The 130,063-nt window shown below is 36.9% G+C and overlaps 14 protein-coding genes and 1 long non-coding RNA gene across 22 annotated transcripts in view; 10 read left to right on the top strand and 5 right to left on the bottom strand.

Moving 5' to 3' along the window:
• The window catches only part of LOC137735715 (2-oxoglutarate (2OG) and Fe(II)-dependent oxygenase superfamily protein), a 2,973-nt gene extending 2,972 nt beyond the window's left edge, over position 1 (bottom strand). The window contains exon 1 of the mRNA XM_068475159.2: position 1. This exon is cut by the window's left edge and continues 651 nt beyond it. The gene's annotated coding sequence lies outside the window, so the exon portion shown is untranslated.
• A 17,999-nt stretch (positions 2-18,000) lies between these two features.
• LOC137729993 (uncharacterized) lies at positions 18,001-27,386 on the top strand. Of its 6 annotated transcripts, XR_015964136.1 has the most exons (10): positions 18,001-18,139; positions 18,245-18,300; positions 18,398-18,488; positions 18,595-18,713; positions 18,802-18,851; positions 19,202-19,505; positions 19,664-19,731; positions 20,054-20,131; positions 20,793-20,903; positions 21,862-22,108. XR_015964136.1 is itself a non-coding variant. In XM_088696711.1 (3 exons), the coding sequence occupies exons 2-3, from the start codon at positions 23,871-23,873 to the stop codon at positions 27,147-27,149; spliced, it is 3,132 nt and encodes a 1,043-aa protein (XP_088552837.1). In that variant the 5' UTR covers positions 22,828-22,981; positions 23,553-23,870; the 3' UTR covers positions 27,150-27,386. The 6 variants fall into 6 exon arrangements, 3 of the variants coding, with proteins under 3 accessions (XP_088552837.1, XP_088552836.1, XP_088552835.1); XR_015964137.1 differs by lacking the exon at positions 20,793-20,903; XR_015964138.1 differs by lacking the exons at positions 18,001-18,139; positions 18,245-18,300; positions 18,398-18,488; positions 18,595-18,713; positions 18,802-18,851 and adding an exon at positions 23,553-23,692 and having other exon boundaries at positions 19,365-19,505; positions 21,862-21,970.
• Positions 27,387-31,115: 3,729 nt separating this feature from the next.
• On the top strand, positions 31,116-34,331 carry LOC137734969 (zinc finger CCCH domain-containing protein 29-like). Its single transcript, XM_068474310.2, has 2 exons — positions 31,116-31,413; positions 31,948-34,331. Exon 2 carries the CDS (start codon positions 31,958-31,960, stop codon positions 33,947-33,949), a length of 1,992 nt encoding a protein of 663 aa, XP_068330411.2. The 5' UTR covers positions 31,116-31,413; positions 31,948-31,957; the 3' UTR covers positions 33,950-34,331.
• A 3,968-nt stretch (positions 34,332-38,299) lies between these two features.
• On the top strand, positions 38,300-40,377 carry LOC137735388 (N-(5'-phosphoribosyl)anthranilate isomerase 1, chloroplastic). Its single transcript, XM_068474811.2, has 5 exons — positions 38,300-38,544; positions 38,777-38,842; positions 38,936-39,300; positions 39,389-39,552; positions 39,894-40,377. The coding sequence occupies exons 1-5, from the start codon at positions 38,535-38,537 to the stop codon at positions 40,117-40,119; spliced, it is 831 nt and encodes a 276-aa protein (XP_068330912.2). The 5' UTR covers positions 38,300-38,534; the 3' UTR covers positions 40,120-40,377.
• A 3,854-nt stretch (positions 40,378-44,231) lies between these two features.
• On the bottom strand, positions 44,232-47,209 carry LOC137734820 (omega-3 fatty acid desaturase, chloroplastic). Its single transcript, XM_068474112.2, has 8 exons — positions 46,406-47,209; positions 45,865-45,954; positions 45,683-45,749; positions 45,443-45,535; positions 45,149-45,334; positions 44,945-45,025; positions 44,707-44,844; positions 44,232-44,612 (listed from the first exon to the last, which is right to left on the bottom strand). The coding sequence occupies exons 1-8, from the start codon at positions 46,882-46,884 to the stop codon at positions 44,427-44,429; spliced, it is 1,320 nt and encodes a 439-aa protein (XP_068330213.2). The 5' UTR covers positions 46,885-47,209; the 3' UTR covers positions 44,232-44,426.
• An 8,562-nt stretch (positions 47,210-55,771) lies between these two features.
• On the top strand, positions 55,772-60,166 carry LOC137735635 (xylan O-acetyltransferase 1). Its single transcript, XM_068475081.2, has 5 exons — positions 55,772-56,906; positions 56,995-57,166; positions 57,920-58,119; positions 58,219-58,377; positions 59,496-60,166. Exons 1-5 carry the CDS (start codon positions 56,197-56,199, stop codon positions 59,842-59,844), a joined length of 1,590 nt encoding a protein of 529 aa, XP_068331182.2. The 5' UTR covers positions 55,772-56,196; the 3' UTR covers positions 59,845-60,166.
• Positions 60,167-60,886: 720 nt separating this feature from the next.
• On the bottom strand, positions 60,887-74,597 carry EMB2771 (E3 ubiquitin ligase). Of its 2 annotated transcripts, none has more exons than XM_068473257.2 (37): positions 74,275-74,597; positions 74,076-74,139; positions 73,907-73,991; positions 73,518-73,804; positions 73,317-73,422; positions 73,066-73,226; positions 72,766-72,953; positions 72,602-72,671; positions 72,187-72,354; positions 71,516-72,003; positions 70,550-71,009; positions 70,008-70,346; positions 69,056-69,139; positions 68,631-68,723; positions 68,479-68,538; positions 68,124-68,222; positions 67,707-67,847; positions 67,345-67,425; positions 66,790-66,858; positions 66,474-66,545; positions 66,194-66,287; positions 66,043-66,125; positions 65,800-65,856; positions 65,597-65,674; positions 65,378-65,499; positions 65,145-65,305; positions 64,720-64,796; positions 64,533-64,643; positions 64,329-64,430; positions 64,055-64,195; positions 63,630-63,803; positions 63,193-63,256; positions 62,917-63,056; positions 62,678-62,835; positions 62,466-62,544; positions 62,022-62,120; positions 60,887-61,632 (listed from the first exon to the last, which is right to left on the bottom strand). In XM_068473257.2, exons 1-37 carry the CDS (start codon positions 74,502-74,504, stop codon positions 61,234-61,236), a joined length of 5,484 nt encoding a protein of 1,827 aa, XP_068329358.2. In that variant the 5' UTR covers positions 74,505-74,597; the 3' UTR covers positions 60,887-61,233. The 2 variants fall into 2 exon arrangements, with proteins under 2 accessions (XP_068329358.2, XP_088552838.1); XM_088696712.1 differs by having other exon boundaries at positions 65,794-65,856.
• Positions 74,598-82,805: 8,208 nt separating this feature from the next.
• LOC137735251 (putative protein phosphatase 2C 25) lies at positions 82,806-84,835 on the top strand. Its single transcript, XM_068474662.2, has 4 exons — positions 82,806-83,353; positions 83,629-83,967; positions 84,083-84,262; positions 84,365-84,835. Exons 1-4 carry the CDS (start codon positions 82,919-82,921, stop codon positions 84,527-84,529), a joined length of 1,119 nt encoding a protein of 372 aa, XP_068330763.2. The 5' UTR covers positions 82,806-82,918; the 3' UTR covers positions 84,530-84,835.
• Positions 84,836-89,325: 4,490 nt separating this feature from the next.
• LOC137734850 (clathrin heavy chain 1) lies at positions 89,326-100,160 on the top strand. Its single transcript, XM_068474154.2, has 29 exons — positions 89,326-89,794; positions 90,129-90,333; positions 90,674-90,762; positions 90,896-90,974; positions 91,129-91,256; positions 91,697-91,795; positions 91,925-92,033; positions 92,537-92,616; positions 92,695-92,922; positions 93,019-93,084; positions 93,357-93,473; positions 93,985-94,182; positions 94,272-94,388; positions 94,492-94,551; positions 94,817-94,903; positions 95,025-95,108; positions 95,185-95,319; positions 95,409-95,576; positions 95,661-95,773; positions 95,868-96,120; positions 96,209-96,345; positions 96,439-96,717; positions 96,809-97,811; positions 97,939-98,424; positions 98,562-98,732; positions 98,812-98,997; positions 99,149-99,271; positions 99,383-99,493; positions 99,634-100,160. The coding sequence occupies exons 1-29, from the start codon at positions 89,750-89,752 to the stop codon at positions 99,793-99,795; spliced, it is 5,118 nt and encodes a 1,705-aa protein (XP_068330255.2). The 5' UTR covers positions 89,326-89,749; the 3' UTR covers positions 99,796-100,160.
• A 1,039-nt stretch (positions 100,161-101,199) lies between these two features.
• LOC137734928 (GDP-Man:Man(3)GlcNAc(2)-PP-Dol alpha-1,2-mannosyltransferase) lies at positions 101,200-103,774 on the top strand. The gene is made up of 7 exons (XM_068474258.2): positions 101,200-101,662; positions 101,731-102,017; positions 102,166-102,352; positions 102,477-102,545; positions 102,661-102,854; positions 103,161-103,270; positions 103,376-103,774. Exons 1-7 carry the CDS (start codon positions 101,363-101,365, stop codon positions 103,606-103,608), a joined length of 1,380 nt encoding a protein of 459 aa, XP_068330359.2. The 5' UTR covers positions 101,200-101,362; the 3' UTR covers positions 103,609-103,774.
• Positions 103,775-104,514: 740 nt separating this feature from the next.
• On the top strand, positions 104,515-106,463 carry LOC137735167 (uncharacterized). 2 transcript variants are annotated; one of them, XM_068474562.2, is made up of 2 exons: positions 104,515-104,677; positions 105,570-106,463. In XM_068474562.2, exons 1-2 carry the CDS (start codon positions 104,636-104,638, stop codon positions 106,221-106,223), a joined length of 696 nt encoding a protein of 231 aa, XP_068330663.2. In that variant the 5' UTR covers positions 104,515-104,635; the 3' UTR covers positions 106,224-106,463. The 2 variants fall into 2 exon arrangements, with proteins under 2 accessions (XP_068330663.2, XP_068330664.2); XM_068474563.2 differs by having other exon boundaries at positions 104,519-104,677; positions 105,576-106,463.
• A 3,443-nt stretch (positions 106,464-109,906) lies between these two features.
• On the top strand, positions 109,907-111,961 carry LOC137735669 (transcription factor bHLH51-like). Its single transcript, XM_068475117.2, has 2 exons — positions 109,907-110,344; positions 111,250-111,961. Exons 1-2 carry the CDS (start codon positions 110,009-110,011, stop codon positions 111,730-111,732), a joined length of 819 nt encoding a protein of 272 aa, XP_068331218.2. The 5' UTR covers positions 109,907-110,008; the 3' UTR covers positions 111,733-111,961.
• Positions 111,962-115,563: 3,602 nt separating this feature from the next.
• LOC137733405 (transcription factor MYB73-like) lies at positions 115,564-116,707 on the top strand. The gene has a single exon (XM_068472557.2). It carries the CDS (start codon positions 115,613-115,615, stop codon positions 116,495-116,497), a length of 885 nt encoding a protein of 294 aa, XP_068328658.2. The 5' UTR covers positions 115,564-115,612; the 3' UTR covers positions 116,498-116,707.
• A 2,573-nt stretch (positions 116,708-119,280) lies between these two features.
• Positions 119,281-119,765, bottom strand: LOC137735729 (uncharacterized). Its single transcript, XR_011068681.2, has 2 exons — positions 119,627-119,765; positions 119,281-119,522 (listed from the first exon to the last, which is right to left on the bottom strand). It is a non-coding gene; the product is annotated as an uncharacterized LOC137735729 (long non-coding RNA).
• Positions 119,766-122,616: 2,851 nt separating this feature from the next.
• LOC137733595 (uncharacterized) lies at positions 122,617-123,709 on the bottom strand. The gene has a single exon (XM_068472727.2). The coding sequence runs from the start codon at positions 123,707-123,709 to the stop codon at positions 122,627-122,629; it is 1,083 nt and encodes a 360-aa protein (XP_068328828.2). The 3' UTR covers positions 122,617-122,626.
• Between the last annotated feature and the right edge of the window lie 6,354 nt (positions 123,710-130,063).

Here is a 130,063-nt window from a genome sequence, read left to right on the forward strand (position 1 = left end):
GAGAGAGAGAGAGAGAGAGAGAGCATTATGGGGCGTGGATGAGAATGCGGAGGAATGGTAGTTAAAGATGGGGGATGTAATGTGGTGGGGAATGAAATGGACATGAAAAAGAAACGTGAAATATATAAACATTTTATAACAAGTTTTCATATGATACAAGGATATTTTAGTGCACACTTGAGTTTAATCAAGTTGGTTAACGTAGTTTTTTATTTGCTCTCAATTATTTCTAGTGTGTCTAATGCTTTGACTAACGAAGGAAAAAAATTCAGATATATATATTTTTCACCAAATTGCAAGGTTGGAACCAATGAAGGCTCAGAGTAGTCAGCTGATTCTTCTCAAGTTAACAAATTGCTTATTTGTATTTTTATATGTCCATTTTTTTTTTTTTTATTATTATTTTTTTTTGTAAATATTCTCTAAACGTGTGATCCTTCTCACTGACTGAACCTTCAATGAAATAAAAACTGACATGAATTTCACAAATAGGCAAATTTTGAGTTATTGACAGTATGTATCTAGGGCTCATAAGATATAAAAATAGTAATATGGATGCTAAATATGGTAATAGTTGTGGTTATTTCTTGAAATAAATTTTATTTTAGTGCCTCGTATGAAGAGACATTATTATGCCACCTCCATCCGTGAACGGGAAAATTAACTTGGCAAACTTAAGAGCATTTTTAAAAGAGATGTCAAACTTAAACATAAAATTTCGATTTGAAGGCCTGTGTGGTACTTACGATCTTTTTTTAAAATTTTATTCTCCACCTAATAAATCAAACAAAATTATTATTTGTTATATTATTTACTTTTCATAATTGTAACTAGCATATGGGCACACACAAAGTGTGTGAGAAAATTTTATATTTTTGTTTTTGAAATAGAAGGAGAGAGGAAGAGAGTGATAGAGAATGCGGGAGTGGTAATTTTTTTTTTAATTAGAAATATGTTAGGATTACATGTAGGTGAGATTTTAAAAAAAAAAAAGTAAAATTTGTTTGTGTGAAATTACATTTCTTATTCATGTTCTGTTTTAATTAGAGGGTTAAAATGGTAATTTCATAGGATTTTGGTTGACAATGAGTGTTTTATTAATTAGTAGAGATTGGTAGAGATAAAGATTTTCAGAACAAGAGACAATAATGAATATGATAAAAAGCATTTAGTAATCAATTAACATTGACATTTCAATTAAAAATAATAATGTTATCCTTTTTTTTTACTGTTATTGCTGATATGAACTTTAGACATTTTATTTAGAGATGCTTTAAGAATTTTGTGCTACTAAATAATTTTATTTTGTTGTCCTTACTTTTTGTTTAAAAAAAGGTTGACCTTTTTCAATAAATTTTCTAACTATGCCACTAGCACATAATAAACTATGTACATACTAGAAACAGAACGACAGTTATCGCGGCCAGATGAAATGAGACTAAGACATAGTGCTGGTAGTTATTGCAGACGAAGAGAAAGTAGTGAAAATTTTGAGATTTTCTTTAATTTTATTAAGATAATTTTTAATTACTAGTTTACTCTTGTTAATTATTTTTCTTTCCTTTTTATTAGATAAATTTGTAAAACACGAAAATCTAGAACGGTTTTTTTTTCCTCTTTTGTTGGAAAATCTAGAAGAGGTTGACATAGGCTAGGGTTTCTTCTAATAATAATATAAACATATAGTAAAACATATTATGCCACTTAGTATTACGATATAGTGGTCATTTTCACTTGTAAGTTAGAGATTTTAGGTTTGATTTTGGCCAAAAGTGAATTTGAAAAGAGAAATCAAGCCCCTTCTCTCTCTTAGTATAAATAATATCATTTGTTAAAAAAAAATGTTACTATGACAAAATTATGAAAAGGGAATTGGAAACATTGAGGAACATTGATCATATTAAATGTGTGCTTGAATGTGACTTTTATAAAAAAAAATCTACAACAAATTTATTTCAACCACACAAGGAAGTCGAACTTTAAGTACAAAGAAATGGAAAAGGATGGTCAAAAACCATCCATCGTACATCGTTCGGTCAGAAATTATTTTAAAATTTAAAATTTAAAATTAAATATAAATAATATCTAACGAAACTGACCGCACAATATACGATGAATGGTCTAGATCACGGGATCCCTAATATCCTCAAGAAAATGATCCGGCTAGAATCATTTTCTCAAAGAAATGAACAAAGTGATTTTTTAATTAACTTAACTAAATTTAACCCTGCGATCAGATGATGTGATTTATTTTGATTGCCGACATGGAAGAAAAAGATCGACGTAAAAGCTTGGAAGTAGTATTAATGATTTAGGGCATTCATAACTCGTGGGATATAAATATTACAAGGCACTGGTCCCGGCCATTTTGGCGCCGTGAGCGACTTGATTTACACCGCTACGTCTTTTCTTGCTTTCTTTTACAGCACAGCTATGTCTTGTAATGTCGCAATAGGGACAATGATGAGGATGATGCTGACATGATATTGGAACTATACCCAAGTACTCACCATCCATCGTGCTCAGTAGCAAAGCTAGGAATTCTCGGAGAAAGGGGCAAAATTTAAAAAATTTAGGGTCCTGAAAAAGTGTAAACATTCATTCGAGGTCCAAGTCCAGGATTTGTAAGTAGATTATTTGAACTACCCATAATATTCATAGGAGAATTTGCACTAACCGAAATATTTAAAAGATGATTTGGATTACTCAAAATGGTCGAAGGAGGGTTTGAACAACAATATTATTTGAAGGATGATTTAGCACCGTTTCTTGTTGTATCGTCCTATTACTTAACTGTATAATTAGCAAAGTTTTAAAGGATGCTAAGCTCTAGTCGGGCGATGGACATGACTTACACTTAGGCAAGGACCTAGGCAAATTTGAATAAATTTATTATATATTGTATAAATAATTGTCTAAATAATTGTCTATTTATTATATAGCTTATAATATCCAAAAAAACATTGATTATTAAATATATAAAAATATTGACAAATTTTCTTTATTACTCTGTTGGATTTGATGGTAAGAGAAAAAAAAAACTAATAATTACGAGTTCGTAATATTTTACAAATTATTTTTTGAAGCTCGTATAAATTTGTAGTGAATTTTAAAATAAATAACAGTATCAAACAACTGGCTTAAAAAGTTTTAGAAGAGTGGTCAAATTAATTAGACAATAATTAAAAAAATAAAACAAATTCCAATATAAATAAGCAATAGCATGTTAGGTGGCGCAAATTGATTGGCCAATATTAAAAAAAAAATTGTAATTATGACAGGTCACGTGGGGTGGGATGGGAGAGAGACTTCTTCCTTTCTCTTCTTCTTTGTTAGAACCAAACTAGAGGTCCAGAACTTAATTTCTAGTCTCCAGAAGCTGCAAAATGCAGATCTTTGTTCCTCCTTTCTTTGGCCTAGGTTTTATTTTTTGGAAAAAAAGAGAGTCGTGGTTAGCCTCTGTTGTGATAGAGTAGGGAAACCGAAAAGGCCAGAAAACCAGATGGAATTTCATCACTTCTGACGAGACCGAAGGGGCGGAACCACCGCTTCTGGGCTTGATTTCCGACGAGAGGAGGGGCGGCCGCCACTCCTCGCCCTCACGTAGCTTCGCCACTGATCGTGCTTACTTTTTTCCATTTTTTTAGTACATTGTGAGCAAAGTTAGAGTTCAACATAAAGTACTTGAAAATATGAGAAGTAATTTAATTATATGTAAGCACATGTAATGTTTTTTCTTTATTCGATATAGATTCATATTCACAATACGCCTCCTTATGTGTGCCAAATTTTCAAGTCAACATGGAACACAAATTGGGTGATATGAAGCATGTGTGACCGTTGATCTTCAACACAACTTGCTCTAATACCATAAACAAAATTAAGTTTCTACTATAAAACCAATTGATAATATAAGAAGTATACTAACTACTTACAAGCACATACAAAATCTTAATTTTTTTCTTGATGTGAATTCCTACTCTCAGCGTATTACGAATTAGATTGCCGACGACATTGAGTTATGGTTGAGGTCTCGTTTGCTTGCTCTGTTTGTAGGGTATAGATTAATCAAATTGGCTTTATATTTTGAACATGAGTATTGTTGGTTTGAGAAACTTCTTGACCTTATTCATGGTATATTTTATGCATGTTACTTCTTAACTGTGCAATAAAATTGCTACAATTTTTTCTAATAAAAATATAGTGTGTTATAAATTAGCTCCTCATTTAATAATATTCAATGTATGAATAATTCCTCGTGTTACTAGGTTCTTTGAATTAGATATTTATTTGAATAATATTTGTGGTTTTTTGGTGAGTCAAGAATATTAAAATTTCTTATTGGTTAAAGTATTAGGGTTTACTTTAGTTTCTTCATATATAGGGGTCCTATATTCATTTATCTTCTAAAAGTTGGCAATATGTAGTTATTTCGAGTTATTTAGCTATCTCGGTAATATTTTCGTTTAATAAAATGTTCTTCTTAGTTTTATATTTCGTTTGTCTATCTCCCTAATTTTCAACTAAGCACATAGATATGGGATGGTGAAAACCTACACATGGGACGGCTAGCATCTACACGTTAAGCCTAATTAATTAGGATGATTTTATTCATTAATCTAGCTAACAATAAGGCAATAAGATTCTTCAAATTAAAAACTGATTATCTTAGTCTCAACAGAAAAAATAAGGCAATAAGATTCTTCAGTTGACTATACAAGTTGGATTGATAGAGATACGTCAACTGCCAATTTATCTAAACTTATTTGGTTAATCTTAGTTTACTATTTTAAAATTTCGTGGTTTTCAACATTTGATACATGAAATTTTTTTCATTCCAAAGTTATATCTTAAGTTTTAATTTTGAAACGGTTTCATACATCCGTTAAATTGGATGTTAAGTCAACCGTTAACTGATGATCTGGCACCCCCATAAACAATGACTAAACGCTACGTATCAATATGGGCCCATATAAATATTAAAAAAAATTAAAGATTTAAAAACTAAACAAATAAAAAAATGGCCTATGGATACGGGCTTTCCCTTTCCTCTACCCGCACCAACCCTTTTTCTTCTTCTTTTTGACAGAGCAGATTCTTTGCCCTCTCATTTCCCATACATTTTCATCTCCTTCTGTTTGTGCAGTCATGCTTAAACCACGTCAATATTTTATATTACTATTATTTTTTGTCTTATTATCTCTATAAAAAAATTAATATAAAATATTAACATGACTTAACCGTCATCGCACAAACATGAAAGAATGAGAGTGTATGAGAAGTGGAGGCAGAGCCTCCCTCTTCGACAGCCACCAAAGCTGATCTGAAAATCAGCACCCCCTCGAAATTTAAGCCCTAATTCAACCTAAATTTCAGATCGAAGGGCTGGATTAGTCCATTAATCTAAGCGTACGATCCAAAATTCAGTTCCCAATTGTGTTCCTTTCCTCAATAAACAGCCAGAGGGCTCAACGAAATGAAGAAATTACAAAGAGATAGAAAACGCACCGTTTTGGAGGTAGGGGCCGTACTCGGTGGCAAAGAGGTGCATCTTGATGTCGTCGAGCGTCTCGGACTGGCAAAAATTGTTGTAATCAGCGGGGAGCGGTGACCCCGCACAATGGCCTCCAAGTACCCGCCGTGAATGTTGAAGGTCATCGCGTCGAATCCGTACATTTTCGCTGAAATTTCGAAAATTTGCGCGATCTGCCACTGCGTGATCGAAAAATTGAACGTCTCGCGGGAGAGAGAGAGAGAGAGGAAGGGGACGATCGGGGAACCAGAAATCCCTTCTGCAGCGAAATCAATGGAAACCCTAGCGATTTGCAGACGGAAGCTGAAATCTGGAAATTATCCACGTGGGCGCTGAGATTAACCCAAACTTATTTAACGCAAAATTAAGACGGAAGCTGAGATTAACCCAAACTTAGTTACACCATATACCATTTCTTTTTAAAAATTTCCCTTTCGCGTGATCGATAATTTTGTATGTTACACATCGTATCTTCCAACTTCCACCATATTTTATGTTGTTGGTAATTTTCGTCATGCATGCATGTTCATCACACATGTACAAATAGAATTTTACGAAATAAAAAAACATACATTAGAATATTAACCAAATTTATATTTTCCATCAGTTATTATTATACAGTATGGACAAATTAATCAGATCATGTTGGTTGGGTTTTGGTCTTCGCTTATTACTTTAATATACTACTTATAAATACTGTGATTTATTTAAGATAGGGTTATTATACAAAATGGTCCTTAAAATTTGCATGATCAATAGAAATGATCTCTGAGATTGAAAATCAATAGAAATGGTCCCTGAGATTTGCATGATCAATAGAAATGGTCTATGAGATTGAAAATCAATAGAAATGGTCTATGAGATTGTCCACCATCCATGATTTTGGTCATTTTGTTAAAAACTCTTTGGGCAATTTTCAAAACTTCGTAAATCAATCGATTCTTAACCAAATTCGACTCATAATATATCAAAATGAGGATAAGAAAGTGTAGAACAAGATTATACTTATTTGGAAGCCCAATGATTGCCGAAGATTGCCGTAAAATAGCCTGAAAGGTGACTGGTCCGAGGAAAAACTGGAAAACTCCCCAGAAACTGGGTAAACTTTAAACGTTCATAACTTCTTCAATACTCAACCAAATCAAGTGATTCAAAAACAAAAATCATACTTCATGATGAGATGAAGAGAATGATATCTTTCTTTACTACTAACTCACTGTGGTTTGGTCGGAAAACTGCTCGAAAGTGGCTAACTTGAAAATGGTTAGCCATTTTCGAGCCATTGTCCGACAAAACCATGGTGAGTTAGCCTTCAAAAAAGGTATCATGCTCTTAGTCTCGTCAAGAAGTATTATTTTCATTTTTGAATCACTCGATTTGGTTAAGTATTGAAGAAGTTATGAACGTTTAAAATTTACCTAGTTTCCGGCGAGTTTTTTCAGTTTTCCCGCAGAACAGTCACCTTTCAAGCTATTTTCCGGCCACCTCCGGCAACCATTGGGCTTTCAAATAGGTATAATTTCTACATTTTCCTATCTTCATTTTGATATATTATGGGTCGAATTTGGTTAAGAAACGATTAAGTTATAAAGCTTTGAAAATTGCCCAAAATCGTTTTTAACGGAATGACCAAAATCATGGATGGTGGACAATCTCAGGGACCATTTCTACTGATCATGCAAATATCAGGGACCATTTTGTATAATAACCCTTTAAGATCTTTAGTTTCTGAAGAGTAAGTAGTCAAATATGATATGAAGCCCTACATTTCCCAACCTCTTCCGATCGATGATCATCTTGTTTCTGATACCATCATAACACTATGATCTGAGAGAAACAATATCTATCGAGATGAACAGAGAAACAGAGATATATATGGATAATACTGTCTTTCTTCATTAAGCACAAATGATTAACTATATATAAACTAATCATTCACAAATGACACCTGTACAGCTATTGAGAGAGACAAAAATCAAAACACTTCTAAATAAAATTACATAAATATAAGTAGAAAACTATTATTGTAAATGTTTTAGTTCACAAATTATTGGTAAATTACCATCTTGCATGCCCTAGCCTTCTGTTTTAAAGTGAATTGTCAAGTTGCAAACAAGTTCTTCAAAATAAAGAAACAAGCAAATCATGACTTGAGTCACTGGATTAGTTTAAAGAAGCTTGTGACTTTAACTACCATAGATCTGATCAATCCTCATGTTAAAAGAAATGGCCTCAATTAAGGACTGTTTTGCAAATCAGTTGATGAGATTTTTTCAGCTTCCAACTTACAAGTGTGTCTCATCTTTTTTATGTGTGGTTTTATTTTCATAATCGTTTGTTTTTTTATGTTTAGCAAGCTTAGCTATTAGCCAATTAGACTTTGTTTAAGAAGGGTTAGCTATTAGCGAATTAGATATATGTGTGTATAAAAGTTTTGTAATTGTAAGGATCTAATTCATTAAGTTTGAAATACAATTAATACAATTTACTCTTTCTCCCTCCCTCAATTGTTTCTCTCTCTAGTTCTTCATTTTCCTCCATTCCTTATTTCTATTTGATTCTTTCTCAAAGTAGTTAATAGAACCAAAATTAATCAATTTTTTTTTTTTTTATGAAACATAATTACAAAGAAAATATTTAATAACAAATAAATATCTATAAGAGTAACGATTTTTTATTTTTATTTTTTATTATCAGACAAATGAGTGAGGTATAAGATTTTCTATAATTAACTATACGGAGAACTACGTCAAGCCATACATATTTTGTCACATTAATTGGCAAACTAACGTGCATGAAGATCATGTATCACATGTATACATGGTACTCTTATGCTCACACAGTTTTCTAAGGAGCCTGCTGGAAATTATTGGGTGAACCCTTTTTTCCCTAAAAAACCTAGCGGAGAAGAAATAGCGGAGATTAGCTATTCGATAATCTTTTGGTGCAAGGCACCTACCTTTTCTCTTCCGTAGGAAAGAGGACCATATACTCAGAAAATCGTCCGCCCGTCTCCCTGGACCATGTTATTTTTGTTTGTTTATTGAAAGTTTAGGGGGAGGGGAGTCCATCTGATCTCAAGTTCAGGGCGTTACAGTAAGTTTCTTTGGGTGCGTTTGTTGTACCAGACTATCTTGGACTGTACTAACTTTAAGGACTAAGCTAGATTGGCTTGGCTTGGACTAAGCTGGATAAGAATTATAAAGCATTTGATCTAGCGTTGGACTAAGTCAGAAACAAACAATTTTTCTTTTATTTAATTTTTTTTAACAAAAGACTAACAAATTTTTAAACCAACAATTTTTTTTTTCCTTTGAAAAAAAAAAAAAAAACGTTATCCCAAGCCATCATCATCATCATCTTTGCTCATTGTTATCCTTGCCTAGTGCCCACCTCTTATCTCTCACACGGAGTTTCAAACTAACTTTTTTTTTTTGTACTACCTTTCGCAAAGGGAACAAAGGATTCAAAGACCCAATCAAGGCTATTGAATTCTTTTGACAAGTTTGCATCAAATGGGTTGCTTGATTGTGAACTCCCTAAGAAAGAGCTTCCGAAAAAAAAAAATCAATATTTGACTGCTAAGTCTGCTTCCTCATACTCTCCAATTTCGATTCCGACTTTGATCCAATCGCAATCATTGTAGATTTTCTTTTGATTTCTTAAATAGCATCCACCTTGATCTCTCTCTTCTCTCTCACAGTTCACCACCACCATTGAGAAAAGGGGAGGGGAGGGGAGAGTGCAAAGGCAAGATACTGGGAGTGCCCAGGGTTCCCATGAAGTTTGGGGAGAAGGAATTAGGAGGGGATTGAGAGTTGGAGGGAGAGGTTGTGGTGACGGTGGGCAAGCTAGGTCACCACGGATGGGGAACCACAGGATTGCTAAGGATTGGTAATCCAGAACCTTTAGACGGTATTAGCAATGAAGCTTTTAGTGAAAGCGAATCCCACCTAGTCTCATTAAAGCTAATCCTTCGATAGCGTCAAACAAGGGACTAAGAAAAAAGTTAAGCCAATCTCAGCTACTCATGTCTAGCGAGCCCAAACAAATGGAGCCTTTGAGAAATCACAAAGAGAGTCTTAGCCTTTTTTTTTTTTTTTTTTTTTTTTTAATTTTTTTTTTTAACTTACTTTAGATCGCCCAGAAGTTGGTCTTGCCCCCCTGCACCCTATTTTTATTAATAGAATAAAAAAAAGTTAAAAAAAAAAAAAAGATAACATACGTATGCGGTATGTATAGTTTTTTTAATCAAAATGTGTTACATACTATATATCAGTCCGTCATGTGTTACATCACATTAAAAGGTTATTTCTTTTCTTACTTCTGCTTTTAAAGTTTTTGAATCCCTTCATTTTTGTCATTTTATTACGTAGACAATGCCCTAAGATTTCAAGTGGTGGATGCTGATTTGAGTTTATATACTTTAATAAAACGGGACGATTTAGTGATTAGTCGCGGCAGTCTATCTTTTCGGGGGCTAGGAAGACTCACAGAGACATTTCAGCCCCCTGGTCACCACCGTGCAATTCACTAAAGGCAAGAATCGAACCCAAAACGTGTCGTGTGGAATACGGACTTGGAATTCATCCCCAACCACTGGGGCACCCCGTGGTGATTGATGTTGATTTGAGTTTTAATTGTGAATATTCCTAGAGTCCTATTTTAGGTAGGACTAGGATTTGTAATTTTTAGGATTTAGTTTCTTTATCTTTTGTAATTACTTTCCTTGTAAATTAAGGCATGTGCCTATATATTGTAAATCCTAGAGAATGAATAAAGTAACAAAGTACTTACAGTATTTCTTCTTTGTTTTAGAGCTATTGGGTTCAGTAGGATTCGACCAAACTGGGTGGTATGGTTTGGTAGGGCACTGCAGATCTGGGTGGTACTCTTGGATTGGTCTTTACCAAGCATCTCTGATTTCTTCGGTTGTAGCTTGCAGAAATAGGCTACCTAGTTTGGTGGGAGCTTGCTGAATTAAGCTGTTGGGTTCGTATGCTCCAGTTGAACAACTGGGCAGATTTCCACAACTTCAATTTCTCCCCTTGAAGTATATTCCAACCAACTTAGATCACTAATATCACTAATCTTCTCCCGGTAATCTGAATTGGATACAGATAAAGAATAAAAATATTCAGACTTCGAGAGGGTAACATCCATAATTAATAAACATGCGTTGACTAGTAGGATGATAACACTTGAATTCCTTTTGATGCGGGAAAAATCCAAGAAAGACACATCGGAGTGCACATGGATCAAGCTTACTACGATGAGCTTTCTGAATGTGAACATAGACTGCACAACCAAAGATCCAAGGTGACAAAGTATTTGTAGAAACCACTGGAACATATCAAGTAAAACAAAAAACAAAAAAGCACTCACCCAATGAAGATCGCTGGCTACGGTAATGGAAATTTTGGCATATCTGAAGCCTACACTCGGTAAGGGAATACTTTATGAAAACATCGGCTTCTAAAGGTTGAGGGGTTTACAGATGCAAATTAGGCTAGCAATCTTACTGACAGACGATCTACGTTTGGGTATTTTACATTTGTTGGAGGTAATTTGGTTACATGGAGTAGTAAGAAACATAAAGTGGTGTTAAGTCGTCTGCAGAAGTTGAGTATAGAGGTATGGCACACAGAATATGTGAACTTTTTTGTTTATGTAAACTATTGAGATGTCTTGGTTTTGAACCAAAGGATGCTATAGAGTTATATTGTGACAATAAATATTCAAGGGAGATACCTGATAATCGATTACAACATGATCGAACAAAGCATGTGGAGGTTGATCGATACTTTGTCAAGGAAAATATCGTAAGGAAAATTGTGTCTATACCGCTTGTGAATTCCGAATAGTTGGTTGATGTTTTTATTCATGTAGTATCTAGTAATTTTTGCAAGACTCAATTATCAAGTTGTGCATGTATGATATATATGCACCAATGTGGGGATAGGGTGTTGATTTGAGTCTTAATTGTAAATATTCTTGGAGTCCTATTTTAGGTAGATTATGATTTGTAATCTATAGGATTTAGTTTCCTTATCTTTTGTAATTATTTTTCTTGTAAATAAGGCATGTGCCTATATATTGTAAACCCTAGAAGATAAATAAAGTAACAAAGTATTTACCATATTTCTTCTGTAGATTGTTCTCGTTGATATATAAGGCGTTTCTCTCTACCACACCACATCTTGAATTTAGACTCTCACACCTCTTAGTCTAAATTAAAGTACTAACATTATTTGTGATAAATAAATAAAAAAAGAATATAATTAGAAAGTAAAACTTAATTATCTAAAACATTTAGTAGTTCTCTAAAGCTTTACTGCTTACTGTTCGGAGAATTGCTTCATCTGTACGAACGCAGTACATCTGAACTAGTTAGGTGTAGGCAGAAGCAGAAGTTGAAGAACTTCTACTTATAACTTACAAGTAGGCCATGCAAAAACAAATGGCGCCATGTAGCATCAAAACGTACGTTTACATGAAGTTGTTAACTTTGTACAAATTGGCGCCATGCATGCATAGATCCTGCACGACGAGGTCCCTTGAAACCCTTTGCCGGCTGTATCTTGCTGGCACGGCTGCTGCGGCTGGAAGCCGGGTTAAGCAGGCACGAATTCCCGCATGAGGAGCGGCTATGAAACGGTGATTCCCGAGATAAATTTGTGTATTATTTAAGTAGCATCGTCATTTCTTTTCTTCTTGTATTTAAAAAAGTAATACTAAGTAGATTAAATTTATAAATCAAATGATGTGTCACCAATAAAAAAATAAGTATGTTAATTAACACTTAGGTAATATTCAAATCATCAACAGCCATATAATGTGGTTTACAAAATTTGATTTTCCTAACATTACTTTATTTAAAAACAGAGGGTGATCTTCAACGCCAATGTTTACCTCTAATTATATGCCATCTGCCCAAATTTGAACCGAATCAATCATTCATTAATTCATGTGCCCTAACATATAAAGATCTAATTATTAATATTAGTCAGCAGTACGGTCAATTATTTGATGAAATATTAAAGGAATTATTTGGAAAATCCGTCACTGCTTAGGTCAGAAAATATATTCTAGGCTATTTTGTATCAATTTTTTTCTCCTTTTTTCTGATACAATTTTTTTTCTTTGTTTAATTCTTGTTTGGTCGCTATCATAGTGTGAAATGGAGTACAGTTGATATATAATTTGGTGTCTTTGTGTCGCCCAAAAACTCCATGATAGAGACCAAGCAATTTGTTATGCGCCTGACTGTAACAAATTGAGATGGCCAAGTTGCTGTTCTGTCAATTATTTGAGGAATCTGAATACCGTCATCATTGATTTCTTCCTCACTCGCAACAAAAACGTGGAAAACATGATTTAGTATTGGCTTTGCTAGTTTCTTATTTATCAACACAATATTTTAAACTAACTTTACGTATGGCACATATGCACAAAGTGATAGACGCGTTTTTTTAATCAACTAGCTTAATTCGTAATTGTAGTTGCTTAGCTTGTTGGCAAGAGATTAAATTTGGCCTATTTTCGCCCTCGGTCCTCTAGGCCTTTTAATTAAGGAATTGAGGTCCATAAATTTGAAAGCCCAATAAAATCTATTTGACTAAAATGGGGCCAAGAACACCTACGAGATCGCAGAGTCGCATTACCACATTTTTTATATTATATTTGTACCACTTTTTTTAAAGAAGTAAGATCCACCAATACATAGGATCTCATCTTTATTAAAACCTATACCATCTAATTTGGGTTTTGTGACATCTATCTATTATTATTGAAATCATTCTGACAAATTGTCACTTTGTCCTTATTTACATTACAAGGGCACAATAGTAATTAAATTTTGACAATTTAAAATAAAATAAAATTATCCCTTATTTTTCTCTCCCTTTATTTTTTTTCTTTTTAGTAAAATGATAAATATATATTCTTCTTAATCTTATACATTCTTTTATTTAATTAGCATATTTGTTTTCATTTTATTTATTCATCCCAACAACCATAAATTAAAAAAAAAAAAAGTGTATGAGAAACAAAAAAGGTGTGTGAAAATATCATCTCCCTCTTTATTTCTTTTAATTTCTCTATCTGAAATGTCTCTACATGTCATATTGCTAACATCTGTTATAGGGACAAGGATTGTCTGCCCTCCCACTTTCGGTGTCCTCCCGTGCCCTCCTGTTTGTGTGGTCACGGTTAAGCCACGTCAACATTTTATATTACTATTCATTTTTGTCTTATTATCTCTATAAAAAAAAATAACATAAAATTTTGACGTGATTTAACTGTGACCACACAAAACAGAAGAGCACTAGAAGTGGGAGGGCAAACATTCTTTGTCCCTATCATTGGAGCCCATATTGCCTTTCTTTTTGGGCTTATTTTTCGCAATTGAAAGAAAGCCCAATTGGTGTTTGCACTCCTTTTATGGTCAAATATGTATATGAGCCCAAACTGTGGCATCCTATCTCTGGTATGGAAGCCCAAAAACGTGATGTCTCCATCAATGCTGCAAATACCAATTAAAATTGTAGTGATATTCATATACTTATTTTTATTTCTCACATACTCTTGTTAAATTTTGTTCGTTGATCTTCTTCAAGTTATTCGATCTGATTGCCAAAAATTAAGAGGAGTGTGTAAAATGTAAAAATAAGTGTATAAATAGCACTACCCTTTAATTAAATTGGCATTTGAAAGCGCAGTGGTTCCTACACTCTCAATTTCCTCACCAATTGTCTACTTAATTCTTTTCAATAGTTTTCCTTTGATTTATTCAACCTTAAAGTTAAAGTAAAGAGAGAGTCTAGAGGAGGAAATGAAACCTCTTGACAACAACCTGGTTTCATTTTTGATCCAATGTGATCCGATTGTTTTGGAATGAAAATTAGAAACCTTGTTTTCGATTTTGATCCATACCCTGAGCTTAGCCAATTTTTATAAATATATCTAGAATTTATATCGCGATTGTGGTAGCAAAAATTCGTCGACTTTAGTCTTAATGAATTTGTACTTACAAAACAATAAACACTTTTGATCAAGGTCAAAGCCTCATGCACTCACAAGGTGTGGGGGAGGGGGGCTTAACCAATGGATCTCGGATACCAAAGTTAGTAACTCTAAAAATACTAAGTGTTTAGGTTTAAAGTGCGTAGCAAATGCTTACCATAATTTGGTGGAGATGAGGTATTTACAAAGAGGTGGTCGGCCTAAGTGTAGGGTTTTTCCCTACATGTGGTGGCTTCTCATTGACCAAGGTGAGTCATCCTAGGATTGATGAAGAAAGAATAATCCCAAGATACTAATTAGAAAATAATATATTGGGATGATGATGGTAGCATCTTGATTGATTGTTATCAAAATTCTTTACTTGTTTGAATTGATCTTTTATTATGAATGTATTAAAGATAGGATTTGGTGATTAATTCTATCTTTAATACATTTGACATTTCCCTGCCACAAGCAAGGGAGCTTGATGTTGTTGTAGTTGCTTGAACCTCCAGGGATATTGAACTACACGTGGGAATATTTGAGGGCTCTGCCCATTTAAGGAGCGCATTCTTGTCTCTTCGAAAAAAAGCTCACGTATTATCTTCACAATTTTTAAAGTTATTTTAATCTCCACAACTGTAAAATATATGTATCTGTTTTTCCAAAGTTGAAATTATTAAGAGAGCAGCCAACAATATATATAGCTGGAAACTTATTCGTATATAGAACAACCGTACAATGTTTTTGCTGCTTGTATTATTAGCTTCTACCTTAACAAAACTGATTTATTATTTATCATCTGAAAAATGGAAAGGCCCGCAATAAACAAGTAACAAATGAGTAAGGACCACTTGTCAAACTTAGGAAGCTCTTAACGTTTTGTTGCAGGTTTCAAATCTTCTACACTCATTTTGTATGCGGCTGTTCTTTAATTTCTATCATTGGTAACATGTTAAGTTTATAACAATATAACTAAAGATATTAAATTTATGAGCACGTATTAATCAAAAATAGATGCCTCATTAAAGCTACACACAAGATGATGTAAATGATTTGAATCTTGCTTGCACGAAGGGATTGAAAAATCAAGTCAGAAGTCCAACAGAGTTTGAAGCATTACAATAACATTCAGTCAAACTCATCACACAGGGTATTATTAATTTAGTACTAATAAATAAATATTAATTATACCCAAAAAAATAATAATAATATGCAGAACATAAGGGTTTTTGACAAACATCAATAGTGGTAAAGATTTTTTAATATGATTAATACATGGGATAGTACATCATTTATCATTGTACAAATGGTGGGATATGTGTGCTAAAAAGTTAATAACTTAAAAAATGAAATTTCTCATCACTTATATTAAAACACGTGATGTATTACTTATATTCCCGTTACAATTAAAAATTTCTCCAATAGTGAAAGGTTGAATCAGATATTCCAATAATGTCGTTCCAGTTCCCCACCCACCTAAATTCTAAATATAAGAGAAGAGGAACGCGCTTAAGCTTAAGCGTGACAGCTAGGATTTAATTTCCCTATGTCTATAATATTATATACAACATCTTATATGTTGCTATTCGGTCAAAACAATTGATCCAACCTCTTCATGCATTTCAATTTCATTCCCAATCCCCTCACCTCTTATCTTCAATCTGCTCGCGCTTCCACCTTCTAGTCTTTCTGAAAATGGTGTTGTGAGCAGTAGCAGATTTAGGATTTGAGCATTGTAGGGCTCAGTGTTAAAGGTCTAAATTTTTAAATAGAAACAAAGTGTGAAGTGCGCAAATAAAATTTAGTTTATTCACTGAGATATTTCATCGAACACTTGGTGAATTTATGGTCGTCAGCTGAATCATGTTACGTACATGTCATCAAATATCGACGTATGCGAAAGTAATTTGATGAGTGTGGAGAAACTTAGTCGAGCGCTGAGAGAACTTGTCAAGTGCTCTTAAAGCAACCCACCGAGTGCTGCCGAGATATGCATAGTAATCATTACATCAAACAATTGGTGGACACAAAAAGGACTTGTACCAAACATTTGAAGAATCCTCAAAAGACCTTCAAATGTATATTTTTCGAACTTTGGTCAGTTCTGAGACCACGTTGGTCACAATGTATATCCGCCATTGATTGCGAGTGTTGGCATGAGTTGATCTTTTTGTATTTATTGGCTCGAGTCATATTTTTCAAAATGTCACATGATTTACAAAGATAACAAATAGAAAGGAACATTTTGGTGTTGAATAACCGTCTAGATTTAAGATATTCCCAAAAAAAAAAAAAAAAAGAGTTTAACTTCAAAATCTTATCCAAATTAAAGATAGAAGATGAATTTTAACTAAAACAGACTTACGCAATCCATTCACAACATGAGCAATTGCCTCAATCGTTCTTCCTTGTTCTCTAAGAAACATGTTTGTCTTGAGTTTTCGTTTGGATATATATAAATTCGAGTATTCATGTCAAAATATGTGGCAGCAAAGCATGAATAAAATGAGTTTCATTTCGGCCAATCATATATAAAAACGTATTATCATCCATTTTATATACGAGCCGCACAGACTTCCCTTCAACAAGGACACAAGTTCTCACTCTCAGAGGTTTATCCAAATCTTTGAAGAACATCAGAGGTCGTTCGGGGATCCCGGAGACATCACATCATCCTTAAAAGATGGCACAAGTTCCTGATTAGTTCTTATCCGCTTGTTTATATTAGCAGGGGACTTGAGATCCACAGTTGCGCCGCCTTCTGTACGTCGAAGCGTAGGAAAAAAGAAAGGACAAGGATCCGCCCGGCCTCCAGAGTGGAGATTGCTGAACGGCGCAAGAACAAGAAACGGTGGCAGGGTTTTAGTGACAAAGTGTGTATTGCTACTCAGATGCTTTTAGCTTTTTAGAAGATGCCATCATCAGTTCGAATGACAGGAATGCCTGTCTGGGGTTAACATCACACGATTGGGGGTAAAAGTTGGGTGGGCATTGTTGTCAGTTAGGGTTGCATTCGGTGGGATCAATGGCTCGGTGTGGGATTTGGTGGGAAGGCATGCTGCTTGCAGAGAGGAGGAGAGAGAGGGAAGGAGGGAGGGGGATAGAGAAAGCGGGGTTTGGTGTGGGGAATGCATGCGACTTGCAGAGAGGAGGGAGGGAGAGAGGAGGAGAGAGAGGGAAGGAGGGATGGGGATGGAGAGATAGGGGTTTGGTGAGGGGAAGGCATGCGACTTGCAGAGAGGAGGGAGGGAGAGAGGAGGAGAGAGAGGGAAGGATGGAGGGGGAGGGAGAGAGAGAGAAGGGTTTGGTGAGGGTAAGGTATGCGACTTGCAGAGGGAGGGAGGAAGGGAGGGAGCGAAGCTTAAAAGCAACTGCAGAAAGTTCAATGGACAAGATCGCAGCAATGGAGACACCTTGCTCTGAACCATTTCCCCTTTCCTCAGGCGAATGCTGAACAAAGTTTTGAAGGAACAAAAAGAAGAAGAGCTACACATAATAGAATTTGATTTGCAAGGAAAAGAAGAAAGCCAGCTTTTCAACGAAAAAGCTAAAATCAATCCCTTCAACCTCCACATCGGCGGCGGCACCCACGACCACCAGGTTCACTTTTAATTTAATTTTAATTTTTTGCTTTTTCAGTGGATTAAAGAATATGAAACGAATTATAATTTAAAATGGTGAAATTTTGTTGATTTTTGCGTTCAGTGTTCTGAGTGATCATCGAGCTGTGATGGGTTGGTGTTGGATTTGATTCAATTGAGGTAAAAGCTCTGCATGATTGTGATACGGAGAAAATGCTAGAATCTTACCTTCGATCCAAATATCTGATTTTTGTTACAATTGCTATTTTCATTGCAGGAAAATGTGGTGGAGACAATAATTCCCAAATCCTCGAGTTTTATGAATGCATTCCAATCGATAGCCGTGTCAAATGATCTCGATTTGTCAGGTATGTTCGAGGAACATGCAAGTTTACAAGAAATAGATTTACTAAAATAACTAATCCTACTTTTTTAGCTTATAACGAATAATGTTGAACTGTTAACTTAATTTAGGATGAGAAATAGAAGACAATAAGAATTGGACCCAGGCATACCATTACTAAAACCATGAAGAAAATAGAAGCGGCTGCAACGGATGCGAGTATTCTGTAGCAAGAACAAACAACTTCAGGGTACACGAAACTTATATTCAATCTTGCTTCCTTATCTGCTTATCAAAGTTCCTTCCTGCCAACTAATGATGTATTATTTTTTCATCAGATGTAAATGCATGCAAAAATTCCAATGAAAACGTAAATCACCATATCCAGGTAAATCCGAATTGTAGATCAGACTTATATTACAATTTGCTTTCTTTGTGAAATTTTATTGTAATTTACACTAAAGTCTCTGGCTTTTGAAATTCTATATGAAATTGTGAATGTTATTCGGAATCAAGTCCAGTCGAGTTCTTTACTAAATAGTGCGAAAATATGCATGATGAAACTAAATTACTTTTGTATCATCTATATTTACCTGTTATCATAACATGATTTAAAATATAGAAACATACTGCTTATAGGATATTAAGGTTGAAGTCATTTAGTTCCAAAGATGCCATAACTAATGTATAATTGAGTGAAATGCCAGTTTACATAGATATTGTGCTTATTTGTTTTAGGTGGATTACCAAAAGGAGCTCATCAAGTATTCTGCGAGCACGATCGACCTTGATCATTTGGATATTTAAAGGAGCCATTGATCAAGGGAAGACGACGAGTTGTGAACCTGTGTATCAATTTTTCCAATTTTGTAGACAAGCAGAAACTTTGGCACTCGCCTCTGTCCTATCCTCCTCTCGCCGCCGTCTCCCTTCTCTCACCTCCGTCGTCTTACTCCTCTTTTCTCTGTCTCTGGAATCCTATCGTCATCTTCCTCGCATGCAAGGCCCTGGCCCTTTCAATTGTAACCAAAACGTGTTTCAGGTGCGTAACACAACCTCTCACTACTCACTCACATCAGTTGGTTTTTGTAATTTGAACTTTTCTTTCTAATAAATTTGTATGCTTTCTGGATTTTTTATGGCAGTTTTGGACCTTATCTTTTCTGAATTTGTGTGCTTCTCTGGGTTTTTTAATGGCAGTTCTGAGGAAGAGCAAGAAAAAGGAAAAACCAGTATTAGAAGATCTTCCCAAAGAGTACTATGATGATGTGAGTGCTTTTATCCTTTAACTTGGCCAAATGGGTGCTCAAATTTCATGTTTTTCTGTGATTATATGAGTAAATTTATGTATTTTGTTTTTGGGTTTTGCCAAATTCAATGGTGGTATTTATGGGTTTGGTATTGATTTCACTTAACAATGACTTTGGGGAAGTTGATTGAGTCTGCATTCAATGTAACTTTTCATGCAGTTACATAGTGATGAAATAGAATTCAATTTTTTCATTCCCTTTTTTTTTTTTTAAATGCAGTTACATTTATATGATGATTTACAACATATATTTATCTTTTAGATTCTAATTCTTCATGCAGTCTAAGCCATGAAGGATTCAATAAACCCACAATTGATAACAATGTGCGGCGGCACCAACGGTTTTGGACAAGGAACAAGTAAGTACCATTTGTTTCATTGTTCCAAAGTATTATGTAGAGATTGCTTTAATATCTTGGCTTCTTTGCTGTTTGTGGGGTGTCTGAGATAGGATTTAGAAGATCTGGTTTAGGTTTTGCAGAGAGAGAGATAGGGGGTGTCAGAGAGAAATGTGGGAGGATTTAGGCGAGGGATTTCAGGGATTTGTTTAGGGTTTCTTTTCTGCGATTTGCAGACAGAGAGATGGGACAAGGGTGAGAGAGAGATGGGAGGGTTTTCTGTGAGGGTAAAGGGAACGGGTAAGGAAGGTTTGGGTATGGGTAAGGGATGGAAAAACATTTCGTTTTCCATTTGCTTCCTCAAACCCGAGGGATTTTTGCGATTGCAGAGAGAGAGATGGGGGTGTCCGTTAGGTGCCCTTTAATTGTCACTTTTATGATTTGTCCACCCTTGATTGTTGTGTGATTCATTCTCACGAACGTTCTATGCACAAGGTTTCATGTTATTCCTTCCTTTTAATTTTGATATTATTGTGCTTAATTTCTGTTTTATTTTATTGGGTGATTAGATTAACAGACCTTGGATATTTTGGTATAATAATTTCACATCACGTGTTGCCCTTTTGCATCACCTTAATTGTTCATCAGATGCTAACTTTTAGTTATGTTTTCTTTGGGTCAGTCTCTATTTGGTACATTTGTCCATCCTTTTGGAGTGGAGCACTATCTTTCTGACAGCATAAATGTTCTGAGAAACTGCTATGGAGACAAACAGTTGTTTACTCCGTTCTAGGTATGTTTTTCTTTAGTATTTTAGAGGGATACTTAACTATTCCCCATTGTAATCCTTACCTTTGTATCTATCTCTCTCGAAAGACGATGAGAGTAGCAACTGTTGCAAAGCAAATTCTCAGATGTATCTAAGCATATACATACATTGGACAAAAACCGAATCTTAAATTGGGGCAGTGAGTTCTGCAACATCTTGGTGCTGCATATGTTCTCACACTTTTAGAAGTTGTATTTCTCAAATATATTGGGAATTTTAATTAGTTTTATGTCATTTTCGTAAGGCAATTTAGTAGAGATTTAGACATAAAAGAAGATGCGTGAATCAATACAATTAACCTAATAGTGATTTGGTTCAGCGTAAAGACCACTGCTAGGGCACTCAAGCCATTTTCTTAATTTATGCACATATATATTATACGTAACCCGCACATGTTTCCAAAGGATGTTAGTTAGTGTTCATGCTCTGCTGATATTTTATTTTGTTCATTTTGATTTTGTTTTTCAGTTGTGGTTATAGGATTGTTTTGTCTCTCTTTTTTTTTCTTTTTTGTTTTCCCTCTGTACAGCTTTTCTAAAATTGAACTGTTGTTCTCAATTTGGTTATTTGAACCAAGGCCAGTTACGATGTGCCTTTGGAATGTCTCACTGCTTTTAAAGTTGAATGGTGCTAACTGAATATAATGCACTGAATATAATGCGTTCATTCTTCGGTGCGTGTGAGTGCATGTGTATGCAGTCTATGTGAGTGCATGCAGTGTGGTTAGGTTCATTCCCGCATGGGTTTTCGCCTTTTTTTCTTTAAATGGTTAGGTTCATTCCCGTATGGGAGAGGTGTTTTTGCCATCAAATTGGTAGAGACTGATCTTAATCAAATATCATGCCATAGTGTTATTTTGTTTGCATCTATGGAACTATATATTTACTTCATTGTTGTTGATGGCTTTGCTTGTTCTTTCCAGATAATGCTGCCTTTTTGGATTTCGTATGAGTGTCCCGGGTCGGTTCTGGACCATCAAAAGAGGGATGATCGCTGTCATTCGGACTGCGGGCGTCCACTTCAAAATCCTGGTAAACACATCCTTTTCTTGATTTCAGGCCATGCAAAATTCATGGTGAAAAATCTAAGCTCATGTCGTTGGTTTGTGCCTCTATCCTATTTCTTATTTATTTATTTATTTATTTTATCAATCCTTTTCCTTCTTGGTTCTATATGTTGCTACTGGTTCCAATATTTCATTGTCCTATCCGTGCATGATATAAATGCTACCACTTTTCATATTCTTATCAATGCTTACATCTTCACTCTTTTCCTTCTGTTTCTTTTTATTTTTATTTTTTATGAGAAGACTTTTGTTTCTTTTGCTTAACATGGTTTCGGCTTTTTGAGATTGTGTGTTTGATTAACATTTGATCGTATGGTGTTAGAATTTAAATTTGATGTGAATAAATTCTGCCGGCGGGGATTTTGGTCTCTGGATTTTTCATGGTGTAATTTTTATGGCATGATCCATTGGTGTCGTGTGTATTTTTATCAACAATAATAAGCTTTTTCTCAGTATTGCAAACAAGTTTTCTTATAATTGAGAGACGAGTGCATGGTGCATGTGTCTTAATTTATTCAGGTTAAATATGTCTTATTTATGTAGTAAAGGCGGATGCATTCAAGTCCCGCAGCAACGCATGGGCATATTTTCTCGTTTAACCTTAATTTCATCCCATTTCAATTTCGAATTTCATTCAAACCCGAAAACCCTTCCTCAATTCTAATAGGATAGTCATAATAAAGAAGGCATAAGAAATGTCACGCTTTCTACACACTCACGAAACAAATTCCACACGCACACTTTGAAGCTTTGAAGCTTTGACTTTGACCAAATTCCACACACTCACGATGCAAAGCAGAAGAAATGTCGCTTTCCTCCCTCAGCCAACAGCAATATAAATTCCCAAAGCCTTCCGTTTCCTCGTAGCTCCAAGCTCCTCTCACTTGAGGTTCCTCAGCCGTTTTTCTCTCTCTTAAAAACAAGCACACAGATTATACTCATCCTACCATCTCTCACTCTCTGTCTCTGAAGATTTGTTGAGTGCTTTAAACTTTAAAGTTACGGAAAAGCTTTCTGGGTTTGATTGTTTGAGCTTTTTAGGTCTTAAAGTTTGAATCTTTCTGTATTTGGATTGAGTTTTTTTGGAACAATTTTTTGTGATTTCAATTGGGTTTTGTGAAATATTTTTGGGTTTTGAGTTGTTTGGGTTGAAGTTTTATATTTTGGATCTGGGTTTGTTTATCTACACTGATTTCTGGGTTCTTTTAACTTACAATTCAATATTTAAGGAGAAAATTATTGAGATTTGTGAAGTTTTATGAATATTTCTGGAACTCAATAGGAAAAACCAACCATATAGTTTTTAAGATTTAGCTTTTGGGTTTGTTTCTGAGGAGGTGGGTTGAATTTTTCTGTTTCTCATGTTGCGGAAAATCTTAGATTCAACAACTCTCCAGCTGTGGAAGTGCTTTTTTTTTTAATTTATTTTTAATTTATAATTTTATTGGATGATATGAACAAGTATACATATAATCAGCTTATTTAAAGCCGCTATCAGTTAATGATTTTGAGTGGTATATTGAACTTTTTCTGTTACAATGATGCAGGACTTGGGAGATGTGCAAGGGTTCCAAAGATAAACTCAGCCCCTCAAATTTTATCATGGAAAGCGAATTCCAGAAGCAGAAATCGGTTTTGGTCGAATTGTCCGCCTCGCACAATCTCGATGCTTTCAGGACTGAAGTAGAAGGGTAACATTTTTGAAGAATTATTGCAAGTGCCAAAGTTGTTTGTTGCGTTCCCCAAACTTTCAACCACGGCATGCATGCGGGGACCAGCTGTGCAACCACTAAAATCAACTCCTTTCTTTGCGTCAACTTACGGTTACATAAATATCCAGAGCTTTCTCTTGCAGCCTAGCTAAGATGGAGTTCTCAAGTATTCATATTAGCATTTGGTTTATTTTCATGCAACCACTCATTCTTCTCTTTCTTTTTAGCTCTGCCTCCTCCTCGCATTTAGCGGGAAACGAGGTGGATAGGCTTTCCTTGCTTGCCTTTAAAGCTGAAATCGTGAACGATACCTTGGGCATCCTTAGCCCTTGGAATGCTTCGCTCCACTTCTGTCATTGGCCAGGCATCACTTGTGGCCGCAGACATCAGAGAGTTACAGTGCTCGACCTCCAATCAAGCGGGATGGCAGGCCACCTATCTCCCCACATTGGAAACTTGAGCTTTCTGCGGGCTTTATACCTCCATAACAATAGCTTCAGCCACACCATCCCTCCAGAAATTGGTCGTTTGTTCCGCTTGCAAAAACTACGCCTTGAAAACAACTCATTCAGTGGTCATATTCCATTCAACATATCAAGTTGCTCTAACCTCCAATACCTTGGCTTATTTGGCAACACTCTTGGTGGCGAACTTCCAACTGAAATTCCCTCATTGTCCAAGCTTCAGTTTCTTGATTTAGGAGCGAACAATTTTTATGGGAAAATCCCACCTTCTTTTGGGAATCTTTCTTCTCTTCAGATGCTATCTGTGCCTCAAAATAATCTCCATGGAGGTATTCCAAATAGCCTTGGCCAGTTGAAAAGCTTAGTGATTTTTTCCTTGGCTTACAATTATTTGAATGGTACCATCCCTCCCTCCATATACAACCTCTCGTCAATTAAAGTCATTTATTTGCTTCGAAACAACCTTCATGGAACTCTTCCTCCTGGATTGGGCCACACTATATTTCCAAACCTCGAAAAATTTGATTTCTATTTCAACCAATTCACTGGACCATTACCAGCTTCAATCTCCAATGCCTCAAACCTTTCACAATTTTCTATCTCACACAATAACTTTACTGGAAAAGTGCCTAGTCTGGCGCGCCTGTCAAATTTGTATTGGTTTACTCTAAATTATAACAATCTTGGACATAATGAGGAAGGTGACTTGGAGTTCATCTCTTCTCTAGTTAATTGCACCAATTTAGAAGTTTTATATATTGGCTTCAATAATTTTGGAGGAGTGCTACCTGAATCTTTCAGCAATCTCTCAACGAAGATCAGGGTGATAAATTTTCAATACAATCAGATACGCGGAAACATTCCCATCGGGGTTGGAAATCTTATCAACTTGGATACATTGAACCTTGATGAAAATTTATTGGTAGGCACTATACCGAGTTCAATGGGTAAACCGGATAAGCTTTATGACCTACATCTAGATTCGAATGAATTGTCAGGGAATGTTCCATCATCTCTAGGAAATCTAACTTCATTAAGCAGATTGACTCTCGGCTCAAACAATTTAAATGGAAGCATACCACAAAGCCTCGGAGACTGTAGGTTTATGATACATTTGGATCTTTCCCACAACAATCTTAGCGGTCCAATTCCAAAACAATTCATCAATTTACTTGTTCACTTGAATCTATCTGGAAACCAACTTACCGAATCCATTCCCTTGGAAGGAGGTAACTCACAGCATCTTGTTCTCTTGGATGTTTCTGAAAACAAGTTATCCAGTGAGATTCCACAAAGCTTAGGGAGTTGCACAAGTTTGGCGATTCTGTCTCTGAAAGAAAATTTATTGCAGGGGACAATTCCTAAATCCTTGAGCTCCTTGAGAGGACTTGAATATTTTGACCTCTCTCGCAACAACTTGTCTGGCATAATTCCCAACTACTTGGAAAGTTCCCCCTTCTTGCAGAATTTGAACCTTTCATTTAATGATTTTGAAGGTGCAGTACCAATCCAAGGAGTTTTCAAGAACGCAAGTGCGGTATCTGTTGTGGGAAACGCACGGCTTTGTGGAGGTATACCTCACTTAAGATTGCCTAAATGCATCTCCAAGCAAGCTAAGCGCGGGTTATCTCCTAAGCTGAACTTAATTATCTCAGTTTCCTGTGGGGTTGTCGGCTTGGTCTTGGTGTTATTACTTGCGCTTCTTTATCGATCAAGAAAAGCTAGAGCGCTTAAGTCAACTTCAGGCTCATCACTGGGGCTTTCACTCTTGAAAGTGTCCTATGGAGATCTCCTCAAAGCAACTGATGGGTTCTCTGCTTCGAATCTTATTGGTGCTGGAAGTTTCGGGTCGGTGTACAAGGGAATTCTCAACCAGCATGAAGAAAGAAATGTTGCGGTTAAAGTACTCAATCTTCAAACTTCAAGAGCTTCTAGAAGTTTCATAGCTGAATGTGAAACCTTGAAAAGCATTAGGCACCGAAATCTTGTCAAGCTACTGACTGCTTGTTCAAGCATTGATTTTCAAGGAAACGATTTCAAAGCTCTGGTGTATGAGTTCATGGTGAATGGAAGCCTAGATGAGTGGCTGCATATATCAGCCCAAGGAGTAGATAGGCTAGCCAATCTGCCGAAGAATCTGAATCTCACTCAAAGAGTTAACATTGCCATCGATGTAGCATGTGCTCTGGATTATTTGCACAACCACTCCCACATGCCAATAGTTCATTGTGATATAAAGCCCAACAATATTTTGTTAGACAGTGACATGACTGCTTGTGTTGGTGATTTCGGTTTAGCAAGGTACTTCCGGGATGCTTCTTGCCCATCTCCTTTGCACGAAAGCAGTTCCAGTGTCATAAAAGGCTCCATAGGCTATACTCCCCCAGGTAAATTTTCTTTTACATATATAAACATATATACATACATACATACATATATATATATATATATATATATATATATATATTATATAGCATGAGTTTTTTCATGCTACACATAAGAACAATGCTATGTTTTTGTGCATATAACTTAAGAGTATGGAATGGGAAGCGAGGTGGCAACATATGGCGATGTGTATAGCTACGGAATATTGTTGTTGGAGATGTTAACTAGCAAGAGGCCGACAGATGAAATGTTTAAAGATGGTATGAACCTGCACAGTTTTGTTTCGATGGCTCTACCAGGACGTGTGGAAGAAATATGTGATCCACTACTTGTTGAAATAAAAGAAAGCAACAACAGTACTAATCCCAGAAGTAATAGGGGGAATCATGCCCCAAATGATCAAAGAAAAAGGGTTGTGGAGTGCTTGACTTCGATTGCAAGAGTGGGAGTGGCTTGTTCTGTAGCAATGCCGAGGGAGCGAAAAGACATGAGCAATGTTGTTGCTGAATTGAGTCTAATAAGGGACGTGCTAACTGGATGCCGAGTGAGCGTCTCTGATCAAGGCCTATGTAGTGAGAAATAATAGCCTGTCATCATGATTTTGACTGCCGTGAAACTTGGACGGTAGTTTGCGTGGAGTGGTCTGTCGGTTTTAATATTTTTGCAGTTGCTTTTATTCTATGATTTGTGAATGATCTTTGTAAGATCATCTTTGTGCTTGCTTGGATGTCTATTTAAGTATATTGTTCTGTCGGTTTATTCTATGATAGTGTAAGCACTTGTAGGTCCTTCCTAATGTGAGATTCACATTCTCAACATACCTCTTCATGTGTGGTGTTATTTAAGTTTAGTATATAAACGACATGTATTAGGCAACGTGAGATTACTTGGACTCGTTGATCATAAAATCAAGTGAAATATAAAGAGTATCTTAATTCTTTATAAGCAAACACATACAAGATACTTTTAATTTCAGCAAATCCTAAATGAGGTGTTGGTGCAGGTGGAATCAAAGAGGGAGTCGGTCCACCCTCGCCGCATTTAACCTGAATTTCATCCTAATTTCAATTTCGAATTTTTCATTTAAACCCGAAAACCCTTCCTTAATTCTAATAGGATAGTCATAAAGAAGTGGCCCTTGCTTTGAAGCTTTGACTTTGACCAAGTTCCACACCCTCACGAAACAAAGCAGAAGAAAAGTCACGCTTACCAGTATTTGGTGGAGATGATGTATTTACAGAGAGGTGGTCGATTTAAGTGTAGGATTTTTTTTCTACACGTGGTGACTTCTCATTGATCAAAGTGAGTCATTAGGATTGATGATGAAAGAATAATCCCATGATATTAATTAGAAGATAGTATCTTGGGATGATGATGATAGCATTTTGATTGATTGTTATGAAAATTCCTTACTTGTTTGAATTGATATTTAATTAGGATTGTATTAAAAATAAGATTTGGTGATTAATTCTATCTTTAATACATTTGACCATTTCTTCCCATGAGCAGGGGAGCCTGATGTTGTCATACTTGCTTGAATCTGAAGTTGAACTGCATGTGAGAATATTTGAGGGCTCTGCCCATTTAAAGAGTGCATTCTTGTCTCTTTAGAAAAAGACCCACGTATCTTCTTCACGATTTTTGAAATTATTTTAATCTCCACAACTGTAAAATATGTGTATCTGTTTTTCCAAAGTCTGAAATTATTGAGAGAGCGGCCAACATTATATATAGCTGCAAACTTATTCATATATGGAACAACCGTACAATGTTTTTGCTGCTTGTATTATTGGCTTCTACCTTAACAAAACTGATTTATTATTTATCATCTGAAAAATGGAAAGGCCTGCAATAAACTTGTAACAAATGAATAAGGACCACTTGTCAAACTTAGGAAGCTCTTAACGTTTTGTTGCCGAGTTCAAATCTTCTACATTCATTTTGTGTGCAGCCGCTCTTTAATTCCTATCATTGATTGACGTGTTAAGTTTATAACAACATAATCAAAGATATTAAATTTATAAGCACGTATTAATCAAAGGTAAAAACCGCGTAAAAGCTACACACAAGATGACGTAGATTATTTGAATCTTGCTTGCACGAAGGGATTGAAAAATCAAGTCAGTAGTCCAACAGAGCTTGAAGCATTACAATAACATTCTGTCACACTCATCATGATATTATTAATATAGGGTAAATAAATATTAATTATACCCTAAAAAAAAAAAAAAAAAAAGAGAGAGATAATATGCAGAACAGAAGGGCTTTTGACAAACGTCGATGTGGAAGGCTGAGTCAGAGATTCCAGTAATGTTGTTTCTGTTCCCCACCCCCCTAAAGTCTAAATATAAGAGATGAGGAACGCGCTTAAGCTTTAAGCGTGACAGCTTGGATTTAATTTCCAGGTCTATAATATTTATATGCAACATCTTGAATGTTGCTATTCGGTCAAAACAATTGGTCCGACCTCTTCATGCATTTCATTCCCAATCCCCTCACCTCTTATCTTCAATCTACTCGCGCTTCCTCCTTCTAGTCATTCTGAAAATGGTGTTGTGACTAGCAGATATAGGATTTGAACATTGAAGGGTTTAATGTTAAAGGTCTAAGTTTTTAAATAAAAACAGGGTGCAACGCGCACAAATAAAATTTAATTTATTCATTGAGACATTTCATCGAACACTTGGTGTACTTATTGTCGTCAGTTGAACCTGGTTGCGCGCATATCAACAAATATCAACGTACGTGGAAGCAATTTGATGAGTGCGGAAAAAATTTGTCAAGCGCTCTCAAAGCAATGTACCGAGTGCTGCCAAGATATGCATAGTAGTTATTACATCAAATACTTGGTGGACACAAAAAAAACTTGTACCAAACATTCGAAGAATCCTCATAAGACCTTCAAATGTACATTTTTCGGACTTCGGTCGGTCCTGAGACCACCTTGGTCCTAGTGTATATCCGTCACTGGTTGCGAGTGTTGGCATGAGTTTATATTTTTGTATTTATTGGCTCAAGTCATATTTTTTTAGAATGTCACGTGATTTACAGAGATAACAAATAGAAATGATCATTTTAGAGTTGAATAACTGGCTAGATTTAAGATATTCCAAAAAAATAAAAAAAATGTTTAATTTCAAAATCTTATCCAAATTAAAGATAGAAGATGAATTTCAATTAGTTATGAATGAGTCTTGTAAGTTTTCCTTTAAATATATATATATATATATATATATATATATATGTTTGAGTATTCATGTCAAAATATGTGGCAACAAAGCATGAATAAAATGAGTTTCGTTTCGGACAAACGTATATAAATATGTATTATCATCCATTTTTGAAGGATCATACAAGCTCTCAGACTCAGAGGTTTATTCAAATCTTTGAAGGACATCCCGGGTCGTGCGGCGATAGCCGGCGACATCACATCATCCTCAAAAGATGGCACAAGTTCCTGATTAGTTCTTATCCGCTTGAAAATATTACCAGGGGACTTGAGACCACAGTTGCGCCACCTTCTGGACGTCGAAGCGTAGGAAAAAAGAAAGGACAAGGATCCGCCCGCCAGATTGGGAGATTACCGAACGGCGCAAGAACGAGAAACGGTAGCAGGGTTTTAGGGATAGCGTGTGTCGCGCGTTAGATAAAATAACAAGAATTTGAGATAATGGTGTTTGATGATAAAATTTAGTCATGCGTGTCAATGGCTTTCTAGTTGTGTCATTCTTTATTTACGAAAATATTGTTACAATAAGCAGCTTACTTACTGATAATAAGCTATGATGAATCTCAATTTAGTATCAAACTCATTAGGTTTCGGATATGTGATTAAGGAAGTTGAAATTTCATGGTAAAATTTATTGACAATATAGAAGTAGTGAAACTCTTTATAAACACTTGCAGGTCATTTCTAATGTGAGATTCACTCTCCCAACACGTCTTTTCATGATTGGTGCCATATAAGTTTAGTACATAAACGACACATATTAGATAATGTGGGATCACTTAGACCCGTTGATCATAAAATCAGGTGAAATATAAGGAGTAACCTAATTCTTTATAAGCATGCACATACAATGTGCTTTTAATTTCTTAGTGTGAAACTTACACTATCACCATGTGATAATCGCATGTAAAACATCTTCAAACCACCAATATGTGTATTGCTAGATCAACTAATCATGTGCACATCAAGTTTCGAATCTTTCTCCTCCTCCTCCAATATAGGTGGTACAAAAATTAACACATTACTTTTTGAATGTGATATTCTCCCTAACCAAAAACACACTAAAAAAAGAGAGTGGGAGATTGTATGTACGTGCACAGGTGCGAACTAGATTAAGAAAACCATGAAACCCAACCACACGTGAAGGACAACTCCACTTTGGACTTGAAGGGGATTTAGTTCAGCAAATCCTAAACGAGGTGTTGGTGCAGGTGGAATCGAAGAGGGAGTCGGTCCACCCTCTCCGCATTTAACCTGAATTTGATCCCAATTTCAATTTCGAATTTCATTTAAACCCGAGAACCCTTCCTCAATTCTAATAGGATAGTCATAAAGAAGTGGCCCTCGCTTTGAAGCTTTGACTTTGACCAAATACCACACACTCACGAAGCAAAGCAGAAGAAAAGTCACGCTTTCCTCCCTCCTTCCTGTGAGACCCTCAGCCAACAGCAATATAAATCCCCAAAGCCTTCCGTTTCCTCAGGGCTCCTTCCAAGCTACTCTCACTTGAGGTTCCTCAGCAATTTTTCTCTCTCTAACAACAAGAACACAAATTATCCTCCTCTTACTATCCCTCACTCTCTCTCTGAAGATTTGTTGAGTGCTTAAAACTTTAAAGGTGAGGAAAAGCTTTGTGGGTTTGATTGTTTGAGGTTTTGAGGACTTAAAGTTTGAATCTTTCTATTTGGATTTGAGTTTTTTGGTACAATTTCTTGTGATTTCAATTGGGTTTTGTGAAATAATTTTGGGTTTTGAGTTGTTTGGGTTGAAGTTTTATATTTTGGATCTGGGGTTGTCTGTCTGCACTGATTTCTGGGTTCTTTTAGCTTACAATTCAATATTTAAGGAGAAAATTATTGAGATTTGTGAAGTTTTATGAATATTTCTGGAACTCAATAGGAAAAACCAACAATATAGTTTTTAAAATTTGGCTTTTGGGTTTGTTTCTGAGGAGGTGGGTTGAATTTTTCTGTTTCTCATGTTGTGGAAAATCTTAGATTCAACAACTATCCAGCTGTGGAAGTGCTTTTAAAAAAAAAAAAAAAAATATTGGATGATATGAACAACTTTACATATAAGCAGCTTATTTAAAGCCGCTATCAGTTATTGATTTTGAGTGGAATATTGAACTTTTGCTGTTACAATGATGCAGGACTTTGGAGATGTGCAAGGGTTCCAAAGATAAACTCAGCCCCTCAAATTTTATCATGGAAAGCGAATTCCAGAAGCAGAAATCGGTTTTGGTCGAATTGTCCGCCTCGGACAATCTCGATGCTTTCAGGACTGAAGTAGAAGAGATGGGTTTCCATGTTGACGAGGCTGGCTTTTGGTATGGAAGAAGAATTGGGTCAAAGCAGATGGGGTTCGAAGAGAGGACGCCGCTTATGATTGCTGCCATGTTTGGTAGCACTAAGGTTTTGAAGTATATAATTGAGTCTGGCATGGTTGATGTCAACAGGTCCTGCGGTTCAGATAGGGTCACTGCCCTTCACTGTGCCGCCGCTGGCGGTTCCACTGCTTCACTTGAGGTTGTCAAGCTCTTGCTTGATGCTTCCGCTGATGCTAATTTCGTCAATGCCTACGGAAACATGCCCGTTGACGTGATTGCCCCGGCTTTGAAGTCGCCCTGCAGCTCAAGAAGGAAGGCCATGGAGATGCTGTTGAGAGGTGATAAGTCGGTTATGGAAAGCGATCAGATTGCTATCGAAGAGGGAGACCAACAGAAGGTTTCGAGCCCCCAGATGCCGAAAGAGGGAAGTGATAAGAAAGAATATCCTATTGATATTTCCTTGCCTGATATCAACAATGGGATATATGGTACAGATGAGTTCAGAATGTTCACTTTCAAGGTGAAGCCTTGCTCGAGGGCCTACTCTCATGACTGGACAGAGTGCCCTTTTGTTCATCCAGGCGAAAACGCAAGGAGGAGAGACCCAAAAAAGTACCCATACAGCTGTGTTCCCTGCCCCGAGTTCCGCAAAGGATCGTGCCAGAAGGGAGATGCTTGCGAGTATGCTCATGGTGTCTTTGAGTCCTGGCTTCATCCTGCTCAGTATCGAACCCGCCTTTGCAAAGATGAAACCGGTTGCACAAGGAAAGTGTGCTTCTTTGCTCACAGACCTGAAGAACTACGCCCGGTGTATGCTTCTACGGGTTCAGCCATGCCTTCACCAAGGTCCATGTCAGTCAGTGCTGCAGATATGGCAACCTTGAGCCCGTTAGCTCTAGGTTCGTCAGCTATGTCTATGCCAATTACATCAACACCGCCCATGTCTCCACTGGCAGCCGCTTCGTCTCCTAAAAATGGAGGTTTGTGGCAGAACAAAGTAAACCTCACCCCGCCTACCTTGCAGCTTCCCGGTAGCAGGCTAAAGAGCGCGTGTAGTGCCCGAGATTTGGAGTTGGAGATGGAATTGCTAGGACTAGATAGTCATTCAAGCCAACATCAGCAGCTGTGGGATGAGATATCTCGTCTCTCCTCCTCACCGTCCTTCAGCAGGCTTGGAGAATTGAAGCCAACTAACCTTGAGGATGCTTTCGGATCCGTCGATCCTTCTTTGTTGTCTCAATTGCAGGGACACTCTCAAAAGCCTTCAGCACCAACCCATCGCCAAAACATGAACCAGCTTCGTTCGAGTTACCCAACCAACTTGTCATCCTCTCCGGTGAGGAAGCCCTCATCATTCGGGCTTGACTCACCCAGTGCTCTTGCAGCAGCCGTTATGAATTCCAGGTCTGCTGCATTTGCACAACAGCGGAGCCAGAGTTTCATTGACCGCGGAGCAATGAACCATCTTTCCGGGCTTAATGCCCCAGTTAATTCTTCCACCATGAGGCAGTCTTCAGATTGGGGCTCACCTGGTGGGAAATTGGATTGGGGAATGCAAGGAGATGAGCTGAACAAGCTGAAGAAGTCTGCTTCATTCGGGTTCCGAAGCAACAATGCCGGAACACCACCTGGCTTTAAGCCATCAACAGTTGACGAGCCGGATGTCTCTTGGGTCAATTCCCTGGTTAAAGACGTTTCTTCTGAGAGGTCCGAGCTGTATGGTGCAGACAACAAGCAAAGGTATCGTCGCCTCAACAATGGGGCTCACGAAATGCTTCCGTCATGGGCGGAGCAGATGTACATAGAACAAGAGCAGAGGGCATAAGCAACGATCCTGTTCTCCGAGCATCCGCCGAAGAAATCGATACGTCGAAGTTTTATATTAGTCTTCCGATAAGATTTATAGTTCCTTGTAATCTAAGCAAAGGTGGGGAAGCTAAGGCCCTTAAATTCTGGGCAGGAGAAAGGATATCAAGTTTGGGCTGTAGAAATTGGAGAAATTAGATAGGAGGAGAATGCTCTGCTATATTTTTTTCATTAATATTGTATTTATTTATTTATTTATTTTCCCTCTCCATTGGGAGATGCTAATTTCTAGTTATCCACAGAGATGATAATTGCATCAGTGGCAGGAATGTATTTTTATTCAATCTGATCAAGTTTTGCAACTCATTTGGAAAATAAAGTGTTTCTGTGTTGTAATGTAATGATATTTCCATGTCTTAATTCTTCAGTCTTGCTTTGTATGGATGTTTTACATTAGAGATTTAGAAGGCAGCAACAACTTTTACTAGGGGATCGAGATCCACTTTGGATCTCTGTGGCCGGAGCATGCGGACTAGAGATTTGGACCATTCAATTTCAATTATACGCTCTATATTAGCCCATTTCACAAAGAATCATAAACTTAAATGGCTCAACTCTCTCTCTTGAACGGTCTGGATGTTTTGGTCTATTTGCTCCAGACATAGTGATTCAAAGTGAATCTCAATCCTTTATTAGTTCGAATTCCATTTGAGACACAAGTTGGATACATGACACTGCAAGCATATAATGTGCGTCACCATGTGTATGCTCGTACGTATGCATCTCTTGTCACATAGCATTCAGTGAGAGGGCAAAACTTCTAAGTAATGCACAAATTATTAAAACATTGCATTTCAAGCCACTCAAGTGTCTCTGCATATATCCACTCATACGTGAGATCTTGTATGACACGGCATATATCCACTCATATATGAGAAGTCTTGCATGCCACTGCATGTATCCACTCATGTGCATCTCTCAATAATGGGACTCAATACTAGAGGAATTTTTAAGCACGATATCTGTGTCACGTAAGATTGTTCAAAACACATACATACAAAGAGAACCCGCTACATTTAAGTCCATCAAAATGAACCATTATGAGGCGTAAACGCCGAGGATCATCTTTGTTTGTGTCTTGGACAAACATACAAATTGGCATGACCGGCCGCACCCAATAACATCCCATGCTACTAGAAAGAGATTTCACTACGTTCTATAATATGAAAAATTAAAATACATGATATTGTATAATTGTTTCAGAATGCGACAATAACATATGAAAGTGTAGATGTAAGGCAGATGAAAAACAATATGGGGTTTGGACATTTATTATATCTAATTATCTACAATGGATGTTGGGCAGTCAGTTCATGGAGGCGTACAGCACGCCGCCTTGCTGGAGCGTTTGAGTGCCAGCAAGGAAGGATAGAAAAACGCAGCGTTCCGCCTTTGTTTTGTTTATACAAAATTTTTAAGTTAAAAGGGAATTTGGAAGCCAAAGGCGTGTGGGGTCCAGGGCTTTTGACTTTTGGGCAGCTTTTGGGTTGGTGGTCCATCCAGCCGCCCATGACTATTTCTTCTCAATCCAACAAATATATATATAATTAAAGTGACAAAAGTCCCCATAAAGGAAGCTTCCTCCAACGTTTCCCTTTTATATATAGGTGATTAGTGACGAGGATGACACATCCACTTTCTTCTTGTCTTATTATATTTTAAAAAAAATGATTTCGCACTTTTATTTTTTTATTATACGAAAAAAGAGTTCAAGAAAAAGAATGAATGATTCAGAAATTGTTTTTCTTTCTTTATTCTGGTTTAGACATTTTCTAATTCTGGGCTAAAACTCAAATTTTCCCTCTATTCTTCCCCAAAACTCAACCTAATCCAATGCTAAAATGTGGCCTAAAACCTAAAATTCAAATGGAAGCCAAATTTAGCACATGATTAGTGGGGCTGGCCTATCATATATGTATATTCTATTTAGTTTTATATTTATAAATACATTGAATCCAACGGTTAAGATCTAATTTGATGAAATTCAACGGAAAAAAATAATAATTTAACGGTCCAAATTTAAATCTAACGGCTAAAGTAATTTAAAAAAAAAATCTTTCATTTTTTTCATTTTTTTTCATAGTGTTTAATGAGTTTCATGATGTCGGTTAGTGATTTTTCAGTATTTGTCAAAATCTAAATATTTTTAGGTTAAAATGTTCATAAAATTAAATTAGGATAGTCTACATAATTTTTTATTTTAAAAAGATTACTTTAAGAAAAAAATTAGTTTAAATTCATTCTTTAATAATCTGGAGCTAAAATTTTAGGCCAGAAGGATTGGAGCAGAAAAACTATTTCTGGGTTAAAACCTAAATTTTCTGGATTAAAAATTTTGAGTTTTAGATCAAAGGTTGGAGATGGTCTTAGGAGATTAATGTTGAAGGTAAATTGACTTTGGATGATGAAGGTGGTGGAGTTTGATGCAAAAGGTTAGTCATATTCAACTTCAAGCATTTGTGGCACTTTCTTTTTTTCTTGTCTCGAAGTTTTGTCCAAACTGATTCTCGTGGGAAAGTTTTCAACCGAGACCCACGTTATCAGCGGACTTCACCTAGCTTGATGTCTTGTTTGTATTTTATAATTAGTTGCGCTGGTATTTGTAAGACATTTTGTTTCAAGTTGTGTGATGTTAATCAGACAACATGTCATTTAATTAAGATGCAATTTTAGTTCTTGATATTCACATTTGAGTTTTGGATAAATTTTATCCTATTACCATTCTATAATGTTTTTTTTTTAATCAACGATATTTTTTACATTAAGGAAGAAGGGTAGGCTTAGCCTTACAAAAACTAGTGGAATTAACGTACTACTTAATCAGTTGGTCTAACTCATATCTGCGATATCATGACTTCACTTCCCTCCACAAGGACAACTTTTTGCCAAAATTCTTAAATAAATATTCTATGACGTTTAACAAATTATCTTAATAAAAAAAAACTAGTAAAGATGTTAATAGAATTTTTTTTTTTTTTTTTAAAAGTACTAGCAGCAAAAAACGCGTGAGACTCTCTCTCTGGTTTCTCAACCTTGCAAACTCCTTTGTCGCCGGTCCCAGCCTTTGGCTTGGGTGCCGGTGGCTATCCTTGTCCAAGATTCTTGTTCTCCTCTTTCCCTCTTTCTCCTAATCCTCTTCTCTCTTTTTCAATTTTCCCCTCAGATTTTTCCCAGTTTCCTTGAGCTTTGTCTCAAATTTTCCTGTGAGTTTGTCTCACTTTTGGATTCATGTCCCTCCTCTCCACCCCTCCCTCTCCTCTGGCCGTTCTTTTCCAAACCCAAAACTCCATCTCCTCTCACTTTTCCCCGCCACCTCCCTTTCCATAAACCATCCCCACCCCATCATTTGCTCTGATTTGCAAACTCCGACCGAATATGCTTGCCAGCTTTATTTCCCTCCCTCACTTCCCCCCCCCCCCACAAAACGACTTGCCGGATTTCCATTGAGGCCAAGTATACTACGGCTTCGGCCAAAGTAAGGGTATTTTACATACCCCTTAGCCTCACCTTTTAAGGGTATTTTACATACCCCTTAGCCTCACCTTTTATCCATGTGTTACTATGTTTGTATGTATTTGCTAGGATTCGTGAATGAGATTTGGATTTGATGACTATCTTTTGGTTCTACGTCTTTGGTGAAGAAATCTGGATATGGTGTGCTTCTTATTGCGGGTTTGGTACTTTTGTGTTGCGATGTCTTGTTCATCTTCACCACTCGGTCGTTTTTTCTAGTGTTGCTACTTTAGTAGCTACTGATAAGACTTTTGTGGCGGTAACGGCGGCGAACGCTGCTTTCTGCGGTTGGATATTAAGGATTTGGGTTCCCATTTTAGTTTATTTAATTGGGCTGGATTTTTATGTATCTGTTCTCCCCAATGTATTTGGGTTATTTTGCCTTCCTTTGTCGGATTAATGTCTTTTCAAACCAAAAAAAAAAACGTACTACTTAACCAACTATCCTAACTCATATATGCGACAACATGACTTCACTTCCTTCCACAACGACAACTTCTGGGCAAAATTCTTAAATAATAGGCCAAACTTCAGTAAAAAATGGAAACATTAGGCCGACCAAAATTGGAAAAGAATAGTTTTTGTTTTAAAATTGCAAGTCTTGGCCACTTAGTACTACGTTGTAGTGGTATTGAAAGGTCTTAGGTTCGATTCTCGCCAAAGGCGAATTTAAACCGCCTTATTGCTAGTTTCTTGTAAGGTTTAACACACTCCCTACCCTAATGTAGATAATATCTTTTGTCAGGAGAAATAAAAAAAATAAAAAAATGGCAGTCCTTGTTGTTTTGGACGAGGAACTAGCTTTGGACCAAAATCTTAGCCACACGGCCCACACTAACGTATTTCCTAATTTGGGTTTTACCAACCCAACCCCATTAAAACGATTTAAAGCGCTGTGGTATTGCCTCGCCATCCTCGCGCCCTGCGCAACCCAATTTGCTTTTTCGAAATTTTGCGCAATCCGATTGGAGGTTCGTTTCGCTCCGTCTCAACGTTTCTCTGTACATTTCGTCGGCATTGGTGGGATCAACATGCTTACAGGTTCGTTCTTTGTAATTGCGTATGTGCTTGGTTGAAGTGCCTTGAAACTGTTCGACAAATTGCCCCAGAGAAATGCTTTTGTGAATGTGATTAGTATGTTTGGATTAAAAAGATCATTTCTTTGGTACCAGCAGCATTTCAATTGTCTAATTTCATATGTTATGTGTAATGGGAAAATCTTGGAATTGGAATTTTGATTTTTGAGTTTTACTATTATTTTCTTTGTTTTCAGGATTAACTACTGGGACCCACAGTCAGCCCGAAGTAGTCGGAATCTGTCATACAAGGCAAATTCCTGGTATTCCTACTAAAATTTATCATCTTGGTCGTAATCTAGATCGTTCCTTTATACACGATTACATCATTTCTCAGTGTCATTATGTGTTTGTAGGTTTAAAGCATGCCCCGTTGTGCTTTTCAAATGCGAAGTTATGTAGCAAGAAAGTTATTACTTGCAGAGCTATCAAGGCAGAAGATGTAACCTCGAAGCACGAGGAACGCAAAAAGAACAGGCCTTTAGTTAAGATGTGTGGCATTACCTCTGCTAGAGATGCAGCTTTGGCAGCAGAAGCCGGTGCTGACTTCATTGGGATGATTATTTGGCCCAACTCTAAACGCTCTGTTTCACTTTCTGTTGCAAAGGAGATTTCAAGAGTTGCAAGAGAGTATGGGGCGCAGCCTGTTGGGGTATTTGTGGATGATGATGCAGAGACAATATCAAGAGCCAAGGATGCATCCGACCTTGAATTTGTTCAGGTATATAGATTTTCGTGCCTTATTTAGCTTGCACATTGCATATTACGTAACAAAATGCTTAGAATTGTAATACTTTGACGTTTTGCAGCTTCATGGAGATGGCTCCCGAGCGGCCTTTCCTGCATTAGTTGGAGGGCACCGTATAATCTATGTTCTTCATGCTAATGAAGATGGAAGTCTTTTAAACCAGATTTCCGCTGAACAATGTTCTCTAGTTGATTGGATTCTTGTGGATAGTGCAAAGGGTGGCAGGTAACGAAATTCCTTTTTCTTCTTCATCTCGTTCTTAATCATCGTCTTGTATGCATGACCATTCGCATTAGCCATTGTCTGAACGACAGTTTAAATGTAGGCTAAACTTTGATTGTGATCCCTATAGTTTGGACGATGTTCAGTTTGCTAAAGATTTAACCCCTGTAGTTTACTAACAACTTCATTAGAAAGACAATGGCGTTTTTCCTTCAATTTTTTCGGCAAAATTAGCACGTGAAGACCATTGTAAAGTGTTTTAAAGTTCCATAAAGTCCGTAATCTCACATATGCATAGAATACATGAGATTGTTATGATTCACTTCACTCTGAAATTGCTGCAGCGGTAAAGGATTTGATTGGACGCAGTTTAAGCTACCGAACGTTAGAAGCAAACACGGGTGGCTCTTGGCAGGAGGAATAAAGCCTGAGAATGCTGGTGAGGCTCTTTCTATCCTCAAACCTCAAGGAATTGATGTGAGTAGCGGCATTTGTGGCGCCTGCGGCATCCAGAAGGATCAGTTGCGAATATCTTCCTTCATGTATGCTGTTCATTCAGTAAACTACTGAATGAGAGCGTGTGTAAAGTCACCGTTTTGGGCCCTCTATAATGTTCGTTGTGCAAAAGTTTAAAGAAAGCAAATGAAATTACGAGAGAACACAAAAAAATTTCATGGTTCAAAAATATTGATTTGGCAATAATGTTTGAGGAGCCGGTGTTTTTCACCCGATTTAATCACCAAAGGATGTCTCTGTAACATACAAGTATCTTCCTCGTTAAAAATAAATAGGATAAATTATATTTTATCTTCTCAATTTTGGGATCAATTTCAATGTCTCACAACATTTTTAAAATATTTCAATTTTATACATTTACTCATCATTTTATTTCAATTTCATATAATTGTTAAAAAATTTGTTAAATTAACCATTAAGTGATGATGTGGTAAATACGGTGTCTCTATTTGTGCATAGATATGACTGTCACATTTATGCGTGACTAAACACTTAATAAAAATTTTAAAATATTAAAAAATTAATTTAATAAAAAAAACCCAAACCCCCTTTGTCTTCCCCACCCGACACCCCTCCATCCCCTCCACGGCTCCACCCTCCATCCCTTCCTCCCGAGCACCCATCCATCCCCTCCACCCCATTCGTCTTCTCCACCCGAGCAGCCCCTTCTCCCATCCCCCATCACCCACCCCTTGCCCACCCGAGCCACCATTTTGCCGAGAAAAGAGAGGGAAAGAGTCCTTGGAAGCTACCGCCACCTCCCCCACAATCCCCCACCCTGCAAAAAAAGACGTCCATGGGGATGTATCTCCGGATCGGGGCGACCCGAAATTCAAAAACGTCGTCCGGGGCAGAAGAATAAGAAGCGGAGATTATGGGTTTCTCTTCCGATTCGCCATTGTCGTCGTGCAGCGGGAGATCACAGAGGGAAAGCGCATCTTTCCTCTACTTCTTAATGCTGGGAATCTGAGAAAGTTTCCATCTTTGTGATGGGAGGGGAGGTGGGGGGGGGGGGGGGTGTGGGGGGTGTGGGGGGTGGGATGGGGGTGGGTTTTTTTTGGATGGGAGGGGAGGTGAAGAGAGTGAAGGAGAGGGAAGTGGGTCGGGGCCCGGGGGGAATGGGTTTCTGGGTTTCTTTTTATTTTTTTATTTTTTATTAATAGGATAAATTATTGTAATATTTTAAATGCATAAAAAAAATATTTTTTGTGCACAAATTTGATAATTATCTCAGCTCTTAACGGATCAATAGATGTATTATATTAAAGGGTTAATCTCAATTTACAACTCTGAAGTTTCTTGGTTTTCAACATTTCATACATCAAGTTTTTTTCGTCCTAATCTGGTACCTAAAGTCATAATTGTGGAACATTTTCTTGCATCCGGAACCTCATTTAAATGATGATGTGGCACTCGGGTAGACAATAAATGGGCGTCATGTGTCAATTTGGGCCCACGTGGAATTTAAAAAAAATAAAAATAATTCTCTCTCTTCCGCCTCACCCTCTCGAAGTCTTCTCCAAAAACCCCAAAAAATCACGGATCACCTCACCTCCTCCTAAGAACCCTTCGATCTCTTCCTCTCCTCCACCAACAACATCCAAATCAACAACACCACCTTCTTCCATTCCGTCTTGTCCACGTCAGACTCTCAACGGCTACCAAGAACAACATCTCCCCTCTCATCCCATACGGAAATCCCATTTCCCCAAATCCAATTGATTTTACAACCACCCAATTTCCCAAATTTTCAAATTGAATCAGAAAAATTAAAATAAAAAAATTAAAATTTTTGAGTTGCTTGAGCTGCTTTAATGGCGTCGTCGGAAACATGGCGAGCATGATGGTGTTGGCTTTCCGGCCCAACACCTTCGCCTACTCCTGGATCTCCGACGCCTTTGCTCGAGACACCAAAACCCTCACCAAGACCCTCCAAAAGGCCTATCCAGCAACACGAAATATTTGACCCACAAGACATTGGAGTCCGGAAGCAATGGAGGAAACAGATTTATTGGGATAGAGGAATTGGGTTTTGGCGAGGTTCTGGAGAAGCAGCGGCGGTGGGGGAGGGGGTGGCAGCCGCGAAGATCAAGGAGGTTGGAGATCTTAGAGAACCTTGGAACGTATTGGGTCTTGACGAAGGTTCCAGCTCCAAAAATGGCAATCTGGGTGCCATTTTTCAGAACTCAAATGCAGCTTTTCTTGAAAATCTAGCAAATGGGATAAAGCCAAATCTTTTGTCTTTGGCGATAAGGAAATTGGCTGAGATGATTTTGGGAAGATGGTAAGGAGTTAGGGTTTCAAAGCAGGGAAGGAGATGAGGGGGTTTTTTTTTTTAATATCCACGTGGGCCCAGATTGACATGTGGCACCCAGTCATTATTCACATAGGCGCTACGTCATCATTTAACTTCTGACGGAAAACTTAACGGATGTATAAAAGTGTCCTATAATTATGACTTTAGGTACCAAACTGAGACGAAAAAAACTTGATGTATGAAATGTTAAAAACCAAGAAACTTCAATGTAGTAAACTAAAATTAACCCTATATTGAAATAAAATAGTACGTGAGGTATGAAAGTGAAATTTTTTGTAGATGTTGTATGATGTTGCAATAGATCTCAAACTTGAGGTGATAAAGTGTAATTTACCCAAATAAATAAGGTTGAGTAGAGACGAAGTCATAAATCTGCATGGATGATGCATCATCAAACAATAAGGTCACGCAAATTAAAAAGTTCAAGAATGTATTAAAAAAAGACACTTATTTATTAATTTATAAGGTTTTTCAATACAAATTATTATAACATTCATCGATGTGTTTTTATGTTTTGAAGACGTTACATGACAACCTCATTACCAATACCTTCAAATATCTCTCTTTTTATAAAAATAACCAAGTTATTATTCATCCATTAATCTTCCATACAATTTCACAATCCATCTGCATAAATTTCATGGCCGAAAATGTTTTTTCAACGATGGAAGTAGCACATAAAAGAGTTAATACTAATGTCACAAATAATTAAGCCAAGTTGGGCCCCACCGAAGTGGATATGTGTCCATTAAAAAAAAAAACGAGTTTTAACGAAAAGTCTGCAGTACCGTTCATTTTAACGAAAAATCACATTTTTACACTAAAAAGTCAAATCTGATATTATTCACTTTATCTTTTATTTTGTCATTTTCGTTAAAACTTAAAATTTTCAAATCATTTTCATTAGTTTTCCTTAAAAAAAAACCACTAATACTGTCAAAAAACATTGATGTATTTACCGAACTTTATAAATAATATGTTTTATTTACTTTACATGACACTGCATACATATCGTCTATTGAACCACAGAACGTACACATTGTTGGAAAATTTTGTTTAACCGTCTTCCGACTTTTGCCTATAGACTGGCAAATTGTCAATTATTTGGACTTTGACTTTTCTCCAACAAAATAAGCCGTGCTATTTGCCGCTGTCAAGATATGCGGAATCAAAGATTTGGTAGGCAAATTTGTTTTAAAAAAAAAAATGGTAGGCAGATTTTTTTTGTAAGTGGAATTATACAGTAAAACTTATAAAGCAAAAGTTGGGACCAGATTAACTTTTTTAGTTTTAAAGAGGCTATTGCTTAAAGGTATAGCTAAAATAATATTATTTATTTACTTATTTATTTATTTAGAGTACTTCGATTTAACAGAAGACGTGACACATAACCGAGCGCAATAGCGTTCTAAGATTCATATAGCCGATCTCATTTAATGAGAAAAAGCTTTATTATTATTGTATTCTTAATGAATGGTACATTTTTTGTGTAAGTTTTCTGAGATGACACCATGGAAATATTAAAAATTTCATGCTGAAAAGCAGTAAACATACTCAAAATCCATATTATCTTGGAGTTTTAATGAAAGATCCATGGTACTATTCACTTTAACGAAAAATCATATTTTTACACTAAAGGTCAATCATGTTCACTTTACCATTTATTTTGTCCTTATCTTTAAAACTTAAAGTTTTCAAATCATTTTCATTAGTTTTTCTTATTATCTTCTTCCTTTTCTTTGCGACAGAAAACCGTCACTAAAGCGCTTAACTAACTTTTCCGTGGCTATTGCTTTTTGCCTGCAGTGCCAGTGTGTGTCGGGGAAAGACATTGAGATGGAGGGAGAGATTTCTAGCAGGAAAGAGGACAGATTTTTTTCTTCTTTTATTTCACAACTACCTTAATACAAAGTATGTGAAGAAAGAATGGGTGCTAAAGTAAGACTAGTTATGCAGAGCTGGGAGACTGTCCGGGGGTTAAAGCAAATTGAATCCTTTGGTACGCTGTAACGCTTCAGTCGTCGTACCTCAAAACTTCACATCTTCATTCTGATGCCGCTGACCCGGCAAGTTCCTTATCGGTTTGATAATATACAACATCCCCAGTGTCACTCACGTAATGATCGCGTTTAAAGCTTCTTACAAGGACTCCCAGTAGGTGAAGTGGGAGAGGCCCTGATTGTTTCGGTTCTCTGTAGTACTTCCCAAGCACAGGCTTAGCTGCCTCCGTCTGAAACAAACAAACGAAAGGAATTGAGAATCAGAATGGGGTACCAAATTGAATTGATTTTCGGCCAAAGAGTCTAGGTTGAAGTGCTACTCACTGCTTCTATTAAGTTGTAATGTGGGATTTGAGGGAAGAGATGATGTATGACATGAGTTCCGATATCATGATGGATGTTGTTGATCCATCCGTAGTCGCGATCAATGGTTGTCAATCCTCCTCTTAGATAACTCCATTCCTGTTTGATAGATAAAGAAACTAAAGATTAGCCACGTACATTTTAGGAAGTGCTAAAGCAGTTGCATTGCTCGGATAGTTGATGAAATCGAACACTTTACCTTCCCACGATACCATGGAAGCTTGTCCTCGTGGCCATGGTGATGCAAGTAAGTCACTAAGTCCAACCACAAGACAAACATCTGCATTTGAAAGCAAATTCAATGAAACAATTTTAAGATGATAGAAGATAAGAGAAGACTCGGAAGACACTTTCGTTTTATGCCAACAATACAGAAGCACAAGCATAAAGAAATGGAACCTACCCAGTATGGAACGCCGTAGAGCTTAAGCACTTGGACAGGTCCCATTGTGAAAGACAGACCGACTAGCAGCGCGGCCATTGCTGCCCAACAGGCAGTGGAAGTAATGATGTCTTTCCTTTCATTTGGGAGAAACAATTCGCTGTTTGGATCATAATGGGAGCCACTCTTTCCCGGACTTCGATTCCACTGTGATTGAAATCAGTAGCATACACCAAAACATATCAGAAAAAGATATCCAGAGCTCATTATTCATGTAAGTAACGAGAAGCAAGATGCGAGAAGCGGAAGGCTCACCAGATAGAAAGGATAAGCAAGCATGGGGAATGGCAAGGTGAACCTAAATATCTGAGTCATCTTGTCCAAACTCTTGTAGATTTTCTCAGGCAACTGCAAATCAGATGAGACTAATTAAATGACTGAATGACATAAAAGCGAAATAACTTGCTTCTTCGAAGTTAAGGAAAAAAAGATCTATACGATGAACAATTTGATAAGCCGAATTAAGAACAGAGTTAGGCACAAATGGAAGCTCACCGGATGCCAAGACTCGTCATTTTCGACATGTCCATGGTTCTGATGATGAGTTCTGTGGCTAATTCTCCTGTGACAGTAAAGGGCTAATTGTTACTATGCAAGTTTTGTTACATGTTGTCTTAAGAACAGGATAACTTATTCAGAACTGGACTGGACAGGATTATTTTCAGAAACAAACTAACCATCCATGGTATGGGACAAGGATTGAAGAATGAAGAAGATGACCGACCACGCTATTCAGCTTCGGATTATTCGAAAAGCTTCCGTGGCCACTGCGCAAACAAAACAACAAACAATTCACATCAGTAGGCTAAGAAAAATTGCAAAAAAAAAAAAAAAAAAAAAAAAAAAACACATTGCAAGCAGAGGAAGCATTCAAATTTTAGTTGTTTCTGACCCATATTTCAAACTACTTTAATCTACATTGATGAGGATTCAAACTTGAGTGCAAAAGAGCGTGCACCCTGCGTCGGCCAACTAGCCTAACTCAAGAAGCGTGCAATTCAAGAGGTCTGAAATCCCGAATCAGAAAGTGTACATTTTGCTCACCGTCCCTTATGTGATGTAAGCATCATTAATTGCCAATTGAATGAGTGTTAGTTAATCTAGAGAATCGACATGAAACTTAAACTCAACTAACGATAATTAACGTGGATAAATACACTCATTTAAAAAACGTGTAAAAATGGATAATTCAACAAAATGAAAGCAAACTTTACGTACCAATCATGTCCAAGAACAAAGAGAGCCCAGAACATGGTGCCCTGAGCAAACCAGTAGAGAGGCCAAACAGCCCAATTGTTAAAGTAAGCTGCAAGCGCCGCCATCCCAAAAACCACAGCCACATCTCTGACCACATAGCTCATAGATTTCCAGGGGTCCTTAACCCAGCAATGCTGGGGAATGGCAGCTCTGATGTCACGCAAATTGAAGGGGGGAGGGGCACCGGGGTCAAATTCACCACCGTCTCCAACCCCATTAGTGCTCACTCTCCCATTGTCTTCCACATCCACGGATGGGACCCGCAATGGGGCACTCACATTGAGTGACCATTTTGCCCCTCTGAACCCCAAAAGATTGGTGCTCCTCACATTGGGGAATGGCCGGAGGGTGGACGGTTTTGAGGGGAGGGCGTTTCTGGGATGTGAGTAGAATTTAGGGAGAGGTTTTAGGGTGCATTCTGAGAGGACCCAAGTCGCCATTGGAGATACCCAGATGGGGAAAATACAGAAAGATTTGAGCTTTTGGGTCGGATTGGATTGGATTGGATTGGAGGAATGGAGAGTGGGAGTGGAACTAAGTGGTCACAAAACGGAGGAGAAGGATAACGTAAGGGCCTCCCTCCTCCACGTCCAAATACAACCTGTGCTCCTTGTTGCTTGTCCCCTCTCTCTCTCACTTTCTCTCTTTCTCTCTCTAGGACTATGCAATTGTTATCTCTGTCTCCTCCTCTGCTGCTGGATTAAAGCTTATTAGTTTGGAGAGTTTGATTTTGTTTATATATTGGATTTTGGTGCGCGTAGAAGCAAATTAAAAAATTGGAAAATTAGAAAGGAAAAAGAAAAGAAAGAAAGATGGAGGGCGAAAGAAAGACGTTGAATTGGAAGGCGGGTCCAAACAAATGTGAAATATAGCGGGTAGTGGACGCGGTCAAATCTGGCTTAGTGTCGGATTCTTTGGTCCTTGTTAAAATCATTATTTATTTATATTCCTGTTAAAAGTCAATTTTAATTTGACTTTTTAACCAAAATAATCATTGATATTTGCATAACTCTTCATTTTAATTTTTGAGATTTGAAATCAATAGAAGTGGTTCCTGAGATTGTTCACCATCAATCATTTTGGTCATTCTATGAAAAATTATGTTAAATAAGGATTACAATAACAAAAATAGCCTCAATTTAACAAACAATATGCCAAAATGATTGACAAAAAATTAAAGGTATTTTTGTTATTTTATTCTTATTTAATGGAGATTTTTCATGGAATGACCAAAATGTTTGATAATGGACAATCTCAGTAACCTTTTTTATTGATTTCAAATCTCAAGGACCAATGTGAGGAGTTATGCAAATCTCATGAACCATTTTGGCTAAAAAGCCTTTTAATTTTCAAAATTTTAGGCTTTGCAATATTTCAACAATTTCTCTTCTTTTAAAGAGTCGATTTTTAATAATTTAAATCGCAGTATGACACACAAAAATAGATTTATTTTTTTTTCATTTTTTGATCAAAAATATGAAAGGATCTTGTTGCATATGGTCTAATATCTTAGTGAATAACGTTTTAGTTTCTGCCCATTGGTCTTAGGTTCGAAACACTCCCATCCTCTAAATCATTATAATTGAATCGAACTCTCCCCTCTCCTTATTGATAGTAAAAATATTTAAAAATATATATAGGAAATGATCTTACTCAAAAACAAGAACTTTTTAAACACGTCAAATTTTGATTTATTTGTAACTCTTTACATGTAAAAAATTAAGTATTTTACTTCAGCTTTTCACTCTTTAATTAAAATTGTCTTCAACTCGTTTTCAAAATTAAATAAATAAATAAATAATTAGTGAACAAAGAAGAGCAGAAGAAGAAATTCGAAGTGTGAAGATAGTGCCTTAATTGTTAGCCCTTCTTTCAATAAATTAACCAAGAATTGACTTTACAACAAGAAGGGCCATTTAACCGTTTGATATTTTTTTAAGGAAAATTAACAGCAAGTTTAAAAAAAAAAAATTTAATGAAAAATGACAAATAAAAATGTAGTGAATAGTATCAGATAAATGTTAAAATGTAATTTTCAATTAAAAATAAACAGTACCAAAAATGTTTCGTTAAATTTTTTTTATTTTAATTGGATCGTCGAGTGTTGCACACTTTAAGGAGAAAGAGTTTGAACCGCGTGGGACGCCGCCACCAATTTTCACATGGTCGGCTCAACCAAACCAAGTACAAAGGTGTTCATTGAGAAAAACATGGACGAACGATAGTGCTGATTGACCCAAATCAAACGCCGACCAATTCAAATTTTGACCCAAGGAAAAATCAAAGAATCAACCACACGCAGTCCGGTCCATGCACATTTTTTTTTCCATTGTTTTGAGTCCTTACTCGGAAGAGTACTGTTGATGCATGAAATTGGACCCACGTATTGAGTCGGTTTAAGTGGTTCATCTTTAATTATTTTAACACGTTAATCAAATTTCAAACATCAACAAATAGCATTTTGTTCACGAACACAAAACCATACCAAACCCAAAAACACAATATTGGAAAATGTTTGCAATTTATGTACAAGAAATATAGATTGTGGCAATGCTGGATCAAATGCACTAGTTGGATGTAAGCAAATAAGTAATTAGAATGTGCATAGTAGAATGCTCAACTGGGGTACCTTTCGTCATATTTGCCACCATTTACGAGTTCCCATTCTCTTGGCGAGCTCCTTCGCCGTTGACGTGAAGTCCTCAGCTCCGCTTCGCAGTTCTTCTGAGCTTCAGCTGAGCTTCTGGTATGTGCAAAACAAGCCATGCTCATCAGCAGATGAATCACGAATTGTGTAGTATCGGAAACAAAATTACACAACACACGGATTCTCGGTGCCATGGAATGTGAATGCATCTTTCTGTAAGAAGAACTAATGAATCCCATGTCATAATTTGGGGAAATATGCTAGTGTCATGCACCCGCGCGCAGCCATTGATGTTTGTGGACTTCACAGTAAGTCTCACACTCATCAACGGCTGTGATAGATAGCCTCAAACACCCTAATTCGGGATCTGAGGCCTCCATTAGTAGAAACCTGTACCTCAAGTTTTTTCCTGGCGTTTTGCAAGCTTATGTCTCATACATGCAGCTGCTGCGCCTGCAGACACATCCTGACATAATCGACCACGTTAGAACGCAATCCCCATTTGTTGTATATGTTTTAAATAGCCATGTGGTCTCTTTAAAATAAGCCGTTACAGTGAATATTCAAGTACTTGAATCTTTTCATGGAAAAAGTAGCGAATTACTAGTCGCGCCTTCAAATAATCTTTCCTTCTCTGTTCCCTTGTCTGCGAAGAAAACACCGGGACATCAAGTCAAGACCACTAAAAAAATTTCGACCTAGAGGAAACAATACCTTTCTTTTCGGTCTTGTTCTTTTGAATTGAAGATGAAGGAGCAGGTCCATCGATTATAACAAGTCCGTCTATTACAACATCGTCTGCACTAGAACAGTTAGATTACAATCTCAAAGAGAAGGGAGGTAAAGGGAAGGAATAAAACAAAAGATAGTTAACCTATATGAAGCTCTATTTCATCTTGATCATCCTTCCCATCTTGATCATACTTCTCATGAGGCTCTTTACCCGCTTTTAAGCCTTTAATGATACCACCTAAAATACCAGGGACACCAACTTGTGGCTAAACAATATGTTCAGCTCGGCAATAAATTAAAGAATTACACTTCACCACAGAAAATAACAAGGGAGCTTGAAGCAACACACTGCAACCTGTTTCTGGTTAAGTGTAAACCGGCGATGATATCTGTAGCAACTGCAATCACTTTATCGTGAAGACAAGGCAAGGTCTCCGGATTCCTGAGCCAACCGAAAATCCATTTAGATGGGATGATTCGTATAAAGTGTTTTGACTTTGCATTTTAGTCATTCTTTGAAGCTTAGCACACGCATACACACACACAGAGACACACACACGACTACAGGAGAGAGGGAGGAAAAGACCTGAAGTCATTTTCGCGGGACAAAAGAGATACACAAGCAAATTCACACCCATTTACCCGAAAAGATAGAAAAGAAGTCTGAAGGTTAGAGAGTGCAACATAAAGCTATAAACTGGAGGTGCAGAATTGAAGCACCTGCCACTGGAAGATTGATCGCTTTCTGGATTAAAGAAAGTTTGGATTGTGAAGCAGGTTCCTTCCAGTGGCATAAAATATACGACAGACAAACAACACGTGGTTATCTAACATGAAGAAAGAAAACTGACCAGAATCATTTGTCCATGATCAGAGGAGCAGATTGTCTTGTCCATGTTGGTCTTGAAGCTCCATCTCAGAACTGACATTAATGAAAATTCTCCCACTACTTCAAGATTTGTAAAAGACCTTTTGAACGATGGCCAATCTTTCATGATACAAGTGTTCTCCAAATAAAATGATCAAACACATTGGTGCCAAATGCCAAAGACTTCCCCGCATATATGCATTCAACGATCAAAGCGATATCAGATCACACAGCAGAAAAAAAACTCAGAGAAGCAATATGTGCTTCACCTTATTTCGAAGACTCCTGTCTGATCGAACAACCAGTCCACCATCTTTCCCACCTTTCTTGAAGACTGTAGTCCAGCAACATGGTTTCGCAAGATCCACCTTCTGAGTGGAGTTACTGTCACCCTGGAATTAAGGTGGTTTCACTTATTCGTAAAAAGAGATATGGAGATGTTCAAGAATAATTAACAACAAAGTAAAACAGTGGTGTTCGTTGATCTCTACGCAAAATATGCAGTTTTACTAGTGGTGTCCTGCTCAACTTCGACCGTGTACTTCCAGAGTCAGCATTAGTTTGTGCAGGATCCTTTTTAGCTTCAGTTATCTGAGATACGTTCAACAATTGCTTTGCACTTGAAACATCACATAACACATCACCATCCTGTGAATACAACAGTTCTCCCTATCAAATTTGATCAACAGTTTCCGTGTTAAATCTTAAAATTCATAATTCTGACTCAATCAGCTTCCACTGTATCACGTCGATAATTTCTACCCCAAAAACGATCAAATTAACTAAAAAATTACCTTCTAACGAGATGTGTATTAAGGAAAAAAAAAATCTCAATAATAAATGACAATTTGAACGGAATGGATGGAGTACCTGAATGAGATCATTTCGTCAGAACAGTTGAATTAGACTGTCACGTAATAATGGCAATTCATTATTTATATTTGACCTAGCCAAATATAAAACCTAACTTGTCTATCATCCATAAAAATAGTTCAACAAGATACGTACATCGAACTTTAACGATTCGAACCGTCTATTACTGTCACGTAATAATGGCAATTCATTATTTATATTTGACCTAGCCAAATATAAAACCTAACTTGTCTATCATCCATAAAAAATAGTTCAACAAGATACGTACATCGAACTTTAACGATTCGAACCGTCTATTTTTCAAGTTGCACCTTATAGATTATTTTTGCAAAATATTAATCGGATTGAATTGAATTTTTGCAAGGATAATCTATGAATCGAGACTAACAAAATAAACGATTCAAATCGTTAAAGTTCGATGTGGAGTGAGCCCCACTCCTAATCTCCAAATTTTTTTTTTCTTTTTCAAATGAGGATCCTTTGCATAAAGGGCCTATATATATGGTTTTGCTTAAGATGAGCGCTACCTACAATAATTAATTAATTAATTATAAATAAACGTAGTCAAAACATAGTTATGCTATTTTGACCACAAAAAAAACACATAATTATGCTATGCAAGCAAAGCATTAGTATGATAAATAGTTGGCAATAGTATGACAAAGAAGCGAATAATTAATCAAAGTTGTTAATATTAGATTATTCACTGGTCTAACTTCTAATTGATGATGTCCCATGTCGGGCATTCACAATGTTCTAGCATTAAATTCCAATTCATTTTTACACACCAAAAAGAACCTAATAATTTTCCCAAATTTCATGTTTTGTGATTCTAACACGTGGATCTATCATCTATGATATCATGAGAAGAAAAATAATTAGGTTTATAACATTTTCTTAATAGAAGTGATTCTGATTCTCTTGTTCTACCACTTGTCATCATGTATTAAATTAATCTTCATATGAAAACAACTTGCGTTCATAAATTAAAAAATAAAAGCTTGTGCTTTAAATATTAAAATTAAAATAAAAAACGTGGGTTTGATGCTTGTTTTGTATAATAGTGAAGGGCCGTAGGAGATATAACTTGTGTTGAAAGGTGTATTAACACGTATTAAGCCCAAGCTGAAAGCCACTAAGATGAAATTTGCTTAGAAACTATGTATTATCTACCGAATAACGCAAGATAGATCAATTTTATGTTCAAAATTACAAATTATATGATGTGTCACAAATAAAAATAAAATATAATGTAAATAGAAGATCTTTCTAGCATAATTTGGGTTCAACTCCGGAAAATAGAATATTATTTTTTTAATATCCCACACATGCATGGAAATTGCAATCCTCGTATGCCTTTATAGGTTGTTTTGGAACTAACTCATCTGCAAATAACTCCTTCAATGGTTCTTGTTTTAAACTTTTCATGCATATATTTTCAAATAAGCAAAATACTAACAACCCTACCACAACAAACTTTGTTAACATACCTAAAATAAAAACATAATTTAAATAGGGTAATGTTAGGGAGATAAATTTGCAAACCAAATGATATGTCACAAATGAAAAATTAGCACGTTAATCGATATTTAAATAATAATCTAATTATCAATGTCCATATGTTTATAAAATTTGGTTTCGAAATTTGATCTTCCTCCTAGCATTATCCATTTAAATATCCATAAATACATTGTACTACTTTTCTTCCGTATATTTTTTGTCAAACTATAGAATGATTTTTCTTCTGTATATTTTTGGTCAAACAATGGAATTTTTTTTTTTTTTGTAATTTAAATCTCAATATTTATTGTTCCAATTATATTTTTTTTCTTCTGTATATGGTCATTGTAAATTTGAATTCCTCCAAAAGCCAATAGTTTCTCTTAAATCATGTTGGTTATGAACAATTACGCCTGATAGGTAGAGTGAAGAATTGTAACTCCATAACTACTTAAGTAGGTTTACTAACACTAAAGAAATATAATAAGTAGAGAACGAAGCGAACGAACTACATTCTCATCAAAAGATTAAATCCTTATAATAGTTTCTTTTTTTTTCAAATATATTTATGTAAACTTTGTCTCCCTCAAATTTCAGGTGATGTCAAATTGTTACATTGCATTTGATGACGGACATAGTCCGTGGTAGAACTTGAGACTAATTACTATGTCCAGACACAACACAGGCATAAGAACTCTGGTGGGTTGCAAGTTACCTGGATCATCGACCGTGGTAGATGATCTTTAGTTGTCTTGTAGCTGTGTCATCACATTTTACATATAAAAATACCAAATTCTTTCCATGTAAATTTTTTTAAATTTGTGACGTATTTTTTGTTTTTTTTATTATTTATGTTTATTCCTATTTGTATGAATTGACGTAGCTGTAAATATCTGTGTTGAAGTGGTTTTAAATTTGCTGCAGCAGTTGGCTTTGGCTTGACTTGGAAAATAAGCAAACAATCCAACCATCGATCAAACTACCACGCACGTAGAAAGGAAGTACACACACACACACAAACACCAGAGAGAGACCACGAAAAAGCTTTCCTTAGACTTTACTTTTCTCAAACATAAAGTCATTAATAATTTGGATTTGTTCATCTAAACCACATCATTATGCCTTAATGATGCATCAACTCTACGCTTGGGCAGTTGAAGCTTTCTTGTTGGAGACAAAGATAGGCCACATGCATGTTAATTGCTATATTTTGAGGACTGAATTTTAATTGGAATTCTATCTAATGTTAAATAACTCAAAATTTTCACAACTTAATGCAATGTTAGGGCTAGTCGAGTACAAGCATGGACTGATTGTGGTCATTGATGTTTTGTTGAAACACGCATGCGTTTTAACTGATCATGACTATTAGATGTTATGCGAAGACTCACACACGGGTTGATTGATCTTAATTGCTGGCCCCACAAACATCGATGTCTAGAATCACTCTACCACACATCCACGGCTAATCGTAGTTAACATAAGAAAAGTGGTTTTCACATACTATTTTGTTTTTCTTACGTACTTGTGTTTATTTTTGACATTCCTATTAAAAAAATTAAAATAAAATCAAATAATAGAAATAAATAATGTGTACGAAGATTATTCATGTAACTTAATCTTATATGTGACATAAAACATGATTAGGTAAAACTTTTTTCCTTATTTTTAATAAAATGATTAGATGACTTTGAGAATCACGATGGTTCATATCGTCATCATTATTTTTTGACTGGGGCCTACTAGTTTTAGACTCCAAACTAGAAAACAAACGTTTGGTATTAGAGTGGGAAGTATGATGTTAGTTTCATTAGTTTGTTCATAAGCAAATGTTTTATCTCATTAAGACTTGGGGATCATTTGGAAATGTTTTTAAATTGACTGAAAGCACTTTCAGAGAAAATATTTTGCGGTCCAAACTGGTGTTTCTTACGGGAAGCATTTCAGGTACTTTTCCGTAATTCACTAGCATTTTTACTAAAAATTAGTTCAAAAAACATTTTCATTAAAAACTCTCTATATCATTTTAAAAACATTTTCAAACTAGTCCTTATTATTGTTTCCTATACACTCTACTTCCTCATCCATGACATAATAAGTTAAGAGCAAATTTATAGAATTTGCTTATATTTGTTGCCTACAATAATCTTTCTTCCTTCCATATAATCACCAAACTAATATTACCTATTTTTTCCTAAACAAATATTGCTATATATATATAACGTGTGGTATACATGTATACATATATACATGAACTGAAGTGGCATGCATGTATGAATTTAATAATTTGCTACCAAAGCCTCAATCTAATGTGGAAAGCCGAAGCACACTATTACAATTTCAAACATAAAAATAAGATATGGACATTATTTGGTGAAAAGTGAAGGAGAAAAATGGACAATGCTCATAAATTCGGGAGTGGTGATGTGTACGCTTGTGTTTTCTTCTTCTGCACTAATTCCTTGTATTTGTCTATTATTTTTTTCTTCGATTTATTAGTCTAAAAATTGAAAGAAAAAAAAGAAAAATATTTTTTTTAAAAGAGTGTAAAAATCATTTTTTTATAATTCGTAATAAGATTAAATCATTATATTAGCATTGACTCCTGAAAATTATAGACCTTAGTAGGACCTCCAAACAACTCTGTGAAAGTTGAAGCTTCCCCATCAAAATATATAAACAAAAGCAGATTATCTGCCTTGGAGTTGAGTTTCATATCACCACCACGGCCTGCAGATTGAGACCAACTTGGCAGAAGCTTTGAGATTACTTCTCTCTCTCTCTCTCTCTCTCTCTCTCTCTCTCTCTCTCTCTCTCTCTCGCTGTCTCTGTGGAGCCAAGTTGAAGGGAATTAGTTAGAATTGGTCTCTATTCAAATAGAGAAGAAATAAGCAAGAGAGCAACTGAGAAGGACAATTCCCCTCCACCAAAAAGCCAAAAACCATTTTCTTGAAGACAACCACGTTTCACCAAATACCCAATTAAACAAATCCCATTAATCTAATATTCCCTTGCTAAAAATCCCTTAATTCTCTCTTAATCCACACCTTCGTGTCTCACACTTCTTTCTTATATTTTCCTTCTTCTTCCTCCCGCTCTCCAACTCCCTCTCTCTTTTCGACTCTCTCTCCCATGCAGCTACCTCGCAGAAAAACTCTCTCTCTCTCCGTATCTGCGGCAATGAAGGTACGCAAGAACAATAACCTCTCCGTCTTCGTCGTCGTCTTTTCGGTCTTCCTCTTCGGGGTGTTCATGTACAATGAGGACGTGAAATCCATTGCTGAATTTCCATTCTCGAGCCACAAAGCTCAAGAATTCCAGGAAGAACTACAGTCGTCGAAACAGAGCGACCCGGTTCAAGAAACGAAACAGACCGACTCTGTTCAGGAAACCCACAACAGAGTGTCTCTGAGCTCGAGAACCCAACTGGAAGAAACCCATTTGGAGAATCACAATTCAGAGGAAACCCAGTTAGAAAATCACAATACAGAGGAAACCCAGTTGGAGAATCACAGTTCAGAAGAAACCCAGTTGGAGAACAACAATTCGGATGAAACCCAAGAGCCGGTTGATCTGAAATCCATCGTCGAACAACACGAAGATCAGAAGATTGAATTGTTGGGTTCTTCTCAGGAAGAAGAGGAAGAGGAGGAGATTGAACTGCCGCCGGAAGATTGCGATTTGTTCAACGGAGATTGGGTTTTCGATCCGGTGACTCACCCTTTATACAAAGAAGAAGAATGCGAGTTCCTTACGGAGCAAGTGACATGCATGAGGAATGGAAGGAAGGACTCTCTGTACCAGCATTGGAGATGGCAGCCCAGAGACTGTAATCTCCCAAAGTATGAATCTTTAACTGTTAATTACTGGTTTTGAATTTTGATTTCTGGGTTTTTGTTTAATTATGGTTTTGATTATTGTGTGGATTAGGTTTAATGCGAGATTGTTGCTGGAGAAATTGAGGAACAAGAGGCTGATGTTTGTTGGAGATTCACTGAACAGAAACCAGTGGGAATCCATGATTTGTTTTGCTCAGTCTGTCGCTCCTCCCGGCAGGAAGAGCTTGGTGAAGAATGGCTCCCTCTCTGTTTTCAGAGTTGAGGTAAACATATTCATTTTTCTTCTTTACCTTTTCATAGGTTCCATTCATTTAGTAGATAAAATGATTCCTGCATGGCCCACCTAATGAATTGATAGCCTTCTCAGCAGTTCACTTGCAATTTATGATGAAATTAAAAAAAAAAAAATTGGTCCAAAAGATTAAAAAAAAAAATTATGAGAAAATTTTGGGTAGGTTGTTGATGACGTCATCATCAACCCACACATCGAGATTTTTCAATGTGTCAAGAGCACGGTTAGGTACGCTAAGTATAATAATATAATTAGTTAGAAACTTGAAGATTTTTTTTTTAATGAATTGTACTATAACATTTGGTGTACCAAATCGTATTCCTAGCATACTAAAAACTTTCTCCCAAAACTCTTACAAAAGAATAAGTTCTCGTACATTTTGATTCCCTCTAATTCTACATGGTGGGAGAGTAGCCTTAGTAAGACAAGATTTTCGAAGTTTCCCTCGTTATTATTTCAGTAAGGAGCCGTTATTTTTTGTGAAAAAATTAGAGTTCGAAAGGTGTCTAAGAATTTTATATTTTATGATTTTAGTAAGTTATTTTTGCATATTCATCGGACTTTATTTTACAGTTAAATAAATTGTAAGAAATCGAGCAGTGTTCATATCTATGGTGTAGAGGTAATTTCATGTCTGGCATTGTAGATTGCTTGGCAGACACACATATTTTGGGAACTATCTAAATATTCTTTGTTTTTGTTTTGTTTAATTATGTGGTTTTAGGACTATAATGCCACGGTGGAATTTTATTGGGCTCCATTTCTGGTGGAGTCAAATTCAGATGATCCAAAAATGCACAGCATATTAAATCGAATAATAATGCCCAAATCAATTAAAAAGCATGGTGAAAATTGGAAGGGCGTCGACTATCTAATTTTCAACACATACATTTGGTGGATGAACACTTTCAACATGAAAGTTCTGTAAGTAGCCAAATTAAACTTGCTCAAAATTTTAAAAAGTTAATTTCTTAGCAATTTCAAGAAGTTGATGTGTTTTTATTTGTTGTTTCGACTAAAAAGACGAGGTTCGTTCGATCAAGGGGCGACGGAATACGATGAGATCGACCGGCCGTGGGCGTACCGGAGAGTCATGAAGACTTGGGCTAAGTGGGTGGACAAGAACATTGATCCTAATCGGACTACCGTTTTCTTCAGCAGCATGTCTCCTCTTCACATCAAGTAATTTTCTCGCACGTTTTTTTAATTATTTTCTTATGCTTCAAAATGTGGAAACAGTTTTGTCAAAATTTGCATTTTTTTTGGGAAAAATAAAAAGACAACGTAAAACAAAAGTATAGAAAATAACATTTGACGAAAAACAAAATATGAATAATAATGACGAATTCTTTGCAATTACACAATTAAAAGTATGCACAAGCACATGCGTATTAAAGAATCTTAGTTTAGTGCGTACATAGGTTAGGCTGTGTGCATGGTTTCTTTCACCCGTTTTTTGCATCCGAAATTGAATCTCCCTCTCTTTCATAAGAGTAGTTTAAAATATCGGTTGTTGAATAAAAGAATCTAAGTTTGGTAATTCTTCACGTGGTTCTTGCACCTAATTAACTTATTTGCAATGGTTTAAACTTAAACAAACTTAATGGCAACCATTTTTTTTGTCATTTACCCAAATTTTTCTTTCAATCATTAGCTTGTGAGGCAAGCCTACGCCTAGTAGATTGGTTGAGAAAGTGCATTTAGCTTAAGGCAAAAAAAAAAATACCTGTCTCCTGTTTTTTTTTGGGTTGTATGTTCTGTAAGTGAATATAATATATATAAGAATATCTGCATGTGATCTAATATCATATTAAATATAGTGTTGAGTTTTTGCTCATGCATCCCGGGTGTAATACTCTTCCTTTCCTTGTAATAATTTTAAACCTCTTCCTCCCCTAATTAAAAAAAAAAAATTTTAAATAATATAATAACATCCCTTAGGTGAGCGTGAGCTGTTGGGTGGTTGATTGTGGGTATATGAAAATGAACCCCAAAGTTTTGATTCGACCCTAATCTTTGGTTGGTTAACCACTACATATCTATTTCTAAATGAATAATCTTAATATATGTCCTTTAATCCCTTCCACTTCCAACATAGAGAGCACATGTTACGTTATTCGTAGACCAATTATCACAAAAAATATAGACAGACTCCTACATTTCTGTTCCATCTAATGTGAGAGTTACCGTAATCTAATAATCCTACCAAAGCTTTTTCGTACTGACGCATTATTTGAAAACATAATTCACGGAGTCCATGACTTTTCTTCCAACCCTAATTGACTTTTGTGGTGTAATAGGAGCTTGGATTGGGACAACCCAGATGGCATAAAATGTGCAAAAGAAACCACACCGGTTCTGAACATGACAACCCCGTTGGAAGTGGGCACGGACCGCAGGCTATTTGTGATTTCAAGCAACATAATAAAATCAATGAAAGTGCCCGTCTACTTTCTCAACATCACAACCCTCTCCGAGTTCCGCAAAGATGCACATACCTCAGTCCACACCATCAGGCAAGGCAAGCTGTTGACGCCGGAGCAGCAGGCCGACCCGGCCACTTACGCAGACTGCATCCATTGGTGCCTCCCCGGGTTGCCCGACACGTGGAACGAGTTTCTTTACTCACGTATCATCTCCCGCTCTTGACACATAGGAAAATCCGTACACTCTGCCCCTTGTTTTTTATAATTTTTGTTTTAATTTTGGGTCCACTATTTCATGTAATTTCTCTCCTCAGTTTTTACTTTCTTAGGAACCTTTTTTCTTTTTCTTTTTCTTTTTTTTTTTTGTTCTTTTATTCAGCCAATTTGACTAAAGGTGAGAGCTGAATGAGGATGCTAATTTTTAGCCGAAGTCTCACAAAATTTGCTTAGGCTGAAAAGGGACTCTTTGGTACCACCCCCTCCCCCAAAAACCTGAATTGTAAAATTCATATTCCAAAAAATAATAAAGAAAACGCAAAACTGTATGTCCTGTCCTCTTCTCTTATCCTATTTTTACTTCTAGTCTTGGAAATAACGACTAACTTCCCCATAATTTTACTGGAGACTTTTGACGGTTAAATCTTGGTCACTGGCTCCTTGATCAAGAATCTAACGGTGAACAATTGTGTTGGATACAGTACCTCAAGCATACTAGAAAGGGATATTTATTTGAACCTATAGAACTTTCTACACACAACTTACTCTTTACACCCATATCATTATTAATTAAATTGTCAATATCTCGTTGAACCCATATTTACTGCCTAAACTAACCTTACAAACGCAATTCAACATGTAATTTATCTTTACACCCATTTAAAAGTTAAAAAACCAAAATCAAATGAAAAGAGCTCATGCAAAAACAATGAAACAAAGTATGTAGCTATTGTTGGTTTGGCTAATTAGAATTTAGATTGCAAATTATCAGTATGGTATTATAACGAACGCACACATGAGAAACTTAATTAATCCATGTTGCCTATTATCTGACCGTTAGAATCTTTGAATCTTGAATTAAGAAGTAGCTGTTTGATATGTAATCCAATTAAAAATTAAATTTAAAAAAAAATAAATAAATAAATAAAGCACGATGTTATGGTTATGTTGTGTAAATTAAGAAGTAGAAGACTTGGTAAATGGTGTCCAAAAAGAACAAGAAAAGACCTGGCAGTGTTAGTATATGGCATATAAATTAACAATTCAACTCTTGCATAAATCGATTCATACTTTAGTTGGAGGATTCAAAACTTCAAAATTACCGTCCATCCGTAAAAAAGAGCTTGTTTGTCTCTATGAGAGCGAAAAACCTCTAACGGCACCCTACTATCAAGACAAATAAAAGGTTTCGTATTTAATTGCGACATTTTACATATACCTACTTCAAACAATATACATGTAAGGTTCTGTAATGCGGAGGCTGTCTAGCAGATGAATGCGATATGCTCCACAGAAAATGATTATCTAAGGGCGGAAAGCAAAGAACAGATCATACCTTCGCGTCTTGAGACATATTCTGCAACGAATCTTCACCGTACTCTGTACAATCCGTGCCTCATCTGCTCTCGTTAGATGAAAAAAGATTATCTATCGCGGCAATAGCATTGATGTGAGTCCTCGGAAATAGTAGATGTAACAAAGGGACCAAAGTTGACGAGGACTTGAGCTTGGGCTTGACTTTCTCCACAGCCATCTTAATTACAGATGGAGCTGGTACACCGAACCACTGAAGGTACCAAGAGAGAAGTATCGAGCGTTTATCTCCATGGAATTCCCCATTTGGCCACCTCCCAGAATACATATAATTACAAAAGTCGTCCTTCAAGTCCTGAGAACAGTTTAGGAGCTCTTCCACCTGCTTCCTAAGACATGCTATAAAGTTGGATTGAACAATGCCGCCTCTCGAAGCAGTGGATCTTCCGCTTAACAAAGTCTCGTTGTAGGCTAGTGCAAGCTGCAGTCAGAAGGGGGTGGATGAAAATACAGTGCAACAAATTATGTCATTAAGAAAACAAAAGGTGATTATTAGAGACCGAGGAATGAATTAACAAAAGAAAAAAAGTTGATGCGATATCAATCATTTGCAAATTTAACTTGTTTTTCTTTCTTTCTCCAGTTATAGCAAAGTTACATATTCAACTCATCCTAATTCAATTATGATCACCTACGTTTTTTCGACCACTTTTTTTTTTTTTTTTTACAATGTGTTTTCTTGATCATTAAACAGGAAAACCATACCGATGTTCAACTCTAAGGAATTGATATAGTTTTTGGCATCATTTAATATGAAAAAGTTAATGAAAGTTATCACTAGGGCAAACTGAAAAGTCAATAGAATACTACCTTAAGATTACAAATAGCAAGAGAGTCGGATAAAACAACAGCATCACTGGTAACTTGACCTGCCATTGATCCAATTGTCGTGTATAATGACAAATAGACCTGCATATTTTTCAGGAGATAGCATTAAGTTTATTATTAGAAGGGTAACTTTCAGAAACTGGAACATCTCGTAAGCATTGATAAAAATGAAAAGCATAATCAGTTCGACTTCTACAGTTATAGTTGAAAAACATAATCCCGTATCACATTAAGAAAATGAAAGGCGAATGCCAGTTGCATTGAATGTGTCGCATCTAAATCATATCAAGATACACCACCCGGCAGGTACAAGCAGATTATAGCCCTTGTGGCATCCAACCATGCTGGAAGAACTAATTTCGGAATGCAAGGTTCGTTTAAATTGAAGGCAGAGAAAATAATCTCATACGCATATTTTATGGCTACCTGTAAAAGAGCAGGTCTGTCCTTGCTCACACACTCGAATAATACTTGCAAGCAAAATTCTTGGAAATTAATGTCAGATCTGCATATACATATTGAGACTGGTTATTTCAAAGAAATTACATGGATAATGTCCAATCCCTACTGAATTCCAGACCACAAACTGGAACGAAAAGGCCAAAGAGAAAAATGCGAAAATAAAAACAGGTACTTACTTGCTCTTCCAGGAAGGGTCGCAGCAGAGTTGTGCAAAAGCAAGCAAGCTAGGATCAGATGAGAACGTACCAACCAACTGGTCAACAGTAACAGAACCAGGTCCATAGTCCGCGCTTGACCAGGGATCACGTCCTTTTAAACTTGTCAAACCAAACACCTGGATCAAGAACAATTTGGTATCCACTCTGTCATCCAAATACATCACTAACATAATAAGCAGTGGTAGAGAATTTTTTACCTTATGCATTGCCCGTGACAGCAGTGACTGACACCCTATGGGATCATCAATGTACGAACATGCTCCAACCTTTCTTTTGATATACACAACACCAGAATTAAATGGGCTATTCTTGTCCCCAGGGGTCCACCAAGGTTCATCTGTTAAACAAAATATGGAATAAAGCAAAACATCGCATTACTATGAAATTAAAATAGAGTTGACAGTTTGACTATCAAGAGTTATATTCTCGGAAACAGTATAGATTAGCAAAAACAAGCAGAAACAAGTGCATACCTTCAGGGACAAGATCTATTATTTGTGGCCAATACCGAGGGCCACAAATGCGTATTGACTTCAACTGCAAACAGCAGAAAATCAAATAATCCGTTAACCAGTTTTCTGTGTAACATATATACAATAGCAGTCAGATTCATTCCAAGGTAATTAACTCACTACTTGAAGTCACACAGGAACACTAAACCTACATAAATATACTATATTTGGCAGTCCATAAATGCTCAGGTAAAAAAAAAACTCCATAATATTTAAAACTGGTATAGTTTATATACAGTTTCTTCAAATATTTTTAAATCCAAAAGGAGGAAAATTTCTATGCAGAGCTTAGATGTTCCCCAAGCAAAGTCTCCTTTCATTTCATTTATATGGGGGAAGAGAGGAAAGTTGAAGAATTATGATTTCCGACAGAGTTGTTCTTAGCAGTTGAAACTTACAATGTCACGTTCTGGTAGAAGGCAAGGCGTAACCTCACAAAAACTTGTTTCCGAATAATGTTCAGTTTCCTTAATAGTAACTTCAAGAGGGGCATACACAGGTAGACCAGTGTCAACATCAACCGTCTGGATCCAACGGGCTTCAGTTGCAAGTACATACAAATGCCGAAATGCCTGAAATTACACTTCCTTCAGAAACTCAAGATACTCATAATCAGCTATCAGATATCATAGGGTGAAGAAGCAAGCACTTTCCATTCGCTCTTGACAAAAGTTGTCTGACCTAAACAAATATATTTTAAACATGTTTCCCTCTAACTTTTTTATTCAAGGTCAATACTACGGTATAATCAATTATGAATTAAACCAATACATTTTTCAAAACCAATTATAGATGTATATGATGCCTGAGAAAACCATTTGACCTGGAGGTGGCATCGATTATCACTTGGTCCAGTAGGCAATCGTGGATAGAGAGTAATCAGCAAAGCGGCAACTGAACTGTTGCTTGTTGAAAATGTCCGTGTTCCTCCCCCAAGGAACAAGAAACCAATTGCTAGGCTTACCTAGAGTGAACAGAAACACAAATGCAACAAAATTTAAATTGTAATAATGGGGATGCCATCAAAGAAATTTTGAGGAAAGTATGAACATTTCTAGAAGAATACGAGATCTGACGATACGTAGTGGAAGACTTACAGCCATCTGAACACCATAATTAACATGTCCATCTGCAGAATTTCTGTTGCGGAGAAATCTCAACAGCTTAAAGGTTTGTAAATGTCCAGAACCAGCCATAACCTGCCATTTCAGAGCATTAGCACCAGATACTTAACTGCGCTCATACTAGGAAATAGTAGATACAAATACCCAAAAAAAAGTAGGAATGAAAAATCCAATTACCACGGACAGGGAAAGAACAATGAGATGAAGACATATCTCCAATGTGCTTCGATCGACATAGTGAGACAATCCCTTTGGGAAGGTTCCACTTGTAGCAGAAACTGGCTTGATCTGCAAACAAAAGAAAAGTACTTATTACTAACACCCGGGTGGTTATAAGTTAAGCAACATCGTGCTAACGTCCAACCTCGTTCAGAAAGTAAACAGCATAGCTGTAAAGTAACTCCTGAGCATTTGCATCCTTTGTACCAGCAAATCTCAACCCTGCCCATGATAAAGTTATAATGGAAGATAAAATAAGATACAAATATATGTTTAAAAGCTAATGAGTACTAAACTATAAAAGAACATTAGAAGCATATCAATTTGTTTGTAACCAAATGAAACAGTTATAACTTAACAAATAACTGAATATGCTCAGAATCTTATTATTGAACAATTGGAATAAAAAGTTGTGGAAGGCACATCCTTTTAGCTTGCCAAAAAAGACATAGCACCTTATAACACATTCAATAAAAATGAAAATTACATCAATATCCTTCGAGTTGGATGCAACTATATAAGCAAATGATATCCTCAAAAAATCAATACCATATGAAAACCACATCTTACCAAGGGAAATGCAGGCTCCAGCCACTATATTGACATATGCCTGCACAAATGCTTCAGCATCCATTTCATCAATATCATCAGCATCATCCCCAAGGCATTTGACACCATTTTTGACAATATCAGGAATCTGAGACTCTACCCAATCTTGGGAAGGATGAATCCTACAAACAATAAATTGTCAAATTATGTCTAAAAAGTAGTTATATAGACCCAGATTGAATGACCAGCAGTACCTGCTCCACATTATCAAATTTCGGGCAATGACACGAAGCATGATGAAATCAGGCCTCACATATTGTAACTCAAACTGTGTTTGAGGAATAGAGAGCTTAGACACAATCACCTGTGATTCAGTCTGTAACAGAATAGCAGTATGTGAGAAATTATCGTGCAGACAGATAAGCGAATTGGAGTATACTTTTCAAATCAGTATCGTCTTTATTGGAAATTACCTTCAAAAACATTAAAGCAAGAGCGAGTGTGGCTCCAGGTGCAGTGGCATCAACATTGACTGCAGTTCCATCCATCATCTACAAGACAATATAACATGGGGAAATGTCCATATCAACTGTTAAAAAAATGCAGACGAGTAGGTTAAAATAAAAACTGCTATGTAATGGAACAATTACAATTAAGCTAGTGTGAGAACCTCAACCTGCGCAGCAGCACGGCTGTGTTCATCGGCTGATAATATTGATGAAAGGGATCTATCCTGATGCAGGTGAACAATTAACTTTCAAGTTAGAATAACCACAAATTCAATACTATGGTAGGATGAAATTCTTTCCCAAGACATTGGGGGCATAGATAAACAAAATGCACTAATGTTCAAACATTTGAAATTAAACACGACAAAAGATAACAGAGTAATGAAAGAAATATGGATTTAACACCATACATTGTTAACTTCTTTTCCACCAATATAATGGAACAATTTATCAACCATTGTGTCCATGAAACCAAGAGCATCTTCTCCCCGACCTTCATTAAACATCTATCGTTAAGACCACATTTTGAAATAATTGATATAAACATTTCACTGTCCATACCCAATGCAACAAGACCCAATGAAAATCCTGCAGAAACAGCATAACCCTCCCTTTCAAGAACATTATCCCCTGCACTTCTACGTCCTATTTCCAACTGTAAAATACAGCATATAACATATGAAGTCAGATCCAAAGGCATCTTACAGCCAAGATAAGATTGTACAGATTAGTATCAATCACCCAAAAAGCTAAAAAACAGAATAGCATAGTATCTCATGCAATGCATAATAAAATATATGCAAACTAGTGGAGCAACAAAAAAATGAAAAAGAGAGCAAACCAAGAGAATCTGCATTGTTTGTGGATGTGCGGATCCTTCATAAAGAAGCCCAACTGACATTAGACCTGCTGACTGTAACGACAAAAGAATCATTATGTAAAACAAGATAGGAAGTTGAGGAAAGTAAAATTAGTAACTATAGTAACATAGTACACTAGAACAAGAAAAACAAGTAAAAGATATAAGTTCATAACTGCAAGTTTTCCAGTAGAAGGTGTGGTTTGAGTCGTTTGACATATATTTGGAAAACAATATCCTAGAGATACATAAGAGACCTATTCTGAAAGTAATATAATAACAATAGCTCAGCAGATACCTGCAGAAGGGTTGGTAACTCTACTTCACTTGCAACTGGAAGTCGAGCAGGTATATGAAAATAAAGAACCTGTAATGAAATTGTAAAAACATAAAGTTACACCACAAACACCATAGGCATATGGTTACAACATTAAGAGAAAGGAATCCGAAAACAACTACAAATTTGGAAGAAATAAATTAACCATGCAACTTCAGCTTAAATCATGCTCAACTAGCATGTTCAAATGTGTCCTTCCTTCCATTTAAATAAAATAAATTTATGTTCTGACTCTCTAAATATGCTCTTAATCTACTGAAACAGCCCACTGCACGAAAAGTACATACCAAGGAAATGATACTGGTTAAAGACAATGTAACTTAGTAACTATTGAAAAGATTACAAGTTAATCCACTCTCCAACTTGTGCAACTATAATGACAATCAACAATGAGTATGCAAGATGAATGATATTGAAATTTCTCAGTGGGAGAGAGAGAGGGGACTGTAAATATTATTTTCAACACAAAGAGCAACAAAAGTTGCACACAGGTTCTTAAAAGGCACAAGTCATTACCTTAGATATTGCTGGTTGCATAGTACCTCTGTAAGAAGCTGCCAGGCCGAGCATCATACCAACCGTTGTGGTCTCATGTTCCTAAGAAATTGAAGTGTCAAGTAAATCAGGCACTAACTGGAGAACTACATACAGAAGAGAAAAGAAATGGTAACTAGGGTGGTGGCAATCAAGAAGGAACAAAAGGCTAGGCAGTCAACATCTCTCTCTCTCTCTCTCTCTCTAAGAATTTAAAAAGAAATTCTGACATTAAGATGCTCCTAGTTAAGAGGTTTTAATCTAGAGGTATCAAAACAGGTAACAGCAACTCAAAGGCATTACAAAGAAGATAATAGATAACTAAAAGTCACGGAATACATTACCTGATAAAGATACTGATATATGTCCGTAATAGTTAAAACACGAAGATAACCATGTAATCCCAGCGCAAGGATAAGTCCAGCATGAATAGCATTTGGCTCCTCTGGTTTGTTGTATATTATCCACATTCTTGACATTTTTCCCTGGAATGATAAGCCAAGAGAAGACAGAAAACTCAATACCATATAAATATTTAAAACTTACATAGAATATGTTGGAGGAATGAAGAGTAGCATGATGTTATATTCGATATCTAATGGTAAAACTAAATAGAAAGACATCTATGTAGAGATTCATGGTAATGCAATACATACAAATGCACAGATGAAAAAGATATTAAAAATGGAAGTCATAATAAGGAAATTATTAGTGCTATATGTCCTAAAAAAAAAACAGAGAGAGAGAGAGAGAGAGAAAACCTGAAGAGGAGCCAGCCTTAGTCCAGCGGCAACAGCATTGTTGAATTCAGGCCAAGATTTGATTTCTTGTATATTCTTTACATTTGGGTCCAGATTAACCTTTCATAGAAAAACATAATATGCATGGGTAACAGACTGTTCCAAGATGGTAATTCTTTTTGTTTTTGTTTACAAGACCCAACCTATCATTTTCAAATCAGAATCATTTATAGTTATCATCATACTGTTCAATGAAAGAGTAATTTACCAAAAGTTGTCATAGCAGAGGAGACAAAAATCTTTGAAAGAGAACTAGAAATACAAAGAATATGGCACAAAAGAAACAAAATTGCTAAAAGAGCAAATCTGAACATACAGTTGCATTTTGCTGGGCAGGCAACCGACCTGCTAAAACAAGCTTGGGGACTGCAAAGGCCTAGAAAATTGGTGGAGGGGGAAGGATAATCTTGTTAGCATACTTCAAGCAATCAACGTATAGAAACAAAAGGACCAAAGAAAAAGAGGTACCTCTGTCAAAAGTGTATATATGGTAGCAAGAGTGAATGCCCCACGACCAAAAGGAAGGGCGGTGGTCCTTTGTGCAAGGTGCCATAGCTGGGCCTTTACAACAATGAAAAAGACAGTAACAATATGCAGAGATGGCATTAATAAAAATTGTCTGTCCACTGAGCAACAAAAGGGATATCAAAGTGCCCAAAAATGTATCTTTTGGTTTGGCAGAGTGGTATCAAGTATGAACCTACGACAGATCAGACGTTTTTATCTTCTCAGGGGAGCATAAAAGAAAATTTACTTCTACAAATTTAGATGTGCTGAGAATGCACAGCTGCATTTCTTCAATAGCTGTTTTAACTTTTAAGTATATTATCATTAGCATTTCGGTTAACAGAACAGAAGCATATGCAAAACAAGTAATTAATAGTAAGGTGTACCTGTTGGAGGTCCTGATCAGAGGCACTAGGATTAACAGATGTTTGAATTGCCACAGGTCTTGCTGAGCAGAGGAGACGTCTAACCTGATAGAAGTAAAACTCGCTTTCAGACAGGCATAGTACAGTTCAATTCAGGAGATACTCTAGAACACCAATAACAAAAAAGACAAAATCCAACACAAAACAGGTAAGATAAAACCCAACGAACCAATCAATAATTGGTGCTGAATAATAACAGAACTCTATAATCATCGATTGTGATTATAGTCTGAAAGACGAAAACCTTAGAGTCACCTGCATTAACACTCCAACCACATAGAAGTAGAAACCAATGGTAATAATCACAGTAATCCCTGATGTCAGTAGGAACCAGAGCAAGCTTTACAAAGTTTATGCATTCAAATAAATAATCTGTACAAACTGTGCTCCATGTAGATTATACATATTTAATAACTGGATACCTTAGCAATGGCAAGGCTCAAACTTACTCAGATCACACAGACCAACCCAGTAGAGAGGATTCAAATTAAGAGAGAAGATTAGATTTAGAGCATAGTTTCATGCATTCTTACAGGTACTCAAAATGGCAACAGAAACTAATCACCAGAAAAGTTTCCTGCCGCATAACCAAACACATTGAAGATAGCAGTGGTACATGAAAACAACAATATGAGAAAATGAAAATCTTCAACAAGTTCCACTCAAAACTCTACACATCAACAATTTCCATTATGACCTTTTTACATCTAAGGTGTAGCCACATGCACTTCCTTCACTCCCAAAAATATATATTAGCCATATTATCTTTGTCAGTAGGTTAAAGGGGAAAATGACAAATACACTTACATCAATAATTACTATAAACACAAGAGCAACCACTCCAGCAAAATACTGTGAGCCTAGTGATAGCACGTCAAAACGGACAATTAAAGTAAAAAGAACTAAAATTCACCTCATTGAGTCGTAAATCACGACCATAACGCAACTGTGTGCTAGTGTTGAAGATATGCTCCATGCCATCAATCGTAGACCCATCAACAGAATCTGCATCTTCAAACTTAGTATTCTCCAATCCAGTTGTATCAGAAACTGCAGAAGGAATTGTGACTGGATGCAAATGTAGCATGTAAGGTGCAGACATAGAGATTAAGTTCACATTAGTCTGGGTTTCAATTTCCTTAGATTTGCACGATCGTTCAAGACATGACAAAGCCAAATCTTCCCGACCAAGAAGAACATATGCAGCTGCAGGCCAACCAGTGGGAGGAGATTCCCGGCACTTACCCAGTGCCTATAGAACACACAGAAACGAAGGATTCAGTTGATAATGAAAATTGATAACTAGGAAATCAATAAGGAGACCTAAGTAATATTACAATACTGATACCAAAAAAAAAAAAAAAAAAACAAAAAAGTAAAACTCTTTCAGATAACAGTAAATTGCCCAGGGGATAATTAAGTGATGCTTAACTACATGAATGTAGCAATTCTTACATGTCGCAAAGGAAGAGACACACCAGAAGGCAATGAGTCAAGCTGTTGCAGTCCAAACTTTTCGCCAACCATTGCCAGAACTGTGAGTTCCTCATTTGTGCTGTATGATCCAGTGGCAATATTACAGTAAACACCAGATGACAGTTGCTTCCCTATGTGTTTAGCACCAGATAACAAACTATAAAATGAGACTATCTTCCGGGCCCAGCTTACAACAGAATTCCCATCTTTACGAATCAATGGTGGAAGATCATTAATACTAGCTGAATTATATCCATGTAGCAAACAGTTTTCAAGCCACCTGAATAAACTTGGAGAAGTTTCCTGTGAAAACGATGTTTCACATATTCCAACAGTTCCAGAAAGGCCAGGAAAATCACGAATGTAATGGTCCACATAACTTTCCTTACCCAGAAACTTAGCAATATTGCATAATAGAAATCCCAGAAGCTCCAAGTCCCTGAAAAAAAATTTAGGAGAGAAATTTAAAGCAAATTAAAAAAATAATAATAAATAAATAAAAACACGAGTCAATAACTATGTGTTTGCAAGGTTACAACTTGCACCATGACAGATTGCAGATTAGTTAAGTATAATAGCTCAATATGAAATGCCCATAGAAACAATCAAGTATCAAAGAATGCAACCCTCCGGTAAACAATTAACAAACTGAAGCGTTATTTGAGTGCTGACAATCTTAAGGATCCTGCACCGCTTAGCATGGAAAGCATACAATAAGGGTCTGGCAAGGTAACGCATCAAAAGAGGCACTCCACCTAAACTATCAATGTTCACAAAACTTTAAGAAGGTTCATCCAAGGTCACTCAATCACTGCACCTCAAGTATATGCAATCAATATCATAATTGCAAAATAGTGCATAACGCTAAATAACTAAATTAAAAATAAATATTAGTACTAATGATAAAAGTTAAAATACAACAAGATTACAAAAGATAAAACACACCTTTTGCGAAGACTGTTCAGTTTCAGGCTCTCATATACTGCATGCAAACAATGTAAACTCTCCATCAACAGCTTTGGATAAAATGTTTTATCTGACCTTTTTGTACCATCTGAATTTATCCGAGAGGAGTCCACTCTTCGCACATTCAAAGATGTTACTGAAGAGTTTTCAGTAATAAAGTTATGTTTGCAGAAATTGTTGTGAAATTTACTGTGAATAAGAAACTCCCAAGATGACTGAGGCATTGGATTTGAAATCTTTTTAGAAGTGGCACTTGATCCACACATTTCCATTATAATGCTACAAAAGGAGTCCCATTCCGAGTGAACACTAGAATCCGCTTCTGCTAAATAAGCAAGGTCACCATCTTTCCAAAGCAGACTAAGAAAATGGCTATAGAAACTGGTACTTAGTCCCTCAGCCATGGCTGTGATGCAATCATTTGCCAGGGTAGATGCAGGGCTTCTACGTAATACACACCGAAACATCTGAACAATATTGAAAAAATAAGACCATAAAATAGCTGTCATAGCAAGTACCTTAAATTGATAAATAAATCAGCAGTCACTACAATTATCGAGAATAGACTAGAGTGTGTGTTTACATCAGAAGGTATGTGGACAGCAGTTTGGCTTTCCAGAACAAACATATGAAATCAAGAAACCACTTACCTTCCCATTATTTACAGTAACATTGATACGCCCCTCAACAGCATCGGCCAATCCTATAACCTTCAGGCCCTGAGTAACAGATGTTTCTGGAAACTCTAAATTATGTGAAAATTGGCCTTCACTAACACAAGAAGGCAACATATACCTACACAGGCAATGTTTCCCCGACTGCAAAAACAAAAAAGGTTGATTGCATAAATGTTGCACACTTATGCCAGAGGTAAACACAACATTATAAATACATTGATTAAACATAAGAAACGGCAAAATAATAGTTTCTCAATTGATCAATTCATTACTAATAGAATGGAAAGCAAATTGGAAATTCCATTTCCGGGTACTATTTGAACCATTAGAGAGAATGTGAACAATCTATGATTCAACTGATATAAGCTACCAAGTTGGTATAGCTTACATAGAGAAGGAGGACATTTTCAGGAGCCAGAACAAGCATGTCTGAATATGGCAGCAGTCCCACTTTCGCCCTGGAAAAGTTAATGGAGAAAATCATGTTCATATAATTGTTAAACAGACTTGGGAAGAAAAGAAAGGGAAAGTAAACATGACATGAAACCATACCTAGGGCGGGTAACAATCACAGGTGCTGCTGCAACTGCAGGTATGCTCCAGCTCATGTCGGGTTTAATGTCAAATATAATTTCATTATTTATCTCAACGCTTTGAAGTCTTACACACATCAATTTTTTTTGTTCTTGATGAAGAAAACAAATAATAGGAGCTGCATCATCGTCAGTCGCTAGAAAGACCTAAAATATAGTTTACAAAATCAGACGAAAGGAAAATTCACATGACTTAATTAAGGTTTATTTTAGATACTGACTTAATTGATGTTTAAATAAAATGAAAAAAAAAAGGCACCTTACAAGCTGCTGTATGGGCACCCTTGCCTTGCCATATTCTACGAAATGAGAATTGTTTTGCTAGAACACCAGCAGGAACTGCATCTACTAAACTAGCACTTGCCATTTCATGGTTAGAATTACTGGTTTCCGCAACCCACACAGAATGTTGCATCTTTCCTGCATAGAGACGTGGCAAGATTATATATGAATTTAACCCAAAAAAAAAAAAAAAATGCAAAAGGGGAAGTAACTTGGCATCTAAGGAACCTGTATTATATGATGCCATAAGAGGAATTCGATCACTTGTCCAAATAGTAGTTTCATCAAATTCCTTCATTAAGTTCAGTTTTCCTCTTTCTTCAATATGAGCCAACTGAAATATTTTCATTAAAAAGACATGCATCAAGAAAAATACAAAAGAAACAAAAAACAAAATAGCAAAGCAAAGTACAAAATTCAATAGCGTACGTGTGGTTCTTCTAATGGATCTTTCAAAATCAGATGTGAGGACACCGGGCTTGTTTCTCCCTTGGCGATATGGTCAAGTGAAGTCACAAAATTGACATTATGCTGCGGACTATGTCCACTTTCTCTTCTAGGACGAGGGAGATCTCGTACGCCAAACAAAGTAGTCGAAGATGAAGAAGGAGCATGTATAGTTGAGTTCACTTCAGCTGCCTGCTGAAGTAACAAACCAAATGGAAGAGGCCATACCGATGTGACGGTTCGAGAAAGAGGGACAGAGACTACTTCACCTATTGGACAACAAACAAAACAACATATTTTGTTCAATCTTTTCAGGAATTTATCGACAATTAAGTTTCGAAATGGAGTAAAATATCCACTATATTTCGCACCTGATGTGTTGTAGATTGTTAAACAAGCAACTTGTAAAACGCATAGAAGCGCTTCGGTCATATCCCCCAAGCGACACCAGCAAGCCTGGATTTATATATACAAACAAATTTTCATTACCAAAACAAATGTATATCACCAGAAAAGCAAATTCAGGCAAAATGTATGTACCGTGATTACTGGAGACGGCAATGTGAATCTCTTAAACACTCGCGGACCGGTTGACCATATTATCCTGTAACATTACGACAAATATGTTTCAGAATTCCAAATCACACTCACTGCATTTTCAATTTTAATTTAAATTCAATTTTCTACTCCATTTTCCGAGCAAACAAACAGAAACAAAATAAAAAATTGCAGAAATTACCGATTTCGTCGAATGAACAGCTCGTGATCGCACCGATCGCTCAGCGCGGAAGCCGAAGAGTCATTGTCATCCGTTTCGTCTAGTTCTCGGACGGTTTCGGGGTCAAAGAGGAAGTAATCATACTTGTCGGTGACGTTATCGGCGGGCTTACCGTCGAGAGCTTCGGCGATTAATCCGAACGGCTTGAACTCGCCGAGCACCGTGAGGCGGCGAACGGCCAACGGCGACATTTTGAGGGGTTAGTGAGAGATTGAGCTCAGTGGAGTGAGAGACTGTCTCCCGCTCTTTTTTTGCTCTGTATGGTGGTGAATAAACGGGTGGGAATTTGGGGAGATTGGGGTTTAAACCCTAGAGTTTTAGCCGTTTGGTTGCGTGGACAGTTTTGTTCCAGTGAGGCATAGGAATAGAATTGTTCCAGCTTTGGTTAACTTTATATTGGCAGCGTGCTAGATTTGACATGTCAATTATTCGTTTTAAATTCACGGCATCATCTTCTTACGGATAAATTATTAGGTAGTATTGTACTAACATGTCATCTGTGATGCTCTTTTTCTTGAACAAATGATGCTCTTTTTTAAAATTTGACATGTGAACTATTATATCAGAGCTGGGATAAATTATTAGGTAGTATTGTACTAACATGTCATCTGTGATGCTCTTTTTCTTGAACAAATGATGCTCTTTTTAAAAATTTGACATGTGAATTATTAGTTTACTTCACGAATTAAAAATAAATTAAATACTTGAAAAATATAAAAACCCAACGACCACCCCTCCGTCCTTTAGCGACCACCCTTTGCCCCTCCCCTCTGGAGGGCCCCACCTACGACGCAAGGGGCGGAGATTTTGAGCCAGCATAAGGGGGGCGCTTAGATGGGGTAAGCGCCCTTCAGTCTCTAGCATCGCCATTGTGTTCTGCCCGCCCAGGTGATCACTCAGGTAGTTCGCACCGACGTTAGTACGAACACGTCCTTTGCCGTCTAAGTTTTTGATCTCGAAGTCCTCAAATCACAAGCTAAAACACATAAGAAATCTTCGAAATTTTGAATTTACTGTGAAAAAAATATATATAAAATTAGCAAATCAAATGAGGATCAATTGGGAGGATTTTTTTTACGATCGGACATAGCTATACAATATGAACAAAAAATCTCAATTTTGGTTTCTATCACCTCAAAACCGCACCGAAATGTGAAACAAAAAAGTAAAATTAGCAAATCAAATGAGGATCAATTGAGAGGATTTTTGTTGGGATCGGACAGAGCTAAACAATATGAACAAAAAATCTTGGTTTTGGTTTCGGTTACACTCAAAACTACACTAAACTGAACCGTGTCTATTCCTAGACACATTGTACAAGTGACAATATGTGTGAAAACTAAGTGACTTTTATGATATGTGTGAAAACTAAGTGACTTTTATTGTGTTAAACTTACTCCTTTTTGTTTTATAGTATTCCCACCATGATAGTTATAACCATCAATTAGTATTTGAAAGTATAACACTTTTTAACTTTTTACGACAAATATTATTAGAAGTTAAAACACCAATATAACACGGTGATGGATAGAAGTATTGTCCTTGCATTACAGTGTGGATTCGAATTCCGTCGACTTTCTAATTTAAAATCTAACATAACAAATATATTGTTCAAAAAAAAAAAAAAATTAAAACACTTTGTGTTTGTCTAAAATCACTTTCAAATTTGCCATAACTTAAACTAGTTAAGCTAAGTTTGTGATTCAGATGCTAATAATAGACGATGAATCAGCAACTCGTGTTTTCAATGTCCATTAGCAAATTAAATAGTATTGCCTTTATTAATTAACTACTATGTGTCGCTTATGGATTGGTGGAGGATATAATTTTTTGTGTTCACCACCGGATTTGGATCCTCGCTAGATCCCCTCCTTGGGGATCCTAGAGATCAACGACCGTTGATAAAAAATCTTACGGTCCCAATTAAATATTTTTTTATTTTTAAAAGTAAATCATTATCATTTTACGTGAAAAATATAAATAAATAAATAATTATGACTGCATAATTTTTTATCAACGGTCTGTGTTCGTTGATGATCCAGCGAGGATCCAAATCCGTTCACCACCACACACTAATTGAAAATAGGTTTGTTTGTGGCAGATCATGTTCAACACATGCTCCCAAATATAAGTTCTTTGCGCATGGCGTCATGGCTCACGTTTTCTTCGTGTGTAAAAGGAAAAAGGAAACAGTACTGGAGTGGACTCATTAAGCAAGCTAAGCCATGATGAAAGAACTTCATGCATAAAACGTTGACCAAAACGCAAGCCTTGTCAAACATGTTATATTACAACTCAATTATTGTACCACTCAGATTAACCAATAATGATCCTTATGAACACAAAAAATGATAGTTTCTCTTATAGAGTGCATGGAACCGCCAAAATTATAGAAATAATAAATTTTGTGTGTCTAAATAACATCAGTATATAAAAATGGCTGACTTTTTTAGTAGCTAAGGTTTATTTTTTTGACCTAATGTGTTTTGAGTTCAAATACTTCTCCTCTCATTAATATAAATTAGTGTAAAATATCGTTTGTAATAAGAAAAGTAATATAAGTACAAAAGAAGATTTGAGAAAAGAAAAATCCCTTGTATCAATAACGTCAACTTATTTTTACCATATTTTTAAGAGAATTTGTAACATCTCACATCGTCCAAGGGAGTGGATCCTATAAGCCTTATATGTATATTTTAATCACGAGGCATTTTGGGAGCTCACTGGCTTCGGGCTAGGATGTGGTGAGGGCACGGGCTGGGATATGACATAATTGTTATTAGCACTCTAAAAATTTCATTCTACACTGCTCACAAATGTTTTTTTTTTAATTATAGAAAATTTGGAATTCAAAATGAGATTATTGAAGTGCCAATAACAATTCCCTATTTAAGATAGCAATCCAAATGGTTTATATTTATCATGAGTCCAAGACCAAGTCGCATTCTCACACCCCATTGTAATGAGGTGTATTTTGCATACAGCATCTCCGCATAAACCTTAACATTATAGGACGATCTTTTGCAGACACATGCAAAATCATGAGAAATTTTTCTTAATGCCAATAATACGGTCCAGTATATTAAGTGTCATAATATAATTACTTATAAATTTTGAGAAAAATAAATAAATCAATTGTATTATGACACTAAATTTAACGTGTCGTGTTCCCACTGAAAATCTCTTCAAAATCATATCAGAAAGAGGGGGTGCCAGGTTGCCTTTACATACTTGTTGGTTTCTAATATTGCAAACATCGATTAGCTGCAATTAATACATAGACTTTAAGCTTCGGACAAATTTTCAAAGATTTACGCACTTGTTGGTTTCTAAACATCGATTAATAGCAATCTAATACAGTGTGCGTTTAACTTTTGTACAACTTTTAAGGATGAAATTCTGTTTATTAATTAGAAACCATAACATTTCGAACTCGAGAATAACATGCCTTGAGGGAAAAAAAACCTTACGCGGATGTGTCCGACATTGTCAACTCAGACACTTTCAAAACCAACCGAGAGATACGAATTGGAGCCTTCAATTTTTTCGTAGTATATCAGATTTACATGTTTTGTGTGTGAAGATCAACAACCACGAATGATTTACGTTACTTAATTTGAGTTGTTTACGTGTTAAATTTTAAAAAATTGCCGCACGCGAGGAGGTGTGTTTAGAGTATAAACTATACATTAGATAAATAAGTTCGTTTGTGCTTATAAACAGTTAGGCTATTCTCTTAGAAACGTAATATAGTTGAATGATTTTTCTTGTATTCACCAAAAGCTAGGGTTACAAGATATATAGGAAATAAATACATTCCTGATCCTAAACCAAATGACAATCAATCTTTATATGCTTTGTCCTTTCATGAAATACCGGGTTCGAAGCAATGTATATGGCTGCTTAGTTGTCACAAAACAACGTGACTGGTTGTGAATGAATCGCCTTTAAATCTCTTAGAATGTTCTTTAACCATGTGATCTCACAATATGTGGCTGCCATGGAACGATACTCGGCTTCTGCACTGGAACGAGAGACAGCGGTTTGCTTCTTTGTTTTCCAGGATATCGGTGCTTGACCAAGTTGAATACAATAACCTGTTATCGATCTTCTTGTGTCTTTGCATCTAGCTCAGTTAGCGTCACAAGATGCCCTTAACTACAAGGATCCCTTGGATGGCAAAAATATGTCTTGTCCCGATGCACTCTTGATGTATTTGAGAACTTTTTGTGCCACCTCAAGGTGTGGTTGTCGAGGCTTTTCCATAAACTGACTTAACATGTGCATAGTATAGGCTAAGTCCGGCCTTGTTATGGTCAGGTAGATCAACCCACCCACAAGTCTCCTATATGATGAAGCATCAACCAGAAGTTCTCCTTCTGCCTGTGTAAGAGAAACATTTTGCTCCATAGGGAATCGTGAAGGTTTGGCACCCAAAAATCCCGCTACATCTAATATATCCAATGCATATTTTCGTTGGCATAAGGTGATGCCATTTTTGGACCGTGCAACCTCTATCCCCAATAAATATTTAAGTTGGCCTAAGTCTTTCAATTTGAATTGTTGTGAGAGAAACTGCTTCGTTGCTTCAATTTCTTGCAGATTATTTCCTACTAGAATCACATCATCAACGTATACCAACAAAGCAATGAAGTTACCTTGTTGACTTCGGACGAACAAGGAATAATCATACCATGGTTGATGAAATCCGGCAGCCTTGAGAGCGGTGGAAAGTTTGATGAACCATTGTCTTAAGGCTTGCTTTAAACTATATAAGGATTTGTGTAGCTTGCATACACGAGTCTCCCCCTTTCGTCCGAAGCAGGAGGTAATTGCATGTACACTTCCTTGTCAAGATCACCATGCAAGAAGGCGTTGTTGACATCAAGTTGGTGCAAATGTCACTGACGCACAGCAGCAACATTAAGGAGCACACGAACAGTGGTTACTTGGCAACCGGAGCAAAGGTTTCACGATAGTCAACCCTTTCTATTTGGCTATAGCCCTTAGCAACCAATCGAGCTTTGTAATGCTCGATGGTCCCATCAAGTTTAAGCTTGACCTTGCACACCCATTTGCAGCCAATCGGCTTTTTGTGATGGGGAAGTGGAACGAGAGACCAAGTATTTTTGGGCTGAAGAGCAGCAATTTCGTGTTGCATGGCAGCACGCCATTGTGGATGGTGGACAGCTTGCAGAAAAGTGGTAGGCTCTCGAATGGTGGTGACATTAATGACACAATGTTTATGCATGGGAGAAAGGCGATGGTAAGATAGGTAATGAGACAGAGGGTGAGAAGTACCTGAGGAATGAATCAGATTCGAGGAAGAAACAGGTCGAGACAGGAGAGAGGTCTCGACGTGGAAATCCTGCAAGAAATATGAGGGTTTGGTAGGGCGTGTGCCACGACGGGGTGGTGGTGGTGCAGCAGGAGATTGAGCAGAAGGGGAAGGCGGAGGTGATGGTGATGGAGAAGGTAAGGAAGGTGAAGGGGTCTCAACGGGTAAAGGAGGTGGAATGGTGACAAGGGCAGAGCCTACTTCTGTCGTGGTTTTCCCAGATCGATCACTCTGGTACCATCTTAGAAACGTAATATAGTAGAATGGTTTTTCTTGTATTCACCAAAAGCTAGGGTTACAAGATATATAGGAAACAGATACATTCCTGATCCTAAACTAATGCCTACAATCAAGGAAAACAAACCATAACAGGTAAGCAAATAACTAATTTACAGATTTACAATATTTACTATAATTAATATGAGATATCTTCTTTAACATATTCCACACATATTATCAATTGATTTTATGGTGAAACTTCATATATAGACAACACAAATTGGGTGACATGGTGAACCATACGTGATCGTTAGACTTCACGCGTGAGTAAGCTTTGATACCATGACATGACAGAAGTTGAAGTTCCACCAATATATTAATAAATTGGCAATATAAATAGTAGCACAAATCTTACAGCTAGTTTGGGATTACTGGGTTTTATTCAAAATTGCTTAAGCTGTGATGTGAGAATTAAATCGCTATAAAAAAATAAAATAAAAAAGCGGGGATTGAATTGTCAATACGTTTGTTAGATCCCACATCGTCCAGGGGAGTGGATCCTCTAAGGCTTATATGTATATTCCCATCTCTAACTAGCACGAGGCCTTTTGGGAGTTCACTGGCTTCGGGTTCCATTGGAACTCCGAAGTTAAGCGAGTTCGAGCAAGAGCATTCGCATAATGGGTGACCCACTGGGAAGTTCTTGTGTGAGTTTCCAGAAACAAAACCGTGAGGGCATGGTCGGGGCCCAAAGCGAACAATATCGTGCTACAGTGGAGTCGAGCCCAAGATGTGGTGGGGGGCCCCGGCGGGGATGTGACAACGTTAGTTTCATTAATTGGTATTGTTCACATGCATTTAATAAAAAAACGTGTTTTTTAGAAGCATGCGTAGAAATGATTTTACCTTTTACTGTTTTGAACTCGTGATTTTGAAAATAAATAAATAAATAATTTCCATTTTCCAAACACAACTAAGACCCCATTTTTTTTAAGAAGTTGCTTTTAAAAAATTTTAACAACCCCAAATCAACCATTAATAAGAAAACATAAAGTTCATTTTTTTTCTCTAATATGTTGTTATTATCAACAAATCTCACCTATCGATACAAAATTCTCCCTTAAACATAAGAGTGTCCTACAATTAACAATTTTCTCATAGGACTTTAGTACGATTTATGTTAAAGAGACTCTCTCACAAGTGCAACTCTTTAGCACCTCATGTTTTTATATAAAGTTTTATAATACTGACACGAATAACGTTAAATTATGAGGTAACAGAGAATTTATAAAGAGTTTCATTATGAGAAAGTCCCGCTAACATTTCTCCTATAAAGTATAATCTAATAGGTTGGTCCCATGCAATATAACATTGGCGCGCTCACGCCACCGACTATGGACAGCAGTTGCAAGCTTGTCCGTAACAGATAGCTTGAAGCTGGATGCACAGAAGCTCCGTGAAACTCTACCCACCGACGGAACCAACAAGAAACCGCCATGTGCAAGTGAATTTTCATTTTTCTTTTGGGTCCGAAATTAATAAGAAAGTAATAAAAAAGTAATGAAAGTGATAAAAAAGGAAAAAAGGATGGGATGCCGAATATTGACAGGGTGCAAGTAAGCTTTATTGACCGTTGAACAGCATACTGGCCGTAAAATAACCACCACACACTCCATGAGAACATTTCACGACTTTCCTTTTCTCCTTTTGTTAATTACAAATTCGATCCCTACATTGTAGTGGTTATTCCCATTTGATCTTTGATTTTCTAATCGTCTCAAGTTAGATATTTAATTATCTAAAATAAGAAGAAAGATTTGAACTTGAACGCAAATAAAGAAATTATTACTGTAGTTACTATTTGTTTATACAATTGTTCCATAACTTTTTAATTTTAAATTTAAAAAAATTGACGTTAGTTATAAAACTCAACAAGATTACTAATACGTAAAATTTAGTTTGGCCGATTTTTTTTTAGTGAAACAAACAATGATATCGACCATGACAAAAAGGAGCCTTTTCGAATCATCACCATTTGTGTGTTGAAGGAGATGGGATAATGTGAGATCAGGGTTATAGATTGGTTAGTCGTTTTGAGAACTAATGGAACGCAAAAATAATCACGTAAATAAGACACTTGCATATAAATCATATAATTCAGCCAAATCAGCTACTGTCAATTTTCTTAAGATCAAAACTAACAATTCTAGTTGGTCAAATCTAATACAGGTTAAGGAAAACAAGTCCAAACTTGAAAAAACGATTTGATTTGGTTGGTCTTGTATGGTTTACAACCTAGTCGTAAGTAGCAACTTACTCTTAGGGGAAAAACATTTTGGTCAAAATAGATGGGTTAAGAAAACGTCAAACAAATTCTCATATTATATGCTAGTATTTGGAACAAAAACGATTTATTGCCCTTATCAAATCCACATTCGATTGTTCAAAGTTAATTATGAGGAACTTGTAACTGAAGTAATTAAGAATATTTAATCTTTTACTCGACGTTATAAGTTCAATTCTATACTTCATTGAGAGAGAATTTAAGACTAATTCGAGACAAAAAAAATTCTAAGACTCGAACCAGAAAAACCTCAAAATTTTAGGGATAAAATGTGAGATCAAACCTAATTATTCTTGTAATCTTTGAATTCGACATTCTAGAGATACAGTAGGCACACCCTTTACACGCCCTCCCCCCATTTTTGACTAAATCCCAAAACCAAAACAGGTCACCATAAGTCAATTCAATTCCCAAATAAGGTAATCACGGCCCCGTTGCTTTGGGTTCACTTTATACTAGTCTCTTGTCATGCACTAATTACGAGATTTTGTTTTGTATTTTTATTTTTTTAAATCATAATTAAAATAATAATTTAAATATTAAGAAAGTTTCGCTTATCTTACTTCTCCCTTTATAAAGAGCCCCTCCATTTCCCGCTGTCGACCAAATCACACACAGCAAAGAACACTCAACAGAGAAACACAGAGAAAATTTGATAAAATCCCCCCAAAAAATAAGAAATTCACACAGAGAAAAGCAAAAAAATGCCTTGCGCTTTGGTGTTGCCGAACTCGCCGATTTTCTCGCCGTCGCAAATTCCCTCCCATTTTTTCTGGTCGTCGGCTTTAGCTTCCCCTTCTGCCTGTTCTTCGCCTAGGGTCCTCCATGGCGCGCCGCCCACACCGTCGCGGTCGCCGGCTTTGACGACGCCGGCTTTTGAGTCTCGGTTTCAGAGGCAGGTGATAAGCGAGTGCCAGAAGCAGGCTTCGGGTTTGGCTCTGAAGAGGCCGATGATGATTGATATTCCGGTGGCGCCCTTGGTGAATTTTAAGGTGGAGTCGAGTGAGGGTGCGGCGGAGAGAGTGGAGGTGCTGGAGGTTGATGAGGATGGGTATTCGGTTTATTGTAAGAGGGGGAGGAGAGGTCCAATGGAGGATCGTTACTCTGCTGTTCTTGATCTTCACGATGATTCGAGACGGGTAAATTGTGATTATTTTGCTCTCAATTTCTGTTAGTTTCCCGGGAAAATTTCACAAATGGAAATTAGTATCTTTACTAGAAACTTCAAGTATTTAGCTTTGATTAGATTGTTTTACAATTTTATTTGGAGTTAAGCTTCAACTGAGAAACTTCATGATGAAATCAAAAGAACAAGAATTGGGTTTCTAGAAATTTTGGGAAAGATATGAAATTTTGCAATTATGTTTTTGAATTCGCTGTTCGAATTCGCTCTGATTAGATTATGTGACTACAGGCATTCTTTGGTGTGTTTGATGGGCATGGAGGAGCAAAAGCGGCTGAATTTGCAGCCAAGAACTTGACTAAAAACATTGCGGATCGTTTGACGGGTGGAAGTGAAGAGGAAATCGTGGAAGCAGTCAAAGATGGTTATCTAACCACCGATGTCGAGTTTCTGAAGGAGGATGTTGGTGGTGGCGCATGCTGTGTGACTGCCTTGATACAAAAGGGCAACCTTGTGGTGTCCAATGCCGGTGACTGTCGTGCTGTTATGAGCCGAGGAGGGGTTGCCGAGGCCCTTACATCCGATCATCATCCTTCCAGAATAGATGAAAAGGAAAGGATTGAGACCACGGTAAGCATTCAAATATGTGCGTATGGATTCAAGGATTTGATATTCGTACGTCAAGATTGAAATGGAAGATCGTGGACTTTGTCGCTGATTGGATTTTGCGATTTTTGTTTTGCAGGGTGGTTATGTAGATTGTTGCCGCGGTGTTTGGAGAATTCAGGGATCTCTTGCTGCTTCGAGATCAATTGGAGATCGACAGCTTAAAGAATGGGTGATAGCAGAACCAGAGACTAAAGTCTTGAGAATAGACCCCGAATGCGAGATTTTAATATTAGCTTCTGATGGCCTTTGGGACAAGGTAATTTTAGAACTAATCTCATTCCGCTTCACGTGTCTTCGTTTAGAGTCATTACTTCGGAATTACCAAAATCTAATACGAAGTTTTCATCTCCTTTTCCAGGTTACTAATCAAGAGGCGGTAGATATAGTTCGCCCTTTATGCGTTGGTGTTGATAAGCCGGAGCTCTTTTCTGCTTGCAAGAAGCTCGTTGATCTGTCAATAGCGAGAGGTTCCATGGATGATACAAGTGTGATGATAGTCCAATTAGGTCGTTTCGTTTTATGATAGTTGATTTTTTTCTTGCACTGCAAGTAAACTTTTGAAGAAAGTTGCAGAAAGGAAGGCAGGAAGACAATTCTTCTGGGATTTGGTACCGAAGTAAGTTCTTTTATATCAATGGTAGAAAACGAATGCAGGAAAGCCATGGTGCAGAATAACAACAATCATAGGATCAAATTGTAAATGCAAATTTGTATGCTCGCCGGAGATTTTGTCTCGGCCGTAGGAAGAGGGTACTAGAAGCACGTTACACGTTACGATAATTGTAATTTTTCCAAATTTATAATAAATGATCAAATGCTTACCCTTTAAGCTCAGTTTCTACTTCTGTTTTACTGCATAAGTAGCTCAATCGTTTATTCATGATTTGTCAGTTTATGGTCTTAAGGTTATGCTTAATTCAACACGTTATAATTTGAGTATAACAGTAATTATCCTGTAGTGGTCCGTCTGAATACGTTGAAAAAGCTCCACCTTATGGTAATGTGTTTCGGCTTTGTCTTGTTTAAGTCAACTTCTAGAGCACGTGTTGGACCAGGTCACGGTCCCGTTTGGCAGCCGCGGCCTGCAAGCGTAGCATGCACTTGTTTTAGTGTTGAAATTTAATAAAAATAATATTATGTGTGTGAATTCGGACGTAGTCACCAACAGTCTATTTGCACTTCGCTTTCGCATTAGAAAATTTAGAACATGCACTAAACAAGTGATTTGTGACTGTTAGTGGACATCAGGACATGCCAAACTTTTTTATCCACTGTTGTGCCGGCTTTTATCTTTTTTCTGTCAATGAGAAATGAAATTCGAACTTGATAACTGTAAGAGTAAATTGTAGATATGGTCTTTTAACTTTAACTCAATTGGAGCAATGGTCCCTCAATTAAAAATCTATTACTATTGATCCCTCAACTCATCAAAACGTGCAACTATGGTCCCTCAACTAAAAATTCATTACCATTTGGTCCCTCAACTTTAATTCAACTGGAGAAATGGTCCCTTAATTTTAACCCAATTATAGCAATGGTCATTTCAACATAACTCATTTTGACAAAATTTTTGACGTAGTTGACGAAAATGACCATAATTACACACTTTGAGGAGTTGAGAGACCCTAATTGTATAAATAGTCATTCCAACATAACTTATTTTGACAAAATTGATGAAAAAGACTATAGCTACACATTTTGATAAGTTGAGGGACTAATGGTAATGAATTTTTAGTTGAGGGACTATTGCTCCAATTTGATTAAAGTTGAGGGACCATTGCTACAATTTACTCGTAACTGTAACAGCTCAGCTTGTTCGAGGTCTTACTGTAATTTGCCAAATTTTTTGGGGAAACCTGATAGATTTTGGCACTTTAAGTTTAAGGTTCTAAAAGACGCTTTAAGTTCAAGGTTCTAAAAGACGCTAGGCGCTAGCAGTGTTCTAGAAATCGCCCTAGGCGGCGCCTAGGCGTTTGGCGGGGGTCTCCCGATCCGATTTAGGGGGAATCATTACAAAAGTCGATGGGTATCTCAGCGGCCGCCTAGGCGCTTTAGGCGGTGCTCAAGGCGGTTTGAAATTCTTGCCAGCGTTGAAGGCTCTGCAACTATTGCAGTCCCGAACTTTCATCGAATATGCAACTCTAACTTCTGCATCTGCATCGAAACTCCCATCTGCGTCCGCATTTGAATATAGCCATGGTTGCTTTGCTAGAGGTTTATGGAAAAAGAACGAGAGAGAGAGAGAGAGAGAGAGCCATGGTTGCTTTGCTAGAGGTTTCTGGAAAAAGAAAGAGAGAGAGGGAGGGAAAGAGAGAGATTTTTGGGATTTTGTGTTTCACAGACTGATAGGAAATAAGAGAGAGAGAGAGAGATTTTTGGGATTGTGTTTCAAGATTAGATAGGAAATTAAAGTGGGAAGATAGTTGTGGAAAGAAAGATATGGCTGGAAATAAGAGAGAAAGAGAGAGATTTATGGGATTTTGTGTTTTAAGATCAGATAGGAAATTAAAGTGGGAAGATAGTTGTGGAAAGAAAGATATGGCTATCTATTTGCCACGTCTATGTTACTAAGAAATAAGAAATTTATTTTTATATAAAGAAATAAGGTTGTTTATTAAATGAAAAGCAAGGCCCAATCTTGATCAACAAAAGAAGCAAAGCCCAATAATAATAAAAATATGTGGGTTGAGTAGATGTTATAAAACTAACATAAAAAGTCCTAAATTTTTTACAAATATACTTATATTTTATAATATATATAATAAATATACATAAATCCGCCTAGGCAGCCTAGGCGTCCGCCTAGACCCCGCCTAGCCGCCTAGGCGCTAGGCCCCTGCCAGCCGCCCAACTAGTGCCTAGTGTTTTTTAGAACCTTGGACGCTAGTCGGGCGGTTGGTTGGGACCTAGGTGGATTTAAGTAAATCTATTCTATTTCATGTAAATAAGTGTCTGTTTATACTTAAAATATATATAATTTTATCATAAACTACAAAATAGAATGACATATATATTATGAAATGTTGGAACATAATGAAAATACGGAGAATAAGTATATAATGTGTGTTCATTTAAGTATTCAACAAGTCTCTTACAATTTATTGAAAAAAAATAAAATGCAAAATGAAAGTTATCTGTTTTCTGTCTAAGTGAGTCACAATCTAGGCAAGTGCCTAGGCTATGGGTGGGCTAGACGGTTTATGCGGGTGCCTTAGCAAATCTAGGCGTCTTTTCTTAATTTTCAAACACCTAGACATTAATCATGACGGTTGGCAACTACCTAGTGCCTAGGCTTTTTGGAACAGTGTTTAAGTTAGATACTATCTATAAAGTTAAGCTGCCATTTTGCTTAAAGTAAACCATCACTTGAAGTAAGCTGCCATCTTTTGACAAACAAAGTCACAGGTAAAGGGTGAGTTTTGTAGCTCACCCTTTTCCCTTCCCTTTTAGATCAGCTTAGGGTAAGAAGTTGACATGTTCTGGATGTTTTTGAAGGGCTATAAAAGATTTTGGTTCATTTCGGAAGGCATTAGATGTTTTTGTAGCTATTTTGATAACATTGTGTACATTACATACTTTATACCTTTCTTTTGGGTTTTTGAACTTTTGTAGTTTCATTTTGAGGTTTACTTGTAAGAAATGGTAATGGAATTGTTTATATTTAGGTCTAAAGACTTTGAAGAAGTTACTTTTTGCTTTTAGAAGTAATGTGAAGTGTCACTTGTTCGGGCGGAAAGCAATAATGATTTTGTACCCTAGTGTAGTTTTGATCCCCATTGTCTTTTCCCCTAACAACCAACAATTTAATCCATTAAAACTATCGTTTGTCATTGATTATCTTCTTAATTATTCAACCTAATTAACCTAACGGCTGAAAAACTGCCAAAAATAAAAAAGCGGAGTGTGGAAATCATTCACAAGAATTAAATGGGCTAAGTTTTTCTTGGGCTTATACATTTTTTGTCAAAGGTTCTTGGGCTTGTCGGACATGCTCTGACTTTAAAATAAATTGGAATTTGAACACACCTTGTGCTATAATAGGCCCATAACTCGGCATTAAGAGAAAAAGAAAACCTGTGTTATAACTTACAAATGAATAATTATGGTCTGCTTAGCCAAAAAGATGACATGTTAATAGGTTACCGGTAAACTTCCAAAAACTTATATTTTAAACAAGGACGTGCTTATAAGAATCAGATACGAACCAAGAACTCAAGATTTCGAGTTTGGATCCTCCTCACTAGTAATCAAATACGAAATCATCGATTCGAGATTCTGAATTTAAATCCTCCTCGTTAATTTCATTAGTATCAAAATAAAAAAAAAGTTAATTAAATGAGTAAACCTAAATTTTACCTCTGCGTAAAAGAAAACTTAATATTAAAAAGGATTTTTATCATAAATAGTCTTTGAAATTGACATTCACCATCAAGATGACCATTGAAATTGAAAATTAATCAATGTAATCCATGAAAAGTGAAAATAGATGTTTCAAATCAATGTGGTCATTCCGTCATAATTCTGTTAAGTGCTGATGTGACACGTAAATGAGCTCCACAATATTTATGAGTTTTTATCACAAATGGTCCCTGAAATTAACCCAGACCATCAAGATAGTCCTTGAAATTGACCCACAACATCAAGATGTTCCCTAAAATTGAAAATCGGTTAATATAGTCCTTGAAAATAGGTGTTACAAATCAATATGATCAATCCGCCACAATTTTGTAAATTTTTTTGTTATGTGCTGATGTGAGTTTAATAATTAATTAAAAAAATTGTCTAAATACCGTTTGACAATGAATTTTTTTTCTTATAGTAGGACCTACTTCGAAAATTTGGGGCATTTACTTGCGGCACTACATTAATTGATTTTCAATTTCAGGAATCATTTTGATATCGCAGGTCAATTTCAGGGACATTTAGATGTTGTGGGTCAATTTTAAGGACCATTTATGAGAAAAAAAAAACTTATGGAACCCATTTATATGCCACATTAACACTTAACGAAATCTTTAACATAATTGTGATGAAAGGATCACATTAATTTGCGACATCTATTTTTAGAGACTATATTAATTGATTTTCAATTTTAAGAACCATATTTATGATGTTGTTCAATTTCAAAGACTATTTATGATAAAAACTCTATTAAAAAAGAATGTATTCTCGAAATACTTTCCTATATATATATATATATATCATGCTTACTACATGTTACCATGTGAACAGTCGTTGAAAAAGGTCGGGTTAAATCCGGACCCGCATCTAATGACCCGGCGACTATATACAACCACTTTTGCATGAAGAAATTCAGCCAATGAGTAAAGCGCACGACAGAACATTTTTAACACGTAATTATTTTTAAATTTTTTCTCCTCCTCATCCGAATATTTTAAAATATTTAATTTATTTAATATTTTAGCTCTCGAAGTGGCCTGGGTGAGATCTCTGCGCCTCGTTTATATTTTTCACTGGAATAAAATTCCATTTCATAAAATCCCCTAAAAAAAAAAATCAGACCTGCGTTCTAACCCCCTTTCTCCTCAGATCTCTCTCCCTTTGTTCGCCTTCGCGGGTCCAAGGGTTTCGGTGCTGCTAGATCTCTCTCAGCGATTCGAATCCCTCTCCGGGTTCGAACGCTCTCTCTCTCGCTCTCTCCGCGGTGGACTCACACTTCACGGCTGCATCGCATCCGTAGATCCAAGCCGCCGATTCCGAGCCGTCGATCTGCTCCGCAGCCATGGCGGCCGCGAACGCTCCGATCACCATGAAGGAGGCCCTAACGGTCTGTTTTAGCTTCCGATTCGAATGCTTCTTAAGCTCAATTGAAATTTACACTTGCTTTTTAGCTGAATTATTTTCTTTTTTGGTCAATGACTTCGCTCGATTTGTGATTTTTACTTCGTTTTTGCTACTTAGCTTTGTGTTAAGCTTCAGATAGATCTGAAAGTTTCTGGAGTTTTCGGTTTCTGATCAGATCTGAGAAGTTGTGTTACTTAGAACTACTGAGTTTAGCACACGATTAACTGTTCACAGAGGTTTTGACAAGAAATATAAAGTAATTGATGAGTTTGTACGATAAGTGATTGATGAGTTTGTATGATCTGATCTGATTGCAGCTTCCGAGCGTTGGGATTAATCCACAATTCATAACGTTTACACATGTTACTATGGAATCCGATAAGTACATATGCGTTCGGGAGACTTCGCCTCAGAACAGTATTGTTATTATCGATATGAGTATGCCGATGCAACCTCTGAGGAGGCCTATCACCGCGGACTCTGCACTTATGAATCCGAATTCCAAAATTCTTGCCTTGAAAGGTAGGTTATAACTACTTGTTTGCATTGCTGGAATACCTTTTTTTTGCATATACGTGTCGTCACTTTTGAAAGGTGGTCTGGTTTAGTGTTCTGCTCTTGATCTGAATGCATCATGCATGTGTGCTGCTATTGCACCAACTTTTTGAACCTCAGATTACTTAATTAGTATGCAGCAAGTTTCGTCATAGACTAATTGAATCAGTAGTTACTATCATATACAATCTAAGTTTTTAACTTTATTTATCTACTGGATCTTACTTACCGGCGTCTTACCTTTCTTTATGAACCACAATTTTTTTTTTAATTCTTATTGATCATGTGTTGTCATATCCACTTGAAGCTGGAGTCCAAGGTACTACTCAGGATCATCTTCAAATATTTAACATCGAGATGAAAGCAAAACTGAAATCACATCTTATGCCGGAGCAGGTACTCACTTCATTTGTTTACTAAGTAGTGTGTTTTTGGGCATCTCTTGTATATTGCATAAGAATACCCGGGTCTCGTTTTCTGCGAGGTTTTAAACAGTCTAGCTTACCTTTCCCCATTGTTTCTTTTGTAGATTGTTTTCTGGAAGTGGATAACCCCAAAGATGTTGGGTTTAGTCACTCAGACTACAGTATACCACTGGTCAATTGAAGGTAAGATGCCTTAAATAAGTTATTTGAGTATTATACAATCATACTTCTTCTGACTTTTGTTGCATGGAAACATTACAGATTAATGGTATCAACTTGTTTGTTGTGTTAAACTTTTGGTCTTTATTTGCTTGTTCATCGCTGCATCTCCTTGTAGGTGAATCTGAACCTGTAAAGGTGTTTGAGCGAACAGCTAATCTGGCTAACAATCAGATTATAAATTACCGCTGTGATCCTTCCGAGAAGTGGTTGGTTTTGATTGGAATTGCTCCTGGTGCACCAGAGGTGTGTTATTATGTCTATTTATGCCTGTCCAGCATTATTTCTTGTGTCCACCATTATTCTTTTTCTCAGCCGGGGAAAATTGTTAGAAATTGTAGAACTGTTGGGATCTTTAGCTACCCTGTTTGAGTTCCCATAAGCGAATCCCATTTTCTTGAATCTTACCCATTGAGTGTTTGCGGGCCAGCCCTCTAAATTTCAGTCTTTATTTATATTCAAATTTGTACTTCTATTCTTAATACATTCAATATATCCTCATAAACTATTGTGGGAACTATAGTTCCCAATGATTGATATTGTGAAACAACTCTGCTGCTGTACTAGTTCTGTTTTCCTTCTCTTTTTTGTTGATAAAGTTCACAACTTTTCAGAAATTACGGCCCCTCTCTTTTAAAGCCACTTCTCTACTGTACTGCTTCTCATTGTTAATCTTGTTTTTCTAGAGGCCACAATTGGTGAAAGGAAATTTGCAACTCTTCTCCGTGGATCAGCAGCGCAGTCAAGCTCTTGAAGCACATGCTGCATCATTTGCCCAATACAAGGTATGCAAGTTTCACCCTTTTTCCTACTATTTATAATTTCCTGCACCCTCTTACTATTCACAATCTGTTAATACACAAACATATATGCATCTTTGAATATTGTTGACCTGGTGTGTCTATTTTGCACAGGTCCCAGGGAATGAGAATTCTTCAACTCTTATTTCTTTTGCCACTAAGACCCTCAATGCTGGACAGATTACATCAAAGTTGCATGTTATTGAGCTCGGTGCCCAGCCAGGTTGATATTAGGATTATATTAAATTAAAGTCATATGTTCATTCATGAAATGAATTGGCTGCCGGGTTCTGTTTATTAGACACATGATTTTTTGTTCCCTTACACAAAATCTCCTCTCCATTAAATTTGTAAGTGCTGATTATGGTTTCTTGGATAGGGTATTTCTTTTATCATTAAAACTAATTAACCATGGAGATATTGGTTACATCTACAACAACACAACAACAACAAAGCCTTATCCCATCAAGTGGGGTTGGCTGTATGAATATTGGTGACATCTGCTGGGAATATCTATTGGAATAAGTTTAATATTATTAGCTCATAAACTAGATTAAAAACTTGTATAGGTTAAATTTTATGTGATATTAACTTACTAAGTTTGTACACGGTTGGCATTTTCAGTTAATAGCAAATTTTGGGAAGATATTGAATATATATTGTTTTGTGTTTATTTTGGTTGTTTTCAAGTTAATGGAATTAACTGTGAGTTTGATCATATTGCAGGGAAACCATCTTTTACGAAGAAACAAGCAGATCTTTTCTTTCCTCCAGATTTTAATGATGATTTCCCAGTCGCCATGCAGGTACTGAATTACGCCAGTGTTTTTTAACTAATCGTGCACACTGTACATATATTAATATGGATTTTGTTTATCTGGCAGATGTCTCACAAGTACAGCTTGATTTATGTAATTACAAAGCTTGGGCTACTATTTGTGTATGATTTAGAGACAGCTAGTGCCGTTTACAGAAATAGAATTAGTCCGGATCCAATTTTCTTGACAACGGAGGCTTCATCTGTTGGAGGGTTTTATGCGGTTAATAGGCGGGGCCAGGTGTTGTTGGCTACAATTAATGAGCAAACAATTGTGCCTTTTGTCAGCGGCCAGGTATGTTTGAAATGTTTTTCTTCTTTCTTGCTGTGGTGCTATGGTATTGAAGGTAGCAAGTTGTTCTTAAAAATGTTATCTTGTTTGCATTTGCAGCTAAACAATTTGGAGCTTGCTGTCAATCTGGCTAAAAGAGGAAATCTTCCAGGTGCTGAGAATCTGGTAAGATATTCTTTTAAAATTCAATTTATGCTTGAATAGTACTAGATTTTCTACAGGGGCGGTATTTAAGTAAGCATAGTTAACGTTTGGACAAGTTAATAACGCTTTGAGATACGGGAGGTGAGGCTAGAGAAGGCCTTAATCTATATGGTGAACGATTATTGTTGATTGTTGGCAGGGTTGTACTTGGCTATCTCATTTGTTATGCCATGATTTCATAAGGTGTAATCCTCTCTACTTTAATTTCTGATGTTCCTACATGATTTTTACAGGTTGTCCAGCGTTTTCAAGAACTGTTTGCCCAAACGAAGTACAAAGAAGCTGCTGAGCTTGCTGCGGAGTCCCCACAAGGAATTCTCCGCACACCTGATACTGTTGCTAAATTTCAGGTTTCCATTTTGCTTCTGTATTATTTGTACATGTTTCTTTCTTTAAGCAATAGTTCTCTCTTCCATGATTTTGTCCTGGATGTGTTTCACATGTATCTAATATTATTGTTTTCAATTCTATTTGTATCAAGCTTCTGGTATGCAGTTTGATGTGTTCTGGTAGTTCTTGTTCTTGGGTGTTTGATATATCTGAGTGTTCTCTAATTGGCTAGATCGGATACGAAGTACATATAGCATTTTTCTGGTAGTAGAACATTTATGAGCAATGTTAGTGATGCTTTGTAGAGGTTAGGAGAATTAAATGAATTCAAGTGGCTGCATCTGTGTCAGAACCGGAGAGAAATGAATATATACTAAATGGTAATCTAGCGGACTAAACTGAGATACAGCATACTTGGTCAAAAGACATATTGTGCTTGATAGGTTTAGATTGTATGTTCATTTGTTTGAGAGGGTGAGAGTTACAATTCTTGCACTCTGCTAATGATTTTTGTTTTCTGATGTGTTGCAGAGTGTTCCTGTCCAAGCTGGGCAAACACCACCTTTGTTGCAGTACTTTGGGACACTCTTGACAAGAGGGAAGCTCAACGCATTTGAATCATTGGAATTGTCACGTCTTGTGGTGAACCAGAATAAGAAGAACCTTTTGGAGAACTGGTTGGCCGAGGACAAACTCGAATGCAGTGAGGAACTGGGAGATCTTGTGAAGGTTGGCTTTGCGATTTGAATTTAAATGTCGATTTTCAGTTATTTACATTTTTTATGTTAATCTCTCTGATTTTTTTTTCTTTCTTGTAGACTGTGGATAATGATCTGGCTTTGAAAATATATATTAAAGCCAGAGCAACTCCCAAAGTTGTTGCAGCTTTTGCTGAGCGAAGGGAGTTTGACAAAATACTGATCTACTCAAAGCAGGTGAGGAATTATTGCGTAGTAATTGGTTTTCTAAATGTTTGTTTTTATATTTGTTAAATGGTTGTTTGGTGTCTGAGCATTGCCATTATCTTTGTTGCTCTAGGTTGGCTACACACCTGACTACCTGTTCCTTTTGCAAACAATTCTTCGAGCAGATCCTCAGGTATTCATATAATACTCCGAAAGCTTATATTTTCTATTTAGTTCTTGAAAGCTGAAAGCATAAATAGATAAGGCATTGATCCTTTTTTGGTGAATGTCCCATTGAATACAAAATACTTCCATTTGTATTTTTTCAGTTAGTACCCCCCGCAGTTTGATGTACTGTGTACATTTGGTTTGCAATTGTATATAGATGGAATTGAAACTTGTTTACAACGTTGTATAAATTTAAACTAAACCAGGTTAAAATGTGGTTTTTAATGTAGGGTGCTGTTAATTTTGCATTAATGATGTCTCAAATGGAAGGTGGTTGTCCAGTTGATTACAACACTATAACAGATCTCTTCCTTCAGGTGTGTTTACTTTCTTTAGAACTAGCTTTTTACGTTATGCTGTGCTCACCTTAGTAGTTATGGATATTATTTAATAAAAAATACGGCTCACATGCTTCTTGTTTCTCTTTGTTTATTTTAGAGGAACCTTATTCGTGAGGCAACCGCCTTTCTATTGGATGTTTTAAAGCCAAATCTTCCAGAGCATGCATTCCTGCAAACAAAGGTTTCTATCATTAAAACTACTTACAAATGATCCGTACATTCCTATTTCAGCTGGTTGACATTTTTCATCCACGCAGGTCCTTGAGATCAATTTAGTGACTTTTCCTAATGTGGCCGATGCTATTTTAGCCAATGGAATGTTCAGTCATTATGACCGTCCTCGTATTGCCCAGCTATGCGAAAAAGCTGGTCTTTATGTGCGAGCTTTGCAAGTAAGATGTGTTGCAAATTCCTTTTCTTTTAATTGTCCTCTGTATTTCTAATAGTAACATTTGTGCTAAACATTTTGCTTCTGTTGCAGCATTACTCAGAGTTGCCTGATATTAAACGTGTCATAGTGAATACACATGCAATAGAGCCACAGTCACTTGTGGAGTTTTTTGGCACTCTGTCGAAAGAATGGGCGTTGGAGTGCATGAAAGATCTTTTATTGGTCAACTTAAGAGGAAACCTTCAGATCATTGTGCAGGTACACCTTTTTTTTCTTTTTGCTACCGTGATGTTGAAACCATGCCTGGAGCATTAGCTGAAACAATTAGTAATACCTGCGCAGGTTGCTAAGGAATATTCTGAGCAGTTGGGTGTTGATCAATGCATGAAGCTCTTTGAACAGTTCAAGTCATATGAAGGGTTGTACTTCTTCCTTGGTTCGTTTTTGAGCTCAAGGTAATCTGTTGAAGAAGTTTTCTTTATTTTCTTGTGTTTGGATATCTCCTCCAGTTTATTCTTGATTTTTATATTACTTTAAAATGTGATACAGTGAGGATCCTGATATCCACTTCAAGTACATTGAGGCAGCTGCTAAAACTGGACAAATCAAGGAGGTGGAGCGAGTTACAAGAGAATCAAACTTCTATGACGCTGAGAAGACAAAGAACTTCTTAATGGAAGCTAAGCTCCCCGATGCACGTCCATTAATTAATGTTTGTGATCGTTTTGGATTTGTTCCAGATCTCACCCACTACTTGTACACGAGCAATATGCTTCGTTACATTGAAGGTTACGTTCAGAAGGTACTATTTGAGGCTTTGAGCCTTCTTTTGACACTCTGAATTCTCTTTTGGGTTCCATCATTGAAAATTTTGCTGGTTCATTGTGTAGGTGAACCCTGGGAATGCTCCATTAGTTGTGGGACAGTTGCTAGATGATGAGTGCCCTGAAGATTTTATCAAAGGCTTGATTCTTTCTGTTCGTTCGTTGCTTCCAGTGGAGCCCCTTGTGGAGGAATGTGAGAAGAGGTATGTATTCACAATGCCACCCAATCCTAATTTTTACCCTTCCATCATCTTTTTTGTCTCACTTAATTTTCTTATTCTTTTCCCTCTCTCTAGGAATCGCCTTCGTTTACTCACACAGTTCTTGGAGCATCTTGTGAGTGAGGGAAGCCAAGATGTACATGTGCACAATGCTTTGGGTAAAATCATCATTGATAGTGGCAATAATCCAGAGCACTTCCTTACCACAAACCCGTATTATGATTCACGTGTTGTTGGTAAATATTGTGAGAAACGTGATCCTACCCTAGCTGTTGTTGCTTACCGCCGTGGACAATGTGACGATGAACTTATTAATGTCACAAATAAGAACTCATTGTTCAAATTGCAAGCAAGGTTGGTGATTAGTATCTTATGACTAATTCTTTGCTCAAATTTCATCTCATTCAAGTACCTGGAGGTTTGCTGACTAATTCTTTGTTACTAGGTATGTGGTTGAGAGGATGGATGAAGATCTTTGGGGGAAAGTTCTTGACCCTGAGAATGAGTACAGAAGACAGCTTATTGATCAAGTTGTTTCTACTGCCTTGCCCGAGAGCAAGAGCCCAGAACAAGTTTCTGCGGCTGTTAAGGCTTTCATGACTGCTGATTTGCCTCACGAATTAATTGAGCTTCTTGAAAAGATTGTGCTTCAAAACTCTGCCTTCAGTGGAAACTTTAATCTGCAAAACCTGCTAATTTTGACAGCCATCAAGGCAGATCCGTCTAGAGTTATGGATTATATTAATAGGCTAGATAATTTTGATGGACCTGCAGTTGGGGAAGTAGCTGTGGAAGCCCAATTGTATGAGGAAGCGTTTGCAATCTTCAAGAAGTTTAACTTGAATGTCCAAGCTGTTAATGTCTTGTTGGATAACATCCGAAGCATTGATAGGGCTGTGGAGTTTGCCTTCCGTGTGGAGGAAGATGCTGTTTGGAGCCAGGTTGCAAAGGCTCAACTTCGGGAGGGTCTAGTGAGCGATGCTATTGAATCATTTATCCGTGCTGATGATGCCACCCAATTCTTGGATGTTATTCGTGCTTCTGAGGATGCTGATGTGTACCATGACTTGGTGAAGTACCTTCTAATGGTTAGGCAAAAGGTCAGAGAGCCCAAGGTGGACAGTGAGCTCATTTATGCATATGCAAAGATTGATAGGCTTGCTGACATCGAAGAATTTATTCTTATGCCAAATGTCGCTAATCTCCAAAATGTTGGTGATCGCCTATATGACGAGGCTCTCTATGAAGCTGCAAAGATAATATATGCCTTCATATCTAACTGGGCCAAGTTGGCTGTCACACTTGTGAAGCTCAAACAATTTCAAGGTGCTGTTGATGCAGCACGAAAAGCTAACAGTTCAAAGACATGGAAGGAGGTTTGCTTTGCTTGTGTTGATGCTGAGGAGTTCCGCTTAGCTCAGATTTGTGGTCTCAACATTATTATACAGGTGTTTTTTTTTTTTTTTTTTTTTTGCATCTGTTTGTCTCGTATACTTCTAAGGTGAATTTTTACTCTAGGTTTGGTCATATTTATACAGTTTTCACTAATTCTATGTGTTGATTTGAATTTTATAGGTGGATGACTTGGAAGAGGTCAGTGAATACTACCAGAATAGAGGATGCTTCAATGAGCTTATATCTCTAATGGAGAGTGGTCTTGGGTTAGAACGTGCTCACATGGGAATCTTTACTGAGTTGGGGGTTCTGTATGCTAGATATCGTCCAGAGAAACTTATGGAGCACATCAAATTGTTCGCAAATCGTCTAAATATCCCCAAGCTTATAAGAGCATGTGATGAGCAGCAACATTGGAAGGAGCTGACCTATCTGTATATTCAATATGATGAGTTTGATAATGCTGCAACTACCATCATGAATCACTCCCCCGAAGCCTGGGATCACATGCAGTTCAAAGATGTGGCAGTTAAAGTTGCCAACGTGGAGCTATATTACAAGGCTGTGCACTTCTACTTGAAAGAGCACCCGGATCTCATTAACGATCTTCTAAATGTGCTCGCGCTTCGTGTAGATCACACACGTGTTGTTGACATCATGCGGAAGGTAATTGAATGTGCATGTATTTATTTACGGGATTCTTAGATACTTGGTGCCCTCCCATCCAACAAAAAAGCATTGGAAGTTTGGATTTCATCTCCATGGCTTTTATGTTTACATTCTTCTGTGCTTGAAAATTGTAGGCTGGTCACCTGCTTCTCGTGAAGCCATACATGGTTGCAGTTCAGAGCAACAATGTCTCTGCTGTGAACGAGGCTTTGAATGAGATTTATGTTGAGGAGGAAGACTATGAAAGATTGCGCGAATCAATTGATTTGCACGATAGCTTTGACCAAATAGGCCTCGCTCAAAAGGTAAAATGCATTCTATTTCTAGTCTGTTCTCTGTTTAAGGTGTTCATGTGCAAGATCCTTATATTGTTTGTTTGGTCAGATTGAGAAACATGAGCTTCTGGAAATGAGACGGGTTGCTGCTTATATTTACAAGAAAGCTGGAAGGTGGAAGCAGTCCATTGGATTGTCAAAGAAAGACAAACTTTACAAAGATGCCATGGAGACAGCCTCACAATCTGGTGACCGTGAACTGGCCGAGGAGTTGCTTGTTTACTTCATTGAACAGGTATGGAACTCTTTATAAGACTCCATTTTTTCACGAATTATGATTTTAGAATGTGAATGCATTCTCTATTTTATGAGTGCATTCTCTTTACTGTCGTTCCCGGCCTGCTGACATTTCTGATAATTCATGAATTTTCTTCCTCAAATTGCAGGGAAAGAAAGAATGCTTTGCATCGTGCCTCTTTGTCTGTTACGATTTGATAAGGCCGGACATTGTCCTTGAACTTGCATGGATGAACAACATGATCGACTTTGCTTTCCCATATCTGTTACAGGTAATTTTTTTGTCTTGTTCCTAACTGATTCTTGCGTGTAAAGGGTTATTGAATTCTTTCATCAAGTCTTGCTTACTTTGTTGGGAACCTTATGTAACCTTCGTTTTACAGTTTATCCGTGAATACACTGGCAAAGTTGATGAACTGGTTAAAGACAAAATTGAAGCGCAAAAGGAGATCAAGGCTAAAGAACAAGAAGATAAAGAAGTAATTGCACAGCAGGTAAACACTTTGAAATCATCTTATAAATTTGCATGCCTTCTGGTTCTAATCACGTCAATCCCCGCATTCCCAATTTACGGTTTGTTCTCTTCTTAAACGTCGTTTTGCATAATGACTTATTGAGTTAACTTGCTTTGCAGAACATGTATGCTCAGTTGCTGCCTCTTGCTTTGCCTGCACCACCAATTCCTGGTATGAGCGGGGGTATGGGAGGAGGGTATGCTCCACCGCCACCTATGGGAGGAATGCCACCAATGGGCATGCCGCCTTATGGCATGCCACCAATGGGCAGCAGCTACTGAGGCATGTTGAACTATCCCTTCGGAGTTCGATGTTTGATTTTGGTGTTTTAGTCAGTAGGGCAACCTATTTGATAGAACTTACCATTTAGTGTAATTTTATGAGGTTCACGAGCCGTCACATCGTTTTATTTTGTTCTTCTGTTGTTTTATTATGGGTTGAAAAGGTTGCAGCTTAAATAATTGTGTCATAGGTTGTGTGGATATGTTCTGTTGTCTTGTAATATTCTTTTGTAGCAGAGGCATTTTTGTTTTGGCTGGTGGTCTAGGGCGAGCTCAGAATTTTCTCCTCTGTATTATTTGTTCTGGTTTTTCGAACCTGCCCGAGTCCGAGTATAATACAAAACAGTACACTGATCATTTTGGTATTGTGCTTTTGTTCCAATTTTTCTTGGTGTGTATTTGTTCAAACGATCTGTTTTCCGGTGGAAGTGCGGCTTTTTTGAACGATTTCTGAATCGGTCTTTTGTATGTCATGGACCGAAGTATCAACTCCGGTGGTAGAATTTGCTGATTCGGAGTAATCCGATGGTACAAGTTGGCAATCCATTTTGTTCGGGTGTGTTTACGGGTTTTATTTTTGTCAAACGATAGATTTTGTTCAATTAGACGTTAGATTAGCCATCGACGGAGTTTAAATTCACGTCATTATGTAAGTGCTCAACACCTAAAATTTGAGTCTAAAATTCGGAACTTACGGAACAACTTAAATTTGAGTTTTAACATTTGGAGCAAAATTTTCGGGGGCTTGGGAAGCATTGAGAGCAGTGCTACAACCAAAACTGACCCCTTCAATCAAAGACGGCATTATCTTGCTAGACCAGAATCCAAACTTAAATCATATATCATGAACTCGAAAGAGAGTGAACCCTTAAATCAGTTGCTTCTACATAAATACTGTTATGATCGAAAAAATACTTCCAAATTATGATAAAAAAATACAAATTTTCAAATTAACCATGGTCACGCTTTTGGTTGAAGGAAAACGATGTTCCCCTCTCGGGGTTGTAGTCACCAAACAAGTCTCTCACTTCTAAACACACCCGACCTTTGTAATGCTACAACGACTTCACAAAGAGTTATGCAATGAGCCGTTTGATAATCATTTCGTTTAGAGTTTTCAGTATTCGGTTTATGATTTCAGTTTTCACATTTTAAAAAACTAAAAGTTGAAATTGTATTTGATAATTACTCTCAGTTTTCAGTTTTTCAAAAAAATAATTGAACATTAAAAAGTGAAAATTTTAGATTAAAATTTGAAAACTCAATAGAAAGTAATTCTCTTTTTTTTTTTGAACAGTAGAAAGTAATTCCCAGTTTAACTAAAAAAGTAACCAGCAATAAAAACTTTAGTTTTTATTTTCTTAAAAATATAAACAAAAACCGAAAACGAAATAGTTATTAAAGTTTTTATCCTATCAGTTTAGGCCTTTCGGGCCTCCGAGTCTCTGAAGTTCATTGACCTGCTACTCTCTCCCACCAAAAAAAACAGAAGAAATTCTACCAATTTCCACATCGATTTCTCTTTATCCAATTTCCAACCCCCAACGACATCTATCAACTGACGCAAATGGCTTACCAATTCGTGATTTGGGGTCTGATCACTGCTCTCTCGGCCCTGATCCTGAGAATCTCCCTCCAAATATACACCGGCAGAAGCAACAGAAAACGCGCCGTCGCCTTCTTCCACCCCTACACCAATGACGGCGGCGGCGGGGAACGAGTCCTCTGGTGCGCCGTGAAAGCCATCCAGGACGAAAACCCCTCCCTTGACTGCCTCGTCTACACCGGCGACCACGACGCTTCCCCTCACTCCTTGACCGCCCGCGCGGTTGACCGCTTCGGCGTCAACCTCCTCCGCCAACCCAAGGTTGTCTCTCCCTCTTCCTTTCTCTCTAAATTCAATTTTTATTCATTAATTTCGGATTCGAATTGAAGGTGGTGCATTTGAGCAAGAGGAAATGGATCGAGGAGGCCACCTACCCGCGGCTGACGATGATTGGGCAGAGCCTCGGCTCTGTCTACCTCTCATGGGAGGCGTTGACGAAGTTCACTCCAACTTTCTACTTCGACACCGCTGGCTATGCCTTCACGTACCCAATTGCTCGGCTGTTTGGTTGCAGGGTTATCTGCTACACCCATTACCCCACAATCAGCTGCGACATGCTCTCCCGGGTCCGCCGGCGGAGCTCCATGTACAACAATGACGACTTCATTGCTCGGAGGTAGGCCTATTTGTCAATTTTCACATTTGCTAATTGCTGGTAATGAAACCCATTGAAACAAAATGGGTGAAAGATGATCACTTTTCGCATTTTTTTGTTTAGCCGAAAAAAGAACTTGAATTGAATTGAATTGTTGTTGTTGTTGTAGCAATTGGTTGTCCAGCTGCAAAGTCGTATACTACAATTTGTTTAGCCGGATGTATGGGATTGTAGGATCTTGTGCTCATCTTGCCATGGTTAATTCGTCATGGACTCAGTCCCATATCGAAAAGCTCTGGAGCATTCCACAACGGACTAAGCGGGTCTACCCTCCTTGTGATACTTCTGGACTTCAGGTTTGCTACATTTTGCTCGGGAACTTGGTTTTTGATTTAAAAGCTTGTGTGTAATTGTGTAAGATGAGCTGCAAATGTGCAATTGCCTTTCTGTGCGATGGTTAACAAGTTGCTGTCTGTGTAGGCACTTCCCTTGGAAAGGCCAGCTGAACCGGCTAAAATTATATCTGTTGCTCAGTTTCGGCCAGAGAAGGTGGGCATATAAACCTTATGAGCACAAGGTACTAAGATTTTGGTGGCTCATTTATAGGGCCTTTATTTGTTGTGGCTATTGGCTAGTCCTTCCTAATTGATTGTTCTGTTCTCAGGCACATGGTCTCCAACTTGAGGCCTTTGCAGTTGCCATAGGTAAATTAGATGCACACTTCCCCAGGCCTAAGCTTCAGTTTGTGGGTAGCTGTCGGAATAAAGCTGATGAGGAAAGAGTACAACGTTTGAAGGATAAAGCAATTGAACTGAAGTTGGACGGGGATGTAGAATTTCATAAAAATGTCATGTACAGGTCTGTGTTAAGGATTTCATGTTGTGCATCCTTTCATGCAACTTATAAGTAGTGTGTTTCTCTTGCTCTAGTTCTCTATTGAACCATGCATGCATGGTGTGTTCACAAGTTATATTTGGCTGGCTTGAGTTGTTGATTGCTTCCTATTTGAGGTTTGAACCATATGAGTAGTGAGACTAATATATACGGCATATAATACTTCTGGAAAGGACTCGGGTAATTAGCATAGTTACCGCTTTAATCAAGTGAATCCTGTTTGGATTGTGTTATCACATTCTTAGCCTTGGTTAGTTTTCACATGTACAGGGACTTGGTTCAACTTTTGGGAGGAGCCATTGCAGGAATCCATTCAATGACGGATGAACACTTTGGCATAAGTGTAGTGGAGTATATGGCTGCAGGAGCCATCCCAATTGGTGAGCATCTAAAGTTATCTGTCATTTGAACTGAACTTTTTATCTTACCTTAATGATTTTGTTTTCCTGTGCTGATATTCTTCATGTTTTCCCTTCTTGCCTCAGCACATAACTCTGCCGGCCCGAAAATGGACATTGTTTTACAGGAAGATGGATGGCAAACGGGATTTCTTGCCTGTACTGTGGACGAGTATGCAGATGCCATTCTCAATGTCATAAAGATGCCGGAAATTGAGAGGCTGAAGATGGCTGCAGCTGCGAGAAAACGGGCTGGCAGATATTCGGAGCAAAGATTCTATGAAGATTTCAAAGCTGCAATCTCTCCAGTACTCACTTAAATGGACTTCACATCAATCACAATATACTTGTAACTTAACAGAGGAGCTTTTTGCATCGGACTTCAGTTGTATTGCATATTTTGTTACCCTGAGTCTTACCAGTAACTGATCAGATTGTGCTACTGTCTGTAACTCTAAATGTTTGGTAGTATCGGCTTTCATATCATATACCAGTTGTCGGTATCCACCGTTTACTCTTCACGACGCTCTTTATTTTCGGCTTCTCGTCTTTCTTTTCCATATTATTATGGAAAAGATGATTATAATTTTTTTTTGTTGTTGTGAAAAAGCAATGTTATCTATATTAAGGGGTAGGAGATTAAGCCACACAATGGGCTAGCAATAATATGATTCAAATTCGTTTTTGACGAGAATCGAACTTAAGATCTTATATACAAGTAAAGATAAATAATACTATACCATGATACTAAGTGGCAAGTTGAGTTAGATTGGATTTCTTGTTGAACAAGTGATAATAGTGGTGGATAGCATCTTACAGCACATTCCACTGCGTCGAGGGTTCAAACTCTCCCTCCCTCTTTTTATATCGTAGCATAGATAATAATTGGATTATCGTTTGTAATAGAAAAAAAGAGAGTTTAATCTACAACATTGGAAGATGCAAAATCTAACCAAAACTTGTTAGGGTAGTGCTATTCACATACTTATTTTTAATTTTTATACACTCCTCTCAATTTTTAGCCGTCGGATCGATAAATTGAAGAAGATTAATGAAAAAAAAATTAATAAGGGTGTGTTGGAGTTAAAAATTAGTGTGAATTGCAGCACTTTCCAAATTGTTATTCTATCAATAAACGACATGCCGTTCGGGTATGGAAAAACCAAACGTAAGGACGTGGCAGGCACGCGCTAGGATATTTTGTGGTGGCATCAAATTCTCATCTCCTTGGATTACAGACCATCCGGTTATCCACACCATTTGCTCGCACCACGACGCAGGCAGTAGACAGTAAACTACTAGCTCTCTTTCGCTCTCCAAATGGTTGGGCCGTAGACGACCGTAAAAATGGCTGTTTCATTCCACTCGGTGCCGGGCTTCAATTCCACGGTAACTTCCATGTTCCCTCACCTGCACCATCATATCTTCAACAACAGTTTCTACTTTTTCTTGATTTTTATATTTTTCCTTTTCGAAGTTTTTGTTATTCTTCTTTGTGTTGAAATATATTCAACTGGATATGCACTTTAACAGCAAAGTTTGGAGCAATCATTTCCTGGGTTGCTTGCTTATTGTATGATAAATTAGATAGGGTGATGTTATCCGCACATTCTTTTTTATCTCTCACGCTGTCTTTTAATTTTTATCATTTGATATTCTTTGATAAATTCGATTCAACGGTTAAAAATTGTGAAGAGTATGTAAAAGGTAAAATGAGGTGTGTGGACAACACCGCTCAATTAGATATTAGATGGTGTTAGGGGAAGAATCTTGGTTCAAGGAGTGAAAAAGCTACATGAGCAGAGAGAAATTTACCTACACTAGGATGGCACCGTCACGGTATTCAAAGCCAATCACGCACCGTGAGATGGGTAAGTTCGAGGCAGTGCGTGATTGACTTGGTATACTGATGAGAAATTAGATGGTCAGGATAAGGCTTTCTTGGATTGGTTTAAGGTTTTAGCTGTGAAGATTGAAGAGCTCCTGATGAAAGAGATGATTGTTACAGTCCATCGTGCCTTTGAATTAGACATTGTTGCTTTACAAACTATGTTGTATGTAGTGGAATAGTTTCATGCTTTCGTTGCTCGTAAACTGGTTCAAGGGAACTGTTTCTAGCCATGATGGAGATGATTGTTCAACAAAATATCTGCGCTTTTGTTATCTGTGACGAAAGACGAAAACATCTCACCTTACAGTTTTATGTTTTGTTGTGATCCATTCCAAATATCTTGAAAGCGGATGCTTCCCTCGTTAATTTTTTGTTCTTCTCCGTTACAAGTTGCAGGCCAAGTACCAGAATGTTTCAAAAGGTTCTGTTGGAGTTTCTATACCAGCGGCCACCACCCAATTCACATCCTTCTTTGGAGCATTTGGACAAAGGAGGAATGTAAGCGAAAAACGATGGGGTTTATGTCTCTCAGTTGCTGATAGCAATCAGCTCACCACAGACACTGGTGACAAGGCTTCTGAAACTACTGCAAGTTCTCCTGATGACCGATTACCACCTGTTGATTCAACATCTTCGCCTCGGTTCCAAACTAGCGTCCTTGATAAGTCCGGATCTCAAACTTCTGACGTTCAACCCAAGTCAAAAAGATCGCCGCTAACAGCAAGGGAGAGATTGAGGGCGGCCAAGGTTCTTAGTCGTTACACAGACTCAAAGCCGTTGAAAAAATCAGCTAGGGGTAAGAATGTATTAGATGCTCTTAGAGACAGCGAGCGTGGGAAGAAAAGGTCCGGACTTCCAGAGGCCCCTACAAACATTTTTGACGACAGTAAGCGAGGAATGCCAAAGCAGGGCCTAACTTGGGATTTTCCGGGGGGCAATGATCTGTTTCTAATTCTCTTTTCATTTGTATTTATCAGCACGGTGATGTTCGCTACAACGTACGTAGTTTGGAAACTTGGTGCCATCCATTTCAATGAAAATTGAGATGGACTGCGGTTGGCATCCCGGGGTTTTGCACCAGCCACCTAGATGCTTCTGTGTACTGAAGTTCTCATCTTCCACAGGACTAGGGTTTGAAACCATTGTAGGCAAGATGTACATGTCAATGTACAAAGATTTGCAGGGTCAATATTTGTATCATCAGTATTCAACATTTACTGCAAGTATACTTTTGTAGCTTCATTGGAGAGAAACATATGGTAAAAGCTATTCAGTTCCTTTGAACTTCTTCCCTTGTTTTTCACTTCAACTACTTCAAAATTAACAAGAAAGTATTTCACTTTGTATTTTTGTTAAGATTAACATTGACTTTAGGGCTCATTTTATTTTATTTGTGTGCTAGGTTTGTTTTGTTGACACACTCAACTCATGAGAGAATGTGCCTTTAACAGATTATATATCTTCTTGCGTGTATCTCTCTACATCACGTGACTGCTTATATGCTCAAAAAAATAGAAATAAGGAAATATACAACTGAGGATAGCTAAACTTACCTCCCACTTCAAGAGATATAACCTATAACTACAGATGTTGTCTTGCTATGCACCTAAACATAAACTTTTTAAGGTTGATCAGATGAGAGAGGGTTACCTACACTAGGTACGTTAGTAGATTTCAAACTAAAAATCTAATGTTATGTGTGTAAATTTTTTCACAAATCAATATATTATTAGTTTGAGATACTGTAGTAGTGGTGGTTCTAAGTAAGTTGTTCTCCCATCAAACACCCATGACCATGAGTTCATCTATGACCAGAGCCAAAACCAAAGTGGCCAACCCACTGGAGCCATCTCATACTCAGATTCCGTAGACTACGCACCTTTATCTCGTGGATCCTGCCGACGATACATTATTTAGGAAAAACGATGAACCAAACAAATGGGGACCCAAAAGACATGCATTCGTGATATCAGTACAATAACAAAGAAAAAAAAATGAGGGAAATAGAGACGATAGGGAGCCAGTAGGTTGATCAGATGTTGTATCAATCTTTAAAGACCCTTTCTATTTTTTACAATCGATAACGTTAATAAATTAAATTATTAATTTAAATAAAAAAAAATCAATAATATCAAACTCGCATCATAATACGTAAATATAATAATATTTTACCACTACAATAAAATGTCATACGCCATTTCCGCTCTTTTATGGTGAGTTACAATGTTTGAGTGTAAAATCAAGGGCCCTATTTATATGCACATATCCTGCCATTGTTTATTGCTATTTCAAGCTCTTTTGTCTGCTTGTGTAGTACCAACAAACCCATGAGAGAAGAAGACAAACAAAGTCACTAAAAATGTGGGTATACATGGAGATCTCACATAACCCTAAAATGATCTTGTCTGACGGTACATGAGTAATGTTGTGTTGAAAAATCGTCAATGGAGAATTCCGAGACCATACCATGTATGGTTAGAAGCTTTTATCAACGGATTGAAAACGTAACATGATAGAGCGTTGTTAAAATTGAAAACTATTCAACTCGATAATACTTAACAGTTGTAATTTACTGTTAGAAAATAGAAAATGTACGTTGGTTGTGTTGGGAGAAAACTATTCAATTTAAATAATACTAAACAGGGGATACTTTGGATGCGGTCTCTAATACTTAATATTCTTTAATTAAAACCTTAATAGTATTCAAAGTTTGATTAAGGTCCATTGACTTTGTACACCTCATTATATTACTATTAATATTTATATTTTTATAGTTTTGACATTAATTGTTTGATATTTTATGAGATTTATAATCCTATAAATTTAAAATCCCTCATTATAATACTATTAGAAACGGTTACAATAAAAAAATTCAAACATTTTGATTGAATAAATGGATAAAAACTATGTAAAAATAAGAAATAATAAATGGCAAAAGAATGTATCCATATATAGTCTTAAAAAATTGGTACATTTCACATATAACAAAGTGGTACATTAATAAAGAAGAATGGGTACATTATAAATAAATTAGGGTACAAATAAAAGATTAAAAATTATGAGTACAAATGAATTTTTAAAAATATAGGCGCTAAAAGAAATTAATACATGGGTACAAAATAAAACTAAAAAGAAAATACTACAAATTAAAAAAAAATTGTTGCAAATTAAAAGTGGGTACAAACTAAAAATATAAATACGTGATACAAAGTTTAGGCATAAAACATAAATATATCATATGTAATTTTTCTATCATTGATTAAATATACAATGTCACGTGACGGTATACATATGGGTACAAACACAAATAAAATTTTAAAAAGTATGGGCATAAAAAGAAACTAATATATGGGTACAAATTAAAAATGAAAAGAAAATAGGTACAAATTAAAAAATATTTACAAATTAAAAATAGGTACAAACTAAAAATAAAAATATATGATAAAAAATTTAGCCATAAATATAAATATACTAATTGTAACATTTTTAACACTAAAAGAATATATTTAAAAATAAAAATATTTTATTATTCAAATAATTAATGATGTTATTAATATCCAAAGATCTTGATCAAAAATTCAAAATGCATAAGAATTTAATCAATGGAGTAACAAAAAGAAGGATGTGAAGCTAATTTTCCCTACATTTTCTATGTCTGAGAGTGGAGTGCGAAAATTATCATGTTCTAGTTGTAGTGGGGATAAAAAAGCACCATTGGAGTCTGGAGAGGTTTCGATAGTTGTTGCTGAAAGCAACCAAGTCAGTAGACTCAGTACCCAGCAGCTGTATGTCACTTGGAATTGAGTGGTGGGCAGTGTGCTTTGTGGTCTAGCTAAAGGTGTTTTAGAGTAAGTTAAAACAGCCTAACAGTGCTTATACAGGGACTTAAATATACGAGCTTTGTATATCTAAAGGCTGAAAAGCATTGTGCTAATACTTGTTTTGGGTTTGGATAAGGATCAAGTTACAAAGCACAGATTAAGACCATGTTAATATTTTATACCCCTAGAGTTGACGATCCCTCCAACCCGACTATTTAGAAGTTGTTTAGTGCAACTGTTGTATGTAGCAGCATATTCACAATTGGTGAAATTGGGTGAGACCAACATGTTATAAGTAGTCCAAGGCTTCCCAAGACTTCTCGTACAATTTTGTTCTTTCTTTTCTTTTCTCGTTCTAGTGCCATTTATTTCAACTCGAATTTTTTATTCCTCAAACCCTAGTAATGGTGGAAAAGGTAACAATAGCCTCTCCTTTTTTTTTTCCTTCTTCTGTTTCATGATAGCCTAGTTGGAAATAACCATCTTAAGGTGTGGAGGTGAGAGGGGACACAAAAATAAAAGAAACATCAAAGATGATGCCTACATCCCATTTGAGTATTGTGAAAATTTTATAATGACAAGGACGAAAGACCTAATTTAGTTTTTGCCCTAGGGCCCCAAATTAGCCAAGGCCGGCCCGGTCGACAACTGCACTTAAGAATCTCTCCTTCTACTGTTATCAAGTCAATCCATCTATGCCATTGTCGGTACTGTTTTACTTAGTTGGATGTACAGTTGAGCTACTGCCAAATGCGTATTATTATCCGATTCACTAATTACCACGGAACCCTAAAGAGAAAGAGAGAAGAAAGAAATTGTACTGCAGACTTGAGGTGACAGCCGGATACATCCAAAAGCAATTTTCATTTGACCAAGTGTAAGGGCTCTGTGGAAAAATACCAATCACACATTATGAATAGTAGATCTCAGAATATGTGAGATTAAAATCAAAGAGGGATTGGAGGACTGAGGTTTTTAGAATACGGTTTACTAGTGTGTTTTCTGGCCATGGATCACAACTGTTGTTATGCTGGGACTGGAGGGGTAAGCTGGCCACAGCAGTACAAATCTGGTGCAGTTCCAGCTGCTGCTGCAGTAAGCAATGAATCTTCTTCCAGCTTTCTGGTTCCATGGCCTCCTCCTCCTCCTCATGTGTCGAGCACAAATCAATTCCAGTTTTGTGGGTTGCCGCCTAATTCGTGGTCTTTGACGGCAGCTGACGGTTTTGAAGACGATAGAGATGCATCTGCTTCGAAGAGCCACAGGCAGGCTGAGAAAAGGCGCAGAGATAGAATCAGTGCACAGCTTGCTACTCTTAGGAAACTCGTTCCCAAGTCCGACAAGGTATATATAATGCCATTTTCTTTTCTGTTTGTGGAAATTATAATTAACAGTCTAACAACATAATATAGAATATCTCGCGCGCACGACAATAACACTTGGCCTAGTTCATTTCTCCCTCTTTCTCGACATTCTGCCTCCTTGATGATTCAGTCTAATAACGTAGCATAATATATCTTGTGTACGGAGCCAGAAATTTCTTCTAGCGGAGGCAATCGATTAGTACGGTTATACACAATATGATATTAAGAATGATTTTAAATGATGATGTATCATAATTTTAATGTTACAAAAATTTCAATATAGTAGTGGAACGTGGCAAAGTGATAAGAAAAATATAACTACATGATAGGTGGGAGAGGATTTTTTCGGTTTGAATGACAGAACAAGAGCACTATTGCTTGAGTATAAGTAGAATGAATGTACGTTGGATATTATATACATATATTTTCTTCAAAGATAACCCATGCATAATATATAATTGTAGTCTACATCTAAACAAACAAATAAACAAATGAATTACTTGAGGGAGGCATCTGCCCAGTGAGACTTCATTGGCTCTGTCCATGCGTGTACGCATATAACACTTTGGCTAGTTCATCTCTTCCTCTTTCTCGACATCTGCCTCATCGATGATTCAATCTAACAACATAACAGAATATGCTCTTTCTTTTTCTTGGTAGTCTAGCTGATTCATAATCTAACAATATAAACATAACATGCCTCATTGTGTTGAGATAAAAGTTTGGCTCATTCATGATTGACAGTTTCCGACAACATAACATCTCTTCTGCATGCATACATGACTTGACAGTCTCAACTAATTCATGATTAACAGTTTGACAACATAATAGCATGTCTCGCAACATGAAAACTTTCCTCATACAAGTTGATCTTTGTTTGTGTAGATGGACAAAGCGGCTCTATTAGGAAGCGTGATCGATCATGTGAAGGAACTAAAGCGAAAAGCGGTGGAAGTGAGCGAAGCCTTCATAGTTCCAACCGAAGTTGATGAAGTAACCATCGACTGTGATCCTGCACATGGTGTAACCTCCACCACTACAAGTAACAGTAACATAAACAGGGGCAATTTTCTCATAACGGCATCCGTTTGCTGCGACGACCGGCCGGACCTCTTCTCGGAGCTCATTCAAATCCTCAAAGGCCTAAAACTCACGGCGCTAAGAGCCGAAATGGCAAGCGTCGGAGGCAGAATCAAAAGCGTTTTGGTGCTTTGTTCTAAGGATGGTGAAGAAGCAGTTTGCTTAAGCACTCTCAAGCAGTCCCTCAAGTTGGTTTTGAGTAAACTTGCCGCGTCGCCAGTGGCGCCAAACTGTCGAATTCGAAGCAAGAGGCAGAGGTTTTTCTTTCCATTCCATGACCCAAACTAATTAAGAAGATTTTGGAGTTCTATGTGAATCAAGTGCTTTCAGCACTTAAGTCTTTTTTTTCTTTTTTTTTTTTTTTCTCTTAAATGAAAATGATTTACATGGTACAGATACATTGTCACATGCACTGTGGTATCCTTGCTAATAATATAATGATGTGTCATTTTTCTTCATGTATTATTGTATTATTGACACAGAATATCACAGTAACAATATATGTGTGTCATATAAATTGCTTTCCTTTGGCAATAAGGCAGAAGGATGTGGCTTCGTACTACAAGACGTGGAGTTCATTGACAGATACCATACAGCATACACTTCCTCAACTGATCATATATAATTATTCGACTGCACAATGAATGATGTTTTGCGTACTTCTGTTCAGTCTCATGTGTTTGGTGGCTATCAGGCATCTTGTCATTGTAATTAGTAAGGAATTTGATGGCAATTAATTGTATTATTAGTATCTAATAAACTCTGTGGTATATGATAATCCCAATTTCTAGATTGAGGAGGGCTATTGTTCTAGGAATGTGCTATCCACACGTCTCATTTTACTTCTCACACATCCCTTGATAATTTATGTCCATTGATCTTCTTAATTCATCCGATCCAACGGTTGAAAATTAAAAAAATATATAACAAGTAAAATAGAATGTGTGGATATCATCCCAGTTCTATTTCACCTGGTGTCAAAGCTCAGTAATTATAATCTGGTTATGAAATCCTACAGTTTTAGCAACAAGTTGGGGTCATTGACTCATTGGCCCATCAACTTGGACTTTCGTGACTTTTGGTGCTTTGTCAAAGGGTTTGCTATTGACAAGGCTGTGATGGGAAATCCAACTAATATTTTCACAAATGGCAAGAGAAGTTTGAACGTAGAATTTTTATGTTTAGAAGAGAAATACAATCAGATTAAGTGTTAGTCAAACATCAGTAAGTCCATCTTGTGCATGTCAAAGAGAAAAGTGAGTACCCGCACCAATTTAAAATTTAATTTAATCGATGCTATTATTAGTAGATAATTTGAACTTGTGACATTTTCAACGTTGAAAAAAGAAGTACTACTAAATCAAATTAATACAACCAGTTGAATCGTGCATATCCCTTATTATGAACCGAAGCTTTTGTTGATTGAATCTAAATTACAATCACGAATTGAAAACACAAATTAAATTTAGGAATCTTAGATTCTCAAACACCAGACTTGAATATAATCCTCAAAAATCAAATATACAAATCAAAACAATTTACATCGATAACCTCCATTTTTGCTAATATGTGCACCTAGTTAAGTTGGAAAATTTTCAAATCGAGGCCTTTTTAGGAGGTCCCGATGGAGTCCCAAGCAAATTCCGACCCTTTCATTTTGGTGAAATTGGGTAATCAACAAGTGATATTGCCAAACTGTATCATATCAGCATTTGAGGTTTAAATAAAAGATTATATGACTAATTATATTTAGCTACTCCACTTTCTTGAGGTTTAAACAAACTTTGAACTCTGAGGCTATACAGTGTAGTAGTTGAATGTGATTATGTCATGTCTAAGTGTTAGAAAATAGAATTAATTTGCTCACCAACTTCTCCATTGCAACTCCACAAAACTACTGTAGAAAATAGTTGCCTTGCAGTTTGTGCTTCCGTTCGTTCCACTAAGAAACGGACAGCTGTTACACCTTACAAGAGTTGTTGTATGAGTACATTCTTTAGTGACCAATACAATGATCGGAAGATAATTCGCACAAATAAGCACAACCAGTAAACTCCTAACAGCTACCATCAGCACCTTCGTATGAACATAAGAACCTCCGGACTTGCTAAAGCTTTTTATGGGAGAAGGAAGATGTACGAACACGTAGGTGTATTTTATAGGGATAACTAGTTGCATGTATAGCCCTTAGTAATACAGTTTAGTGATATTTCTTTTTACTTGTAAGTCAAATGTCTTAGATTTGATTATTGCCAAATGCGAAGTTGAATTACATTATTATGGCAATCCATTATAAGGCTTAACTCACTCTCTCACCTCCGTAGTGTAGATATTATCGTTTGTTAAAAGAAAAAAAAGAACAACAAAACAACTCATTGTAAAACTTAACTCACTCTCCCACCTTTTTAGCGTATAGACTATCGTTTGTTAAAATATATATAAAAAAAAAAAAATGAACAACACAAAACAAAACTAGTTTCATGTATGCAATCACGATAAATGACATGAACGCCTTTGACAGACATGGATCCTCTCCGGATCCATGTTCCTAATCATAGGGATTCACCAATCCGGACCATTGAAATTTGATCCAGAGTAATGCTATTCATACCATGTTTTTGTACCATATTTTCATACCACCTTACATCATTTGAATTAATTAGATTTTTAAATTTAGTTCATTATTTAATAAACTAATAATTAAGAAAAATTAGTTAATTAAATAATGATTGTGGTATATGAAGAGTCTTTCTCTTTCCTTTCCTTGGGTTTTAAAATTTTTCAAATCATGTGGTTGTCCACATCAGATGCCACCTAAGAGCAACTCCAGCATTGCAAGGCCCCCTAGAGCAACTCATTATTGAATCCCGTCCACTGAACAGTAACTTCCTTTTGCATCTCCACTCCTCAACTGAATAGCTATGGCAATAGGCAATAAAATATTAGTATTTTTTATTTTATAAAATAATAAAAAATAATTTTATTTCAAATTTCGAATATAATTTTTAATCAGTCTTGTTGTACCACATTTCATTATATAAGAAATTACAGCCCACAGTATTTGAGAAAATATAAAATTGTGGTGTAAGGTCGAAGATAATGATAAGATATTTATAAAAAAATTAAATCTTTTTTTTTTAATTTTTAATTTTCTTTCAGATTTTTTAAAAAAATTTACATTTTTTTTTATTAATTTTATAATGTGGTTGATGTCATCCTGACGTCAGCCTTGCATCATGTGGCCTCAGGCTCTCGGGCCACCAATTCGAGCCGGACCTCTCACTTGGGCCTCCCTCAAGCCCCATTGCCAGCATGGGCTGGAGCAAATTGCTGGGGCTATTGGGTCATTTCTGTCGCCGGTCCATCGGGCTCTAGCTTCCCCTAGAGTTGCTCTAAGGTGGTATAAAAATGTGGTATAAAAACATGGTATGAATAGCATTAGTCTTTGATCCAACGATTAAAGTTATTATAACTTTAAAGTTGACCCCTGTTTGTAAATGTTGGATCAAATTTCAATGATTCAGATTGATGGATCCCTAGGATTAGGATATATGGATCCCAGAGGATCATGTCCGCCTTTATCAAATGACCTCCTCAAGTTTGAGTTCCAAATTACAGTACAACCTGAAGTTTGGCCGATAAATTGAAACTAAAAATTGATTCACGTGGTATTGGTAATTGCATGAAACTAAAACGCATGTGCCATTTGTGCAATTTTTCCATCTTTCTTTTGATTAGGGTGCTAATCATTAATCGCCCAAATATTTGGAAGCGTAAAGAATGAAGGGGGGAAGTCGCAACTTCCTACTAAAAGCACAACAAAAACCCACTTCTTCTTAAACCCCTCCCTCTCTAATCTAATCTCATCTCTAATTTCAAGGGAAGTTTCCAAAACAAAAACAAAATTCAAATTAAAAAAAAAAAAAAAAACTAATAAAAAAAACTTGAAAACTTTGAGTTTTAATGATAAGAGCAAAATAAAGAGTAAAATAAATGGTAACAAGATTGCATTTTTAGTATAAAAATATAATTTTTTGTTAAAATAAACAATACAGAGAGTTTTTCGTTAAAATTCTCATTAAAAAATGAACACAAAAAACAGAAAGAAAGAAACGCGTTTGGAGTTAATTTTCATTATGTGATATCCGAGCGGTTTTACAGTTCATGCATGTCACCACCGACCCCCCTCCCTCTCTTCCACCGAAAGGTTAAAACCCACTCATCAAATCAAAACTCCCCTCTCTCTCCCATTCGAATCCAGATTTCCAATCTCTCTCTCTCTTCTTATGATCGCATGACGATGATGGGAGCGATGAGCGGTGAGGATCGCGTGACGGGGTCGTGGAACACGCAGGAGGACGCCACCCTGATCAAATTGGTGGCTCAGCACGGCCCCAGCAACTGGTCCCTCATCAGCACCGGCATTCCCGGCCGCTCCGGCAAGTCCTGCCGCCTCCGCTGGTGCAACCAGCTCTGCCCCACCGTCCAGCACAAGCCCTTTTCGCCTCAGGAGGACTCCATTATAATCCAGGCCCACGCCCTCCACGGAAACAAGTGGGCCACCATCGCCCGCCTCCTTCCCGGCCGCACCGACAACGCCATCAAGAACCACTGGAACTCCGCTCTGCGGCGGCGGCGGCGCCAACTCGCCGAGTTGTCTTCCTCGTCGTCCGGTTCCGACGCGGCCGCCGCGCTCGGGGAAGAGCCGGACTTGAAGAGACAGTGCCTGCGCGCGTCGCCTGAGCATGAGAGTTTGAAAGCGGGCGCAGGAGGGGAGGGAGTGATAGTCGAGACGTCGCTGACGCTGTCGCCGCCTGGTGAGAAGGCGGAGAAAGATGTCGCTGTGAAAAGTGAGGAGGAAGAACACGATCACGAAGCGGTGGACAATGACGATGATGTGGAGAAATGTGCGGTGGAGATGGAGGAGACGTGTTTGCTGACGATCATGCAGCGGATGATAGCGCAGGAAGTCAGGAATTACATCGACAGCTTACGGGGCGATGGTGGGCCTACATTTGGACCGCAGTCTGAAGCACATCAAAACGACGCGTAACGTCGATTACGTGAAGCTTCTTTCATTTTTCAACGTTTTCCCTTTTGGTTTCTTCGGTTGGGCTGTGAAATTTCAGTTTCAAAAGCTTGGTGAACCTGGAAACCTCTCGTATGCAGCAGACGTTGATCATGAGTTTGCGCTTCAACTTTAGTTTTAAATGTAATGCTTTTACTTGCGGGCACTAGAAATACAAGAGATTAATACGCGATAGATTGAGGCGTAACCACATTGAATAGAACGCATGTGATGCACCAAGTTCTAATCCCGCAGAGGAATCATAGGCCATCTCCAACTAATCTGACCAGATAGACAGAAGGTTGAAAATAATTCTAAATAACACGAAAACTGTCTTCAACTGAGAATCAGGCCCAAAAACTTGTGGACCCCACCGGATCAAAAAAGAAGAATCACGCCAGCCGGCTGGCCCAAAGGACCATACGCAGCATGGCTTGCAAGCGGAAGGCGAAGGCCGGAACCTCTTCGGGTTCTCTCAGCCTACCACCCACCGAACCGGACCAACCCAGAGAGAGACCCAAACGTAATTGCAATTTTGCATCCATTTTTAATTTCAATTAATTCACAGCTTAACACAAGCATCCATGGATTCCCTCTCATCGGTAAAAGTGTCGCCCTCCGTAGTCACCAACCCTCTCTCTCCACGGCGCCGCCGGATGCCTCTCTCTTCTTCTTCGCTCGGCAGCTTACACAATCGAAGTCTCTGCCGATTGTTCTCCTCCTCCTCCTCTGTATTCGGTGTACCGTGCTCCCCCTATTCTAGAAGGAGGCTAGTGTGCCGGCCGGCGGTGGCGGTGGCGGTGGAGCTGCGCAGGAGAAGGACGACGACGGCGATGACGACGGAAGTGAGCAGGTGGAGAAAGCGCTTCACCTCGATGGTAATATCCCCTCCTCCTCCGACGAGTTCGTGAAACGCGTGTCGTCTCATGCTTACGACATGCGCCGCCACCTCCAGCAGTCCTTCGATTCCAGCAGCTACGATGGTACGAATTCAGTTCAAAGCTGCTCCTGCTTTTATTTACTCGTTTGAGAATTGAGATTTTTGTGAGTATCTGTTCTTTTTGACCCGGTTTCTCTGCCTTTCCATTTTCCATACACTTCTATTCTCTTCTATTTTCTACAATCACGGTTAAGTCACGTTAATATTTTATATTAATTTTTCATAAAGATAATAAAACAAAAAGTAATAATAATATAAAATATTGATATAACTTAACTGTGACCGCACAAATAGAAATGACTGCATAAATAAGAGGGAATGTGACTGTATGGAAAGTGAAAGGGCAGAGAAGTCAGGTCCCTTCTTTTCACGAGTGATTAATAAATTAATGGCAATTTATTTTGTTTTGTCATTTCCTTTGAAATAAATGATTCAATTTGCTTGAATTAATGTTAAAATGCTGTAGGCAATTTACTGGATTCACACGAGCTATACTTTCTTATTTCCAAATGCATTCACATGTGCACATGCCCTCGTGGTCTGGTGTTCAATTCCCCTTTTTGTGGTTTAGTATAAATTATCCTATCATTTGTCAACTACTGAGCACGCGTGCAAATGAAAGAGTTGCAAAAAGTCACGTGCATGGTTGGCTTTGGGATAGATTTAAATTGTAATTTTTAAATTTAAATTATTGTAGTTTTTAGATTAACATAATAAATAATAAATTATGTTTGACCTATAATCCTTTGACCCTATTGGTTGAAGATGGTGATTTTTTATCACAAGGCTATGTTTAGCCTATGATCCTCTGATCCCTGAGTTGAAGATGGTCAAAAATATGACCTGACATTGTTTGTTAAAATATTAATTTCTTGGAAGGTTATAGGTCTAAATCAAACCCTCTTACCCTCCTTCGGTCGGAGAAGGCCTAATAATCCCTCTATTTAGCTAGTGCAGTGTACTCCCTTTCCCGAGTACCAACCCACATCCGAGAAACATGGATTTAGATGGGACATAAACCAAAACTTACGAGAACAAGCATCTGCATCGATGCATAGAAACAGAACAGACTAAATGCAGTATACATCGGTTCCAAAATGTTTTGATATACACATAGGAGACTTCTGTCGAGAACAATCAACCCAACAGAAACGCTAAAACAAGAACGTTCCAAACCTACGTTTTAGTTAACCACATTTCCTGCACAAAACTACACCTGGTTGCAAAAATTCCAGCTTAACAGCAACATTGAAATCAATCAACCTATCCAAAATTTAAAACCCTACACAAAATGAACATCCAATGCGAAGCACACATGTTCATCGACAATGGGGATTCCAAATTTTCGCCATCAGGCGTGCCTAAACCAACAATACTGACCAAATTAAGATAGAGCATTACCCCGAACAATGGTGCCAACCAGTCAATCAAAAGGCTCTCGGCTCCTAAACTCGACACTGAACCCTAAACAGATAATTTCCCGTAACATACTGCTTATGGATGTGATTTTAAAATGACTGAAAACGCTTTTAGTGAAAATGTTTTTGATACCAATTCTTAGTAAAAATCAAAATGGATCCTGACATAATACTTTAAGTGTTTCCTTAAAGAACACATATCTGGTGCTTCTTCAAAAAAGGACTTACACTGCTTTTGGAACTCAAAATCAATTTATCCAAAAGCAGAGACATTTTAAAAGCGCATCCAAACGAATCCTATGTCAAACTCATAAAACACAAATGACACATTGCATAGCGAAAGATAAACAGATTAACCTTACAATATTCAAAATCGCCAACGATACTATAGGATATTAAAAGATTCGTAATAAGGTAAATGATCTGACTGAATTGATTAAAGCAAAACTTGTTCCAAACGATAGCACAAAGAGTACAAAACGACTACAAGCTGACTAATGGGTACTGATTACTTGATTAGAAAACAAAACATGGAGACGGAGCCGAAACGACGTCGATTGATGATCGGTGACAGCGAACGAGCAAACTATTTGGATCTCTGTCTCATCTTTCGGCGCTTCCTCTTCAACCTCCTCATGCGCTTCTTCTTCCACTGCAATCACCGCCATAAATAAAACACAGAAAACGAATCAATCAGCGGACACAAAGCGAGGACGAACAGAAAGCGTAGGTGATCGGGAGAGATTGAGAAATTACCTTGGCCCTCATGGTGGCGGTAAAACGACGTTCGCTCCTAAACCCTAGTCTTGAAAGCTGCGGAGGACGGAAGGGGATACAGTGGCGTGAGAAGGTTTGGTGTTTAGAGCTTTGCGAGCATTTATACTGGACGGAGAAAACCCTAATGTGTGGTCGGCTTTCATATTTGGCTTGGGCCGATTGGTGCAAAATATTTTAAAAATCAAGAGGCCCATTATGTATATTTGGGGGAATGAGCAAGATTAGTTGGGCTCACAGATGGAATATGGAAAGAGGTATCATATTTGGGAGGGGCTCCAAACTTTAACTCATTGTTGTCTCTCTCTCCGTTCTCCCTTGTGTCTCTGACCTCCACGATTATGTGAGAATCTGAAAGTAAAATAGTGTTATGTCCACGAAAAAAAAACCTTATTAAGGTTTATAAGAGGTTGAACTACCTTCATATTGCTAATTAATTTATGGTAAAACTCAACTTTTTTTATGTTATCAAAACAAGCTCGCTCACATGTTAAGCTCAAAGGCTACACGTGCTCACGTCACTTAATTAGTGTTGTTCACGTGATTTTTGGTTATTTGACTATGTTTGTTTTTTTGCACTCAATCGTCACAAGTTTGACAGAAAAAATTGGGGAGTTGAGGAGGCGGCTGGCAGATTTGGATGCCATTGCAGTATATCCCATGCCACAACCACCAGAATAGACTTGTATTAGATTCGATTATTGTACTTTGCTTCAATGTACACTTTTAATAATATATATATATATATATATAGAGTAATTTGGTCATTATTATAATATGTAGTATTAAATCAATTAAAAGAAAAAAACTAAATCCATATAATTTAATTAATTAAAAAAAAATCTTGCTCATTACACAAACAATTATATTAAATTAAGAAATATAAAAACCCAAAAAATTAGAAAACCTTGCGCAAACAATTAAAATAACTAAATTAAAATAAAAAATATTAAAAAAAAAATCGAAAAACCTTGCTCGGCGATTTATTTCATCGTGCAAAAATAAAGAAATTAAATTAAATTAAAAAATAAAAAACTTTGACGAAATCATATTTGGCACGACAAATCTGATTTCTTGTAGTAGTGTCTCGAAATATCATTATAAAGTAAATCATCAGCACTTCACTTTGGTGATCATGATAGTAAGTAAACAATATAATTAATTGTTAGACGAGCAATATGATGATGAGGGGATAATGCATGGAAAAAAAATGTGTTACCTGAAAGCATATTTGCATTGGACCCTTTTAGATTTTGTAAATCAAAACGCGCAAATTTGTAGTATTAATTATGTTTTCATACTATATAATTATAGCTACAAGATCAAAGTAATACATATCGATTAAGGACTATTTAAAATTGTTTTCAAGTTTTTTCAGAGATAAATGTACTTTTCGAACAGCAAATCAGTAGGAGCCTTGTTAAAAAGATATACAGATTTAAAGTTAGTGGCTGGGATCTATTGAAGGTAGAACCGATTAATTTAGCCATCCAGATAACGAAGGCCAGCTTAATACTTGTGTTTTTGAGATGATCGACTGTCACAGTTCTCAAACTTTCCTTCATTAAACCTATATATCTCTTATCTTCTGGAGCTGCCATCGATTATGAATGAGCTTAAGTTTACCAGATGTCCAACAAATAAGTTCCAACATAAAATCTTACACACAAGTTCTTAATATTTACATGTCATATATACCATGCATATGAATTAATTAGAGTATAGAATAGTACCCAATACCTGCATATCGATTGTATGTGATGTGTCTTGAGTATTTATCAATTATGAAACAGAGCTACTAATTCTCCTTTTGGTATTGCCCCCAAAGGAGGAAGATTACAGTTGGATAGCCCAGATTTATTTAGGGGATCACCAGCCAAAAGCCCTATTACAGGAGAAGGATTTTCATGACATGATTTTACTGTCACGTGGCGTTTCATACCAATTATATAAGGACATATGTTAACAATTTTTCACATATCCTTGTGTTTTCATACCAATTATATAAGGACATATGTTAACAATTTTTCACATATCCTTGTGTTTTTAGAACTGGACGCCACAATAACGGTGAACCTTCTCCTACCATAGAAACCACAGAGACCAGACACAAGATATATAGATGATTACAGACAGAAGATAATTACTACAGAAGACCTTACCAAGGACAATAATATTAATTCCTCGCTGCTCCCCTTGCTCCAACATGTTGAGCAGTAGGAAAATTTCAATTTTCGGTAATGCATTTCCACATATAATAAATTACACAATGGACCAAACTTTCTGTTCAGATCAAGAAATATTCTAACTAATTATATATTTATTCGTAAGTGTATAGGAAGAAAATTCTAACTAATTGTATCCTTGTATTTCTCAGTTCAGGAAGAAAAAAACACGAAGAGAGATCAATCAAATTTCTTCTTTTATCCCAAAACTACATCCTAATGAATAAAATTCCCAATACTATAATGAGTTATAAAAATAAAAAATAAAGTCCTAATATTTATGGAAACATCCCATCCCAAAACTCCACAACGCTTTAAGATCTTTATGATAAACTGATGATGAATAAGGAACCTTACCTCAGATGGATCTTTCTGCAACATATTTATAAGACCACCATCATTAATCAAATTGACAACCCCTTGTGTTCATCAAGAGCTTCTATCGACTGATCATACACTAATGTGGCATGCTTCAATCCAACACTAAAATGCACTCTTTCCTCGTAATCAATCTTCGGGTATTTTTGGTTTCCAGAGTTGGATCTTGTAAACCAAAATATATTCTCCATGGAGACCAAAATTACTGTGAATTCTTGCATGCAAGCCTAGTATATATACAAAGCTTGAATTTTAAAAGGAATTGAATATATCTATATATATATATATATATATATATATATATATCTCTGTCCCGTTATTCGAAAGAGAGTGACTCGAATATATATTATGCTTGATCAATACCTCGAATTCTTGATCCTTACGAATCCAATCCCTTCAAATCCAAGAAGAAAGGATCGCCGTGGTCCCAAAGACTCGGAACGCACTCTTCCTCGCTCGTCAGTGGCCACATCGACGGCGAAATGGGCCCCACTCCCCCCATCGGAATGTCAGAACACCCCGGTGCAACCGCCATAGGCTCCGTAGACAACCCTGATCCCACAAGCGAATTCATGACATCGTCGTACGAACAACACTCCAGATTATTGTTATTCTGATGGTGTAGTTGTAGTTGGTATTGATCGTGACTAGGGTTTGGATATTGATTTGAGGTTGATGTGTCACAACCGCTGCCGTCAGATAATGAGATGGGGTACTGATGATGAAATTGTTGCACCACAACCTGCTGCTGTTGCTGTAGCTGTTGGTGCAATGGATTAATGTTGTTTTGAGAATGATGATCTTGATCTAACATATTATTATGATGAGGATGCTGATTCAAACGCACGGACGAAGTTGCACCACCACCGGCGACGGCGGCAGCAGCAGCAACGTTAGGGTAGACTCCTAACCCTACGCCAACACCGTAAGGAACGAACCCCGAAGCCATGAGTGGGACCGGGTGAGAGGAGGAGGGGTAGGGCAGAGTAAGGCCGAAGCCGGAGGGGCGAGGGAGAAGGGGTCTTAGGGTTTGGGTGGAGGAGCTGGACGATGAGGAGGAAGAAGAGAAGCCGCCCATGGAGTTCTGGGACGAGGAATCGGAGGGCTGGAGGTTGAGCTGTGCCCTGGAACCGTAGAGGATGATGGCGGCCCGGTCGTAGGCGCGGGCAGCATCCTCGGCAGTGGCGAAGGTCCCCAGCCACTTGCGAGTGCGCTTACGCGGCTCGCGGATCTCAGCTACCCATTTGCCCCAGCTCCGCTGACGCACGCCGCGGTACCTGAACTTCTTGTTGTCGGGGCCTCCTTTGCCCTTGCACTTTCTGTTGCTGCTGTCCGTTGTTTCTGTTGTGGCGGTGGATGCGGTGGTCGAGTTGTCCTTGGTGGTTTTGTTGCTGTTTTCTTGGGGAAGGTGATGAGCTGGTGCTGCTTCAGCTGCCGAATCGCGGTCTTGGTCTTCTTCCATAGGGTGAGGTGGCGGCGAGCTTAATTTAAAGGTGGAAAACTCTGTGTGTGTAGCGGGGTGGGGGGTGGATGGCTAGAGCACTACACACCACCTGATTCAGTGTTCTCGATTTAGTCGAAAGAAGAGAGGTTTTTCTGATGTTGGGTCTGATTATTCAATGCCATTTTTTGTTAATGGTGGACTAGGGCGGTGGTCTCTCACTGTATTTATATTTTAGGGTTTTACTTTTCTGTTTTTTTTACATCGAGGAAGAGAGAGAGAGAGAGAGAGAGAGAGAGAAAGAGAGAGAGTGATTGCTGGGCAGTGAAGAAACAGACCAGGCGCAGTGCGCACATTGGTTTTGGAATTTGCAATCAATCAACAATTGCATTATTTACAACCTTAATAGAATGGTACATGATATTTATCATTTCATCATGTTCATATACCTTGGTTTTGAATGTTTTTGCTTTCCTTTTCTGAATAAAGTCTTCGTGACTGATGTAGTATTCTGCAAGTCTTACAATTAAGTGTAGATATCACAAACGTAATATACTTAAGCTCAAATTATAAGTCAAAAATATAATTAGGTTCTTTTCGACATCTAAAAATTACAAAATATTTAAAAGTCAAACTTAGTAATGATCAGTTTGTTTGTGCGGAGCATAGTCACTTCACTTGGTTTCATTCGGGTAAAAAAATCATGTTGGGTTTAAGCAAAGAAAAGTGTGTTTTAAGAACTAAAGTCATATTTTTAGTAATTACTGTTTCTTTCTTAGGTAATGTTAAAGAGATTATTTAATTAAATTATATGATGTGGTTGTTGATTAATGGATTATTACTTATGTGTTGATTTGCAAATATAGTCTAAAATTTTGAACTGCCTAGCATTACCCTTTTTTGTTTTTTGTTTGTTTTTTTTTTAACAAACGATATTATCTACACTAAGGGTGTCCGAAGTGAGCTAAGCCTCACAATTGGCTAACAACAATGTGATTCAATTTCACTTTGGCAATAATCGAACTTAAGACCTTTCACTCACAATGGGCTAGCATTACTCTTCTTTCTTTGCTATTTTTTTTTTTTTGAACAAACGATATTATCTTCACTAAAGAGGAGGGGGTGGACTTAGCCTCACAAGGAGCTAGCAATACTGTGGTTGAAACTCGCCTTTTGCAAGAATCGAACTAAAACCTCTCACCTACAAGTGAAGAGGAATACTACTAGACTATAATACTAAGTGGTTTCTTTGCTATTGTTAATCAGTTTGTGTCTGACCCAGAGACAATAATTTGCGCTGCTCTACTTCCTTATGTTGTAATCTGGAATATTTTCACCACTCTGAATGGTGATACTTATCACCTTATTTATTATGATTTGATAAATTTAAATTTTAAAATTATCTAAGTAAGTGTTGAACATTACTATATCACAGTATCACTTTAAGGGTAAGGACAAAAAAACACCGTTTACAATCGGTGTCCTGCGTGCTACTTATACTTAATTTCCCAACTTATCTTAAAGTTAATTAACCACGCATATTTTCAAGGTGGTCAAAGTCGGCCATCCCAATTTGAAAAAGGTGATTCAAATTGTTTTGAATTTATTTACATAACTATCATTCCATATATTTCTTTTAGGCCTTTTAGCTACATTTTGAGAACTCATTGTCTTTTATGAAACTCAAAATTCGTCATTTTACTTTTCGGAATTTAATTGTAATCTTACTTTGTCTTCTGAAACTCCAAAGTAGCCACTTCGCTCTCTAAAATGCGATTTTTATCACACTTTGACCCTTGAAACTCAATATTTACTCTTTTTTATATTTTAGCTTGTTTCTATGTATTCCTTGGAAAAACCATTAAATTTACTTATGTGTCGCAATTATGGTCTACTATAGTTGACGTGACAAAAATATAAGGCTCACGCATCCAATTAATAAATAGTGCCACATAGATTGAAACAACAAAAAAAATAGAAGAATTTAATTAACAGACATTAATAACATTGTATAACATTCATCCCTTCCCACTGCAGATCGAGCGACTTTATCATTAGTTTCATTGATTCGTTATTTCTTGTGTTCTTATGTTCTTAATGGAAGTGGCTGGTGAAGAGAGAAGATGATTCTTTTTGTTTTATTTTACTATTCAACTTAATTTAGATAGGGATGCAACTTGGATTGGGCTAATTTGACTTTCAACCCGAATAAGCGAATTTTTTTTTAGTTATAACACGTCCAAATCCAACTCAATTTCAATCCATTAATTAATTAGGTTGGGTTGGATTTATCATTTGCCTAACCCAACCCGATTGGGTTGAGCTGTGCAACATACTTCTCAGTGACCCTCGCACCTTCATGAGAACCTACTGATATGATATACAATTTGACTTGAAAGGAATCATATTAAGTTTATTCTGCTTTTCACATCACATCATGTAGAACAATTTCCTTTATTAAATTAATATTGCAACTATTCGACCTCTCTTCGAGGGAGGTGGCTTGTCTACCTCTAATTTTCTTACTTTTTTCATGCCTTCCTGTAATGTGTGATTATGATTAAACCATATCAATATTTTATATTAATTTTTATAGAAATAATAAAACAAAAAGTAATAGAAATATAAAATGTTGACGTGGTTTAACCGTGATCACTCAATCAGAAGAGCATGAAAAAAGTATGAAAATGAAATGGCAGACAATCCACTTTCCTCTTTGGGATCTGCTTCACAATTTGAGTTGTGATTGCTTCTCATGCTGCTTTCTTGTGCCGATTCAGACGAAGCAGGCTATTGAGCAAGTTGAGGGAAAATGATTTTAAGGTCAGTTGTTTGCTAATACAAATAGGTTGATGTCTTTGTGGATGTATGCATGACTGTGCGGGTGCTTTCAGAAACATATGATTTAAAATTTGATGCTAATGCCCAATTAAAACTTACAAAAGTTAGGCAACCTGAACCTAACCTAAGTAAACCTAACCCGATTAAACTCGAACTCAAATGAACCTAATTAAAACTCAACCAAAATCTGATCCCAAATTGTAAAAGTTGGGTTAAGATTTGATTGACCTTTCAACCTGCCCGAATTGCACCCCTAATTTCAGGGGATATTTTGACATATAACCAATTATTATGCACTCAATTGTCATGTTTTTCCACATTTTTTATATTAATGATTTGTCATTCATATTAAAAAAAAATGAAAATGGAATGGCTTTAATTTTTCTTTTTATTTATTTTTATTTGCCGTTAATGGCAAGTTACTTATGTATAATATGCTCGAATCGAAACATGTAATTAAATATAGGTAAAGTTACAGTTACCATTCAAATATGGACAATTTTCGGGAGACCAAACTTTTTAATTCAAATTTGTAAAACAAATGATTTGGTTGTTAATGATTGAATTATTACTTAAGCGTTAATAATGTGACACATTATTGGGTTTCCAAATTTTATATAAAATTTTGGTATCTCTAGCATCACCCTTTAAATAATACCATCGCATTTTGTATACTATCCTATGTGGCAGCCTAGTTATAAGATCTAGGTGTAATTTCAGGTCTTTTTTTTTAATTTTTAATTTTTTATATTTACTGCTTAAACGTAACAATATTACTCCTTTCACCTTCCCCGTTCTCTGGCTCCCATCCCTCCACCTGATCTGCTTTGGGAGATCAAAATATACAACGGGACTTTCAAAACAGATTCTGCAGTTGCAAATCAAAATAAAGGAAAATTAGAAAAGAGCTTGTCATTATTGCAACCAATCCGAGACGAACGAAAGTAAAATAGTGAGTGATATACTTGTGCCCAATTTTCCTCTTGGAAAAGCCGTAGAAGAGATGTATCCAATTTTTTTCATATTTATATTTGATGTTTGTGGGATTAAGAACCCTTGAAATCCAAAGATTGCTTTGAGGGATAAACCCCATTGAAATTGCAAAATCATCATGTTGCAATTTAAGATCAAGTCCCAACTAATAGAAGAATATGATCAGATGTTAGTGGGAAGATTGATTTCCCAATCACTTACGAGACCAAATATTGCTTATATTATAAGTGTGGTGAGTCAGTTTATTTATGCTCCAAATAGCGATCACATAGAGACAGTGATGTGTATTTTGAGTTGCCTAAAAGCAGCTCCAAATAAATGCTTAAGTTTTTTAAAATATGGGCATATGAGGGTATAGAGGTGTATTGATGTAGATTGGGTTGTAATATCACTGATCGACGGTCTACATCATGTTACTTTACGTCAATAGTAGGAAATCTTGTGACCTGCGGAAATAAAAAGTAAAATGTAGTGGCACAGTCTTTTGTAAAAATTGAGTATAAAAGATGATGCATGGCATCTGTGAACTCTTGTGGCTTTTAATTTTACTCACAAAGATAGGTTTCAAGCCAAGGGACCTATACTTTAATTTAAGGATTTCTTAATTGTCTCTCGTACTACAAATTATGTATAACGACCTTATATTAAACCCTAGAATTTATCTCTACATGCATATTTTTTCTGTCTCACATGATACATCCTTATCAACGAGATCACGAACGAAAAATATCGACATGTATAGAACTATTAGTTGTGTACTTGTGTTAATATTTATGACAGTCTATATACACAATATGTTCCGTGACTCGTTTTGGTTTTGGATGACAACTATGAGACAACCCTGGTGTTAATCAAAATAAATTCAGATAAAAATAGCATGCATGTGGCTGTGGGAATAACATGTTTCAATTATAATTTGTGTTCCTTTAATATTTTGTGGCTGACTTGTATAGTAATTTCTGTTTTGAACATTCAATATAACCATAACCCAACTATACAGTTTTATTTTGAAAAATAAAAAAAAGTTTTATGTATGAATGATTCGAAATTATGAGAAAAATAAGTGGGACATCTTTAGATAATATCGTTTGATAGAAAAAATATTGTTTAGAAACATTTAAAGGACATTTTATAACAATTTCAATTGGGACGTGCTATCCACACACTCCATTTTACTTCTCACACACCCCTTGATAATTTATATCCGTTGATCTTCTTCAATTCATCCGATCCAACGGCCAAAAATTAAAAAGATGTGTAAGAAGTAAAATAGGGTGTGTGAATATCACACCCCTTTCAATTTAATAAAAACTGAAATTCGTGTTTCAATATTTAATTTTTGAAAACAAGATTAAAGTATAAAATGAACATTTTAAAATTTGAAATTGGCTACTAGATAAATTTCGGTTTCTAAAAAGAATGAAAATTAAAATTGGAATAATTAAAAAAATTAATTCACGTACTGTTTGGACCCGATTTTATATTTTCGATCTAAATAATTGAGACCGTCGAATGATTATGAAGAATTCTAGATGTTGGAATGTGATCAACTTTGTAGCATTATTGGCTTGTTTCTATTATTTTTCTAGATATTACTATTGGATTATTGTAGTACAGGTCTGTTTGGGATTCTCGTATTGGAGTTTTTAAGTGTATTGGGAGAATATCTTCTAATAATTCAAGCACGCAGAAGTTCAAACAACATGTGCAGATATGGAAGAATCATTAGCCCATCCTGGCAGGATGCCAAGTATTTTAATTAAATGGGATTAATGAAGTTGCACTTGCATGCATTATCACATCCAGGAAGAGGTGGGATTGCATACAAGATGCGGAGATAAAAGTTAAGTGGGACTGCATCAGGTTGCTACAAAAGGACACGTGGATTTTGAACGATAGTGATGACGCAATTAGGATTGAATCTTTGAAAAAGATTGCATTGGAAGGTCAGGTGGAAAAGATGGGACTTTGATTGATGTGATAAGGCATGGACTTATGTGCATACAAGATAAAGTTTTCAGAGTTTCATTTATTATTGTGATTATGCATGGGATAAGTGCGTGGTCAGCAGCAGCAAATAAAGACTCAGAGTCACAGTGTAATTGGGATTGGTTTTCACGACTTGGGAGTGCAGGTCAATATAAATACCAAGTGGCAGATGGCTAAAAAAACCCTTCAATTTAACATACAAACTGTCTTGTGCAAATTCTCATTCTACACGAAACCTCTCAACAATCTTGAGAAAATTTTTTTTTTTCACCAATACATCAATAGTATTGTGAAGGCAATCGGTGACATCTTCAGTTTGAATAAACAAGATTGTTGCCGTAGAGTCAGTCAATCGCAGAGCACGTTCAGTTTGGATAAATAACATTGCTTCGAAGTCGACTGATTACCTATCCAAGTCTTGGTCAACAAGGATTTACGAGTCCTTGTTGATAGAGGTCATCTCATCAACATTTTCTACGAAGTGAAGTGTTACCAGGTTACTACATTCGGCACATTAAAATTCGAATCTAATATTGAACTTTGCAAAACTAG

The sequence above is a fragment of the Pyrus communis genome, chromosome 7 (assembly GCF_041283825.1).
Source record: "Pyrus communis isolate YQ-2024b chromosome 7, ASM4128382v1, whole genome shotgun sequence".
NCBI classification, from domain to species: Eukaryota; Viridiplantae; Streptophyta; class Magnoliopsida; order Rosales; family Rosaceae; genus Pyrus; species Pyrus communis.

What these genes read in the sequence shown, in the direction of transcription:
- LOC137734820 (XM_068474112.2), bottom strand. Translation starts at nt 46,884, where the DNA reads ATGGCGACTTGGGTCCTCTCAGAATGCACCCTAAAACCTCTCCCTAAA. An exon ending in ATGACGAGTCTTGGCATCCG is followed by an intron (nt 45,536 to 45,682) that starts GTGAGCTTCCAT and finishes TCTGATTTGCAG; the next exon opens with TTGCCTGAGAAAATCTACAA. An exon ending in TCTACGGCGTTCCATACTGG is followed by an intron (nt 45,026 to 45,148) that starts GTAGGTTCCATT and finishes TTTCAAATGCAG; the next exon opens with ATGTTTGTCTTGTGGTTGGA.
- LOC137735167 (XM_068474562.2), top strand. Translation starts at nt 104,636, where the DNA reads ATGGCTGTTTCATTCCACTCGGTGCCGGGCTTCAATTCCACG. An exon ending in TGCCGGGCTTCAATTCCACG is followed by an intron (nt 104,678 to 105,569) that starts GTAACTTCCATG and finishes CTCCGTTACAAG; the next exon opens with TTGCAGGCCAAGTACCAGAA.
- LOC137734969 (XM_068474310.2), top strand. Translation starts at nt 31,958, where the DNA reads ATGTGCAAGGGTTCCAAAGATAAACTCAGCCCCTCAAATTTTATCATG.
- LOC137729993 (XM_088696711.1), top strand. Translation starts at nt 23,871, where the DNA reads ATGGAGTTCTCAAGTATTCATATTAGCATTTGGTTTATTTTCATGCAA. An exon ending in CATAGGCTATACTCCCCCAG is followed by an intron (nt 26,569 to 26,715) that starts GTAAATTTTCTT and finishes ATATAACTTAAG; the next exon opens with AGTATGGAATGGGAAGCGAG.
- LOC137734850 (XM_068474154.2), top strand. Translation starts at nt 89,750, where the DNA reads ATGGCGGCCGCGAACGCTCCGATCACCATGAAGGAGGCCCTAACG. An exon ending in TAACAGATCTCTTCCTTCAG is followed by an intron (nt 94,904 to 95,024) that starts GTGTGTTTACTT and finishes TGTTTATTTTAG; the next exon opens with AGGAACCTTATTCGTGAGGC. An exon ending in AAATAGGCCTCGCTCAAAAG is followed by an intron (nt 98,733 to 98,811) that starts GTAAAATGCATT and finishes TTGTTTGGTCAG; the next exon opens with ATTGAGAAACATGAGCTTCT.
- LOC137735388 (XM_068474811.2), top strand. An exon ending in TCATACAAGGCAAATTCCTG is followed by an intron (nt 38,843 to 38,935) that starts GTATTCCTACTA and finishes ATGTGTTTGTAG; the next exon opens with GTTTAAAGCATGCCCCGTTG. An exon ending in GATAGTGCAAAGGGTGGCAG is followed by an intron (nt 39,553 to 39,893) that starts GTAACGAAATTC and finishes AAATTGCTGCAG; the next exon opens with CGGTAAAGGATTTGATTGGA.
- LOC137734928 (XM_068474258.2), top strand. Translation starts at nt 101,363, where the DNA reads ATGGCTTACCAATTCGTGATTTGGGGTCTGATCACTGCTCTCTCGGCC. An exon ending in ACCTCCTCCGCCAACCCAAG is followed by an intron (nt 101,663 to 101,730) that starts GTTGTCTCTCCC and finishes TTCGAATTGAAG; the next exon opens with GTGGTGCATTTGAGCAAGAG. An exon ending in CATAAAAATGTCATGTACAG is followed by an intron (nt 102,855 to 103,160) that starts GTCTGTGTTAAG and finishes TCACATGTACAG; the next exon opens with GGACTTGGTTCAACTTTTGG.
- LOC137735635 (XM_068475081.2), top strand. Translation starts at nt 56,197, where the DNA reads ATGCAGCTACCTCGCAGAAAAACTCTCTCTCTCTCCGTATCTGCGGCA. An exon ending in AGAGACTGTAATCTCCCAAA is followed by an intron (nt 56,907 to 56,994) that starts GTATGAATCTTT and finishes TGTGTGGATTAG; the next exon opens with GTTTAATGCGAGATTGTTGC. An exon ending in ATGTCTCCTCTTCACATCAA is followed by an intron (nt 58,378 to 59,495) that starts GTAATTTTCTCG and finishes GTGGTGTAATAG; the next exon opens with GAGCTTGGATTGGGACAACC.
- LOC137733595 (XM_068472727.2), bottom strand. Translation starts at nt 123,709, where the DNA reads ATGGAAGAAGACCAAGACCGCGATTCGGCAGCTGAAGCAGCACCAGCT.
- LOC137735251 (XM_068474662.2), top strand. Translation starts at nt 82,919, where the DNA reads ATGCCTTGCGCTTTGGTGTTGCCGAACTCGCCGATTTTCTCGCCGTCG. An exon ending in TTCACGATGATTCGAGACGG is followed by an intron (nt 83,354 to 83,628) that starts GTAAATTGTGAT and finishes ATGTGACTACAG; the next exon opens with GCATTCTTTGGTGTGTTTGA. An exon ending in CTGATGGCCTTTGGGACAAG is followed by an intron (nt 84,263 to 84,364) that starts GTAATTTTAGAA and finishes CTCCTTTTCCAG; the next exon opens with GTTACTAATCAAGAGGCGGT.
- LOC137735669 (XM_068475117.2), top strand. Translation starts at nt 110,009, where the DNA reads ATGGATCACAACTGTTGTTATGCTGGGACTGGAGGGGTAAGCTGGCCA. An exon ending in TCGTTCCCAAGTCCGACAAG is followed by an intron (nt 110,345 to 111,249) that starts GTATATATAATG and finishes TTGTTTGTGTAG; the next exon opens with ATGGACAAAGCGGCTCTATT.
- EMB2771 (XM_088696712.1), bottom strand. Translation starts at nt 74,504, where the DNA reads ATGTCGCCGTTGGCCGTTCGCCGCCTCACGGTGCTCGGCGAGTTCAAG. An exon ending in TATATACACTTTTGACAGAG is followed by an intron (nt 68,539 to 68,630) that starts GTACCTCTTTTT and finishes CCAATTTTCTAG; the next exon opens with GCCTTTGCAGTCCCCAAGCT. An exon ending in AAACAATGCAGATTCTCTTG is followed by an intron (nt 66,288 to 66,473) that starts GTTTGCTCTCTT and finishes TGTATTTTACAG; the next exon opens with TTGGAAATAGGACGTAGAAG.
- LOC137733405 (XM_068472557.2), top strand. Translation starts at nt 115,613, where the DNA reads ATGTCACCACCGACCCCCCTCCCTCTCTTCCACCGAAAGGTTAAAACC.